We start from the raw sequence: 123,966 nt of genomic DNA on the forward strand, positions 1-123,966 counted from the left end.
ACGGAGTCTCTATGGGTGGAAGTTAGGAACAGAAAGGGGTCAATAACTCTGCTGGGTGTTTTTTTATAGACCATCCAATAGTAACAGGGACATTGAGGAGCAAATAGGGAGACAGATTCTGGAAAGGTGTACTAATAACAGGTTTGTGGTAGTGGGAGATTTTAATTTCCCAAATATCAATTGGCATGTCCCTAGACCAAGGGGTTTAGATGGGTGGAGTTTGTTAGGTGTGTTCAAGAAGGTTTCCTGACACAGTATGTAGATAAGCCTACAAGAGGAGAGGTTGTACTTGATCTGGTATTGGGAAATGAACCTGGTCAGGTGTCAGATCTTTCAGTGGGAGAGCATTTTGAAAATAGTGATCACAATTCTGTCTCCTTTACCATGGCATTGGAGAGGGAAAGGAACAGCTAAGTTAGGGATGCATTTAATTGGAATAAAGGGAAATATGAGGCTATCAGGCAGGAACTTGGAAGCATAAATTGGAAACAGATGTTCTCAGGGAAATGTACAGAAGAAATGTGGCAAATGTTCAGGGGATATTTGCGTGGAGTTCTGCCTAGGTACGTTCCAATGAGACAGGGAAAGGATGGTAGAGTACAGGAATCGTGGTGTACAAAGGTTGTTGTAAATCTAGTCAAGAAGAAAAGAAGAGCTTAAGAAGGTTCAAAAGTAACAAAGTAATAATAGAGATCTAGAAGGCTAGCAGGAAGGAGCTTCAGAAAGAAATTAGGAGAGCCAGAAGGGGCCATTAGAAGGCCTTGGCAGACAGGATTAAGGAAAATCCCAAGGCATTATACAAGTATGTTAAGAGCAAGAGGATAAGACTTGAGAGATTAAGACCAATCAAGTGTGACAGTGGAAAAGTGTATGGAACTGAAGGAGATAGCAGAGGTTCTTAATGAGTACTTTGTTTCAGTATTCACTGCGGAACAGGATCTTGGCAATTGTAGGGATGACTTACAGTGGCATGTACTTGAGCATGTAGATATTAAGAAAGAGGATGTGCTGGAGCTTTTGGAAAGCATCAAGTTGGATAGATCACCGGGCGATCAGACGATATGTACCCAGGCTACTGTGGGAGGCAAGGGAGGAGATTGCTGAGCCTTTGGCGATGATCTTTGCCTCATCAATGGGGACAGGAGAGGTTCCTGAGGATTAAAGGGTTGCAGATGTTGTTCCCTTAATCAAGAAAGGGAGTAGAGATAGTCCAGGAAATTATAGACCAGTGGCTTTTACCTCAGTGGTTGGTAATTTGATGGAGAAGATCCTGAGAGGCAGGATTTATGAACATTTGGAGAGGCATATTATGATTAGAAATAGTCAGCATGGCTTTGTCAAAGGCAGGTTATGCCGTATGAGCCTGATTGAATTTTTTAAGAATGTGACTAAACACATTGATGAAGGTAGAGCAGTAGATGTACTGTATATAGATTTCAGCAAGGCACTTGACAAGGTACCCCATGCAAGGCTTATTGAGAAAGTAAGGAGGCATGGGATCCAAGGAGCCATTGCTTTGTGGATCCAGAACTGGCTTACCCACAGAAGGCAAAGAGGGGTTATATTCTGCATTGAGTTCAGTCACCAGCGGTGTGCCTCAGGGATCTGTTCTGGGACCCTTACTCTTTGTGATTTTTATAAATGACCTGGATGAGGAAGTGGAGGGATGGGTTAGTAAATTTGCTGATGACACAAAGGTTGGGGGTGTTGTGGATCGTGCAGAGGGTGTAGAGTGTCAGAGGTTACAGTGGGACTTTGATAGGATGCAAAACTGGGCTGAGAAGTGGCAGATGGAGTTCAACCCAGATAACTGTGAGGTGGTTCATTTTGGTAGGTCAAATATGATGGCAGAATATAATATTAATGGTAAGACTCTTGGCAGTGTGGAGGATCAGAAGGATCTTGGGGTCCGAGTCCATAGGACACTCAAAACTGTGCAGGTTGACTCTGTGGTTAAGAAAGCATATGGTGCATTGGCCTTCATCAATTGTGAGATTGGATTTAGGAGCTGAGAGGTAATGTTACAGCTATATAGGACCCTGGTCAGACCCCACTTGGAGTACTGTGCTCAGTTCTGATTGCCTCACTATAGGAAGGATGTGGAAACCATAGAAAGGATGCAGAGGAGATTTACAATGATGTTGCCTGGATTGGGGAGCATGCCTTATGAGAATAGGTTAAGTGAACTCAGCCTTTTCTCCTTGGAGTGACGGAGGATGAACAGTGACCTAATAGAGGTAATAAGATGATGAGAGGCATTGATCGTGTGGATAATCAAAGGCTTTTCCCAGGGCTGGAATGGCTAGCATGAGAGGGCACAGTTTTAAGGTGCTTGGAAGTAGGTACAGACAAGATGTCAGGGGAAAGTTTTTTATGCAGAGAGTGGTGAGTGCATGGAATGGGCTACCAGCGACAGTGGTGGAGGCGGATACAATAGGGTCTTTTAAGAAACTCCTGGATAGGTACATGAAGCTTAGAAAATACAGAGGACTATAGGTAATTTCTAAGGTAAGGACATGTTCGGCACAGCTTTGTGGGCCGAAAGGCCTGTATTGTGCCATGGGTTTTCTATGTTTCTATTGCATATAGTCAGGGTATAAATGATGTTGAGGCCTTGGAGAGTTCACAGAAGAGGTTTACCAGGATGCTGCCTGGTTATGCTATCATGAGAGGCTGGATACACTTGGATTGTTTTCTCTGGAATGGCTGAGGGAAGATCTGACAGAGGATTATAAGATTAACGGAGACATAGATAGAGCAGCTAGTGAATACCTGTTTCCCAGGGTTGAAAAGTCCAATACCAGATGACATGCATTGAAGGTGAAGGGTTGGTAGGTTCAAGGGAGATGTGAGAGGTAAGTTTTATTACTCAGAGAGTGGTGGATGCCTGGAATGTACTGCCTGGTATGGTGGTAGAAGCAAATACATTTGAGGCTTTTAAGAGATGTTTGGGTAGGCACATGGATGTAAGGAAGATGGAGGGATATGGACATGGTGCAGGTAAGAGGGATTAGTGTTTGGGTGTTTTTGATTTGCTTTTTAGCTGGTTTGGCACAACATTATGGGCTGAATGGCCTGTCCTGTGCTATGTCATTCCCCTCAGGACAAGAAAGCTCCCCAATGCCACTACCTTCTGAGGAAGCTGAAAAGAACTAGGCTATGTGCATTAATAATTACAACCTACTACAGACATGCAGTTGAAAACATCCTAACACGCTGCATCACTGCATGGTATGGAAACTGCACTGCAACAGACAGGTAGGCTCTACAACAGGTAGTTAGAACTGTCCAAAGCACCTCTGGCACCAGCCTACATACTGTATAAGGCCAATACTAATTCAGGCAGTCCCTGCACTAAGGGTTCTGTCCATAAGCCAGCTTCTACCTCCGATGGAAATGTCCATTTTCAAAAGTTTCCCATATCATATTACTCCATGTCTGTGCATACTTGTCATAATTCTTTACTTTCAATTAATAATCACCCAACACCAGCCATGATCAAACTAATGGAATACGTATAAACTGTAACAAGTAATTAGTGAATGCCATGAAACATTTTAGTATTTTTAATAGCTTGAGAAAATGCTTTAAAAAGGGAGAACACATATGAAGTTGAATTTTTGGAATTCAGGTCTTTTTTCCCCCAGAGATACTGTATATAAAATTATGAGAGATATAAATAGGGTAAATAGTTAAAATAATTTTCCCATGGTAGGGATATCAAAAACAAGAGGACTTGGGCTTAGGATGAAATGAAGGAGTTTTAAAGGGCAAGTTTTAAGAAAATATATCCCAGAGTGCGGTTGATACCTGGAACATGCTTTCAGCTGCGTGGAAGGAATCAAATCCTAGGTGCAATTACAAAGAAAGATTCAGCATGACATCTAAAACTTTGACAAACTTCTATAGATGTGTGGTGGAGTGTATATTAATTGGTTGCATCTCAGCCTGGCATGGAAACACCAATGCCCTTGAATGGAAAATCCTACAAAAAGTAGTGGATCTGGCCCAGTCCATCACGGGAAAGTCCCTCCCCACCAATTAGTGCATCCACACAGAGTGCTGTCACAGGAAAGGAGCATCCATCATCAGCAACCCCCACCACCCAGTTCATGTTCACTTCTCACTGCTACCACGAGGAAGAAGGTACGGGAGACTCAGGACTCACACCACCAGTTTCAGGAACACTTATTACCCCTCAACAACCAGAGGGAAAACTTCACTCAACTTCACTTGCCCAATCACTGAACTGTTCCCACAAACTATGGACTCACCTTTAAGAGCTCTTTATTTCATGTTCTCAATATTTATTGCTGATTTATTATTAGTATTTTTTTGTATTTACATTGTCTTCTGCATGCTGGTTGAAAGCCCAGTTGCTGCAGTATTGCATTGATTCTATTATGGCTATTGGATTTATTGAGTATGCCCGCAAGAAAATAAATCTCAGGGTTGTATATGGTGATGTGAATGTATTTTGAACTTTCCGACTGTACAACTTTGACTCTGAATGTACAATGTTCACAAAGGCCACCAGAGGGCACTCATTGTACAGGGCACAGTCTTGAATCTTAAATAGATAGGCATTCTCTGCATTTTAACCACTTGAAAATACATCTTACTCTGTAAGTGCAAATGTTGACAAGGTCACAACAGTAAAAGCGAACCATTCTCAAACTGCTGCGGTCCTTAATGGCTGCAAGCAAAACAAGAAGAGTGACAATTCAAGGTGAGTAATTGATTGTTGTTTAAGCACAATCAAAGTTTGTTTTACACAAAACAATACAAAATGAATTATCAAATGACTTTACAGGTTTAATACAGGAAAATTTAAAGGTTTTTTTAAACTTTTGAGCTAGTAGATTTTTAAAGAAAGAATTATTTTCCAAATATTTATAAATTATATAATCAAAATTCATTTTAGGACTTGTATACATTGTAGGTGAAAGGCTATTTTATCAAAATATTGTCTTATTTTAACAATATGTGATACAGTGATATTTTTAATCACTGAAATTGTCTTCCTCAAAGTGTGAGCCAGGAAGACTGTGAGGCAATGGGCAATTACTGTGGGTACAAATCTGAGTGCCATCTTATAAACCACATGTTAGCATGGAAAATGGATAACCACGAGGGAAAAAGGAACGGAAAATTCTGCTGGTGTGGGAGGAGTCTGGCAGAGACCCGTCAAGTCTAATAGTCTGTGTGTGTATTGCAATGTGCCAGGACTGCTTAAATTACAGGCTTAGAATACAGAGTTCAGGACAATTGGTCCAGAGATGCAAGATCCAATTCCAAAGATAAGAGATCAAATTCCATCATGAAAACAATGTCAAATGAATTAATAATTCAGCATCTTTTCTACATTCACCCTTCATGATTATCTGGTGAATATTTTATCAATGTAATAGGAGATTACTTCAAGCGGTTCAATTCAATTGTCCTTTGATTAACTACTTACATGGATGCAAGGAAGTAAATACTTTGATGATCATGTAAACAGCATATGCTAAAAATCTGAAATAGAAATAAGAAGAACTCAGAAATCACACAGCATCTGTGAAAAGAGGAACAGTTAATGTTTCCAGCCTAGGACACGCCTGCAGAATTAAAACAGAGAAATGAGTTCAGGCACGTAGGACGAGGGAGAGGATAACGGGTGGAAGAAAGGGAATTTCTTCTGATAGAGTGAAACCAGTACTTTATTCTTTTTCAATAGAGAAGATGATTATTCCAGCATTACTGGATTTAAGTTATTTGAACAGAACTTAGAAACTACAAACCAAGCAACAGAAATAGTCTTGAAAATAAAAGTTCTAAAACTCCCATAGTCAGTCCTTTTTAGTTTCATTAAACAGAACTTTCACATTATGTAGGCTTGCAGAGATTAGTTTATTAAACATTATTGCTTAATCATCCATGCAAAATCCAAAAATCATAAGATGTAGAGGCAGAATTAGGCCATTTGGCCCATTGAGTCTGTGCTGCCATTTCATCATGGCTGATCCATTTCCTTCTCAGCCCCAATCTCCCGCCTTCTCCCCATATCTCTTCGTGCCCTTCATTTGACTTGGTTTGATTTATTTTCTTCGCTCTTTTTCTCATGAGGAACATTTAATTCAAATAAAAGGGAAACCGTCAAAGGAAAAGTGAACAAATAATTAAGCAGTAGGGTGAATTTCTCAGAAGTGAACATATTGTAGAGGTTTGTTTGTAATACTCCATATGCAGATGCAAGGACTTCACACTGAAATGTTAATTCTCTCATCTCCAAAAATATTGCCTCAACTGCTGAGTATTGTACACCATTTTCTTTTTTACTTGCAATAATCTTTATTTTCCCCAATTATTTGAGACGGCATAAAATTCAGTAACAGATGTGGCTCCCTTATCAAAATATGCTATGCTATATTTGTTTAATTTGTGCTAGAATTCAGTAAATAAAATGGGATAAGAATATTACTTGTATTTCCTTTTTCTACCCACTTAAATAAATATGCTTAACATACTGAATGCACTGTCCTCGAGTAGGATTTTTACCATATTGTCTTCATTGTACCCTCCTATTTTCGATGTTGTTTTTAGATATGCAATCACATTTCCAAATATAATTACAAGTGAGTGCAAAGGGAGCTTGAGAACTGGAGTCCTGTGGAGTTAAAAGGAAACATGGAACTAAGCCCTCAGTTAGTTGAAGTGTAGGTAATGTACACCTGCAAGGTCAATAATCCCTCAAAGGTGCCAGGTAGAACATCCCAGGATTTTGACTCAGCAACAATACATGTCCGTATTTTAAGGGTAGCAGAATTTGTAATAGGAACTTTAAAAGAAAATGGTAGTCCTGTATTGACACTGCATTTGTCCTCCTGAGTAGTGGGGGCCACAGGAAAGAAGTGTTGTGGAGAGGTCCTTGATGAATTACTGAGCATAGACCAAGCCCCGTCTTTTCCTTTCAACAAAACATTAGTAATAGGCATGATCCCCAAACTGTTTTTATACATTATTGCTGAACCATTGATTATTTTTCAGTCTTTAAAGAGTGAGAAAAGTAATCACATCAAAGACAAATAACTTACAATTGGCAGTGAAACTCATACAGCAAATTATTGTTTTTTTTAGATTATTCCCTGCAAATTAATTATAAGTATGAAATGAAGCACGTCTACAAAAAAGTTAAATAGTCCTCTGATTAAATAGAAAATCTACAAGAGCATTAGGTATTAATACTGGTAAATCTCAAAGTTAGTGAGCAGAGCAGCTGCCTTCTGCATATTTAAATCAACATTTTCATAAAATGTGAGTGATTAGAACAAATATTATGGTAAATAATGTTCTCTCATAAAAACAATTTTTTTTCGGGTAGATCAGTGGAACAAATGCTTAAGTTTCTATATAATCCAAAATCTTAAGAAAACTTTTTTGATGTACTGTACATATATATGTCAAATTGTGCTCCAAATAAAAGGACATTACTAAACTAAGATTTAATCTTTTCTTGAATTACATATTGAGAATACCTTGTAAAAATCATATTTTCCTCAAATGTGCAAAGAAAGTACTTTCAGAAAAAAATAGTAAAAATTTCATTACTAAGTATTCAAAGCTTGTTTGAAATAAATTTACTCACATAATATAAGGATCTTAAAATGGAAGTAAATTTCCAACAAAAAGATGTTGATGAAAAGCAGTACCAGGTTTAGCAATTTTGGAAAGAGAATCAACAGTAGATGATTTAGCATTTCAAGCTTTCAGTACTATTCAAAGGCGGCATGATCATCTTCAACTTCATTTTCCTGTATTTTGCTCAAATCTATGAATGCCCTCAGTACTTAAAAAACTATTGATCTTTGCTTTGAATATATTCAATGACTGAACACTCATGATTCTCATGGCAAGTGAATTCAATTTTACAAAGATTTTAAAGCAACTTCTCATATCTGCCAGCATGTCCAACCTCAGCTTCTTAAACTTTGACCCTTGGTTCTGGTGCTGCCAACACCTGACACAAGAAGCCTTGAGCTCATGCATTGCACAGATCTCCACTCCCTCCTACAAACTTTAACAAAGCAGGTCCAGCAGCTCTAAGTAATTCCCACTAATGTAGGAATTCTAATTCTCCATTATATTCCCACCTCAGTAAGCAGGACTTCACATGTAACATCAACTAAGCCCTATATAACTATAGCCAGAATTGTAATCTTCTAAACCCCAGTTTTCTTGAAGGCAAACCTCTAATTCTATGCTTTTTAAATGTTAACTTTCAGCTATTTACATACAAGGGTCTCCAAGACCCACTGAACACTAACATTCTCCAGTCTCTCAGGCTTTAAAACATATTCTGCTCTTCTGTTGCTCCCAACAAAGTGGATTACCACATTATTTCCCTTGTGCAATGTTTCACCCACTCACTTATCCTGTCTCCTAAAGCCTCTCTGTAATCTTATCGCACCCCATAATTAGTGACCTATCGGCATAACTGAGAGAATATTTGGCTTTGAAGTTACGATTTTGTAGGTGGGTGCTAATTAGAACAAAACAGACACACTTTTATTTCAGAAGTTTTTTTCTCTCCTTAGTCTTCTCTTTAGTATCCTGTGCTGTATGTTAATCCTTGCCAAAAATTATTGTGAAGGCAATGTTCCTATTAATCCCACTGTTGAGTGGGTAAGTCAGTGTAATGACGCATACTACAGCAGCCCAGGCTGGGTCCGCTGCCAGCTAGCCCTTACTGGAAAAAAACAGCTAGACTTCATCTATAAGTTTCTTTCAAAGCTCGTCTGAAAACAAACATCTCCAATGTTATTGCATGGTTTCATTGAATTGTACTGACATCTGCAAACATACCAACAAGATGACATTATAGTTCAGGTATGGGAAAGCAAAACAACAAATTTCATGTCATACAAGACAGTAATAATAAGCTTGATTCTGATTCATTTTTCCAATGAATCAGAATTTGCTTAAACATAGTCCTTCATCCTTGCATGAAAGTGACATCATCCATTTTTATCCTTGGCTTTCACTGGCACTTCATTGAAATTGAGGTAACGATGAATAATTCTTGGAATCATGCTACATGGTTCTTCAGTCTAACAGTGTTCTTCTCATTAAGGACTTCAGGATCTCTGAAGTAGACCTTAAATAAATCAGAGCACCAGTCCAAAGAAAGCGGATTAGCCTTTGTTCATCTGTTCCAATATGTTTTTTTTTCCCATTTTAGGAGCAGGAAAGCAAAAAGGAACAGGTAAAATAGAGAAAAGGGAGATCCAGAACACTGGATGGAATATACAGAGGTGGTGGGGGGGAATGGTATAGAGTAAAGAGGGACAAAGCTGGTGACAGCAAAATAAGAGAAAATTAAGAGATAGTAGAGAATAGATATAGAGATAGAATAGATAGAGATAGAAGAAAAGAAGGAGATGGGAATAAAAGAGTTGGTGAGTAAAAAAGGGGAGGGAGGAGAGAGCATGGATATGGTAGACATTATGAATGTAGAGAGAAAAGGGGAGAGAGTGTGAGAGATAAATGAGGAAACAACAGTAGAAGAAAGGAATGGGGATAGAAGAAAAACACATGCAGGAAAGAAGAAAGTGAAACATTAAGAATAGGAAAAAAGTCAGAAGAGAAACTCATCAGTAAAACAACTTTAGAAGCAATCTTATGGAAAAGGGAGTCAAGAGATAGGGAAGGAATTGAGACAGAAAGGAAATCAGAGAGGCAGAAGTGACATAGGAGAGACACAAATAAGAATTTGGAAGAGCAAGGCTGACAAGAAGTGAGAAAAATAAGATGGAAGTTAAATGAAATGCTGAAACGATGGGAGAAAACTTTCATACTTAGCAACAGTAGTGTCCTGTGACAGGCCAAGAAGAGTTTGGAATTGCTTGTAAGGTGTTTTAAAAATTGTTGAATAAGGTTTCTACTTGTATATTTATTAAGGATAGCATTTTAAATGTTTGTTTAGATGATGTGTTGTTCCATTATTATTCTTAAAATGTGAAGCCATCTAATTTGTGATAAAGTTAAACATCAAATCCTGGCTTTAATCTAAAAATGTTGACATGTATATGGGGAGAGTGTATTCCCATTCGATCTATGGCATCCAACACTTGAATTACAACATCTGATGAATCAATAACCTTGTATCGCTCACCCCAAGTACTCTTAGACTGTCGTTTTTTTAAAGATTTCTTCTCTACCTTCATCCCACCCTCGTCACCACTGTTATATTTTGTAATTCTAAAAACTAATTCAAAGAAAAACACAGGAGCTGGGATACTTGTCTACTTAATTTTTTTTCTTCTTTTCTTTCATGAGGCACTCTCGTATGATATGGTGGCATAATAACAGAAGCTATTCATGTACTTCTTACATGTAACCTATAATGAAGTATGCAAACTAACAAAGAATGGTTAATCAAACCATATTACTCAAGTACCACTGAATTATTAACTACTCCACAATAACATTAACAACTGATCCATTTATTTCAGACCACATTTATCGTAGCATTGCCAGATTTCATATACAAAATTAAAGCGGTAAAGCATTGTGCATCGCAAGCCATCCAATCCTACTGACAAAATCTATTATTCTAATTCAAGAATTGTTGCTAAGATCAAAGTTTCTAAAATTTATCCTGGAGTCTTTTGTGCTGAGATATGCCCATTTTCTACATGACAGGGACACCATTTATAATCCTTTATCTGAGCACATACTTATGGTCTCGCAGCAACACCAGCAAGACTTCAATTTATTTGGTCTCTAATGTACCGCACAGCTTTCTATAGCTATTCTTCTCACGAGCCTTAATGGGCGGAATCTCCATGGTAACCATCACATGTGGCTTATATCCCACTTTGCCTAGTCTCCATTTAGTGAAGCGACAAGGCAATCAATGCCCCCTTGAAATCTTTGCAATTGCGGGTAACTTGTGGAAAACAAAAAGTCATTATATTGTGCCTGGAGCTGTGTAACTGAACGTTGTGGGAACCATGCCTGAAAAACACAAAGGACTGCAGTAAACATTAATGAAGAGCCTTCCAACAACAATTTAGAATATCTTTGTATGCACATATCCAATTATTTCAACTGACTTTTAGAGATGCACTTCACAAAATTGTTGAAAGAACCAGCGCAAAGGGTCTCTGCAAATAATTTCTTTTTCTGTAGACCAAGCACCAACCTCTGACTGTAAGTTTTCTCATATTACCGAAAAGGCTATACATTCTAATTTAAACCTTATTTGACAGCCTTCACCCAAACAACATCCTGCTGACTTGAAACCCTTATTTAGATTGTTTATTGTTACACTGCCAATAGCTTGTTTGTGCTAACTAAATCAGTACCTTGCAAAAAGAACTTGAAATCTAAGCCACATTTTTAATCTTTAGGTTAAAAAGGGCATGGGTTTCATCTCATCTCCAAACCCGTTCAGTCTTGAAGATTGTGTAGGTAGGAGAGTGGAGAGTGGACAAGGAGGAAATGTACCAAATAATTGATCATTTCTGTGCACAGAGGATTTTTAAGATAATCTTTGAACAGTAATCTCTCTTATTAATAACTATTAAACAGTATGAAAGTCATCGGAGGGGGCTTATATAATTATGTGCAAGTTTAAGAAAAAGAATTTGCAGGTCAACTTAGCTGCTGTGTCAGCAAGCGCCGGTTGTGATGCAGAGTCTTACATAGTGGCGTTTATTTTAAAAAGGAGACTTGGTAATGTGTTAGTGCTCTCGGGCTAAGGAAACTTTTATAACCTGCTTTCCCTACTCTTAGTTTCCTTCCTTAGAGGGAAAAGGTTAGAATGTTGACTAAGAATTCTCCTGAGGATTAATTGATGAGAAAGGACCTATGTTGTATTTTTCCAGCTCTAATGTATTGTAAATGTTACTTCTTCTGAATGATAGTTCTATTCTTTTGTTTCAAATAATCCAACAAGCTTCAAGATGGACGTTGGGTCACTTTGTAGTTGACACTTTGCCTATAGAAAAGGCAAGGCAATCATTAAAAATGTGCATGCTGCAATCCATTGTCCGTGGCAGAGGGCACAGTGTCATTCAAATGTTGGCATGACATCACCATTCCACTGCTTATCTCTCATTGCTATTGGTGAAACCTGCCATAGCAACATGGAAAATTCAATAGAGTTTATTCTGCAGAAGCTGACTTTCACTGCTTTACTACTTTAAAGATTAAAGCTGATCTGCATTTTTTTTAATTTTACTACATTGAACAAATTGAAGTTGGCCTTGAATAAACTGAGAATAAAGTTTTTTTTAAAGTGGATGATTTACCTTGCATTAAAACCTACAATGTTATGCTTACTTTTTTTAAATCCCCAAAAGAGAAACTGAATTTTCAATTGAACAAAGTGGACAAATTTTCATACTGACATATCAAACATAATGTCATATTTGCCCAGCTTCAGTATACACATGCAGTAATCCCACAGAGTGATATAATTTGGATTTAGCTGTTTAAAATTTATATTTCCAAAAGAAATTCTTAATTCAAAATCTAGTAGTGTACTATACTTTAGTTCTCTTTGTATTATTGTTAATGTTTTATTTTCATTTTTGGACAGTATTACAAAGGTGAAGGAGGTGTCATCCATTTTGCTAATTCATCTGATTCACTACTTTGTCTCAAGGGAGAGAACCGAGCTTTTACTAATGAGGTCTGTCTTACAAATGGCTCCACTTCCGTGGTGTGTGGTTGACCCCTAATGTCCTCTGAAGTTCCCTACCATGTTATAGTCATTAAAAAAAAGTATCATTGACCTTTAAATTAGTAGGAATCAATAATAAATGCAGCATTGCTCAAGCAGAACACTAAAAAAAGTCTACATCGTATTTTGTATCAGCTAAAAGTTACCTTAAATAAAGCTTTTCATTGCAAAATAAAATTACTACTTTACCTCACTTCCATTGAAAAATTGAAAACATATATAGAGTAAATTAAAAGCCAGTGAATTACAGACCTTGTGCTTGTACAACATTTAAATTACAAGTGCAAGAAGTCTTCTCTGCAATTAGCAGATATTGCTGTTCCAAAATTAGACTGATGTTTCACAAAGCATATATGTACTAATCTGACAGCAATGGATGAGCAACCACTTATTTCTGAGTCTGATTTTCAATGTTATTGTCTACTGATTCACCATAACCTGAATTTTACTACCTCTCCTCCCTCATCCCATCAACAACCAAATCGAAAGGAATGCAGTAACCCTTTAAATTTGTCCACATGGCTATAAAGATGTTACAAGCTTTGGCAAAGTCACACTCAAAAGATTACTTATTTGTAGAGAAATTTGGGGGATTAAAAAAAGACATTAATTCTTTTTCAAGTTTTATGTTAGAAATGATAAAAGATTCATGTGCTTCTGAAATGTAATGAGATGCAAGAACTACAAAATCTTGTATAAACATAAAGAAGATTGAAGGGTTACTGGTTAATTAGTTTAATTGTATATTTTCTTTGTACTTTGTTGTAACTTTTGCTATTTCTAAACTGAGTAGCTATAAGCAATTCTTATTGAAATTATACAATGCAAAATGTAACCTAGTTATTTTAAGATTGTGAATGAAATGCTGGTAAAGGGCAACCCAAGAGAGAGAGAGTTAAGGAATCCTTGTTAGCAGTGCTGTATCTACCCCTTACTCAGACTATTGCAGATTTATTTTTTCCCTGCAGAGCATCACGGTAAAGCCGAAACTGTCATGCCTTCCCATTAGGAGGAATATTAGTGTAACAGAGGAACTAAAGTGCAATGGAATTTCCTCTCAGCTGGTCCCTAAGCACAAAACATTTGCTTCTTTCTCAACTATTGATGTTACTACGTTTTGGAACTGGAGTTGCTAATTGACATTTAAAAGCCTTTGTTAATGCAGTGAGTGGGTTTAGTGGTTCCCTGCAGCAGCATTCACTCCCTCCACCGCTGGCTGCAGAGTTTATCGTCTGTAAACCGACTGCAGTTGTTTGCTTAGTATTGCAAACAGCACCTCTCAGACCTGCAACCTCAATCAGCAAATAGCACAAAAGCTTCAAGGTGAATAGGACACTATCCTTGCAAGCTCTCCACCAAATCACACCGAAATACATCTCCATTCCTTCACTATAGCTGTGTTTACAGCCTGCGAGCCCCCACTCAACAGCAGTGTGGAAATCCTGTCACCAGAAGGCCTACAGTGTAGTAATTCCCCAGCCGGATCCCTAGAAGCATCAGTGACCTTGCCAGAAATTCCCAGACCATTAGAACAAATGGAAATATTAGAGACCTCCGTACCGATGCTCACATTGAAGCGCGATTGTTAAATTTAATGTTTTGCTGCAATGCCTGCACTGCCGTTGTACGAGCAGGGATTCTCAACCACAGCATTGCAGCTGCTCCTGTAACAAAGCAGTCACGTCCGAGGAGCTGCTCCACAGAGGACCCGCAGTGAGTGAATGGTGTGAAGCAATTCACCAGCCATGTTGCTGGCAGCAGGATATCAGGGACTGCAGTACAAGCTCATCCTTCAACAACCAACCTGCCCACAATCTGCTTAAATATTCATCAGTTTGGAAATATGAATGAAAACCATGAGATTTTATCAATAGGTTCCTGACATTGATATCTACAGGAAAATATAGTTTTAAATTGAGAAGTGCGATGTGTCAAATAAACATGTAAGTGGCTCATTTACAGCAGTGATGGTGTTCAGTAACAGGTACAAACACAACTTGTAATTCTAGGTCACATGCAGACTAATTTTACCCCTGTGCTAAAGTGTAACAGGCTCTACCCAGATCAAAGAGCGGTGGAACTAGTCATTCATTCGAACTGAATTCTTGAATGGGTGAAACACTTTGCCAGTTTGATGAGTCCAGTTTTCTGCTTAGGGAGCGTGGAGTACAATCAGCAATCATTCCAGGCAGATACCTAAAGATGGGTCATTCACTAGCATTCCCTAATGGCTGCATCAATTTATAGGGTTGTCCTTATCTAACAACTCGGCTAGGACAGTGCTGCTCTGTCAGTGGTTCCACTCTGCAGATAAGATGCTACATTCTCATCAATCCAGATTCAGATTTATTTGTCACATGAACATTGGAACAGACAGTGAAATGCGCCGTTTGCACTAACAAACAACACACACGAGGGTGTGCTGGGGGCAGCCCGCAAGTGTACCATTTGCACTAACAGCCAGTGCACCCGAGGGTGTGCTGGGGGCAGCCTGCAAGTGTCAACAGACATTTCAGCACCAACATAGCATGCCCACCACGCTCGGCAGAACATCACAGTAAACAAGCGAACAGAACATACCTAGTGACAAAGCAGGTGAAACAAGCCCCTTTCCTCCCTCCCTCCTAAACACATGCACGTATACAATCCTCTAAGCCCAGGACAGACTGTCTTAACCTACCAGCAGACTTGAGGCTTTGCACACGCTGGGCCCAGACTTCTCTAGCGGACTCAGACTCTCAGATCCCATAGCACTGCTGTAAAGAGGAGGGGGATTATTGTTCAGGTTTATCCTTTGAACAATACGATAAAACATGGCGAATTCTATACAGGTGAACTCTGCATCATGGAAGAACTGTGTTTCTGAAGAAGAGTCTCAGCCCAAAATGTTGAGTGTTTATTCATTTCCATAGTTGCTGCCTGACCTGCTGAGTTCCTCCAGCATTTTGTCTGTATTACTGTGTTCCAAGATTTTGCTTGTATCATGAATTACTGTAACATGAAGCTGTGTCAAGAAACACAAGTTGAAAATAATAATTGTTTATTTATTTAAAAACATAAATTCCATGAGAACTAATTTTATTCCTTATCTCAAATTTTGGGCAGTAATTTGTAAACTCCAGAAGGGTGAATTTTAGTCTAGCTGTAACATGGCAATCTCCTGTACCTCAGCAGTGACTAAACTTTATAAAGTTTTTTAATTGGCTATAAAATACTTAAGGACATTTTGATATTTTTTGAGATGCTATACAAATGCAAACTATTTTCTTTCCATAAGCCAAATCTTTAAAGTTACTGATGATTGCACTGCAACATTTGGTAGAACTTGGTCATTTGTTTTCTTTCCTGTGTGGTACTAATAATTAATTGTGCCATAATATTAATGTTGCAAAAGAAGCTACCTTTCAGCAACCATTACGTAGAATGCATTTTGATATATTGTGACACCAGCTGTAAGCACTTGAACAAGAGAAATGAATTATCCCAGCATGCTTTTAGCATGCAGTTGAAGAACATGTAACTAAACTGTAGAGTATACAAATATCTCCTGATAAACTTACAAGAGAACATATGCAGATGCTGGAAATCTGAGCAACGCACACACAATGCTGGAGGAACTCAGCAGGCCAGGCTGCGTCTATGGAAAAGAGCACAGTCGACAGGACTGCCGAAGGGTCTCAGCCTGAAATGTCAAATGTACTTTTTTCCATTGATGCTGCCTGGCCTGCTGAGTTCCTCCAGCATTTTGTGCGTGTTCCTTTTAATACTTGTTACACTGGGCAAGGAAGTTCTCTGTCAAAGTGATTGCAATTGTTTTTGATATCATTTTTTTTCGAAGTATAGAGCCCATTATTTCTTACGATAAGAGAATGTGGCAGTAGAGTTACAGGCTTCACATATTCCCTGAATTTGCAATTTTACCACTTAACACACACATGGGAGTGTAAAATATTTCCTCATTCTTTCCAAATCTACTGAAGGATTGCTTTTCCATTTCATTTAACTTAACTGATAGCTACTCTAAACATATTTTGATTAATTGCAAAAGCATAAGGTATAAAAGTAAAACTGCCATCCCTCTTTCTCAAGAAATTTGCTAAAAATTGTACGTGTCCAAAGATTGAGTTTCAACTAAGCCTAATGAGGTAATCTTACTATTTTAGTTTACTGGAGGAAAAGTGTGAAAACGAGGATTATTCATCAATTTATAAGGAGTTAAGTCTAAAGTATTGAAGAATGAAAGGAGTTTAACTAAACCTTCATTGGGCATAATTCAAATAGACAGTTGTGTGTTAGTTAAGACGACCATCTGTTTAAAAATCTGAAATAAAATTGCAAATGAGCCCTGATTGTTTCCACCCTACAGAAATCCTTTGTCATAAAAATTCTCACCCATTAACGCTAAGCAACCCTGTCACTCACCATCTGTGTAACTATAAATTTTAAAAGTACTTTTTGGTTGTATGCAGCTGGAAAGAAACAAGGTCACAGCTATTCAGTTTGAATCAACTGGTGACTAAACTTGGAATATATACAACAGATGTAAATTAACAATCTGTACAAAATAAAAAGAAAGAGAACTAGAAGCCTCAATGAAAAGCCAGTCAAAGAATAAAACATTTGTTTGCCTTTGGTCAAAAATTTAAAAATAGGAAAGAATGCTTTTGTAGCACATCAATGCATTTTTAAAATGATCTTCATTTTCTTTCTCAGATCTTCATTTATCGTTCCTTGTATTTACAGTAATTGGCAAATTAATTGTCAAATTTGTTTATTATAGTGACATACCGAGATGCAGTAAAAAGTTTGTCTTGCTTACAGTTTATACAGATCATTTCACTATAATCGTGCATTAAGGTAATATAAGATGAAACAATAACAGATTGCAGAATAACAGTAACAGAATAGAAAATACTGTGCAAGATTATAACAAAGTGGATTGAGAAGTCACGAGGCATTCCTATCACTCTAAGGAAACAAGCAACAGTCTTATAACAGCAGAACCTGGTGTTATGAGTATCTTCTGCCAGATGGGGGAAGGAGAAGAGAGAACGTCCAGGGTGGGAGGGGTCTTTGATTATACTGGCTGCTTTACCAAAGCAGCGAGAAGCGTACACAAAGTCAATGGAGGGAAGATGGATTTCTGTGATATGCTGAACTGTGTCCACAACTCTGCAGTTTTTTGTGGTCAAGGACAAAACGTTGCCATGCCAAGCTCTGAAACATCTGGGTAGGTTAATTGATAAAAATTGGTGGCAGTCAAAGGGAACAAAGGTTGGGATGGTTCAGAGCTTCAAGATCCTAGGTCTGTACATCACCAATACCCCATCCTGATCCAACCATGGCATGAAAGCTCCCCAAGCCATTACTTCCTCAGGAGGCCTGAGAAATTCAGCATGTCCCCCATCGACTCGAACCAATTTTTATTGATATACCATTCTGACACGATGCGTGATGGCTCGGTGCAGCACTGCAGAGACTTGTGAACACAGCTCAGCACCTCACAGGAACCAACCTCTCTTCATGGACTCTGTCTATACCTCTTTGGCAGCAACAGCCAATATAATCAAGGATCTGAATCACCCTGGACACTCTCTCTTCTCCCCTCTTCCATTGGACAGAAGACACAAAAGCCTGAAAGCACCAGGCTCAAGGACAGCTTCTGTCCCACCATTACAGACTCTTACACAGACCCCTTGTGTGATAAGATGGACACTTGGCCTCACAATCCATCTCATTATGATCTTGTACTTTACCAGTTCCTGCACTGCAATTCTTTCAGTAGCTTTTACACTTTATTCTGCATTGTTATTACTTTACCTTGTTCTAGCTCAATGTACTGTATTATGATTTGATCTGAATAAACAGTATATAAGGCAAGCTACTCTCTGTAGGTTGGTATACATAATCATCACAAACTAATACCAAAACATGCCAAATTTCTTTAGCCTTCTGAGGAAGTAGAGAAACTGGAGAGCTTTCTTGGCTGTGGCATAAACATAGCTGGACCAGGCCAGGCCAGTGGTGATGTTCACTCCAGCAAACTTGAAGCTCTCAACCTGCTCGACCTCAGCACTGTTGATGTAGACAGGAGATGGCTGGTGCCCCACCCCCTTTCCTGAAGTCAATGACCAGCTCTTTAGTTTTGCTGACATTGAGGGGAAGGTTATTGTCATGATACCATGTCATAAGACTCTCTATCTCCCTTCATATGCTGGATATGGCCCATTATGGTGGTATCATCTGCAAACTTGCATTTGTAGCTGGAGCAAAGTATGGCCATGAGGTTATGGGGAACACAGGAAATAGAGTCAGTGGCTAAGGAGGAAGTCTTGTGTGGTACCAGCATTGAGAACAGTTGGTTTTTGCAACAATTTCATTAGCACTGGAATTGTCTAATATTCATACATGTTAAATCTAGTTATTCTATCCCTTTTGTAATTTATTTAAGATCAAATAAAATGCAGAGTTTGAGATCATGGGAGCTATAAGTTATGGTGAGCGGGGCCTGTCAGGAGTTTCTGCAGAGCATGAGATCATTTGGGTTATTATGCACCTGTCAAGAGCCAATAAAAAGGAGCTGGGTTTAAGTGGTGTGGCCATTGTTGGAATGGGACAATATTATTGTGGGTTTGGCTCAAGAAGCTACAGTGAGACAGGCAGAGACTAGACTGAGGTTTCTGTCAAATTTCTGTTGCTTTCTTTATTAGTGCCTTAGCTAGAGCAGTGAGAATGGATTCCAGAGCAGTGGTGTGCTTCTTTTGCAAGACATGAGAGACAACCAGTCTCCCTGAATGCTTCATCTGTGGGGTACATCTGGGTGCATCTCCTTATAGAACTTTGAGGAAAGTGCAGCTGGAGCTGGATGACCTACGGATCATTCAGGAGAAAGAGGAATTTATAGATAGGATCCACAGGGATGTAGTCACACCTAAGTTGCAGGAGCAGGTAGCTGTCTGCTTGTCAGGAGAAGCAAAGGGAAAAGGTGAACAGTGCACTGTGCCCCCTGTGGCTGTTCCCCTCAGTTACAGACATATCACCTTGGATACTCTCGTGGGGGACAACCCATCAGGGAAAACCACAGCAACTTGGTCTCTGGCTCTGTAACTCAGATGAGATGGGGGAGAAGAGGAGAGTGGTGGTGATTGGGGATTCAATAGTTAGGGCAACAGACAGGAGGTTTTATGAAGTGAAAGTCACTCCCAGACGGTATGTTGCCTTCCAGGTGCCAGGGTCAGGGATATCACATATTGGCTCCACAGCAGTCCATCAGAAGCCATGGTACATACTGGTACCAATGACATGGAGGGAAAACAGAAGAGGTTCTGAAAGAGAATATATGGGACTAGGTAGAAAGCTGAAAAGCTGGACTGTGAGGGTAGTAATCTCTGGATTGCTCTCTGCGCGATGTACTAATGAGGGTAGGAGTAAGATGTGTAGCTAAAGAATTGGTGCAGAAGGAAGGCTTTCAGATTTGTAGATGATTTCTGAGGATGTTATGACTTGTACAAAATGGACAGGTTACACCTGAACTTGAGGGGACCAATGTCCTCTTGGACAAGTTTGCTGGAGCTGTTGGGAAGGGTTTAAACTAATTTGAAAAGGAACCAAATTGATAGGTCATAGGATAGAGCAATTGGTGTAAAAAATTGATGCAATGTGTAGGAAATCTGTGAAGAAGGACAGGCAGTAAGTTGGGTATAATTGGAGTCAGTTGGATGGGTTGGAATGTATTTATTTTAAGGCAAGAAGTATCAATACATGAAACTATGAAGTTGTGGTCATTACAGAGAAATAGTTGTCACAAGAACAGGAAAGACTGCTGGATGTTCAAAAGTGACAAAGGTGGGAGATGAAAGAGGTGGGGAGTAGCATTGCTAATCAGGGATGCTATCACAGTTGCAGAAAAGGAGGGTGTCATGGAGGAATCATCTACAGAGTCGGTATGTGTAGAAGTCAGAAACAGGAAGGGAACAATCACTTTATGGGGAGTACTCTATAGATGAACCCCTCCCAACTCCACCCCAAAGCAACAGACACCAAGGAGCAGAGTGCAAGACAGATTTTAGAAAGGTGCAAAAATAAAAGGATTGATATCATGGGTGACTTCAACTACCCTAATATTGATTGGCACCTCCTTTGCGCAAAAGCTTTAGATGAGTCAGAATTTGTTAGGTGTGTCCAGGAAAGATTCCTGACACAATATGTAGACAGGCTGACTCAAGGAGAGGCCATACTTGATCAAAGTACTAGGCAATGAGCCAGTGAGACAGTGACCAGAACTCCCTGTTCTTTACAATAAGCTTGGATGTGGATAGGAGCAGATAATATGGAAAAGGATTTAATTGGGACAGGGTGAATTATGAAGTGAATAGGCAGGAACTTGGGAAGGAAAACTGAGAACAGATGTTCTCAGAGAAATGCAAAATGGAAATGTGTTGGTTGTTTTGGGAGTATTTGCATGGGGTTCTGGATAGGTTTGTCACGTTGAGGCAGGGAATGGATGGTAGGGTGAAGGAAACATGGTTGACACAAAAAGTGGAATGTCAGTCAAGAGGAAGAAAGAAAGAAGCTTACTTAAGATTTAGGAACACAAACACGAGGAAATCTGCAGATGCTGGAAATTCAAACAACACACACAAAATGCTGGTGGAACGCAGCAGGCCAGGCAGCATCTATAGGGAGAAGTACAGTCGATGTTTTGGGCAGAGGCCCTTTGTCAGGATAAAATGAAAGAAGAGATAGTAAGAGGTTTGAAAGCGGGAGGGGGAGGGGGAGATCCGAAATGATAGGAGAAGACCGGACGGGGAGGGATGAAGCTAATTGCTGGAAAAGGGATACAGAGCTGGAGAAGGGAGAGGATCATGGGATGGGAGGCTTAGAGAGAAAGAAAGGGGGGGGAGCACCAGAGGGAGATGGAGAGCAGGCAAGGAGTAATTGTGAGAGGGGCAGAGAAAGAAAAAAGAGAGAAAAAGAAAAAAGGGGGGAAACAACAAACAAACAAACAAATAAATAAATAGATAGATAAATAAAAAAAGGGGTGGGGTAAGAAGGTGAGAAGGGGCATTAGCAGAAGTTAGAGAAATCAATGTTCATGCCATCAAGTTGGAGGCTACCCAGATGGAATATAAGGTGTTGTTCCTCCAACCTGAGTGTGACTTCATCTTGACAGTAGAGGAGGCCATGGATAGACATATTAGAATGGGAATGGGACATGGAATTAAAATGTGTGGACATAACCCTGTCTCTTGCAAAAATGCCATCCCCTTCTCATAAATCCTCCGTCTCCACCGCATCTACTCTCAGGATGAGGCGTTTCATTCCAGGACGGAGATGTCTTCCCTTTTTAAAGAAAGGGGCTTCCCTTCCTCCACCATCAACTCTGCTCTCAAACGCATCTCCCCATTTCCCATACATCTGCTCTCACCCCATCCTCCCGCCACCCCACTTGCGATAGGGTTCCCCTTGTCCTCACCTACCACCCCACCAAGTGACCAGTAGTGTTCTGCCGGGATCTTTTCTGGAATTCCTGTTCTTCGTGATTTATATTAATGAAGTTGAAGGATGTCTTAGTAAGTTTGCAAACTGATCTTGAACTAAGTTAAAAGCTCGGCACAACATCATGGGCTGAAGGGCCTGTTCTGCACTGTATGTTAAAAGGCAACAATGCACTAACATTCCTACAAAGGTGATTGCATACAGTGTTTTAAAGTTAGTGTATTTAATATTTCAACAATATTTGAGTAATATTAAAAATATATTGTTTGATTTAGCATTCTTTGTTTGTTTACATAATTCATTCTGAGTTATCTGCAAGAAGTACATGAATGGTATATGTCATTATGCCACCATGTCAGATGAGGTTTCAATAAGATTACCGTCCCCCCCCCCCCCACCCAATTCTTCTAAATTCCAATGTATAGACCCAGGGCCATCAAACACACCTCATATGTTAGTTAACCCTTTCATTCTTGGAAACATTCTCGTGAACCTCCTCTGAACCCTTCCCAATGTCAGCACATCCCTTCTTAGATAAAGGGTCCAAAACTGCTCATGAAGTTTAAAGTGAGGCCCCACCAGTGAAGCCTCTTCATTACATTCTTGCTTTTATATTTCAGTCCTCTTGAAATTAATGATAATGTTACATTCAGGCCCTACTGGGTCTGAACTCCCTCTGCAACTGGATCCTAGACTTCCTGACTGGGAGACCTCAGTCAGTCCGGATCGGGAGCAGCTTCTCCAACACCATCACACTGAGCACGGGGGGCCCACAGGGCTGTGTGCTCAGTCCACTGCTGTTCACTCTGCTGACCCATGACTGTGCTGTAACACACAGCTCGAACCGTATCATCAAGTTCGCCGATGACATGACCATGGTGGGTCTCACCAGCAAGAACGAGTCAGCTTTCAGAGAGGAGGTGCAGCGGCTAACGGACTGGTGCAGAGCCAACAACCTGTCTCTGAATGTGAACAAAACAAACGAGATGGTTGTTGACCTCAGCAGGGCACGGAGTGACCACTCCCCGCTGAACATCGACGGCTCCTCGGTAGAGATCATTACGAGCATCAAATTTCTTGGTGTTCACCTTGCGGTCCCTGGTCCCTCAACACCAGCTCTATAGCAAAGAAAGCCCAGCAGCATCTCTACTTTCTGCAAAGGCTGAGAAAAGTCCATCTCCCACCCACCATCCTCATCACATTCTACAGGGGTTGTATCGAGAGCATCCTGAGCAGCTGCATCACTGCCTAGTTTGGAAATTGCACCATCTCGGATCGCAAGACCCTGCAGCAGATAGGTTAGCTGAGAAGATCATCGGGGTCTGTCTTCCCACCATTACAGACATTTACACTACACATTGCATTCGCAAAGCATACATCATTATGAAGGACCCCACGCACCCCTCATACAAACTCTTCTCCCTCCTGCTGTCTCAGAAAAGACACCGAAGCATTTGTGCTCTCACGACCAGACTATGTGACAGTTTCTTCCCCCAAGCTATCAGACTCCTCAATACCCAGAGCCTGGACTGACACCTTACTGCCCTATTGTCTGGTTTATTATTTATTGTAATACCTGCACTGTTTTGTGCACTTTATGCAGTCCTGGGTTGGCCTGTAGCCTAGTGTAATTTTTTTTCTGTGTTGTTTTTTACATAGTTCAGTCTAGTTTTTGTACTGTGTCATGTAACATCATGGTCCTGAAAAAACGTCGTCTCATTTTCACTATGTACTGTACCAGCAGTTATGGTCGAAATGACAATAAAAAGTGATTTGACTTGTCATCTTCACCACCACTTGCACTTGCAGTTTAACCTTCAGGGTATCCTGCATGAGGTCTCTCAAGTCCCTTTGTACCTCAGATTTTTAAACTTACTACCCATTTAAAAAATAGACTACACTTTTGTTCCTTCTACCAAAGTGCATGATCATACACTTCCATACATTGTATTCCATCTGACACTTCTTTGCCCATTCTCCTAACCTGCCCAAGTCCTGAGCAGACTTCCTGCTTCCTCAACACTACCTGCTCCTCCACCTTTCTTCAACATCCACAAACTTGGCCAGGGAAGGGAAAAAAAGAGAAAGTCAAGTTGCAGTTTCAAAGCAAGCACTAATCTATATGCTGCTGACAAAAAATCTGACAATGACGAGAGTGACATAGGACTGGATAGCCTTAAAATCTACAATGTGATAACTAACAGGAGACAAGCAACATGGCTTACACCAGAAGTGAACGGCAAATTAATTAAAATGGAATTGGTCACTGGCTCAGCTGTTTCAGTAATTCCACAAAATGAGCTTGAAATGCATTTCAAACATATTGAACTGAAGCCTGAAGATATCCATCTACGAATTTATACTGGGGAAAGATAACTCAGGTGGGAATGACATTTGTCACACTGAAATACAACAACCAACAAGCCACATTGGGCTTGTATGTGATAAAACCAGAAGGACCAGCATTGTAGGGCCATGACTGGCCACTTGCATGTCACATCCCCTGCAAAAGAGTCAACTGAAATCAAGGAATGTGTGGTGGGGTAGAGTTAAGTCTCTATCAAAGGAGGTGTAAGGCATTCCTTCCCTCTGCTACCCAGCAGGTCAGCCTTGGACAAGGTGTAGTACCTGCTTAGCACCCCTGATCAGGGTGATGTGAAGCCATTGGAACAGGTGGTGAATGGCCGTGTGAACGGGTGCTGCATATCATAAGCTATGCAACCACTGACGCAGGCAGACAGTCTCTGAAGATGATTGATAGTGGCTAAGATCACTTGTCTTGTAAAGACACTGCTGAGATGAATCTTGGTCAAGGAGACCCTGAGCACCCACGTCAAACAATATGGCACATGTTGATGATAACTGGATAATTCCACAGCAGTATTCAAAGATTGCATTGGAAAACTCAAACGTATCAAGTGTTAAATGAAAATGGCACACCCAAGTTTTACAAAGCCTGCTTGGATCCTTATATCATCTGTGGTAATATAGCCAGTGAGCTAGATCGCATGGAGGCTGAAGGAATTGTTTCAAAGGTAATGCCCCAGTTGCCAAGAACGATGGGTCTGTCAGGATCAATGGTGATTTTAAAGTCACTATCAACTCGGTACTGAAAGTAGATCAATACCTCTTCTCAGAATAAAGGGTATCCTTGCAAGACTTTCTGGAGGAAAACACCTCATCAAAGTGCACTTAGCTGAGGCCTACTTACTGATGGAGATGGAATAAGGGTCCACCTCACTATAAACAATCACAAAGGGCTTTAACACAATAGGCTTGTATTTGGACATGCACTCTGACAAAAAGCTACGGACCAGTTGCTGCAAGGCAGTCCAGGCGCCCAGTGTTACCTGGAATGATATTATTGTTATGGTAAGGATGGTAAGGAACATCTCCAAAATCTGAAGACAGCGTTTAAAAAATTAGAAGATTATGGGGTCAAAGCATGATGCAACAAGTGTGAATTCTTAATTAAAGCAAGCATCACTTACTGTGGTCACACTATTGACGCACAAGAATTACACAAGTGTGCTGAGAAAATTCAAGCAGTGCTGGATGCCCCAAGGCCAAAGGACATGTTACAGTTTGGCTCTTTTTAGGATTTGTCAATTACTACAACAGGTTCCTGCCAATCCTGGCTACTGTGCTCTACCCCTTGAACTCATTACCACAGACTGGAAAGAAATGGCAATGGATGAAGCAATGTGAGATGGCTTTCTAAAAGCAAAGAAAATGGTGATAGCAGACACTGTACTCACACATTATGATCCACATTGTCCAGTGAAGCTTGGCTGTGAAACCTCGCCTTATGGTGTAGATGCAGTCACTTCACTTGTTATGAGTGAAGTCATGCCATTCTCTCTAGTTTAGGGTACTTGCATGGGAGAAAGGTTAATCTCATTACTGATCATAAACCACTTGTGTCCATTTTCAATCCACAGAAGGGTGTTCCACTAACAGCAGCAGCTCGAATGCAGAGATGGGCTTTTCTTGGAGGGCACAATTACAAGATCAGATTCAAGAGGACAACTAATGAAAACGCTGATGGATTGTCCTGGTTACCCTTGCTACGAGGGGTGATTGATAAGTTTGTGGCCTAAGGTAGAAGGAGTCAATTTTAGAAAACCTAGCACATTTATTTTTCAACATAGTCCCCTCCTATATGTACACACCTAGTCCAGCGATCGTGGAGCATACGGATCCCTTCTTTGTAGAAGTGGTCCACAGCAGGGGTGATTGATATGTTTGTGGCCTAAGGTAGAAGGAGTTGAGTTATTAACTTCAAACTTTCTGCATTATCACTCAAAGAGTTGAACTGCACGTGCATGTAACGAGAGCATCTTGGACCTCCAGGTGGTCCACAGCAGGGGTGATTGATAAGTTTGTGGCCCATGGTAGGAGATGTTGTACAGCTCTTGTTAAATGCAGGTGCAGTTCAACTCTTTGAGTGATTACGCAGAAAGTTTTAAGTTAATAACTCATCTCCTTCTACCTTAGGCCACGAACTTATCAATCACCCCTGCTGTGGACCAGTTCTGGAGGTCCAAGACGCCGACTTCTGGGGACTGAGAGCTGTCGTACTATCCAAGCTCAGAGTTAAGATGTTGGAGAAGCTACATGCTGGTCATCTAGACATGGTTGAAATAAAGCATTGGCTTGAAGCTTTGTCTGGTGGCCTGGGTTAGATCAGAAGATCTAGCATCTTCATCTAGATCAAACATCTAGCATGTTTGGGATGGCAACACATCCAGAAGAAAGGTATCCAAAGCTGTCGGAACCACTTCCTGTAGTCCTGGAGTCAACTCTTACCATCACCATGGAGGGTGCCCCAGATCGTGAGATTGGTTCACAGCCACAAGTCTCACCTGCCAAGCAGAGTGACCCCCACCCCCCACCTTGTCAGGAAAAATGTTAACCCACAAGAGTAGGAAATCCTCCACAGTGATTAAATCTTTAGCTTTAAATGGGGCAATTTAAAATTTTACTATGCTGTGGATGTCTAGATAGTAGTTGTATTATATAGTATACTGTATGTGTATCTGTACACAGTATATGTTTAATATTTATACTTAGCTGACTAGAGAGCAATACATTACAAATTTGAGTTGAGATGCATTTGGGTTGGAGTTTATAGTTAAATGAGGAGGAGGAACAGTGTTGTATATTTAATACTTCAGTAATATTGTACATATTTTGTTTAATTACGCATTCTTTGTTTACATAATTTAATACAGGTTGTATGTAAAAGTACGTGAATGGCAGATGTCATTATGCCACTGCGTCATATGTGAGCGCCTCACTGAAGGAAAACTATGTAGACAAAACATCCCAGCTCTGGAGTTTTTCTTTCGATTAGTTTTTTGAATTACAAACCAAAACAATGATGATCCTGCATCTCAACAGACTACATATCAAAAGAACTTCATTAACTGCAAAATTTCTTTGGGATTAGTGGAAGCAGTGAATGGCATATTAGAAATACAAGTCTCTCTTTTCATTAGAGGTGACCCCTGCATTATGGCAGCCGAGGAATGGAAATTTACCATGCAGAATTCACAAATTTCTGCCTAAGATTTTGGCATATGGAATAAAATTTGCTCCCTCAGAATTCATGTGGGAAAAAGTAAATTTAAAAAGTTATTTTTCTAATGTGTCTTTGAAGTCTTTTTTTTTATTAAACAAAATATACTTTATTCCAAAATAAAATTATATACAATAACCATTCAAAGACTTTCAATTCTTTACAGTTGGTACTATTACTGTCTTTACATTTTCAAAGTTCTAATGTTTTGCCACCCATGTGGCACTTTATTTGTTACATATTTACATTTGGGGGTATACCCCCAACCCCTCACACCTCAACTCCCATGGAAGAAGGACCCTAGACTGTGGTCCTTCCCCACCGGGCCCTTGCGGTGGCTGCACCAAGTTTGAGTGCATCCCTCAGCACGTACTCTTGCAGCCGAGAGTGTGCCAGTCGGCAGCATTCTCCCACGGACATCTCCGTGTGCTGGTAGACCATCAAGTTTCAGGCCAACCAAAGAGCGTCTTTCACCGAGTTGATGATCTGCCAGCAGCACCGGATGTTGGTCTCGGTGTGCGTCCCCGGGAACAGCCCGTAGATCAGAGAGTCCTCTGTTACGCAGCTGCCGGGGATGAACCTCGACACTGTCCCTTCCATCCTCCTCCACACCTTCTCGGCGAACCCACAGTGTGCAAAGAGGTGGGTCACCGACTCCTCCTCACTGCAGTCCTCTCGTGGGCAGAGGGGTGTGGAGACGACATTCCGGGCGTACAGGAGGGATCGGACTGGGAGGGCCCCTCTCACCGCCAGCCAGGCAAGGTCTTGGTGCCTGTTGGTAAGGTCTGGCGATGGGGCATTTTGCCAGATGAACTGGACAGTCTGCTCAGGGAACCACCCCACTGTGTCCATCACGTCCTTCTCCTGCAGTGCCTGCAGGACCTTACGTGCTGACCACTGCCTGATGGCCCTGTGGTCAAAGGCGTTGACCTGAAAGAACTTCTCTACGAAGGACAGGTATGCTGGCAACGACCAGCTGACAGGGGTGTTACATGGGAAATGGGCCAGACCCATCCTTCGTAGCCAGGGCGACAGGTAGAACCTGGGCACGTAGTGGTACTTGGTGCCCACGTATCTGGGATCCACACACAACCTGATACAGCCACACACGAAGCTGGCCATCAGGGCAAGGGCGACATTGGGGACGTTTTTGTCCCCGTTGTCCAGGGACTTGTGCATGGTGGTCTGTCTGACCCGCTCCATCTTGGATCCCCAGAGGAATCTGAAGACGGCTCGGGTGATTTCCAAGCTGAAGGAGCGGGGGACTGGCCACACCTGCGCCAAGTACAGCAGCCCCGAGAGCACCTCACACCTGATGACCAGGTTCCTGCCCGCTATCGATAGGAAGCGCCCTCCCCACAGCCCCAGTTTCTGTTTCACCTTGGCAGTCCGCTCCCGCCAGTACTTGTTGCTCGCCTTGGCCCCTCTGAACCAGATCCCCAACACCTTCACGTGATCAGCCCTGATGGTGAAGGGGATGCTGGATCGGTCGGGCCAGTTGCCGAAGAGCATGGCTTCACTCTTCGTGCGGTTGACCCTGGCCCCCGACGCCTGCTCGAACTGTTCGCAGATGCTGATCAGCCATGTACAGGGAGGTTTTGTACACGTACAGGTTTTGTCGTCCATGTACAGGGAGGTTTTGACTTGGGTCCCTCCACTGCCTGGCATTGTCACCCCTCTTATGCCCTCATCCCTCCTGATAGCCTCGGCAAAGGGTTCTATGCAGCACACGAACAAGACAGGGGAGCGAGGGCAGCCCTGCCTGACTCCAGACCTGATGGGGAAGCTGTCTGTTTCCCATCCGTTGACCTGGACTGCACTACAGATGTCCGTGTAGAGCAGTTTGAACCAATTCCGGATTCCCTCCTGTGGTGAACTATGTGCCTGTCGGGACACGCCCCCTGCTGACTGCTCTTGTGGCTCCTCCCACAGGCCCCTGTATAAAGGCGATCTGAGGCCTGACGCTCGGCCTCAGTCTCCAGGACATAGTATGATGGACACTCACTCCTGGTTCCTTCTTCCAGTCAATAAAAGCCGATATCTCGCCTTACGTCTCAGTGTGAGTTATTGATGGTGCATCACCTCCCCAAATCCCATTTTGGAGAGTACATCCGCCATGTACGTGTGCGATATCCTGTCGAAGGCTTTTTCCTGGTCCAAGCTGACCAGGCAGGCATCCACCCCCCTGTCCTGCACATAGGCGATGGTGTCCCTCAGCAGCGCGAGGCTGTCTGAGATCTTCCTGCCCAGTGCAGCACAGGTTTGGTCCGGGTGGATCACCTGCTCCAGTGCAGACTTGACCCTGTTGGCGATAGCCTTGGACAGGATCTTGTAGTCCACATACTTTGAAGTCATGCTTCTTTTTGCATCACAGAAAATCACAATATGGTTTGCTTTTTAGGAGTGCAACACCACGCCCCCCCCCCCCAATATAGTGGAGAAGTCAGATTTATTTAGTCTTATTTAGAAGTCAGATTTCGCAGATATTTTATAAATGGAGGTAAACATAATATCACTAGAAAAAACTTCTGAAGTATTTCTATTTCATTATGCTGCAAATCAAGGAAGAAGATGTATAGTTTATAAAGTTCCTTAAATATAATTCTAAATGGAATATGCAAATCACTAGTTCTTCCACACCAGAAAATAATCTGTATATTAGGACACCTTCAAGTGACTGCCAAAGATTCCGATGGCGTAGGCTGTTGTTAACTAACCTACTTAATAGAGGCACCCAGTAGAGAAGTGAAGCTTCTATGTGTTAAGGGCAACTTAAGAGTCAAAACAGCCTCTGTTAGCTGTTTTTCACTGGGGAGGGGAGAGAATAGAAGAGGGCTGAGGTTTGTTGCTATTCCACTTACACATCAAAAACCCAAAGACTAAATATGAGGGCTTTAAAGGGAAAGAGAAAATAGCTTGCAGAATTGAGCTGAGGGGTCTCGTGTGCGGTGACCTTTTGTACTTGGTATTACCCTTGCTCTTTTATTTCATTATCTGATCTTTCAGTGCAAGCATACTGGCAAGGACAATACTTGCATTATAAAGAAATTAGTTAGCATTACAACTGGGCTTCCCTCAAGGATCAGCCTATAGGTTCAGCAAGTTTACCCGTTGATTAGTAAAGGTTATGACTTGAACCACCAGCTCTCAGTGAGTTAGTTTATTGCTATAATTTGCCTCTTTACCCATGGTGGGAAGGGAATTAACAGCCTTATGCTGTTCATAAGTGTTATCTAGAAATCCCTGCTGGAAATGTGACTATGGGGAGGTTGAGTGAGGGCAGGATTGGACCAATGTGTTTCCTCCTGCCAAAGCCCATTATTAAAAGTCATGCATGGATAATGGTAAGGCAACGGAAGGTGGTTAGTGTCCATGGAAACACTCCCCAGCCAGCATCCATGCCTCCAGGTCAGCATGAGACAGAAGAAAATACTGACGACAAAAAAACTCTGGAGCTCTATCCAAAAGCATAGGGAGAGTGTTATTCACTCTGTTCTTTACCACTAGTTATATTAAAGGTGCAACTTCAAGGCATTTTATGGTAGCACAGCCCTAATAAAATAAAATGGTGGCTAAAATCTGGAATGGAATTCCTAACTAATATAAATAAGTTCTAAAACAAAAAGCATGGAGTTTAAGAAAACTATGAGTATTAAATGTTAGATTCACGTGCGATCTCGACACAAGTGATCAGCAGTTCAGCTTCATTTCTGAATTTTCTTAAAAATATTAATCTATAATTAATGATAACAAATTAATCCATGGATACAGACATCCCTCACTGGTTGCCCACTGCACTAAAAACATATCAGCATAAGGTTATATATCTCTAAACAAACAAATCTAGCACATGACCATGTGCTGTTGATTAGGCAGGACTTTATGACTTGTAAAAAGTCATGTAACAGTACCTTTAGCCAAGCTGTTTGACATTCGGATTCCTAGTATAGGTCACTACAATTCCACAGTAGAATTTTTCAAGACTCTAGGTTCAAATAGGCTTTTTTTTAACTTCAGAGACATGTTTTCTCGACATTTTTTTCATGCAGTGCTCCTTGTAAACATTTCTAGTAAGACCTATATTTATCGTCTAATCCTAAATGATGCTTAGGCAGTTAAGAGTCATCCACACTAGTGAACCTGGTGTCACAGCTAGGCCAGACATCACAGGATGGCAGACTGGAAGCTATGTGGGGTTTTAATAATAATCCACGGCTCACAGTTGCTCATGCTGAGGCAAGCCTTTCTTCAAACTGGTTGTATAGCTGTTGCATCTCATAGTTATATTCACTGTGGCTTCAAAACAAAAAGCTTTTCATTTCATCCAAAACCTTTTGATATTTTGGAGGACGGAGGAATAAAGCAGGTGGTGCTTCCGCCTCACAGTTCCAGCAACCCAGGTGCAATTTGAACCCTGCGTGACATTCGCATGCTCTGTCTGTGACTGTGTGTGTTTCCTACATGGGCATCAGTCGGGTCCTGCATTCCTGAACATCCTAATTAGTAGCGTAAACTGTAACAGCAAATCACCCCTTGTAACAGAAGGTGGCAGGAGATTCATGATGGGGTGTGAGAGAGAATGAACTATCGGAAAATAAATGAGAGAACGGATGTGAAGGCATTACCCAGAGAGCAGACTTAATAGGCTGACTGTCCTCCCATGTCATATGAGAATGCTTCCTGTTAACTAGCAACCTCAAACTAAGAGATATTAACTGATCTATAGAGTAATTTTCTCTCAGATGAACAGCCACCTTTTTATACTTTTGTCAATGTACATTAAAATTATTGCTCCTATTTCTCCATCTAGCTCACTTCTAAAAATACTGATAGTTGTTTAAATAGCTTGCACAGGTCAGACGACATTGCTTTCTCAATAGGACACATTCTACAGATCTCGACAGTCTATGCCAGGTGCCGACTGTACTGCAGCTCTCAGTTCAATGATAAAATATAGATTAGTGCAAAGTAATTTAAGTGATAAGCTCTATGAAATACAGGTCTTCCTCATACAAAGGAACATTACCTCAGCATGAGCTTGGAGCTGAAATGACTTTGCAGGCACTGACCGCAAGTACGGAACTATTCATCTCTCGGGTTAGTCCCCTTGTTGCCATAGTAACTCAAATCACCAGTGCAGGTTACAAATGCGTAAATGCACAGTTCGACTGATATTAACTCAGCTGTGAAGGTGCCCTGCAGAAAGCATGGTTAGTTTACTAAATTTATAATTTGTGATGATAGATTTAAGCTTAGAACTGGGTCAAGCAATTGTAGAAAAATTTAGATTCCTGCATTATCGGCTGCATTTACTAATATGGCTATCAAATGAATTATTGAGCCTCCAAAACCAAAGTTACACAAGAATAGTTTTCATAAAGATTATTACCTATTTATATAAATAATCAAAATGTTTTTTCTTAATTTACTGAACTAAAATTTTACAAACAACAATTGGCCTCTCCCAAATGTGACCTAAAAATCGGGCCACGTTTGGTAGAGGACTTTACAGATTAATTCTTCAAAGACTTTCTGAAACTTGGTTTAATTTTCATTGACAGTCATGGACTTTTCAATACATGCAAATAAGGAAGCATATTAATTTATATCTGGGAAATAAAAATCAGACATTTAAAAGGTACAAATTAATAAGGTACATACAGTACAGGCAATATCAAAATACTTTTCACTCATGAAACTCATTGAACCAACTAATCAGTTCTATCCCTGCAGCATGACTAAAAATAAGAAAAATACTGAAAATGGAAATAATTCAGACACAGTTTGATTTTAGTACAATACCGTACACTACTTATTGCACAAGGTGATATAGAAACTCAAGATACCAGATCAGCTGCACCCTTTTGGACTTTGACATGAAATTAGCTCCCTGAGCGTGTAAATGTTTTAACTCACATGAATTCATGCTTTTGTAATGTCCTGTCTCATCTGGTTAAGACAACTCTCCAATGAACCCAGCCACGCTGATGGCAAATGGATGGACATTTGTTAGAAATGCATAAGATTGATCACATCTTTAGAAAAGTGACGATGTTCTTTGTATTGGAAATAATTTTAACAACTAACACCAAGGAATAAGAAACTTTCTGTCTCTACTTCTGATAACCTTTGGTAACCAACATGATCGCAGCATTCAAGGTGATTTAGACCTTATGGATTTTTAATAGGAGGAAAAGATAATCTTTCCCTTTGATCATCGAAGAAGGAAATCCTGGAACTAACTGGGCCGGATCAGAATGGTTTACATCTACTTATGAAGATAATTCAAACAGATCTATGGCAATTACTGTATAAAATTTTGACTTTCTAATGAAATTATTATCAAGAGGAACAGAGTACACTGTTAAGGGGAAGACCCTTAACAATAATGCTGAGCAGAGAGATCTTGGGGCCCAAGTCAACAGCTCCTTGAAAGTAGCTGCACAGATTGATAAGGTGGTTAAGAAGGCATATAGAATGCTTACTATTAATAGTTGAGGCACTGAGTTTAACAACCAAAAGGTTATGTTGCAACTTTATAGAGCTCTGGTTAGGTCACATCTGGACTATTTCAACACATACAAAATGCTGGAGGAACTCAACAGACCAGGCAGCATCTATGGAAATGAGTAAACGGTCAACATTTCTGGCCAAGACCCTTCATCAAGACTGGAAAGGAAGGGGAAAAGTCAGAGTAAGAGGATGGTGGGAGGAGGGGAGGAAGAAATATAAAGTAGAAAATGATAGGAGAAAGCAGGAGAGGCAGAGGTGTGAAGTAAAGAGCTGGGAAGTTGGGGAAAGAGATAGAGGGCTGGAGAAGGGGGAATCTGACGGGAGAAGACAGAAGCCATGGAACAAAGAAAAGCAGGAGGAACACAAGAGGGAGGTAAAGGGCAGGTAAGGAGATAAGATGAGACAGGGAAACAAGAGGGGGTGGACAATTACGAGAAGTAATTGGGATGAGTGGACAAGGAAGTTGTGTAGGGAGCAATCAACTTTCAACTTTCAAAGTTGAAAGTGGGAGGAGGGAAAGATATACTTTGTGGTGGGACTGTGTTGGAAATGGTGGAAGTTATGGAAAATGATGTAGTGGATGTGGAAGCTAATGGGGTGGTAGGTGAGGACAAGGGGAACCCTACCCAGAAGGTTAATTTATTTGTTGAGTCTGTGGTAAAGAAGGCAAATGCAATGTTGGCATTTATTTCAAGGGGAATAGAATATAAAAGCAAGGAGATAATGCTGATCCCTTATAAAACACTAGTCAAGCTGCACTTGGAGTATTGTCAACAGTTTTGGGCCCCTGTTCTCAGAAAAGACTAGATAAGGTGGATGTGGAGAGGATGTTTCCTGTGGTAGGGGTATGCAGAACTAGAGAGCACAGCCTCAAAATTGAGGGGCAACCTTTTAGAACAGAATTGAGGAAGAATTTTTTTAGCCAGAGAGTAGTAAGTCTGTGGAATGCTCTGGGGTAGAAGCCAAGTACATTAGTATATTTAAGGTGGAAGTTGATAGATTACTGATCGGTCAGAGCATCAAAGGATGTGGGGAGAAGGCAGCTGTATGGGGTTGAGTGGGATTCGGAATCAGCCATGATGGAATGCCAGAACAGGCTTGATGGACTGAATGGCCTAATTCTGCTCCTATGTCTTATGGTCTTATGCTGTTATCCCTGGTGTGGCAGAAGGAGGATGGGGTAAAGGCAGAGGTACGCAACATGGAAGAGATGTGGGTGAGGGTAGTGTTGATGGTGGAGAAAGGGAAGCCCCTTTCTTAGAAGAAGGAGGACATCTCAATCGTTCTGGAATAAAAAGCCTCATCCTGAGAGTAGATGCACTGGACATGAGGGAACTAAGAGAAAGGGATGGCATTTTTACAAGTGCAGGGTGAGTAGAGGTATAGTCGAGGTAGCTGTGAGAGTCAGTGGGTTTATAAAATATGTCAGTAGACTCTCTCCAGAGATGGAGACAGAGTAGTCGGGAAAGGGGAGAGATGTGTTGGAGTTTGAGGGCAGGCTGGAAGTTGGAGGCAAAGTTGATAAAATCAATGAGGTCAGTGTGAGTGCAGGAAGAAGCACCAGTGCAGTCATCAATGTAGTGCAGGAAGAGTTGGGGGCGATGCTGGTGTAAACTTTGAACATGAACTGTTCCACGTAGCTGACGAAAAGGCAGGCATTGCCAGGATCCATGTAAATGCCTATGGCTACACCGTTGTTTTGATGGAAGTGGGATGAACAAAAGGAGACATTATTGAGGGTGAGGATCAGTTTTGCCAGATGGAAGGGAGCAGTGGTGGAGGGACTGGTTGGATCTGTTGACCAGAAAGAAGTGGAGAGCTTTAAGGTCCTCCCGATGGGGGAATGGAGGTGTATGGGGACTGGACATCCAGAGTGAAAATGAAATGTTCGGTGCCAGGGAACTTAAGGTCATTGAAAAGATCAAGAATGTGTGAAGTGTCATAGAGGCAGGTAGGAAGGGATAAAACAGAGTTATGCAGACACAAGTTCAATGGGGTAGGAGAAGGCTGAAACAATGGGTCTACCTGGACAGGCAGGTTATGGATCTTGAGAAGGAGGTAGAAATGGGAGGTGCGGGGTAAGGGAACGATGAGGTTTGTGATAGTGGATGGCAGATCCCCAGAGTTAATGAGGTTGGTGATGGTGTGGGAGACAGTGACCTGCTGCTCCTTACTGGGGTCTTATTCAATGGTTAAGTAAGAGCAGGTATCTGAGAGTTGCCTCTTGGCCTCAGCAAGGTAGAGGCTAGTCTGCCAGACTGCTATCCTTTATCTGAGGGTTGATGATAAGATTGGGATTAATGTGGAAAGAGTGGAGAGCAGTACACTCAGAAAAAGAGGTTAGAACTGGAGAGAGGAGTTTTAAAGTCAAAATGGTTGCTGTCTCATCGGCAGTTAGTGATAAAAGGATCCAGGGCAAGCAGAAGACCAGAGTGGGGGTGTTCATGAAGAGGAGGAGGGTTGAAAACAGGAGAAAGGGTCATCAGTGCAGGCTGGAGAGTCCTTGCCAAAGAAGTAGAAACAGAGATGAAGGCAACGGAAGAAGAGCTCGGCGTAATGGCGGGCACAAAGGGACAAAATGCATTTTGCTTTGGATTTCCAGCATCTGCAGATTTTCTGATGTCTAGAGTATCACATGCAGTTCTGATCGCCCCATTATAGGAAGGATGTTGGAGCTTTGGAGAAGCTGCAGAAGAGGTTTATCAGGATGCTGCCTGGTATAGAGGGCATGTGCTATCATGAGAGGCTGGATAAACTTGTCCAATTTTCTTTGGAGAAGCGGAGGCTGAGGGGAGATCTGATAGAGGTTTATAAGATTATAGAGATGTCTAATACCAGAGGGCGTGCATTGAAGGTGAAAGGGGATGCAAGTTTTTTTACTCAGAGAGAGGTGAATGCTTGGAATGCACTACCTGGTGTGGTGGTACAGACAAATACATCAGAGGCTTTTAAGAGACGTTTACATAAGTACAAAAGTATGAGGAAGATGGAGGGAAATGGACATTGTGTAGGTGGGAGGGATTAGTTTTGAGGTTTTATTTACTTATTTTTAGTTGTTTCAACACACCATTGTCAGCTGACAGACCCATTCCTGTACTGCACTATTCAATGTTCTGTGATAATGTTTATGCTAATCTAAACATCCAGCATTTCAGATTTAAAAAGGCTTGATTTTTACTCTGTTGTTTCTGAAGAGGCAAATTCTCTGACTGCTCTCTTTTATTGGAAGATCACTTATTTTCGCTGTCTTTTTTTCTGTTGCAGTACACCATTCTGGTAGCACTTCCTTTAAACCCCTTAAGAAGTCTCTGTCTGCTTGCATTATAATTATATTCTAGTCAAGCAGCTTGTATCCTGGGCTTCAATTTACAATGTAAATCAAGAACGTAATCAACAATGCATTTCCAATGATAATTAATCTGTCGAGGTTTTGTCTGAGAATGAAAATCTGCTCAGGTGTTATGGTTCTATATTCATGACTTTGTTTGAACTTGACAATCCAGGCATTCGTCACATAGCATGACATTTCTGTTTGTTATCAAGGAAATTATGCATGTTGTATGGCAATAAAAAAAAATTCAAATCTCTTCAGAACTGTGGAAATCTAAAACACAGCCTGTCAAGGTCAACAAAGATACAAGAAATTCGAATATGAAAATTGCCCGTTGTTAAATATTGTGCTTACGTAATACTTAAAAGTATGCACAGTAAAAGCTGCAAAAATAGACTTCTAAAACTTAAGTTATGAAGCACATAGAGCAGGGTGGAAGTGAATACAAAAATCAAATCAGAAACGTTTCCAGGAAACATGCCCCTTCCACAGTGGTGCAAAATAATGGGCACTGAACTTCTTGTCAATCCAATTTACACAGTTTCTTCATTAGAAAAATATTTTTTTTAATTTTTCTTTGTACTAATACTGTGTCTAAAATCTCAAAAATATTAGACATACTACTTTTATAAGTGTAATTGATGTATAATACTTCCTGTTTGAAAAAAATACAAAAAAATGCTAAGCTCAGCTGGCCAGGCAGCACCTGTGAAATGAGAGGCAGAATTAACATTTAAGGCTTTATGGCTAGTTAAGAAAAAGGGGGAATGGCTGTGATACGGTGCAGTCTTTAAATGTTTAATTTATATTCTCCTTGTAGTGTCAGCTTTTCTTTTGAATATTTTTATCAAAAAAATTGATGTCCTCTTTTGTCACTAGTCCAGTGTAGATTCTGACAAGAAACAGTGCAGAAACCACTCAGAATGAGGCTACTTGGCTAATTGTGTTTTCCCTGGTTCTTTGCTAGATTTATATAAAACGAATCCCACTCATACTCTCTCCCAAAGCCCTGCATCTTTGTCCAAACATTATTCAATTTAACATCTAAACAACGCAATTGTTTGGTGACCCCGGATGATGCTTTTACACGTGTAGAATGCAAATCCTATTCTGATAGATCACAGAAGCACAGAATGTTTCTGGCACAGAAGGTGGCCATTCAACTCATACAGTCTGTATTGGCTCCAAACAACAGCAGCCCAGTAGGTCTCACATCAGTGCCCACTTCCTGCAAATTCTTTCCTTTCAGCATACATGCCAGCTGTCTTTTAATGAGTACAATTGAAATCTAAGCCCCTGACTAGCCCAGGGAGTAAAACTTCATTCACTGAATAAAAAGATTTTTCCTCATGTCATTTTGGTTCTTTTCTCAATTATTTTCATCCCATCTGCCAGCATATTTCTACCTGTTTTGGTCTACACTCACCATGGTTATAAGTACTTCACAACATCTTCTGTTCCAAGAACAATCCAGTTTATCCACCTAACCAGAGTCCTTCATCCCTGGAATCATTCTGAAGAATCTCTTCTGCATGTTCTGTAAATCCTAGAGAGGACACCAACAATAAGACACATTATTCTAGTTGTATTAGAACCAACATTTTTTAAAAGGTTCGTTGTTATACCTTAACGTTCTACTCAGTGCCTCTGTTTATAAAACCTAGGATTCTGTGTCCTTTTGTAGCCACTTTCTCAAACAGCTATCTTCAAAGAACTGCAAACCTGTACCTCAGAACTCTCCACTCATGGGCTCCTTTTATTTTTGTTCTATGTATGAGGGATGCTTATGACCAGAGGACATGGGACTAAAGCATGGCTCTGTTTTACAGGAGACTCAAGGAAAATTATTTTTCAGCTGGAGATTGGACGAAATGCATTGTCTGAGGGGAGTGGTGGAGGCATGTATTCTCACATTTAGTGAATAATTAGATGAGGCTTCGAAATGTCTACCATAGAAGGCAAAGGGCAATAAGAATAGTGTAGATAAGTACTTGATGCTCAGCACTGATACAATCAACTGAAGAGACTATTTCTCTGTTCTCTGACTTGATGAATAACAGATTTATAAAAGGAAATAGAGCAAAGCAAAATAAAACAGAAGTTTAAGAAAATGAAAGACAAACAGGAGGTAAAAAAATGAAATGAAGGAGAAGAGTGAAGATAAAATAAGGAAACAAAACTGTAGGAGAAAAAAAAATGGATAGAAGTGACTGAGGTGAGAAACCTCTTCTAGATTATTGCTACTGTCTCCTTAAAGAAGCTGTAAAGCTTTTCAAATGCATCTTCTAACGCTATTGGCTGGAGTTTGAATCAAAGATGTGATAGAAATATGTGTAGGTTGACATAATATTGTTGAAGGTTACACCTAAGGTGTATGCCAGACTGAAAGGATCGCAAAATGTAACATTTCTATTTGTATTCCACTTGTCCCTTCTCCCTTTCTGCCCATCTGCTGTTCCCATTTAGGGTTTTGTTGAGCATGAAGTCTTCACTACTCAAATAAATGATAAGTTGTTAATACTTCAAAGCACTGAATCAAAGTTTTGAGTTTTCCTTTCCTGGAACAAAGTATTCTAAGGGACCAGATATACAAGTATTTGGATAGACAGGGACAGATTAGGGATAGTCAATATGCCTTTCTGCATGGTACGTCATGTCTAACCAATTCAAGGATGCTACCAAGAAAATTAATGAAAGTGAGGCAGTGGATGTTGTCTACATGGATTTCAACAAGGCCCTTGACAAGGTTCCACATGGGAAGTTGATCAAGAACCTTCAGATGCTTGTCATTCAGGATGACGTAGTAAATTGGATTAAACATTGGGTTTGTTGGAGAAGCCAGAAAGTGGCAGAACATAAATGATTTTCTTACTGAAGGACTGTGGCTAATGGTGTGCTGCAGGGATTGGTGCTGGGTCCATTGTTCTTTGTCATCTGTATCAATTAACTGTGGTAAAATGGATCAGCAAATTTCAGGATGACACCATGATAGGGGACGTAGTTAATGGCAAGAAAGACTATTAAAGTTTGCAGCAGGACCTAGACCAGCTGGAGAATGAGCTGAAAAATGGCAGGTGGATTTTTATGCAGACAAGTGTGAGGCATTGCTCTTTGGGAGGATAAATCGGGGTAGGACTTTATACAGTAGGACACTGAGGAGTATGGTGGAACAAAGCCATCTGGGAATACAGATTCATAATTCTTTGAAAGCGGTGGCACGGTAGATAGGGTCATAAAGAGAAAGGCACATTGGCCTTCTGAAATCAGAGGACTGAGCACAGGAATTGTAATATTATGTTGAAGTTGCGTAAGACATTGGAGAGACCCAATTTGTGTGCAGTTCTGGTCACCTCCCGACATGAAAGATATTAATAAGTTTGAAAGAGTGCAAAGAAAATTTTCAAGGATGTTGCTTTTGCTTGACGATCTGAATTAAAGGAAAAGGTTGACTAGGGCAGGACTTTATTCCTTAGAGCATCGGAGAATGAGGAGAGATTTCTTAGAGGTATTCAAAATTATGAGGGGTATAGACAGGGAAATGCAAGCAAGGCTTTTCCTATTGAGACTAGAAGTAGTGGTCATGAGTTACTGATGAGAGGTGAGATATTTGAGGGGAAAATGAGGGGAACTTCATCACTCAGAGGGTGGTGAGAGTGTGGAATGAGCTGCCGGTGGAAGTGGTGGATGCAGGTTCCAACATTTAAGAGAATTTGGATAGGTAATGAACATGGACAGGAGTGATATGAAGGGTTATGGTCCACATGCAGGTTGATGGGACTAGCAGATTAATAGTGTGACATGAACTAGATAGCCAAAGAGCCTGTTTCTGTGGTGTAGGATTCTATGACTGTAAAAAGTTGCTCATTTCTGTACAAGTTGAAGAATCCCGATGAGGGGAATGACGAGTCACCATAGAATCTAGATCAGTGGCTCACAAACTATTTTGGGTTACTGCTCCCTTGGCTCACAGACCACATCCCCACATTCTCCTGTGTCCACTCTCCTCTCCTATCAGATTATTTCTTCTCCAGCCCTTGATCTTTCCCACCCACCTGACTTCATCTATCACCTTCCAGCCAGCCTCTTTCCCCTCCACCACCTTTTTATTCTGGCCTGTTTCCTCTTCCTCCCCAGTCCAGAGGAAAGGTCTTGGTCCAAAACGTCAACCGTTTACTCTTTTCCATAAATGCTGCCTGACCTGCTAAGTTCCTCCTGCATTTTGTGTGAGTTGCCCCAGTGCCCCCTTCTCCCTTTCCACCATTACATAAATCTATAAAGAATTTTGATTTATGATGCACAGTGAAAAACTAGATAAGGTGGATGTGGAGAGGATGTTTCCTATAGTGTGGTATCCAGATCTAGAGGACACAGCCTCAAAGTAGAGGGATGACCTTTTAGTACAGAGGTAACGAGGAACTTTTTTAGCCAGAGAGTAGTGAACCTGTGGAATGCACTGCCACAGACTCTGGTGGAGGCCAAGTGGGTATATTTAAAGGGAAGTTGATCATTTCCTGATTTGTCAGTTCATCAAAGGATATGGCAAGAAGGCAGGTGTATGGGGTTGAGTGGAATCCAGAAACAGCCAAGATGGAATGGCTGTTTAGACTCAATGAGCTGAATGGCCTAATTCTGCTCCTATGTCTTATGGTCTTATGTAACCTCCCCACCTCTGCTTCACCATTTCCCATTCCCATTTCCTTCTCTCACCTGACTTCCTTACCTGCCCATCAACTCCTTCAGGAGCTCCTCTCCCTCCCCTTTCTTCCATGGTCTTCTGTCCTCTTCTACCAGATTTTCCCTTCTCCAGCCCTTTATCTCTTCCCAGCTCTTTACTTCACCCTCTCCCTTCAGTTTTACCTATCACCTTCTACCTAGTATTTCTATCTCTCCTCTCCCCCCCCCACCCCCCACACCTTCTTACTCTGGCTTCTCATCTTTTTTCTCCAGTCCTGATGAAGGGTCTTGGCCCAAAACGTTGGCTGTTTATTCTTCTCCATAGATGCAGCCTGGCCTGCTGAGTTTCTCCAGCATTTTTTGTGTGTTCCTAATATTCTTGAGTTGCTGAATGAAGCCCTTTGAGTCTTCAAATAATTTAATCACAGTTTCAAAACTCACATGTAAGTGTCAGACAGTTTCCTTTAGAGAGCCACCTGACCCCTATGAGCAACAGCAAATATTCAAGCATTCCACCATTCTCAATAGAAAGCCCTCAAAATAGTCTAGAATTGAGAGCAGGGGACTTGAATCTATTTACTGCTGTGATAACAGTAATTAATAATTTATGCAGCTGATCAATTAGGTTTTTTTGCAAAATGTTATTGCCTGTGAATTACACAGTGAATGGTGAAAATGACAGGTACACCAATTTGCAGAAAAGTAATAAACCCACAGTGGTATCCGGTCTCTGATGGTGGTGCCCATCTGTTGCACAAGCAAGAATGTTGGCAAGCAGAATGTCCTTCACTTTGAAAAATTGCTCAGCAACCCAAAATATTGACTCTCCCTTCATATCAGTTTCTAGTCTCCTTGCAAATAACACCTCTAGAACCATGCTTTCATCTTTTATGAAGTGAATATAACCAAGAAGCAACAATTCATTGCCTGACAAAGTTGACTCATCCAAATGCAGGGTAAATTCTATTGTAAGTATATTGCATAATGTGTCTTCCACATTGTCAGACTTTTCATCTATTCATCTTTGAACAGAGTTGTCCTTGAGCAGAATCACTTTAATCACTAGATTGTAGCTATAAAGTTTTTCCCCCATAAAAGATTTTTTAAATGTCTTCCTTGCAATTAAAATATATAAAGTGATGTAAACAGTTGGAACAATTTTAGATATGCAATAAAGAAATAAATATTCCTCTCAAGAATACTATGTGTAAATTGTAGACTAGAAAGAATGAAGAGAAAACTGAAATACTTCCAAAGCCAAAAGAGATACACTTCTTGATAATCTAAGGAAAGACAGGAGTAACCACCTTGGGTGTTGCCCTTGATTCAGGTTTGAATTTTAAATCCCACATAAAGAAAATGACCAGGTCAGCATTTCTACACTTAAGGAATATGGCAAAGGTACATTCGTTTCTATTACATGATGCTGAAATACTAATTCATGCCTTTATATCGAACAGACTACATTACTTTTATTGGCCTTCCAAAACAACCTATTGATACACTTCAACTCATTCTGGACACTGCTGCTAGACTTTTAACCAAAACCAGGTTGAGGGAACATATCACTCCCATCCTAGCTACTCTGAATTGGCTTCCTGTATCTTTTAGAATCGATTTTAAAGTCTTTACTTTAAAAAAACAGATTTTAATGGTCTGGGACTGGAGTACATCATAGAATTATTTTTGTTTTATAATCCTGCTCGAGCTCTCAGATCTTCTTCCACTGGTCTCTCAAATTTAAACAATCTCTATCAAAAAATAATTGACAAGTTAGCTTTTTTGAACTATGCTCCTAAACTAGAGTTCAATACCCAAAGTCATCCACAACCTTTGCCACAAAGCTATCAGTTCCATTATCCAAATCATTGGCAAACAATCTGAAAAGTAGTGGCCCCAATACTGACCCGAGGTACGCCACTAGTCAATGGCAGCCAACCAGAAAAGGCCCCGTTTATTCCCACTCACTGTCTCTTGCTTGTCAGCCATTCCTTTATCCATGCCAGTATCTTTCCTGTAACACTATAGGATTTAATCTTGTTAAGCAGCCGCATGTGTGGTACCTTATCAAATGCCTTCTGAAAATCCAAGTAAATGACATCCATTGCCTCTCCGTGGTCCACCCTGCTTGTTACTTCCTTGAAGAACTCTAACAGATTTGTCAGGCAATATTTCCCTTTACAGCAACCATGTGGATTTTGGCTTATTTTATCATTAGTCTCCAAGTACCCCAAAAGTTCATCCTTAATGGACAACACTTTCCCAATGACTGAGGTTGGCTAACTGGCCTATAATTTGCTTTCTTTTGCCTTTGTCCCTTCTTAAAATAAAGTGACATTTGCAATCTTCCAGTCCTCCAAGACTATGCCAGAATCAAGTGATCCTTGAAAGATCATGAAGATTGCATCAGTTATCTCTTCAGTAACCTTTCTCAGGATTTTGGGATGTAGTCCATCTGGTCCAGGTGACTTATCCACCTTAAGATCTTTGAGCTTACCTAGCACCTTTTCCTCTAGTACATTGCTAGTGATTTTCACAGTGAAGACAGATGTTCATCTGCCAGTTCTTTGTCTCCATTGCTTCCTCATCAGCATCATTTTCTATTATAATCTCTCATCTCTCTTTTATCCTTTATATAACTGAAAAAACTTTTAGTACCCTGCTTTGCGTTATTGGTGAATTTGCCTTCATATTTCATATTTTCCTTTCTTATAGTTTTTTTAGTTGCCTTGTGTTGGATTTTAAAAGCTTCTCAATCATCCAGCTTCCCACTCACTTTTGCTACCTTGTATGTCCCTTCCTTGGCTTTTATGTAATCCTTAACTTCCCTTGTCAGCCATGGTTGCCAACCCGTCATTTGAGAACTTCTTCCTCTGTGGGACATATCTATCCTGTGCCTATGGAACTATTTCCGGAAGCTTCAGCCTTCTCTGCTCTGCTGTCATCCCCACCACTATCCACCTTCAATCCACCTAGACAAGCTCCTTTCTCGTGCCTGTGTAACTCTCTTTATTGCATTACAACACTGATACATACGACTTATGCCTCTCCCTCTCAAATTGCAGAATGAATTCAATCATATCATTATCACTGCCTCCTCAGGGTTCCTTTACATTAAGCTCCCTAATAAGATCTGGGTCATTGTACAATACCCAATCTAAGATAGTCTTTCCCCAAGTAGGCTCAAGCACCAGCTGTTCTAACAAGCCATTTTGTAAACATTCAACAAATTCCCTCTCTTGCAATCTGATACCAACCTGAGTTTCAATCCTTTTGCATATTGAATTCCCCCATTACAATTGTGTCACTACCCTTATTACATGCATTTTCCAGTTCCCCTTGAAATCTCAAACCTATATCCTGGCTATTATTTGGAGGCCTATATATGATTCCTATTATGCTGTTTTTTACCCTTGCAGTTTCTTAACTCCACCCACAAAGATTCAACATTTTTTGACCCTATGTCATCTTTTTCTAAAGTGTAATTCCATCTCATATCAACAGAGCCACACCACCACCTATACCTTCCTGCTTGTCCTTTCAATACAAAGTATATCCTTTGATGTTAAGCTCCCAACTGTGGCCTTCTTTCAGCCATGACTCAGTGATGCCCACAATGTCATACCAACCAATCTAATTGTGCCAAGAGTTTGTCTACCTTATTCTGAATGCTATGTGCATTTAAAAGCAGCACCTTCTGTCCTGCATCCTTCATCCTTTTGAATTTTGCCTCTGTGGTACAACTTAGCTTTTTGCTGTGTCTGCATTTGTACCCAGTCATTGGCTTGTTCTTCCTTACATTCATGTTACACCCATCATCTACTTGTAAACCTGCTGGCTCATCCTCAGCAGTATCATACTGATTCCCATCTCCCTGTCATATTACTTTAAGTCTTTGTAAATTGTTTCAAACTTTGTAAATTATAAATTGTCCTGTGATTAGGTAAGGGTTAATCAGGGTTGTGGGCTGCTGGGCATTTTGGCTTGAAAGGCTGGAAGGTTCCACTCTCTACACTATAAGTAGTTCAATAAGTCTTTGTTTATCTTTAAACACATTTAAAAATTGGCAATGAATGTTGTGCATGACATCCACAGTCCTCCTGTAAATGAATGAAAAGATCCTTGGTCATATATGAAAATGCAGATACTATTTGACTTAGCCATATGTGACTCATTTCACAGTAAGGCTAAACACTGACTGAGCCCATTAAGGAACTGGAGTTGGAGTTCTACCTACTTAGGATCATCCAGGTTGCAGACAGCATCAGTGACAAGTTTTAGTGAGGTGGTCACACCTAAGGTGCAGGCTGAAAATAGATGAGCAACCAACAGGAGAAGCAAGGGAAAGAGACAGACAGTGCAGGGTCTCTTTCTGGCCATAGAAAGAGTACACCAGTAACCAGGTCAATGGTACTGTGACCAGCTCCAAGGCTCAGGAGGACAATCTTGATCAATTAGGTATGTGGGTGAGGACTGGCAAACGGCTTTTAAACCAAATAATTGGAGAGGTATTGCGTTTAGGGAGGTAAAAGTACTGTAAAGCTTGTACAGTGAATAAAAGGATCCCGGAGAGTGTTCCAGATCAGAGTACAAACGCAGAGTTCACTGGAAGCAGCATCAGAAGTAGGTAGGGTGAAAAAGGCATTGGCAAACTGGAAAAAAATAATGATACTGAAAAATATAATACTGTGGCACTTAAAACATCACCTTTGAAAGTTACCTTTGTTATTGGGGTGATTTGGGAAGTAAGGAACATTTAATAGAAAAGTTTAAATTACAAACTTAATCACAAGATGTAAAACAAATTCCTGGCAACTCCTGTGTACTGTAAACTAAGTTGGCTTGGCAACATTTAAACAGTTACCAGTTAAGGTAATGAGTCAAGTGGCTACACCTAGTAAACTCTGCTTACAAAAGGTACAAAAACAGTTGTGCAAAAAATATTCTGCTCAAGTAAAAATAACCCAGCTTAAAATCATTTGGTTTCTTAAAGGTTATATAATTTATTTATATAAATAACCAAAATGTTTTTCTTAACTTACTGACATTAAAATTTTATAAACAACAATTAGATGCTTCCAAGCTATGAAAGTTAATTTGAATTTTCTATAGAATATTGATTGCCAACCTACAGTTTCTAGGTTTTCTCACAGTAATCAATATATGCATTAAAATGCACTGTCAAAGAGCTTGGACAGAGGTTATTTACCCCACCTTGTGCCAGTCATCAAATACCTATGATACTATTCCATTGCCAGCATTTGGCATGTACCCTTCTACGCTCAGTGTTTCACAGGCTCATCTAAATACTTCTCAAATGTAAGAGGATTAGCCTCCACCTCCCCCAAAGTTGAGCTCCAAATTTCTTCCTCTTGAAAGATCTTCCTCAAATCCCCTCTTGATCTCCGCTCTTAAATGTATCCTAAGCCTTTCCAATGCCTCTTCATTGTTGAAAGGCTCCATTGGAGGCAACATGAGTGAATCTCTGCACCCTCTGAAGTATAATCATGCCCTTCCTACTGGATGAAGACCATAATTGCAGCCCATACTCCAGCTGTAACCTGACTTATGTTTTAATTAGTTGTCTCAAAGCCTCGTGTTCATGTTCACTATCCTGTGGCTAATGAAGGCAAGTTTCCTTTATGCTTCTCACAATCACATTATGTATCTACGCTGCCACTTTCAGGATCTTTGGACTTGTACACCAAGGGTCCTCTATCCTCAGTATTTCCAGCAGTCAAAACATCCATTATGTACACCCTAGCCTTATTAGTCAACCCAGAATGCATTACATCTTTTTTTCCACATTGAATTCCATCTGCCATTGGGCTACCCATGGTACCAACTCATTAATATTGTTCTGTAGCTGAACCTATCCTCTTCACTATCAATGCCACCACTAATTTTTGTGATGTCTGCAAACTTCCATAAAATGCCTCTCCCACATTCCAATCCAAATCTTTAAAAGCATACACCAGGGGTGTCAGCACCATTTCCTAGCATTCACTACCATTCACAGGCTTCCAATTGCAGAAACAACTTCAGATAATCATTCTATCTCCTGTCACTAAACCAATTTCAGATCCAATTTACTGAACTGCCCTGGATCCTATAGGTCTTGTCTTTTGACCAGTTTTTTTTTGTCTGGAATATTGTCAAAGGTTGTAATGAAATCAATGTAGATATATCATTGATACATTTAGTCAAAATATAATCATATTGACAACAACTTCCCCTTAAGAAAGCTATGCTTATACTAACCCACATAAATCCCTTTCTTCTCAAATACAAATTAATTGTCCCTAATAATTTCCTCCCCCACACCTCACAGAATTTCCCTAACAGTGATGTTAATTTACCAGCCTGCAATTACCTGGCTTTAGTAATCTCCCCATGTCCTCCCTTGCCTTCTATAGGAACATCCAGGCTTGCGGAGTTACCCACTGTCAGCCCACTAGGATATTTATAATGGCTTCCTTTGTTCTGAGATTCCACTGTTGCCTTTCCCTGAATTCTTCAGCTATAATCCCCTTTTATGCCAATTATTACAACCTCACCTATCTTCTTCAGCATCGTGCAGAATACCACTTCTTTCCCTACTCTTTTCCTGTTGCCTCTTGCATTTAATATGCTACTCTGATGCCTTGGGATCTCATCAACCAATGTCACTTTATGACTTTGCTTCCTATTTGCTGTTTGAACTTACTTCCCCAACCACCTCACACTTCTGTACAGCCTCTCCCATTTCCAGCTCTCCATACTTGCTATAAACGACCTTGGTTTTTCTTTCTTCCCCCTTGACATCCATAGTTCTTTCTTTTTGATGCCCTTGCTTTTCACCCTTAATTCACAAGTTATCCTGGATTGGGAGGGAGCATTCCATTTGAGAATGACTCGCACTGATTGTACATAGAGTTACATGCAAGTCGCTGCTCTCCAACCGGTTTTGCCGGTTCCTGTCCTTTCACATTGAAATTGTGGAAGGGGAAAACAGAAATAAATGAAAGATAGTGTGCAACAAAGATGAAAGGACAGGCAGGAGATGAGGCATAGTCACAGCCAGTGGGATGAGTTACAGGGCAATAGAGGTGTAGTGCAGTTAAAACAGAAAGTATTTTAAACTGAAAATATTAAATTTGAATGCATACAGCTTAAGAAATAAAATGGAAGATCTTGAAATTCAGCTAGAGATTGGCAAGTATGACATTGTGGCCATCTCTGAAATTTGGCTAAAGGATGGCTGCCATTGGGAGCTGAACGTTGAAGGATATACAGTGTATCGGAAAGATAGGTTAGTAGGTAGAAAGGGATGACATGGGATCAAAAGGTGTAGAGTCTCTATGGGTTGAGTTAAGAAATGGCAAGGGTAAAAGGACCACAATGACAGTTGTATACAGGCCTCTAAACAGCAGCCTGGATGTGGATTACAAATTACAGCAGGAGATAGAAAAGGCATGTCAGAGGGCAATGTCTTGATAATCGTTGGGAATTTTAACATGAAAGTGGTTTGGGAAAACCAGGCCAGTATGCTGTATTCATGGGTATTCATGTATGGTTAAATGGCAATTAAACTTGAACTTGAGAATGCAACTTAGCTCACCAAATCACATTGCAACACTTCATCTCCTTTTTTTTACCTGTGCCATTATTAACCAATCATTTACAGAAAGAAATAAGCAGATGGAGAAAATACGGACATGACAATCATGTAGTTGGTGAGTACGTAATTATATAATGAGCTGTAGACCCCAGCAAAACCAACCTCATTCTAGTTTAATTTATGAATTCTATTTCTTCTATATTTAGCTGATCAGTCTTTTTTTTAGATCTCTTCCAGGGAAGTCTAATTTGCTGGTTATTACTGCAAATAAATCATCTACATAAGAGATAGGCATTTCACATTGATGATATAGCAATCATTAACTATGAACTTTGGTACAGCAAGTTGAAGCAATGTCTATGTATAGATATCACTGGTGTTATGACAGATGATTTATTATGCCACCATAATTTAGATGCAGAGTACAAGATTGATTTTCTTTGGTTCAACAGAAACTGTTCTAATCCGCCATATTGTACTAAAGTATGATGAATTTAAATTGCTGCTTTAAATTCCAAAAAAAGAAACCATCTATTTCTCTCCCAAATATACACTCCTTTTGAGAGGAATTCAGTTAATATGCACATTAGAGCTGTTTAATAATACTCATGCATTATTCATATATCGTTAATTAAAGATGCCATTTAAAAGTTTTCATTTGATCTAGCAAGACTTCCAAGACTGCAAAATCTAATGTTAACATTTGAAACTGCTCTGCTATGATGACTATTTCAATGCAAGTGATTCTACATAATTGTCAACAGCAGAAAACATTTTGCTGAATAATTCTTAGAATCAAATAAACATATTTAAAATAGCTTTTAGCTTTTCCAGGAATTTTAGAATTTCAGATAAATTGACCACATGGTTCCTCAGCAGACACAGTGGAAACGAAAAAAAAACAGACAGTGCCACCATCTGTGTATTCATTTCCTCAAACATGACTACCACCATGTTCTATTTTAAACATAAAAGAATTGCTGAAGTGTCCAGGCTTCTGGATTATAAATTCATAATCTACCAACTGAGGAAGGAATTTGGGAAATTATAACTGCTTTATTATTGTCAGAGGTGCACTGAAAAAGACTCGCATACTGTACATACAGATCAATTCATTACAACAATGCATTGAGGTAGTACATGGTAAACCAATAAGCATGCAGATTACACTGTTGTAGTTTAGAGAAAGTGCTCTATGGGTTGGCAATAAGGTACAAAGTCATAACGAGGTAGACTGAGGTCAAGAGTCCATCTCATCATTCTAGAGCAGCAATGGTCATTGGGGAAGAGGGTCTTTGAGCCTAGAGGTATGTGGCTTCAGACTTTTGTATTTTCTGCCTGATATGAGGATGGGAGAAAGGATAATGTCTGGGGTGGGTGGTGTCTTTGATTATGCTGGCTGCTTTAATGAAGCCAGTATAATAATCAAGGTACTGTATAGCCAGTCTGCAGAAGTAAGGCTTGTTTCTGTGATGTGCTGAGCTGTGCTCACCACTCTGCAGTTTCTTGCAGACAAAAGGCAGAGCAGTTGCCATACCAAGGCATGATACACGCAGAGAGGATGCATCATGGCTTCATATGGAGTATTGATAAAACTTGGTCAGGGTCAAGGGGACATGCCAAATTTCTTTAGCCTCCTGAGGAAGTAGAGGCACTAGTGGGGTTTCTTGGCTGTGGAATCAACAAGGTTGGACCAGGACAGACAACTGTCTTCTTTGGATCTGAGAAACTCTCAACCTCAACACAGTTGATAAAAACAGGAGCATGTGCACTGCCCCTTTTCTGCAGTCAATGACCAGTTTATTGGTTTTGTTGATATTGAGGGAAAGGTTGTTGTTATGACATGTCACTAGGCTCTCTAATCTCTTTCATGTACTCTGAGTCATTTACTTGAGATACATCCTAATATGGTGGTATCATTTGCAAACTTGTAGATGGAATTTGAGTAGCATCTAGCCACGTAATTGTGAGTATATGGGGAGTAGATTAGAGAGCTGGGAGGTAGCCTCCTGGGGCACCAGTGTTGAAGATAATTGTGGTGAAGGTGTTGCTACCTGTTCTTCGTGATTGACCAATCTTTTAGTCAGGAAGTCAAGGATTCAGATGCAAAAGTAGGTGTTGAGATTCAGTTTTAGGAGTTTGGAGATAAGGTTGCTTGGAATTATCATATTGAAGGTGGAGCTGTTATCAATAGTTTAACATGCACCCGGTAGCCACTTTATTAGGCATAGGGGATACCAATAAAGTGGCCACTGAGTGTATTTCTGTATGTTCATGGTCCTCTGCTGCTATAAAGATAAAACCTGTAAAAGATGGCACTGGTGGGACACAGTGAAGCTTTGCAAGCAGCAAGCAAAAATACTAACTATTCTATTAATCACACTTTTTCTGGACTGTGATCACTGCAAGCCGCAGTCTGTGGTTTCCCTTTGGAAGTTGTGCTTTTGAGCTGTCTATATGACTGGACACTTTTGCAGTGTCCTGGGGAAAGCAGCAGACTAGACTTTCGAGGATGCACGTGCAGCAGACTTGGGACAGGGAAGCGGCGGCTTCCAGGCGCGAGAGCAAAAAAAAATGTTGAAGTGCCAAGCGAGATTGGGGCATCAGGGCAGGACCAAGGGAAAAGGACAACTGGTGTTCACCTCAGTACTCTGTAAGGCTTACTCACATCAGCGCTGAACTGGTTTCATGCCTGTGGACTCACTTTCAGGTACTCTGTGATTCATGTTCTGTGTTACTTATTTACTGCTTGCACTATTCGTTCTTTTCTCCGCATATCAGCTGTTTTTGTTGTGTGGCTGCCTGCAAAAGGATGAATCTCAAGGCTGTATATAGTATACAAACTTTGATAATAAATGTAGTTTAAAACTTCAGAGATGCACTTCAGCACACCAGTGTTGTAATGTGTAGTTACTTGAGTTACTGTCACCTTTCTGTCCGCTTGAACCAGTCACTTAAATCAAATTTCTTCCCCATTCTGATATTTATTCTGAACAACGACTGAACCTCGACCATGTTTGTATGCTTTTTTGTATTGAGTTACTGTCACATGATATTGGCTGATTAGACACACATAGTAAAGTGGCCACAGCGTGCAGTATTGTTCACGTCCAGATGCTCCAGAGGGACCAGGGAGGCAGCACCTGCCATGGAGCTGTTTCGAAGGTGGACAAATTGTAGTGCATCAAGTTTGTCTGAGAGCTGAACTTAATGTGATCCATAACCAGTGTTTCAAAGTACTTTGTGACAGTGGATATCAAAGCCACAGGGCGGCAGTCATTAAGGCACGTTACCTTGTTTTTCTTGGGTACTGGGATGGTAGTTGTCTTCATAATGTAGGTGGATACTACAGATTGAAGCAGGATAAGGTTAAAAAAAGTCTGCAAATATCCCCAGCTGATCTGCATAAGGATCAGATCTATCTAAGGATATGGCCAGGGAGGCAGCCCAGGCCTGATGCATTCTGTGAGTTCACTCTCTGGAAGACTGATTTACATCGGCAATGAAGGTTCAGGTGCACTGGAAGGGTGTGGGTGGTGACATTCCAATCTCCTTCTGTTCAAAACTTGCATAAAATGCTTTAAGCTCATTGGATAGGAATGCTCTGTTGTTGGTAATGTTGCCTGACTTCAGATTTAAATGTAGTTAATTGAGTAACATTTTAAACAACTACTATCAGCAGTAAATTACAAACACGAGAAAATCCAAAGCAACATAAGCAAAATGCTGGAGGAACTCAGCAGGTCAGGCAGCATGTATGGAAAAGAGTAAGCAGTTGACGCTTCAGGCTGAGACCCTTCCTCAGGACTGGATAGCAGCAGTGATAGTCACCGATCAAATTAAAATGCCATAAAAGGCAACTGTTTCACTAATGAACCTTAGGGATGGAATTTTGCTGCTCTTAGCTACTCTGGTCTTTATGCCTCCATGCTAAATCAAAAAAAATGTGGTTTACTTTTTAATGCCCTGGGAAACCTTATATGAAAACTGGACATCTAACAGGACAAAAAAGATGTACTTAATTCAGTCAAACATGGAAAATCCAGTTCGCCATGTAAAATACTCACTACACATATTAGGGAAGTTGCCTGTAAATTGGTAGAGTGGTTCCAAAGGTTACTGAAGCAACAGTGCATCAACCAAGCCACCTAACTATCATTATAGACATACAGTATCATATTCTATTGCAGGAAAAGAAAATGGACAAGGAAATCTCCAATCTATGACTAGCTACAACTCTTTTGTCTGATGGATCAATATTCCTTCAAACTCATTATTTGGCAGACAGAGTAGAAGGCTATTTTCCCTCTGTCCGACTGTCAGACAGCATCTATGAAAAGGAGTAAACAGTCGAATTTTCAGGCTGAGGCCCTTCATTGGGACTGGGGGAGGGGGGATGGGGAAGGGGAAAGAGTTGCCTGAATTAAAAGGCTATCTGGAAGGTAATAGGTGAAACCAGGTGGGTGGGAAAGGTCAAGGACTGGGGAAGAAAGGATCTGATAGCAGAGGAGAGTTGACAATAGGAGAAAGGAAAGGAGAGCCATGGGGAGGTGATAAGCAGGTGAGAAGTAGTTAAAGGTCAGAGCGAGGAATAGAGGAGGTAGAGGTGGGAAATTCTGCTCACCAGAGGAAGAAATCTATATTCATCACAAGATGGTGGAGAAGACAAGCTCCCAGGAAGGATACGTGGCTGTGATAACAGGTCTGGTTGAACAGATGGTCGAAGAGTCAGAGGGCAACAGAAATTACAGTGGAGGAGCAGTGAGAGAGGGTTTCACCGAATTCCTGTCAAAGGGAAGATTTAACCTTCTTCAGGGTTGGCATCCCTCATGGAGACTTTGCAGTGGAGCAGTAAAGCCTTAAGTCCCACACCATCAGGTTGCACATTATTTATTAGCCTTTGTTTGTGTATAGTTTTTCATAAACTCAATTGAATTTCCTTATTTTCCTATAAATGCCTGCAAGAAAATGTATCTCAAGGTATTATATGGTGACATAGTCGTATTTGGTAATAAATTTACATTGACTTTGAGTACAGCAGTTTGGCTATTAAATACCAGTTGTACAACATATTGTTGTAATGTGTGCAGTTCTTGGTTAGAGGAAAGGTGTTCTTATGCTTGAAAGGGTGTAGAAAAGATTCATGAGGGTGTTACTAGTCTGAACTATAAGGAGAGTCTTCATAAGGTATGGCATTTTTCTACGGAGTGTCGAAGGCTGAGAGGTAATTTTGACAGGCATAGGTAAGGTGAATGGTTGGTCTTTTTACCCAGGTCAGGGAAGGCTAAAATTTGGGGGCATAGGTTTAATTTGAGCAGGGAAAGATTTTTAAAGAGAATCTTACAGACAAGGTTCACCTTTCACCCAGAGTATGGTGGGCATGTGGAACAAGCTGCCACAGGAAACGGTAGAGATGAGTACAATAAGAGCATTTAAGCAACATTTAGATGGGTACATGGTTCAGAGAGGATGAGGGATATTGGCCAAAGAGACAAACACACTGGCTCAGGTAAGCAACTTGGTGACGAAGGAAAGTTGAACCAAAGACATATTTCTGTGATTCTAAGATTCCATGACTCTATATATATATGAAATTAGACACAAAATCCTTGAAATGACTAAATTCTGATCATCCAGTAATATTTTAGAACTGTTGTCTTGCTCTCTCCATTGACCCTTTGTTTTCTTGAGTCATCAGGAAATGCATAATATACATCGATGACATGGTTGAACTTCATTTCTATCCTTCAAAATTTTAACTTTTTAAAAAAAGATTTTCACGACACAATATTAAGTGCTCGCTGTAACAGAAAGTCAAGTCAAACTTCAGCATTTGAATTATGTCAATAACTGAATTCATTACCAAGAAATATATCAAAAAGCCAAGTTTTTAGAGGGAATCCATAATGGGGATCTCACATTTTGATTAGCCCAAAGACAGAAAGTCAGGTACTGAGGGCTTAAGTAACAAATGCTCAGTACCATTTGTCTGTCCAATGAGGTATCTGAAATACTGTGACATGTTAAGTCTCTGCTGTACTGTACAATGTCACAAAGTTCTTTTAGGCAGACCAGAACAGATATTGATTATTGTTTATCAGGGAAGATTGGGGGGGGGGGTCAACAGCACTACCCAAAACTTCAAGTACTTTGGCTTGGTTCATTTTGGAGACATTTAAATAAAACACAGCAGAATATTCTGCATTACAATATTAATAACTTAAACAAATAGAAACTATAGATTCAGAAATCAATTTTCTTGTTAGTCAACATTTTCAAATTGTGTTACGACAATGGAATATTTGAATGGCTTCACATCACTATTTCACAAATGTTCATTGTTAATTAACAAGTATAGACATCATAAGTCAGCCATTAAGATCCTTCTCCATCTAAATTATATTTGCATGTATGTAGCCTGATCTGATAAAGATCTAACTGTATTCAATATTATGTTATAAACACAAGTCACTTAATATTCTTCAGTATACAAAATATTTATTAGAAAGTCAATTAAACTAAACGAACAAGGCATTGATGAAAGAAGGTCAATACAGTATGCCCACATGGAATTTATAAATGGTTTAGATCCCACTGCTCATTCCATTTACAGCCCAAGTACTGAATTTGCATCAAGTTGTATGCTATTTCTTTCACAGTAAGTTTCTGTAAAAGTAAAATGTTAAGCAGATGCCATAATTAAGGCATGCATCCACAGGACATCACACGTCAACACATCTCTGTGGAATTTAATTCTACACTGTACCTCCCTTAGCGAGAAAAAAATATATTCATAAATAACATTTCTTTGTCCCTTAGGAAAGATATTTGGTAGCAAAGGTCAGATATCCAGTATGACCTGCCATCTCTTTTACAGGCGCACCACTCTTAAACTGGATAGTTCCTTGTTGTGAATCTGTACAGTATTTTCCCTTTGATTGGCTCACAGTGTCAGCTGGCTTGTCCAGGCTATTTTTGTCTTCCGTACCAAAGTCAGGGAGCTGCAGGCTCACAGTCCTGACATCATGCACCCGGAGAAGGATTTCAAACGTACTGATATCATTGAATCCCTGCTCAGTCATAGCAAGGCAGGTGCGCTGCACTTGTTCAATGCAGGGAGAGAAAGAACAGATCCTTCCACCTGATGGAGCAAAAATAAAAATAATTAAAATTCAGTATGTTCCTTTTGTTCTTTGCAAATAAAATTACTTTCCCCTTTCTTTCTTTTAAAGTCATCACATATACACACCATTGGCATTTAATTTTCAAAGTTATTTTCAAAATTTTCAAAGTAATTTTCAAAATTACTTTCCCCTTTCTTTCTTTTAAAGTCATCACATATACACACCATTGGCATATACATATACATATCACATATACATACCATTATACATATACATTGGCATATACATATACATATCACATATACATATCATTGGCATTTAATTTTCAAAATTACTTTCCCCTTTCTTTCTTTTAAAGTCATCACATATACACACATTGGCATTTAATTTTCAAAGTTCCCATCTCCCACCCTTTCAAAGCATTGACTCATATTGACTTGGTGTACAAGACAGCGGTGTGCTCAACCCACACCAATAATCCCTCTCCCACTCCACCACTATCCTTTGACAAGGTCCCCCATGGGAGGTTAATTAGGAAGATTGAGTTGCTAGATATACATGGTGAGGTAGTAAATTGGATTAGACATTGGCTCAATGGGAGAAGTCAGAGAGTGGTAGTGGAGGATTGCTTCTCTGAGTGGAGGACTGTGACTAGTGGTGTGTCACAGGGATCAGTGCTGGGTCCATTGTTATTTGCCATCTATATCAATGATCTGGATGATAATGTGGTAAATTGGATCAGCAAATTTGCTGATGATACAAAGATTAGAGGTGTAGTGGACAGTGAGGAAGGTTTTCAAAGCTTGCAGAGGGATCTGGACCAGCTGGAAAAATGGGCTGAAAAATGGCAGATGAGAGTTTAATGCAGACAAGTGTGAGGTATTGTACTTTGGAAGGAAAAACCAAGGTAGAACATACAAGGTAAATGGTAGGGCACTGAGGAGTGCAGTAGAACAGAGGGATCTGGGAATACAGATACAAAATTCCCTAAAAGTGGTGTCACAGGCAGATAGGGTAGTAAAGAGAGCTTTTGGTACATTGGCCTTTATAAATCAAAGTATTGACTATAAGAGTTGGAATATTATGATGAGGTTGTATAAGGCATTGGTGAGGCCGAATTTGGAGTATTGTGTTCGGTTTTGGTCACCGAATTACAGGAAGGATATTAATAAGGTTGAAAGAGTGCAGAGAAGGTTTACAAGGGTGTTGCTGGGACTTGAGAAACTGAATAATTGAGAAAGGTTGAATAGATTAGGACTTCATTCCCTGGAGCGTAGAAGAATGAGGGGTGATTTGATAGAGGTGTATAAAATTATGATGGGTATAGACAGAGTGAATGCAAGCAAGCTTTTTCCACTGAGGCTAGGGGAGAAAAAAAACCAGAGGACATGGGTTAAGGGTGAAGGGGGAAAAATTTAAAGGGAACATTAGGAGGGGCTCCTTCACACAGAGAGTGGTGGGAGTGTGGAATGAGCTGCCAGATGAAGTGGTAAATGTGGGCTCACTTTTAGCATTTAAGAAAAACTTGGACAGGTACGTGGATCAGAGGTGTATGGAGGGGTATGGGCCAGATGCAGGTCAGCGGGCCTAGGCAGAAAAATGGTTTGGCACAGCCAAGAAGGGCCAAAAAGCCTGTTTCTGTGCTGTAAGGTTCTATGGTTCTATCCCCGAAGCAGCTTTCTTCTAACACTACATGAAAGTGGCAAGCTGATATGGTATGAACCAGATGCAAATACAACTCAGACCTTTAGAAACGAACACTTTTCAGCAGATTGGACATCTACCTGGCTTCTGGAGCACAAAGCTGGAAGAATTCAGGTCAATTAGCATATGCAGAGGCTAAAGGGGCAAATTGATATTTGGGGTCAAGCTCCTGTATCAGGACTGAAAGAATTCAGGAAAGATTGTCAGCATATGATATGACTATAAGACATAGGAGCAGAATTAGGACATTTGGCCCAACGAGTCTGCTCTGCTATTCCATCATGACTGACTTGTTATCCCTCTCAACCCCATTCTCCTGCCTTCTCTCCACAACCTTTGATGCCCTGACTAATCAAGAACCTACTGAATATACTCAATGACTTCCACAGATTCACCACCCTCTGGCTAATGATATTCCTCTTCATAGCAAACACGAGGAAATCTGCAGATGCTGGAAATTCAAACAACACACACAAAATGCTGGTGGAACACAGCAGGCCAGGCAGCATCTATACGGAGAAGCACTGTCGATGTTTCGGGCCAAGACCCTTTGTCAAGACTAACTGAGAGATAGTAAGAGGTTTGAAAGTAGTGGGGGGGAGGGGGAAATGCGAAATGATAGGAGTAGTCCCGAGGGGGTGGGATGAAGCTAAGAGCTGGAAAGGTGATTGGTGAAAGTGATACAGAGCTGGAGAAGGGAAAGGATCATGGGACAGGAGGCCTCGGGAGAAAGAAAGTGGGGGCACCAGAGGGAGATGGAGAACAGGCAGAGTGATGGGCAGAGAGAGAGAAAAAAAAACTAAATATGTCAAGGGTGGGGTAAGAAGGGGAGAGGCATTAACGGAAATTAGAGAAATCAATGTTCGTGCCATCAGGTTGGAGGCTACCCAGCCAGTATATAAGGTGTTGTTCCTCCAACCTGAGTTTGGATTAATTTTGACAGTAGAGGCGGCCATGGATGAACATATCAGAATGGGAATAGGACGTGGAATTAAAATGTGTGGCCACTGGGAGATCCTGCTTTCTCTGGCAGACCGAGCGTAGGTGTTCAGCGAAACGGTCTCCCAGTCTGCGTTGGGTCTCACCAATATATAAAAGGCCACACTGGGAGCACCGGACGCAGTATACCACACCAGCCAACTCACAGGTGAAGTGTTGCCTCACCTGGAAGGACTGTCTGTGGGCCCTGAATGGTGGTGAGGGAGGAAGTGTATGGGCAGGTGTAGCACTTGTTCTGTTTACAAGGATAAGTGCCAGGAGGGAGATCGGTGGGAAGGGATGGGGGGGGACGGGTGGACAAGGCAGTTGCTTAGGGAGCGATCCCTGCGGAAAGCTGAAAGAGTGGGGAAGGGAAAGATGTGCTGGGTAGTGGGATCCCGTTGGAGGTGGTGGAAGTTACGGAGAATTATATGTTGCACCTGGAGGCTGGTGGAGTGGTAGGTGAGGACAAGGGGAACCCTATCCCCAGTGGGGTGGCGGGTGGATGGGGTGAGGGCAGATGTGTGGGAAATGGGAGAGATGCATTTGAGAGCAGAGTTGACGGTGGAAGAAGGGAAGCCCCTTTGTTTGAAAAAGACATCTCCCTCGTCCTGGAATAAAAAGCCTCATCTTGAGAGCAGATGCGGCAGATATAGAGGAATTGTGAGAAGGGGATAGCATTTTTGCAAGAGACAGGGTGGGAAGAGGAATAAACCAGGTAGCTGTGAGAGTCTGTAGGCTTATAGTAGATATCATTGGATAGGCCGTCTCCAGAGATGGAGACAGAAAGATCAAGAAAGGGGAGGGAGGTGTCGGAAATGGACCAGGTAAATTTGAGGGCAGGGTGAAAGTTGGAAGCAAAGTCAATGAAGTCAACGAGCTCAGCATGTGTGCAGGAGGCAGCGCCAATGCAGTTGTCGATGTAGCGAAGGAAAAGAGGGGGATGGATACCCGTATAGACATGGAACATGGACTGTTCCACAAAGCCAAAAGGCAGGCATAACTGGAACCCATACGGGTGCCCATGGCTACACCCTTGGTTTGGAGGAAGTGGGAGGAGCCAAAGGAGAAATTATTGAGAGTAAGAACTAATTCCGCTAGACGGAGGAAAGTGTCGGTAGAGGGGAATTGGTTAGATCTGGAATCCAAAAAGAAGCGAAGAGCTTTGAGACCCTCCCAGTGGGGGATGGAGGTATATAGGGACTGGACGTCCATAGTGAAAATAAGGCGGTGGGGGCCAGGGAACTTGAAACATTGAAAAAATTCAAAGCGTGAGAAATGTAACGAACATAGGTGAGAAGAGATTGAACAAGGGGTGATAAGACAGTGACAAGGTATGCAGAAATGAGTTCAGTGGGGTAGGAGCAAGCTGAGACAATAGGTCTACCTGGACAGGCAGGTTTGTGGATCTTGGGTAGGAGGCAGAAATGGGAAGTGTGGGGTGTGGGAACTATGAGGTTGGTGGCAGTGGATGGGAGATCCCCAGAGCTGATAAGGTTGGTGATGGTATAGGAGACAGTGGCCTGGTGCTCCTTAGTGGGGTCATGATCAAGGGGGTAAATAAGAGGAGGTATCAGAGAGTTGTTGCTGTGCCTCGGCCAGGTAGAGGTCAGTACGCCAGACAACAACAGGTCCCCCCTTATCAGCAGGTTTTATAGTGAGGTTGGGATTGGTGCAAAGAGAGCAGAGCGTTCGGAAGGCGTGAGGTTGGAATTGGAACAGGGTGTAGTGAAGTCAAGACGGTTGGTGTCCCGTCGGCAATTAGCAATAAAGAGTTCCAAAGCAGGCAGAAGACCAGAGCGGGTTGTCCATGAAGAGGAGGAGGGTTGAAGACGGGAGAAGGGGTCATCGGTGGGGGTAGGAGAGTCCTTGTCAAAGAAGTAAGCTTGGAGACAGAGCCGGCAGAAGAAGAGTTCAGCGTCATGGCGTACGCAGAACGCACTGAGGTGTGGGCGAAGGGGGACAAAGCTGAGGCCCTTACTGAGGACAGAATGCTCTGCCTCAGGGAGCTGAAGGTCGGAGGGAATGGTAAAGACACAGCACGGATGAGAGATGGGACCAGAGGGGGGGAGGGAGGCTGGTAGTGTCAGTAGAGAGGGAAGGGTTGGGGTGAGAGGAAGATGGAGCCTCTGAAGGCCCAGGAGCTGACGATGGGATCTCAGGGAGAGGGGATTGCAGAGTGGTGGTGGGGGAAGGGGAGACGGGAGACACAATCGCAGCATGTGAAGACCCAGCCTGAAGTTCAAGGCTGGAATCGCAGTCGGTGGTTGCGCAATCTCTTTGAAGCTGTCCATGGTCATTGAAACACGCGGTGATGGTGCTGGAGTCCGGGTTTTCAACATGCCCTGGGTAGCTGAGGCAGCCGAGATCAACGGCTGGGCCCGGGGCCACGATACCAAGTCCATGCTCTGGGGTCTGCAGATGGAAGATCTTGCGATCCTTGAGTCAAAGAAACGGCGATTGCACGCATGGATCCAACGGAGGATGAAATAACGGACAGGTCCACTGCAAACGAAGAAAAAGGTGTCCCGGAGGCGTGGAAGGGATTGTGATAGGGATGCCAGGTACCTTCTCATGGCGGAGAGTGTCGCCCTCAGAGCTCGACGGGAGAAACAACGGGAGCCAGAGTCAATTAAATGTGAGTACCTGGGATCCTCAGAAGGTCCAAATTGAGAAGCTATTACTCTTCATCTCTGTTTTAAATGGATGCCCCACTATTCTGAAGCTGTGCCCTATGGTTCTAGACCCATCTACTATAGGATACAACCTCTCCAAATCAAGACCTTTTGATATTTAATCGGTTTCAATGAGAACCCCCTCCCCACATCAAACACTGGCCTGGAGCCAACAAACTCTCCTTATGGGTTAACCCTGTCATTTCAATCAACGGATGAATGAAATCCTCTTTGGTTCAAGAGCCTGATGGTTGAGAGGTCATAACTGTTCCTGAAACTGGTGGTGTGAGTCCCAAGGCTCCCGCACCTTCTTCCTGATGGTGGCAGCAGCAAGAAAAGAGCATGTCCTGAGTGGTGGGAGTCCTCGATGATGGATGCTACTTTCTTGTGACAGCATTTCACAAGAGGGCTTTATCTGTGATGGACTGGGTCGTATTTATTACTCTCTTTTAGTATTTTCTGTTTAAGGGCAATGGTGCTTCCATACTAGGCTGTGATGCAGTCATTCAATATACTCTCCACCACACATTTATACAAATTTGTCAAAGTTTTAGGAGTTTGCAAATATTTGGCATGATATCTAATGAAGTAGAGGCACTGCGATGTTTCATTTGTAATTGTACTTATATGCTGTGTCCAGAGCAGATCTTCTGAAATATTGACACCAAGGAATTTAAAGTTGCTGACCCTCTCCGCCTCCGATCCTCCAATGAGAACTGGCTCACGGACCTTGTTTCCTTCTCCTGAGGTCAATATTCAGCTCCTTGGTCTTGCTGACACTGAATAAGAAATTGTTGAGGTACCACTCAGTCAGAGTTTCCCTCCCCTTCCTATATGCAGATAAATAAATAAGCAATAAATATCGAGAACATGAGATGAAGTTTCCATTGATTCAGCCTATAACAATGGCGTTGTCAACAAACTAATATGGCATTAGAGCTGTGCTTAACCACAGCTGAGATACGTGCCAAATAGCTTGTAGAACATAGAACAATACAGCACAGTACAGGCCCTTCGGCCCACAATGTTGTGCCGACCCTTAAACCCTGCCTCCCATATAACCCTCCACCTTAAATTCCTCCATATACCTGTCTAGTAGTCTCTTAAATTTCACTAGTGTATCTGCCTCCACCATTGATTCAGGCAGGGCATTCCACGCACCAACCACTCTCTGAGTAAAAAACCTTCCTTTAATATCCCCCTCGAACTTTCCACCCCTTACCTTAAAGCCATGTCCTCTTGTATTGAGCAGTGGTGCCTTGGGGAAGAGGCGCTGGCTGTTCATCCATCTATTCCTCTTAATCTTGTGTTCTTTATTTATGAATTCCATTAGAAATATGAGGGACTTTCAGGCACAAATGCAAGCTTTTGTCAAGTCCAGTACTCAAAAATCAGAGGTCCAAAGGGACTTGGGAGTCCCTTGTGTAGGTTTCCCTAAAGGTTAACTTGCAGGTTGAGTTGGTGGTAGAGAAGGCAAATGAAATGTTAGTATTCATTTCAAGAGGACGAGAATATAAGAGCAAGGAAGTGATGCTGAGGCCTTATAAGGCATTGTTCAGACCGCACTTGGAGTATTATGAGTAATTTTGGGCACCTTATCTAAGAAAAGATGTGTTGGCATTAGAGGGGGTCCAGAGGAAGTTCGCAAGAATAATTCTGCAAATGACAGGGTTAACCCCTAAAGAGAGCTTGTTGGCTCCGGGCCAGTGTTTGTTGTCGGGGGAAGGGGGTTCTCATTGAACCTATTAAATATCAAAAGGTCTTGATTTGGAGAGGTCGTATTCTATGGTAGGTGAGTCTAGAACCAGAGAGCACAGCCTCAGAATAGTGGGACATCCACCTCACTTTATCAATTCTTAGTGCTTAAAGTGTCAGCAGTAACATTGCCTAGATGACAGTTCATAGTGCAATCTCGATTAAGATAATGTCAGCAATAAATATTGCAGCCTATTTGAGGGGCACCTCCATAATCTGCCACATTGTCAAATATTTTCCAATTTGTGTCAAACAGTCCAATGCAATCATCCACATACAGATGGCCTGTATGATTAAAAGATTATCTCTCATCCTGTTAACAATAAGTGAAATAAATAACTAGCGCAATGTTATTTCTAAAATTTGGAAGTGTGGTCCATTTCTGAGGTAATAGATAACTAAGTAGAAAGAATTCTATTCACAGTTATGCGCCTCAGTGGAAACTTCAACGTCTATTAAACACAGGTTTAAATTTTCCTCTGTTGATCCATGAACCACCTTTTCAGGGTGACTGACGAAAGGAGATTACTCAAAGCACGATCAAATCAGATCAAGATTTACCAGTAAGAGTGAAACAAGAAACAAATCCTAGGCTTGTGACTCAAGTTTCCTGTGAATTCTTAAAGGAACTACATTGTTACTAACCTTCAGTACTACGATCTAGGCAAACTTCAGCTTTACTATTTATTTAACATCTTTCTTTATGCAATCTCAGATTATTGCTTCCCCGCCCCCCAAAAGCTGTACTTAAACCAGCCCAATCAAAATTTAGAAAATATCTTTATGTTACCAACTGCAATCTAGTCTTTACGTTAAATATTTTCAAGTTTAAAGAAACATTATTCTTCAATCATTCGACTTGCATTAAACAAATTCCAAAGCATTTTGTTTATTTGGACAATTTATGAAGTGTTCGATAGTTACCACTATTGCATAGTTACACTTGAGATAATATCATTTCGTACTAATGGATAGAACCTTTCTTCACCTACATGGACACAATGGATCAATATAAACAAAAAATAATCAATTACATTTGTCTTCACATTTCAAATTTGTATCGGAAGTGTGAAATAACACACTCCGGCAAACTAATTCAGAAAACTAACAAAGAGCATCTAACACATCAGGTTTCACCCTGAAAACTATTAACGAGATCAGGGGTTCCCAACCTTTTTTTTACGCCATGGACCAAAACTATTAAAACAAGGGGTTCGTGGACCCCATGTTGGGAACCCCTGAAGCAGATGATGGTTTCAACCTGACAATTCACTCTTGCCTCTGATATAGTTTCATCACTCTACAGTATTTGAAAGTTTGTAGCAATGCCATACACTTTCATTTTAAGTTCCTGGTTTCTCTCCCCACCCCAACCTCCCTTTACTGTTAAATAAATTTCACCATTCTCATGCACATAAATTTATTACTACTTCAAATAGCCCAAAGAGAAACCAATCTTGCCAACCTTAATTCTTTTCTCATTGAACATCTACTCACCACACTTAGATGTAAAACTATCTTTCTATTTGATTCCTGTAACACCTGACAGTGAGAAAAAAGAAAAAAGGAGCAGGAACAAGGTATCTGGTCCATGAAACCTGTTCATCTTTCAATATAATCATGGCTGATCTGCCCATGCATCAACTCTTCTGAGCCAGTTCCCCAGAGTCCTCAATTCCTCCATCTTTCAAAAGCATATGTACTGTACTTCTTCCTTAAAAGCTTCCAGTGATTTAGTCTTCACAACTGCTGGGTTAGAAAATTCAAGAAATTCACCAACATTTGAGAAGAAATTCCCATGCATGTTGGTTTTATATTCAACCTAATTCTTGTACCTCTGTCTCCCAGTTCAAGCCTCTCTTGCTAGCTTAAGCATCTTAGCATTTAACCTGTCCATCATGGTATCTTGTGTTTGCAATAAGATCAGCTCTGCCTCTCATTCGTGTAAACAACAAAGGATACAGATACATTTTCTTTAGACAAATGCACTTCTGTTCCAGGAATTAACTCAGTAAATCTCTTTTGGATCACCTTAAATCCTAGTACATCCTTTCTTACACAAGGGTGGAGGGGGGGGGGGGTCGTCACACTGCACACTATATTTAAATGCCTTTCTCTCCTGCCTCAATGAGGCACAATGAGGCTGCAGGAGTAACTCTTTATATTCTGCTTGGGTAGCCTCGAACTTAATGTCATGAACATCAGTTTCTCTCTCCTCTTTTTCCCCCATTCTAGTTTCCTTCTCCCCCTTTCTCTGCTCCTCACCTGTCTACCATATTCCTCTGGGGCCCCTCCTCCTTCCCTTTCTCTCATGGTCCACAGTCCTCTCCTATCAGATTCTTTCTTCATCAGCCATTTACTTCTTCCATCTATCCCCTCCCAGATTTTTCCTTCAGCCTCCCTCTCCCAATCACCCACTTGTCTTCACTTATCACCTGCCAGCTAGTACTCTTTCCCCTCCCCATCTTCTTACTCTGGCATCTGCCCCTTCTATTCCAGCCCTGAAGGCCAAAATGTTGACCGTTTATTCCCCTCCATAGATGCTGCCTGACCTACTGAGTTCCTTCAGCATTTTGTGTGTTGCCACATTTTCAGCAGATTTTTAAAACTTTTTAAACCTTCAACAGTTAAACAAAGCATGGATGACAAAAGCAATTATTCAGATCTCATCTTGTGTATTTGTGCACACAAACAAGATTTATCCTCAGATACTCATGGAAGTACCCAGGGTGAGCAGTTGCAAATAGGATTCAGGGGAGTAATGTTCTCATGAATACAGAGAAATGATGAAGATGTCTTAAATTTACAAGGACTGTTTAAAATAAAGGGAAAGTTTGGGCATCTGAGATTCAAGGTATTTAAGGATGTTTACAAAGGGAAAGGAAGTAAGGGATTGGATATCCAGGAAATGTATAAATTGGTATAATGATTTGTATCAATACCAGCTCCATTATAGAAAAAGACATACTCAAATGCAGACATGCAAGAATGAAATGCTCTGTTAAAGCAAATATCACATTCCAGTCACTTGGCTGAAATGCAAGATTTATTCCACATTCTCTTGTTTATTTTTATGCTTTTGTTAATATTTAAGGAATTAAGAGCTGAGTAGGAATCTATTTACACAATTTCATAAATCACAGCCAGCAACTTTATACAAGTATTTTTCAACTCTAATCAGCAACTAGTAACTTCCGTTTCTTTAGTTCTAAACAGATAGTTATCACTTGCTCTGATTTCAAAACAATCTTTCCCCTCAGCTTTAGATTCCATTTTTTTGATACTATTATAGAGTCACAGAACACCACTACATAGAAACAGGCCTTTCAGCCCATCTAGTCTGTGCCCAGTCCCATCGACCCGCACCCAAACCATAGTCCGCTTCACCCCTCCCATTCATGTACCTATCGGAATTTCTCTTAAATATTGAACCAAACCCACATCCACCATTTGCATTGGCAGCTCATTCCACACTCTCACCACCCTGAGTGAAGAAGTTCCCTTTCATATTCCTCTTAAACATTTCACCTTTCACCCTTAACCTGTGACCTCTGGTTGCAGTCTCACCAGACCTCAGTTAAAAACCCTGTTTGCATTTACTCTATCTGTACCCCTCATAATTTTGTATACCTCCATTAAATCTCCCCTCAATCTTCTATGTTCTAGGGAATTAAATCCTAACCTATTCAACCTTTTGTTATAACTCATGTCCAAAAGTCCTGGAAATATCCTCGTAAATTTTCTCTGCACTCTTTCAAACTTATTTACATCTTTCCTATAGGCAGGTGACCAAAACTGGACACAATACTCCAAATTAGGCTTTACCAATGTCTTATAAAATTTCAACATAACATTCCAACTCCTATACTCAATGCATTGATTTATATAGGCCAATGTGCCAAAGACCTTCTTTATGACTCTATCTGTGATGCCTCTTTCAAAGAATTATGGATCTGTATTCCAGATCCCACTATTCTACTGCACTCCTCAGTGCCCTGTTGTTTACTGTGTAAGACCTAGCCTTTCTTGAAATACTCTGTAAGATTGGTTTGACAGTACTGACCACACACAAATCAATGTTGACTATCCCTAATTAGTTCCTGTCTATCCAAATACTTACATACCCGGTCCCTTAGAATAACTTCCAATAACTTTCCTACTACTGATTTCAAGCTCACTGGCCCCATAATTTCCTGTCTTATTCTTAGAGCCTTTCTTAAGCAATGGAATAATAGCAGCTATTCTCTAATCCTCCGACACCTCACCTATGGCTAAGGTTGTTTTAAATAACTCTACTAAGGCCCCTGCAATTTCAGCATTAGCCTCCCACAGGTACGGAGGGAACATATTATCAGGTCCTGGGAATTTAACCACCCTAATTTGCCTCAAGACAGCAAACATCTCCTTCTCTGTAATCTATACAGGGACCATGACCTCGTTGCCACATTGCCCATATAGACCTCACATCTATAGACTCTGTGCCTGTCTCTTGGCTAAATACAGATGAAAAAAAAGTTCAATGAAGATCTCCCCTATCTCTTTCAGCTCCATACAGACTACCATTCTGATATTCCAGAGGACCAATTTTGTCCCTTGCTAACCTTTTGCTCTTAATTTATCTGTAGAAGCCCTTAGGATTCTCCTTACCTTGTCATGTCTTCTTTTAGCCCTCCTGATTTCCATTTGAACTGTTTTCTTGCATTTTTTATATTCCCCAAGTACCTTATTTGTTCCTACCTGCCTTTTCCTGCTATGCACCTTCTTTCTTAACCAGGACCTCAATATCTCTCAAAAACCAAAGTTCCCTAAAGCTGTTATCATTGCTTTTTATTCTGACAGGAATATACAAACTCTATACTCTTAAAATTTCATTTTTAAAGGCCTCCTCCAAACCAAGTACAGCTTTGCCAGAAAACAGCCTGAACCAATCCACACTTGCCCGATCCTTTCTGATACCATCAAAATTAGTCTTTCTCTAATTTTGAATTTCAACTGACAGACCAGATCTATTCTATTCCATAATTACCTTGAAACTAGTGCCGTTATAATCACTAGATGAGAAGTGTACTCCTACAAACTTTTGCCACTTGCCCTGTCTAATTCCCTAGGATTGCACTATCTCAAGTTGGGACCTGTACTGATTAAGGAAACTTTCCTGAACACATCTGACAAACTCTTTCCCATTCAGCCCTTCTACAGCATGGGTGTCCCAGTTAATATAAGGATAGTTAAAATCACCTACTATCACAACCTTTTGTTTCCTGCAATGGTCTGCAATCTCTCTCCAAATTTGTTCCGCTAAATCCTGTGGTCTATAATATAATCCCATTAATGTGGTCATACCTTTCTTATTAAGTCTCACCAGACGAGTTCTCCTGGCTGTTCTGACTGAGCACTGTTGTGTCTCCCCACCTTCCCACATCCCGCAAGAGGAGCATTCCACTGTTCTAAACATGCAACAAGAAAGAAGAAAGAAAGAGCAACAAAAAGAAAATATCTACTATGTTGTACATGCCTCCTCAGTGAGCTAAAGCCTCAACACCTCACTCTAGCACTAGACCACTCACACAATTGCTGCTCCACTTAAACCCAACTTCTTTTTATTGGATCTTGCCAAGTGCCTTATTATGACTCACAGGGACTGTGGCGCGCAAAATATGCTGACTGACCCCACTCGCTTGTTTTAAACTCTCTCTTCCCCCTCCAAGCAATCTGATAATTCATTTGGACTGTTGTCTTACCTTCTACCTTCAAGGCAGATTTTGCATATTTAACAGCCTCCCAAGGTGATGGAATGTCCAGAAAAACAGCATCTGCAATATTTGTCACTCCAAAGCCTTCTTTACACACATCTTGTGTTTTCACTGTGACCAAATGATCTACCTTGTGTTCATGAAACTCCTCTTTAGCTTTGTCTGCTCGTTGTTTATGAAATTCCACAGTATATAGCTGTCCTGTTGGTGCAATTGTTCGAATAATGGCGTGGGAAAGAGAGCCACTCCCTGTACCTACAACACAAAGGAAAAGATTGTTTTTGGTTCACAACCAAAGTATATTTTAAATGACAAAGATAATTTTCAATGTTTACAATAAAACTTACTGTGGCAAGCATGAGATATGGGGAACCACCATTTGGCCAATGGATACAGTTTATTTAGGGCAGTGTTATCCTGGTAATTTCAGCAAGATTGACAAGGATCTGGCATTGTCTACAACACTATAAAGTGCACATTGGGATACAAAACAATTTGAAAAATACATTACAAATATTTCTCATGAAAATCTGCATGCAGCACTCATCTATTACTAACTTTTGTTCTAACAATCAATTTGTACTTTGCCAGAAATGCTCAAAGTCAGCCTTACTCCAAGTAAACAAACTGAATGCATGGACAAGATGAATAGGAATATCCTTGACAAAAAGGAACAAGTGTAGGCTTGGCAAAACTGAAACCAGTGAACAATTTCCCCCTTGGTTCTGCTTTAACTGCAGCCATTTCTGGAGCAATCAAGGTGGCAGAGGTTGGTATTGGTTAAACATGGAAGCCCCAGAGCTTTCTGTAAGAGATTCTCAGGTAAGTAGTTCCAACCACTTTTAGCTGCCTATGTGACCTTCCTTCCAACAAGAGGTCAGAAATGTTTTGCTCACCACTAATTGTGCATTATTCGATTGTGCAGGAAACTTCCCAGATGATAGCTCAGAGTACTCTAAAACGTAGATATGACTCAGGGACAGGCTGAGCAATGTAAAGTACATTTGCACCACATAAGAGCACAACAATGGACCACCCCCATAACAGCTTCCTCAAAGTAAAAAGGCTTTGCCATTAGAAGGATCCTGGAAACTATATCCTCTTCAAGCGCACCTGGGCAGATATTTAAATACCATGTGTACAAAGGTTCAGAAACTGGATCTGGATACAATGCAGCTCTCAACTCCTTATTATTATGCTGTCATCGACAAGACACAAATGAATGTAACAGAATAATCTCCACTTGCCAGAATAATATTTGTCAATTGAAGAAACGGTATCAGACAGCAAAACATTGTTTGGTTGTCACCCAATCTCCACTCTAGCTCTTCCTTCTTGCCATCAGCAGTATTTCGACAAAATGTAGCACAAAGAAAAAACTGGCAAGATTTCATTTCCAGCACCTCCCAAACCTATGATCCATTTCTGGAAAAAGGGGGAAATGACTGCACAATTTCTAGAAACACTATTTCTGGTTTGAAATATAGCCCCTACTCAACACTGCTGCATTTACGTATTAAATCTCCCATCTGCACTGCATTCTGAGAGTCTGTATGGCATAGAAACTGCAACCCTTCAAGGACCAGAACGATGGGCAATAAACCTTGACTTTGTTTGTGATCTCACATACAGCAAACAGAAAATTTCCACCAGTTCCAATAACTTGCTTTTGATTTTGTGTTTCAGTCTTTGCTGAAATGTCTTAGATGTTTTATCACCACCTATTCTGGCAACCAGGAATGGGGCAATGAATGCTGGACTTGTAGCATTCCGTATGATCAAATTAAATTCAAAGCAAGCTTCAAGAAGGTTAAGCTAATCCTTTCTTCTGGATACTCCAAGCTTAACACATTTAGACAATCTCAGTTTCTCCCTAGCAAAGGATGCTATTTAAGAGATCTGTGAACCAATAACTGAAGCATAAGGGAGATGGAAGAGTCAAAACAAGGATTTCAGATCCTACATACATTACAAAGTTCTGATTAGGAAGAGAATAGATACACTGGTGATGGGTAGTGGGTACCAGTGTTTCCAACATGACATTGGTGGAGTTAAGGGAGGAGGGAAGTTGCATTATTGACTAGAGTGAGGATTATGGCACTACTTAAAAGAGAATATCCCAGAGGGGAATGTCTGGCCAGTCCAAATGAGTAGAACTTAGATAAAAAAATCACTTTGAAGGTATTATATTAAAGACCAACCAATAGTGAGTGGGAATTAGAGAAGCAAATATGTAGAAATATCAAAATAGTGGAAGAATAATGTTATAATAGTATGTGATTTTAATTTCGCTAAAACTGACTGGGATTGCCTCAGTGCTAAGGGAATAAATGTGGCAGAATTTGCGTGTCCAAGAAAGTATTTGAAATAATATGTAGACGGACCTACTAGAAGTACTTGTGCTGAAGGCACACCACAGGGTTCTGTGCTTAGACCTCAATCCCACCTATTTTTTTATTTATGATGTGAGGCTAAGTACAGCTCCAAAGTCATATTTAACATTGCGAACGACACCATCGTTGTTGGCTGAATCAAAGGTTGTGACAAATCAGCACAGTAGAGAGAGACTGAAAATCTGGTTGAGTGGTGCCACAACAACAGCTTCTCACTCAACGTCAGCAAACCCAAAGAGCTGATTGTCAACTATAGCAGGAAGAAACCTGAAGTCCATGAGCCAGTCCTCATCAGGGAAGGGAGGTGGAGAGGGTCAGCAGCATTAAATTCCTTGCATCAACATATCAGAGAATCTGCCCTGGGTCCAGCATGCAAGTGCTATTACTAAGAAGGCACAACAGCACCTCTGCCCTCTTAGAAGTCTGCTTCAATTCAGCATGACACAAACCACCGCAGGTGCACTGTGGAGAATATTGTTGCATCACAGACTGGTATAGAAATGCAATGGCCCAGTCCAAATACAAAACTAAAGAAATACTAAATACAAGCTGAAATGGGAAAATGGTGGCTTTTCTCTGCCTTTTGTGGACTACTAATCGTGAAGTAGTAGCAAGAGCAGGTATAGAATCCACATTTTCTCACTGTTACAACTTCTGTGAATCTGATTTGTTCTCACATTTTGTCCAGCAGACCTCAAGATTCTTGTTCTCCCTAATGACAAGAATACAATGGCAATTCAACAACCTTCCATTTAAATGCAAATTTCTGTATGAATGAAATTCAAGACTGCCACTGAGAAAAATAATCCATTCTGAAGCAAATTGAAAATTTACCACAGGAACCATGAAAGCATTTTTGATGTTAAGGAAAGTGCAACAAATTTACTTGCATACTTTGAAATTATATTTCAATAATTTATAAACTATCAAAATAGCTGGGGAAGAGAAAGACGGGGAGTGGGAAGAGTGGGGAAAGAGAGGGGGGAGAGGGAAGAGAGGGGGAGGGGGAAGAGAGGGGGAGGGAGAAAGAGGGGGGAGGGAGAAAGGGGAGGGAGAAAGAGGGGGGAGGGAGAAAGAGGGGGGAAGGGAGAAAGGGGGGAGGGAGAAAGAGGGGGAGGGGGAAAGGGGGGAGGGGGAAAGGGGGAGGGGGAAAGGGGGGGAAAGGGGAGGGGGAAAGGGGAGGGGGAAAGGGGAGGGGGAAGGGGAGGGGGAAAGGGGGAGGGGGAAAGGGGGAGGGGGAAAGGGGGAGGGGGAAAGGGGGAGGGGGAAAGGGGGAGGGGGAAAGGGGAGGGGGAAAGGGGAGGGGGAAAGGGGAGGGGGAAAGGGGAGGGAAAGAGGGGGAGGGGAAGAGGGGGAGGGGAAAAGGGGGAGGGGAAAAGGGGGAGGGGAAAAGGGGGAGGGGAAAAGGGGGAGGGGAAAAGGGGGAGGGGAAAAGGGGGAGGGGAAAAAGGGGGAAGACAATCAATCTCAAAGGAAATTAGTGTCACAGTAGCATTACAAGCGCAATGGTATACAAATATTAGAAGAAAGAAAGAATAGAAAACAATTTACCTCAAACAATCCATTAGGAGGAGATCATCATTTACCAGGCTATAGGTTGACTCATTAAGGAACCTAATAGCCAAGGGAAAGAATGACCTCATATAGTGCTCCTTGGAGCAGCGCAGTTGTCTATACTAAAAGTGCTCCTCTGTTTAGCCAAGGTAGTATTCAGAGAGTGAGAAACATTGTCCAGAATGGCCAGGATGTTTCTGAGAGTCCATTGTTCTAACACAGCCTCCAATGTGTCCAGTTTGACTCCTACAACAGCTAGCCTTTCTAAACAGTTTGTTGAGCCTGTTGGCATCACCCACGTTGATGCCATTGCCCCAGCACACCACCGCAAGAAAGGCTGTACAGTACTGGCAACAACAGACTGCTAGGGCACCCGAGGCCGGCACACTCCAAAGGACCTCAGTCTCCTCAGGAAGTAGAGGCAACTCTGGCCTTCCTTGTACACAGTCTCTGTCTTGGTGCTGCACTCAAGTCTGTTAACCAGGTGCACTCCCAGGTACTTGTAGGACCTCACCACATCCAAATCCTCACCATCAATAGTAACAGGGAACAATGCAGGCTTGATCTTCCTAAAGTCCATTACCATCAGGACTTAATTATGTTGAGCTGCAGATAATTCAGCCTCCACTATTTGACAAAGTCCTCCAACAGGGCCCTGTATTCATCTGCCCATCCTCCTTTTAATCATCCAACTATTGCTGATTCATCAGAGATTCTCTGCAGATGACGACTCAGAATTGTATCTAAAGACTGAGGTATACAGGGCAAACAGGAAAGGAGCCAATACAATCCCCTGTGAGACCCCAATGCTGATTATAGCCATGTCTGACACACAGCTCTGAAGCTGCTTAAACTGTGGTCTGCCATTCTGTTAGTCCATTATCCAGGTAATAATAGAAGTGCCAACTGCATTGAATAGAGGTTTTCTCCAGCAATGAGGGCTCGATGGTATCGAAGGCAGTCGAGAAATCAAAACACATGATCCTCACGGTGCTGCCATGCTTATCCAAGTGAGAGTAGGCTCTGTTCAGCAGGTAGATGACAGCATCATCGAATCCAATGTACTCCTGGTAGGCAAACTGCAGGGGATCGAGGGCTGATCTGACCAGGGGCCAGAGGTAAGTCAGGACCATCCTCCCTAGGGTCTCCACGATGTGTGAGGTTAGGGTTACTGGACGGTGATCATCCAAGACTTTTGGCTGGCCCTTCTTGGGTACTACGACCACACATGATGTTTTCCACACAGTCAGGATCCTTTCCAGGCTGAGAAAATGCGCTGGAGAACTGCACACAGCTGCTCAGCACACTCCTTCAGGGCCTCAGGGATCACACCATCCGGCCCCAATGCTTCACCGTGTCTGAGTTTCCCCAGAGCCCTTCTCACCACTACACTAGTGAAGGTGACTGGGGAGTTGGTGGGAGGTGAAGAACGGGACGATAGCAGTTGCTATGTGGAGGTGTGGATGGTAGGTGCAGGGCAAGGTGGGGTTGTAGGCAGTGGTATCCTGTGTTGTTCATCCATGTGTTGAATTGGAGGGGGGAGGTGGGAGGAGGGGAGGCATTTCATGAAAATGAATATCTGCAAATTCTTGAATAAAAATAATTGCTTACAATGTCAGTCCAAATTTATTCCTTGCACAATTATGTATGTTCTAATTTGAAGAAAGCATTTAATTCCCATCCTGGTACTGACATAACAGGACTGAGTCAGGACCTGGCAAATGAACTCTGACCAGCCAATACACATCATGAAGTACAGTCAGCCCTCCTTATCCGCAAGGGATTGGTTACAGGACCCCCTGTGGATACCAAAATTCGCAGATGCTCAAGTCCCTTATTCAACCTGTCTAATGCCACGGATATTAGGAACCAGTGGCAGAGATCAGGGTGTTTCTGTTCATGAAAGTAATCATGATAATGATTGAAAATAAAGTGGAAATAATAAAGCGATCGGAAAGAGGTGAAATGCCATCGGTCATTGGAAAAGCGTTAGGCTACGTCAGTCAACGATCCGAACAATTTTTAAAGGATAAAATGAGAAAGGCTGTGCCCCGATGAAAGCTACAATTATTACTAAGCAACGCAGTAGTTTAATTTTTGGGTTTTGGGTTTTTGATCCTCCGCATCAACCTGGCAACCTGGTGGAGAGCGCACTCGGGAGCGATCTGTCACTAGATCAAACTCGGGAACTTCCCAAGCCCATTGCTAAAATATACGTTCTTAATCGTTTTATATGCATAGAAAGGTAAAATATATACTATATACGAATGCAAACGTTTGACTAACTGACACTAAGTAATACAAGATGTACCTGTTCCGACTTTCTTAGTAAGAGAACTTATAATTTTTTCGATCCCGATCCACGATAACCCACGCACATCCTCCCGTATACTTTAATTCATCTCTAGATTACTTATAACACCTAATACAATGTAAATGCTATGTAAAATGGTTGTTATACTGCATTGTTTAGGGAATAATGATAAGAAAAAAAGACTGTACATGCTCAAACAACAAGAGCTGGAAGAGTACTTCTGGGTTTTCGCGATTCGCGGTTGGTTGAGTTCGCGGATGCGGAATTCGCGGATAAGACTGTAGTTCACCAAATTCAATATTTAAGACTCAAACTAAACTTCAGAAATACATTAATCCTTCAATATGTTTAAAATATCTTTCAAACATTGTGAAAACTCATCCTATTCCAAAAGAGGCTGCTTGTTGACTTTATAAGTCAGCTGCTTCTGAAAGCACCATCTGCAAGCACCATTTGAACACATCTCCAGTGGAATCACATGATAATGCCAAAAAAAACGCTTGACATCATGTCTGCCTGCATATGTTTGCATAATCAGTCAACCTTAATCACAAGTCTTTTTTAATCTAATCCTGATATCAAACATCATGAAACAAAATCAATACCTGCAAAGTGATTCTGTTAAATTGCAGGTGGAGATTCCATAGGTTTATTATTCAAGCCTTGGACTCTGTACAAATGAAATAAAGAATTCAACTTTGTCCCTTCCCCTCCCCCCCATTTATGTACTTATTCAGAACAAGACCCAATACCAAGAAGCATAATCATGCTTAACTGAGAACACTGCATTTTTAGATTTTAAATAACTTGATGGAACTATTAAAATGGTTTTAAATATTTTCCTAATTAAATCTCGTTTGTTAATAATATTGTCAGATTTTAATGTTATACGCAATCTAATAACATTAAAGAGGTGCACTAATAAGAGAACTGCTCATTGGTTTACAAGAAAATGTGCACCAGATTCAAGTCAGCTCCTCACTAAGCCATGATCCCAATCTCTTCCAGCGTGTTTTTTTTTGCTGTGAGAAAATATCTTTCCTTTCCCTTAGGGTTTTATTATGCGGATCAGGATGAATCTGCAAGGCAACTGTGACGAATACTTAGCAGCAAGATCTAACATCCTGTGGTTTCAAGGAAAAGTGGATTAACTGTTAATTGCGGTGATAACATTAGTGTTACAGACAGAAAGCAGGGCAAAGGTATTGGTGATAGATTTCCCAGCAAAGAGTGAGCTTGGATATCAAGGACTAAAAAGCATCTTATTGGGCTGGCACAACACACTGACTTGCCAACAGATTACTTCACTGGGTTGGTGATACAGTTTGGAACAGGGCAAGACAGTATCTTGTACTTTTGTTTTCTGATGCTATTTAAAAATGGATGCCTCCCTCCATTTAAAAACAATGCAGTACTTAGATTTAATTAAACCAGAAAATAGTTCAGTTTTTAGTAATAGAAGAAAGCCCACAATTCAACTAGCTACTGGAAATTGGTCAACAGGTATTTCATGGTATTTTTATATGTACTGAAGAAAACTAATCCTAAGAAACTACAATCATTCCTAACATGTTAATGCTGCAACAGATTCAACTCGTATCCCTGAAAACCATACTACAAATACATCAGGAAATCACAATTCTATATATTTGCATTCAATATGTCCCACTGACCTTGTTGAAGAAACTCCTACTCCTCAGTCTAAATAAACTGGGTGCAGGTCTTCCTAACCATCAGACCTCAGATAGTCAGGATGCACAGCTGATCCTCCCTCCTCATCATCGTCAACACAGTTGCCCCCTGGGCTGTGTGCTGAGCCCATTGCTGTACACCCTGCTCACACACGAATGCACAGCCAAGCACCTGAGCAAACACATTGTCATGACAGTGGTTAGGGCTCATTACCAACAATGATGAGACTGCCTACAGAGAGGAGGTGGAAGAGCTTGAGGCCTGGTGCCAGGCAAATAACCTCAACAAGATGCTCCTGTACCTCACGTCACTTTATGGACATACAATCAATGGATACAAGCTATCTTAGGTATTTATATTTACTGTGTTTTTATTATTACTGTGTTCTCTATCTCACTGTGATTCTGGTGTTGCATCAGATGTGGAGTAACAATTATTTCATTTTCCTTTACCCTAATGTACTGGAAGTGATATTAAACAATCTTAAACTTTGAATACGAACACAATTTTTAATGCAAACTTCAAGGATGTTGAAAAAAGTATGAAACAGATAATTAGATCTGATTAAAAATAACATGAATTTGAAAAATATGATCTTTGAATTAACTGTTTTGATTCAGCACTTAATTCCCCATATTCCCTCTGGCCAGTCGCTGCATGACCATTCTGCACTTGCCCAGAGCATCAGGTTGGATCTGTGAAGAGCCTGCACTGAGAATCAAAATTCAAGCACATGCTGTTGGAGCTGAGGTTTAAGCTGGTACCCATCACCACCATCTAATGACTGGGAATTAAATGAAGGTACAATACCTCTCATAAATGCAGAAAAATGGAGTACTCAAAATCCTGAGTCGTATAAGTAAAGGTAACCATTGTCCTCCCATGCAATTACTGCAATAATTTAAATATGTAGTATTGGCTTCAGAGAACAGGCTTTGTTCATCATTCACCAGGTGATGGCAAGGACTTGATTTATCATGTCACTAACAAATTGCAGGAGGTACAAGAAGACAGACAATAAGTTGATGCTTATCTTTAGCAAAATGATTATGCAACCACAGTTGTTTATGGTGGAACTTTGCCTACAGGGAAACAGTCAGCACTGTCCCAATAGTACTGCAATAGAACAGCACTGTCTCAGGACCAGGACAATGAACAGCAGCTACTGAGCACCACTTTTAGCAACTGAGCAGTCCACACCACAGAAAACAAGATACATTTGTAAGCTGCCCTGAATTTAAACTATGACAGGAGGACAAAAAGCAAATTTTAAAACATATACAATTACAAACCACTTTATTTTGCTAGATCTGGAATGGCATCATTACATTTCCATCACCATTCCTGAGTAATGGCCATAACATTATTAACTTCAGTAATGGAATGTTAAGAGGAACAGACAATTGGAAGATAAAGTTACACTGAGGTCAGGAGAAAAAAAAAGATAGAAAAGTTAACAAGATGAAAAACAGACAGAAGCACTGAGTATCAACAGAATAAATACAAAGGCTGAGATTAATAAAGGCAGAAATTTGAGGAAAGCTAAAAGAAATTTGAAGAAGTGTAAAATAAATTCTTAAAGATAAAGGAAATCAAGTTCCTTATTTTCTTGCTTTTGTTTCTTCAGAGTGGATACGAGACAATAAATAAAAGGACAAGCAGAACTACATTTGTTTGTCTGAACTTTCAGAGGCTAAGCATATATTGCAATTATAGAATCACCAGAAATGTTTATCACTGAAGGCTGAGAAAACAGAAATAATACAAAAGACAACACCCAAACTGGAGGTAAACAGATCACTGATTTCTGATGATTTGCATTTGGAAATTCCAAATGGAAGGAACTGAGAGCAAGATAAAAATGTAAGGAATATTGGGTTCACCTGTAATCTTCCAAATTACAGAAGAAAAATTTGCCAGGATGTCAATTGGCATTAGAGAGAAAAGAGCAAGCAACCCTTTTACACTAACTTATTTGTTGATGGATTGCTCATTATGTACATAGGATTTGATTTAAATACTCCACATATTTTATAAAGTATATATTTATATAAAGTCTTAATATACACACACAGCTGAATCAGAGCCATATCCTGAAGTTCCAAGAGAAGCCCATTTTCAATCCCTGGCACAGGAAGCATGCTGCACAAAGTTGGTCAGTTTGCAAAAAAAAATCCATGTTCACAAGCCCATGATGTGAAGAGCAGAAATTAATTTGCTCAACTCCAAAATGTGCAGTTCAAACATGAAGTTAACTCAGAACAAAACAACTATCCACACATTGCTTGGTTATTTTCTGCTTGTTAGAAATTCACACACATCTTTGGAAGTTTTGTTTTTCTTTAAGATATTTTGATGTGATTAAAAGCACCTTTTAACGACATTACAATAGTACAAAATTTGTCTGCAACCTGTTCTGGAAAACAACACTTTTTATTAATTCATTTACCAACCAGCTCATGAAACAGTTTTAATTAATTCATATACCAACCATCCAATCAGCTACCAACTACTGTTGTGGGCCGTATCAAAGCTGGTGATGAATCAGCATACAAAAGGGAAGTTGAAAATTTGGCTGAGTGGTGTAATATCAATAACAATGTCAGCAAGACCAAGGAACTGACTGTAGCCTTCAGGAAACCAGAGGACAACAGATACAGAAAAACAGATATTAAAAAAGTGAGGTAGGATCAAAAGCTTCAAAGACCATTCAGGAATCGGATGGCAGAGGGGAAGAAGCTGTTCCTGAAATGCTGAGTGTGTGCCTTCAGGCTTCTGTACCTCCTACCTGATGGTAACAGTGAGAAAAGGGCATGCCCTGGGTGCTGGAGGTCCTTAATAATGGACACTGCCTTTTTGAGACACCACTCCCTAAAGATGTCCTGGGTACTTTGTAGGCTAGTGCCCAAGATGGAGCTGACTAGATTTACAACCTTCTGCAGCTTCTTTCAGTCCTGTGTAGTAGCCTCTCCATACCAGACAGCGATGCAGCCTGTCAGAATGCTCTTCATGGTACATGTACAGTTGGCCCTCCTTATCCACGAGGGATTGGTTCCAGGACCCCCACGGGTACCAAAAAGCGCGGATGCTCAAGTCCCTTATTTAACCTGTCCCAGTGTGGTGGTCTGTAGGACCCAGCGGAACCCCGGACTTTATTTAACATGCTCCGTGTGGTGGACATTAGGACCTGGCGGTGCAGCTCTGAATCCACAGTGTTTCTGTTCACGAAAATAATCATGATCATGATCGAAAATAAGGTGGAATTAATAAACCGATCGGAAAGAGGTAAAACGCCATCGGTCATTGGAAAAGCGTTAGGCTACAGTCGGTCAACGATCGGAACAATTTTAATGGAGCATGTGAAAGGCCCTGCCCCGATGAAAGCTACAATTATTACTAAGCAACGCAGTGATTTAATTATTGAAATATGTGTATTTCTTAAGTGTTTTATATGCATAGAAAGGTAAAATATCTACTATACACTAAGAAAAGCGTTTGACTAACTGACGCTAAATAACACCAGATGTACCTGTTCCGACTTCAAATCCAACTTAAAGACAGACTCAGAAACAGAACTCATTCATAAGCCGGGGACTGCCTGCACTATTAAGTCATTTCTAGATTACTTATAATACCTAAATACAATGTAAATGCTATGTAAATAGTTGTTATACTGTATTGTTTAGGGAAAATGACAAGAAAAAAATAGTCTGTACATGCTCAAGCAACGAGTGCTGGAGAAAGAACTTCCAGATTTTCCCGATCCGTGGTTGGTTGAATCCATGCATGCGGAATCCACGGATAAGGAGGGCCTACTATATGTGAAATGCTGTTGTAGGAAAACAGCATTCACCCAGGCCACGCTCCTTCTTGGTATTACCTTCAGGTCGAAAGTACAAGTGCCTCAGGACTTGCACCACCAGTTTCAAGAACAGTTACTACCCCTCAACAATCAGGCTCTTGAACAAAAGTCAATAACTACACTCATCTATTGAGATGTTCCCACAACCAACGATCTCAATTTAAGGACTCTTTATCTTGTTATTTCATGCTCTTGTTATTTATTGCAATTTATTTATAATTGTATTTGCACTGTTTGTTGTCTTCTATGCTCTTGATCTTTCATTAATGCCATTTACAGTTAGTATTTTATAGATTTACTGAGTATGCCCGCAGGAAAAAGAATCTCAGGGTTGTATGTGGTGACATCTATGTACTCTGATTGGAAATTTTTTACTTTGAACATTGCTGAATTTCCCTTTAACTGGTGCTACTTAGAGGGTCATTATTCTTGCTGCATTCTTTGTTCTGCAGGACAACTGTGGCATCCAATGACTTCAAGCATGTTAACTGCTTTGCCCACAAACTTTGGGTTACTGACACTTTCTGCTTCCCACCCTCAGGATCGTTTCAGACCAATGCTGTAATTTCTGCACAACACAGACATGTGTTCAGTTATTAGGAAGATCACGTTCCTATTTTCATGCACATCTACAGACCTTGCCCTGTCCCCGGTGAAATTCCTACCACATATACCCTGCTCAATGCACAGACATGTTGTTGGCAGCCAATAGCTGAAGGTAGGAGGCCAGAATAAAAGCAGAAGAGCACAAGTAGCTAGCTATGCCTTTGTACTAGATAGGTGATGTTGTGGATAATGAAGTAAGTTTTCAAAGCTTGCAGAGAGATTTAGGCCCGTCAGAAGAGTGGGCTAGAAGATGGCAGATGGAGTTTAATGCTGATAAGTACGAGGTGCTACATTTTGGTAGGACTAATCAAAATAGGACATACATGGTAAATGGTAGGGCATTGAAGAATGCAGTAGAGCAGAGTGATCTAGGAATAATGGTGCATAGTTCCCTGAAGGTGGAATCTCATGTGGATAGGGTGGTGAAGAAAGCTTTTGGTATGCTGGCCTTTATAAATCAGAGCATTGAGTAAAGGAGTTGGGATGTAATGTTAAAATTGTACAAGGCATTGGTAAGGCCACGTTTGGAGTACTGTGTACAGTTCTGGTCACCGAATTATAGGAAAGATGTCAACAAAATAGAGAGAGTACAGAGGAGATTTACTAGAAAGTTACCTGGGTTTCAGCACCTAAGTTACAGAGAAAGGTTGAACAAGTTAGGCCTTTACTCTTTGGAGTGTAGAAGGTTGAGGGGGGACTTGATAGAAGTATTTAAAATTATGAGGGGGATAGATTGAGTTGACATGGATAGGCTTTTTCCATTGAGAGTAGGGGAGATTCAAACAAGAGGACATGAGTTGAGGGTTAAGGGGCAAAAGTTTAGGGGTAACACAAGGGGGAACTTCTTTACTCAAGAGACTGGTAGCCCAGTGGAACGAGCTTCCAGTAGAAGTGGTAGAGGCAGTTTCAATTTTGCCATAAAAAAAAATTGGATAGATATATGGACAGGAAAGGAATGAAGGTTTATGGGCTGAGTGCAGGTAGGTGGGACTAGGTGAGAGTAAGTATTCAGCACAGACTAGAAGGGCCAAGATGGCCTGTTTCCATGCTGTAATTATTATATGGTTATATACTAATTTCTACTGAGCAGAAAACCCTGAAGATGAAGAACTCAAACTTGGCACAAACCATTGATCAAAAAGCTGATATTCCTCCCCCTTTATATGGCTCAGAGTCTTCAACAACCACAGGTATATCAAGGCATTTGAAAAAAGTTCCATCCAAAATATGCTCCAAATTCACTGGTATGAATCCTCTCCCAATTAGCCTCAGTTGGCAAAGGCCACATTGCACAAATCCAGACTTATAAAACAAGACATGTTACTCCAAGCTCAATCAATGTGACAGAGGAAACAATTTCAGGATGCTCTCAAAGCCTCCTTCAAACAAAAAGGCAATGTTCCCTTTCATTCTTGGGAGTTCCTGGCGTGTGAGAAGGAGCATTCAGTATGTCATTGAAAGCCTCAAGTCATCACAAAACCTACACAGAAGGAGATACCTCATCAGTTTTTCCTTCAGCCCAGGAGAATGCAGAGCAGACATGGGCAGTTGGCTTCATTGCATACTTCCCCAAAGTGCCTGCATTGATAGACTGCACACACGTCCTTTAGCCGACAGCCCAATTCAAGGAGCACCTGGTGGGGGGGGGGGGGGGGGGGAAATCACCAGGACACCCCAGGCACAAAGCATCATGCAGGTGGCTTTTCCCCTTATACAGAGTGTCTTGGAAAGAAACACCTGTTTGGGAATGCAACTTAAACATTCAAAATATTCAGTGCAAGGGGCAAGGAGGAAGTCACCAGAATCCCCCTTCTTCCCAGTCTGAAGAAGGGTCTGGACCCAGAACATCAACTATTTATTTATTGCCATTGGTAGTGCCTGACCTGCTGAGTCCCTCCAGCATTTTATCAGACAGACAGACATACTTTATTGATCCCCAGGGAAATTGGGATTCGTTACAGCCACACCAACCAAGAATAGTGTAGAAATATAGCAATATAAAACCATAAATAATTAAATAATAGTAAGGAAATTATTCCAAGTGGAAATAAGTCCAGGACCAGCCTATTGGCTCAGGGTGCCTGACACTCCGATGGAGGAGTTGTAAAGTTTGATGGCCACAGGCAGGAATGACTTCCTATGACGCTCAGTGTTGCATCTCGGTGGAATGAGTCTCTGGCTGAATGTACTCCTGTGCCTAACCAGTACATTATGGAGTGGATGGGAGTCATTGTCCAAGATGGCATACAACTTGGACAGCATCCTCTTTTCAGACACCACCATCAGAGAGTCTGGTTCCACCCCCACAACATCACTGGCCTTATGAATGAGTTTGTTGATTCTGTTGGTGTCTGCTACCCTCAGCCTGCTGCCCCAGCACACAACAGCAAACATGATAGCACTGGCCACCACAGACTTGTAGAACATCCTCAGTATCGTCTGGCAGATGTTAAAGGACCTCACTCTCCTCAGGAAATAGAGATGGCTCTGACCCTTCTTGTAGACAGCCTCAGTGTTCTTTGACCAGTCCAGTTTATTGTCCATTTGTATCCCCAGGTATTTGTAATCCTCCACCATGTCCACACTGATCCCTTGGATAGAAACAGGAGTCACCGGTGCCTTAGCCCTCCTCAGGTCCACCACCAGCTCCTTAGTCTTTTTCACATTAAGCTGCAGATGATTCTGCTCGCACCATGAGACAAAGTTTCCCACCATCGCCCTGTACTCCGCCTCATCTCCCTTGCTGATGCATCCAACTATGGCAGAGTCATCAGAAAACTTCTGAAGATGGCAAGACTCTGTGTTGTAGCTGAAGTCCGAGGTGTAGATGGTGAAGAGAATGGGAGACAGGACAGTCCCCTGTGGAGCCCCAGTGCTGCTGACCACTCTGTCTGACACACAGTGTTGCAAGCGCACGTACTGTGGTCTGCCAGTCAGGTAATCAATAATTTATGTGTGATGTTCTGGATTTCCAGCATCAGCTGAATCTCCTGTGTTTATGATTCCCAACAGAACAATCTCATTGGCTTCCTTCCCCTTTCCCTACAAATTATCTGGCATGCCTATCAGTTCCCTTTGGATTATTTTGGAATTTAATATGTTAAAGGGTTAAATTACTTTTAACAACTAGCAGAAAACTATTTGACCACAGGAAGAATGCACCAATTCCACACAAGACAGATCCCATGACAGGACTGAACATGGGACTTTGGAACTGCGAGGCACTAACTGCTTGATAGCAAATGAGATCCATTATGCACCACCTTGCAAATGATATTATGTGAGAAAAGTACTTCTACAAATTTGTTCAACTGTATTAGTACATGTTGAGCAACCCTTATCCAAAATGCATGCAGCCAGAAGCGTTTCAGATTTCAGATATTTTTTCAATTTTGGATTATTTTCAGCTATATAATTAAGATGGCTGGGGATGAGACCCAAGTCTAAATACGAAATCCATTTACATTATATATACAGCATGTACATATACCCTGAAAGTAGTTTTATACATATTTTTTAATAGCTCCCACAGCCTTGGCTGCTGTTAAGTAGTCTTTTTCTTAAACTTGTTCATCACACATGTACAGTACTGATGCAGCCATTCAGTGTATTAAATTGTCATCTGCAACGACCTTGGCAAACTCAATGAATTTCTTTGCTACCTCATGATCAGCAGACTCTATCACCACAAGCCTTTAAAATTTTAACGCCATGCCTTTTCTTTAATTTTTGTGAATATTCACAATTACTTTCAATTTTCAATTTGTTGTGATAGATCTTTGCTTGTTTCATGATCAGCATACTTTAAGCAGCACATGTTCTCTCTGATGCTGATGTATCCACTCTTTCAATACATGATAGAGATCTTCATTGTTCACTTTATTCAGTGTTTTTCTATGTTTCATTAAGTTCTGTTCATTACACACGTGGAGGTCACTTCTCAGAACTGTCTGTGGTGTGCAGAGACCTGCACATCGCCTGGGAACCTTCCTTGTGCCTTGTAGAATTATCCAATATTGCTAAGTCATGTCAGCAATCAAAAACAAATTCAGATTTTGGAGGTTTTCAGATTTTGGGATTTCAGATAATGGGTAGAAGTTGCAGTATATCTCAAGACTGCAAGGTACAATTTAACTTTCTAAGTTAATATTTCATGAAACTAAATAGTATTTATCAAGATAGAGGCTTTCAGCATTATAATTCAGTATGTCCTAGATTAGATACACATTATACCATAAAATAATACACATTATACAAAATAGATTATACCAAGATTTCTGATATGATATTGCAACCAAAGTGGCCTAATTACATTGTATCATTGAAAGGATGTTAAAAATGACCAAAACATTCCATACTCACTGAACAGAACAATATTTTACCTCAGCACTTTCACAAAGTCACTATCATGCTTTTATATTTACTTTCAAAAATGCAACACAAAATCTCTACTGTAATGAGATAGGTTTACCTCAACCTTTTAAATAGGAATATTAATGTGGTCCACTTTGCAAATAATTGTTTTAAATGCAAGAATTTTCAGTGGCTGATATAATAACAACATAAAGATGAGTTGGCTAATGATCCTTTAAACCAGAGGACTACATTTCCTGATGTTTTATTGAACAATGGCTGCCTTAATCTTTCATAGGCTTGAGAAATCACAAAAAAACTGAATAAAATGGGATGGCAGTAGATACAAAACATAGTTATTAAGGATATCCATTGCCACCGGTTGTCAGCTTTCAATAAAGCAAATACAATTGCTCTATGAAAGTCATTGCATTACACCACATTGCTCATCAGATCAGAGGAGTCACATGTCTTCCCTCCTGCAGTAACTGCGCAGCAGTCAAGGACTCGACTAATGCTGCATCAGTTTTTTTTTTAAAAGCTAACCTGCTTATGAGAAATTTTAACCTTTGTGCATTGGCTCTATGAAGCTCAAGGCTTCTGAGGAAGTAGGTAGTGATCTGGTGGCACAGACAGATTTTAGCGATTTAATCAAATTCATGTCATCGTAGATCAGGATCAATATAATTCCACGAGGTGTGCTTCAACGCACATTTTTTTGTACCTTTTATCCTTTGCTTCCAATTCAACGCAGAATTCTAATCAGGACACCGCAGGAAAAATGCATCAGGACTGTATTACTTTTAAAAGTGAAGTGAATAGATTATAAAATTAATACTAGTGTGTCTTTATAATGACTATATTTTGCTTCTGATTGAACAATATCAATGAAAGCAGATTTTTTAATTATTACTTTGGAGGAACAAGAAATATTTATGGAGCACATTCTTGTATTTATTTTTGATAAAATAGACATTATTTATCCTTCTGCCTTTTTCGATGCTTGTACCCCAAAAAAAACTTAACAAGGAAGAGTCAATTAGAATAAATTCAATGAACATAGTTGCCAAAACAATGTATAGATGGAGGAAAGATCTTACAGCAATGGGGAGTGACAAAGGGAGAAGAGAGACAGATTATAAAAAAGGCCATTTGTGTGACAAAATTTCTTCTCTGGAAATTTTCAACACTAATAAAATGCTGAAGAAATGAGATCGACGATCAAACGAGATTAATTTTCTCTACCAGAGATCATCTGCCCACAATCAAAACTCTCCACAAATTTAAAAAATAATTTCTTTAAATGGGATTCGCAAAATAAAACGCCCAATTTTGTTTCCTGCAAGTCAGGTTTACATTGCAATGCAAAACCCCAGAGTTCAAAATATTTGAAAGCGTAGCCAGCAATAGTACTTGCTCTTTTGTCAGTCACGCCAGCAAATAAACGTGAAAGTTAAACCACTGTGACAGAGGGGATATCAAGAAGGGCCATGTCATCCCTCAGGAAAATATTAGGTGGATTCAAAGCCACAGGAACCTCCTATCTGCAGAATTTCTAAATAATTCAATGCTACCTATGGTAACCCTGTTTAAATTTGCTCCGGGCCTTCCAAAAAAAGGAGAAAAAAAGAAGAAAAAATGGAGCACTGTTCATTTTTGTACATTCTCCCAACAGTGCACAGTGCAAGGCCCACATTCTAGCTCTGGGAACATCGAGGGAGTTAGAAACACTGTCAACACTGACTATCTCATCAGACAGTGAGAAAACAATTGTCAGGCTGAGATAACATTTAAAGTAGATGGAAAAGGAGCCACTATTTTTCCACCCTCCAGATGTGCTATTGGGGAGAAGCATCATCAACTTAGTCAATGCAGGACATCCCAGAATGCAACATATTTACAGCAAACCTGGGCTCATGACACCTTTTACAGTAAATCCAGCCTTGAAACTATCAAGCAAAAGACTGCAAGGGGAACAATGAACATGGAAAGGGAAGCCACTCCCACAGGGATACCTCAAATGTTTCTTCAGATACACAGAAGAAACAACAAGCTCTCCCCGAGAGAATACAACTTGCCTCCTCCAGCTGAGAACGAGGCTACTGAAAGAAAGAGGAAAAAAATGCAGTCAAAGCAAGCTGCTAAACCTCAGTTGTGAGACCCTTCCCCCACCACCATCAATGGCTGATCGGCAAAGGCAAGCAGGAGACTGCTTTTCCAGCAATCTTTTGTTTCCCATTTCACTTCAACAATTTGTCAAGTGGTCCTTGAGAGCTCGGTTGCAAAAAAAAAGCAACAAATGTCCCAGGCAGACATCAGCAGCTGCACCTCTTTGAATGATGAGGCAGCATTAAACAAAAGAGATGAAAAGGAGACAGAAAAGAACTCCCAGTCAAGAACCTGTGTGAAAAGCAAAGTCCATTTCACCCTAACTATAGGAGGCTGGAAGCAGTTCATCAGCCAACCCAACCCAAACTTCTGGATACCAGAAACAGCACATTGCCCAACACAGCTCAGCTCCAGAAATTCAAGAGCAAATATGCATCCAGGAGCATCCATCTAGAAGCCCAGAACCAGAAGTGGTGACACAGTGAGGGAGAAACACAATGGTCTTCCCTCAGTCACCCCACCAGGTTCAATGTTCAACTCAGTATTTGGGAGAGATCAAGACCAGAGCCTCAGCCTGGTGTTTACAGAAACAGTGGACATTCTGGGACAGAACAGCTGACTATGGTGATACAATTTTGAATTTTAAAATAAAATAAAACAACGCTTTTAAAAATTGTATTAATTAACACACACAATGTGAAAAGCATCATGCAACATGTAGCATCCTTGGAATACCTCACCAACATAAAGATCAACCTGCTTTTTCATCAGGAACAGGACCTCCCCTACTACGTAACCTTTGGCAGCAATTGCAGTGATGGGCCCACAGGCAACTTAGTGGTCAGATGGTGACTGCTGTCCTGTAGCTTGGGTATTGGCTGCAGAGAGACAACGTCACCATCAACAAAAGTCAAAGATATGGCTGGTAGGAGACGTGACATAAAAAAGTCGATCCAGTCCAGTTCAATGCACAAGTTACATCCCAGAGGACAAATGCCTGGCTGACTTCCAGTACACCAACTGCCACTTGCAAGTTCCTGGCTGGATTTTGTGTTTCAGTGATGAAACTAGTTCCTTAAGGTAGCCAGGGACAGTAATGTGGATAAGCCCCCCCACGACCTATTAAACGCTCATAATAACATGGGTCTAAAATAATCTCTGACAACCAAGTCTAGCTCCTGGCTTTCAGGTGTAGCTTAGCCACTAAGCCTGATGAAACTGTTTCTACTGAAAAGAGAAGGGGCAAAGACTGATTACTGGTGCCTAAAAAGCTGCTGCTTCGGGCAGATGGGGATCATCAGCCGTGGATGGCAGCTCATCTTGGAGAAGGAAAACTCTGGCCTCAAACTTCTGCAGCCTTGTGGCTATAAACACCCATGGGGAAGGCTTCGGCAGTAAACTCTGAGGAAGAATCCAGAACTAGAGTCCCTAAGGCAGTCCTACATTGAGTTCAACACTGACGGGCAACTTCTGTGACGCTGCCGTTCCTTTGGGTTCATCAGTTGTGGAAGAGGGGAGCCTGCTGCATGGGCAGCAGCTTGCTCTCCATATCATACTGCCTGTGCTTGCATATCATGTACAGTTAGGATGCAATATCTAAGGTTGACCCCAATCGACGGAGGGCCTCAACAGTGATGAGGCTAGTTGATTGAGCAGAGTCAACAGTAAACAGGACGCCACCTCCACACTTTTGACGGAAATTGTAAACAATACTGAGCTGTGTAATGCCTTCGGCAACCCTGCAGATGGAGTAACTATAATTGATCAAGATCAATCTGGTCCCAAATGGCTTCCTGTTTGTGTCCAAGCTAACCAGGTGGGTCACATTTCAAGAAATAATATTTGTCTGAGGTCAATGCCTCCTAAAGAAAGATCAGAAGGTTGATATGGAGAAATAGAAGCTCCCAAAAACACCGAAAAGAGATTAAGTAGTAGAACCATAAAACCTCTATTTATTCCCTAGCACACTGGTGGGATGCAAATCAAACAGTAGGCTTTTTTTATATGCTCAAGAATGTTCAGAACGTCAGAGTAAATATGTCAACTCCTAAAAATATGCAGACTCTGCTCCTGCATCAGGAATAGAGGTCAAAGAGGATCTCGACGAGCCAGCACACCTCAAAGCCTCTTAATTAAGAGTGTTCTCCTTGGTGCACGATAAAACCTCTGTATGTTTCTTTTTCCTGCGGACTCTGAGAGTGCTTCTCAAAGAAGCTTTGTAGAACTTCTGTAAAGTTGTTCATCCTGCACATCAGCAGCAGACCAGCTGCTGACTCTGGATCTTTTTTTAAGGATCTCAAGACAATGCTAGAGATTAAGAACTTCAAGTAACTGCAGATCTACCCATCAGTGAGCTGCTCGTTGGCGGAGAAGCTGGACTTGGTGCGTACCGTATTACTGCCCGCCACAGAAAGGCATCGGAGTTGGTGCATGGTGTGCAGTCTAACAGCAAGTGATTGTCCTGACATCTCCCTTGCGACTGCAAAACCCTGTTGGATATTGGTAAGATAAAATGCTTCAAGTTTGTTTCCCTTGTATATTAGTGAGATAGACAGTGGGTGGGATGGCTGCATGATTTCGGTTCTTACCTGTTGACAGTCCAGGAGAGTAGACACGGAAGGCGGTGTAGCACAGTGTCTATCCTGGGTTGACAGTTGGCTCTTCCAGCAGTGCTGCCCTCCAGTGTTCGCTCGGTAGAAAGCAAGATGGATTGTGGGCATACGTTCTTCTGCAAGCTGCTGAGAATTGCTTGTACTTGCTGATAACGCCCAAGTGCCATCAATTTACAGGACATGTCACTCAGGGACTTGGGTTCTATATATTTTTGTGTGAATGTCCGTTTACTTGTTACCTTATGTGTGCTATATCTGCCTTGTGCTGTGTATGACTATTAGTACTGTGTTTTGCACCTTGACCCAGGAAGAATGATGTTTCATTTGGTTGTATTCATGGATCACCATATTTGGTTGAATGATAATTGAATTTGAACTTGTGCTAACGTACATGGTGCAAGTGGAGTTCGTATTCCTTTCCCTTGGCCTGCAGCATTCATTTGATCCATCTTCCATTTCGTACAAAGATCATTAAATGTTGATATTCCAGATGACCCAATGTGGCAAAGAATGGGCCTGGCACTGTTCCCACAGAGCACTTCATTGTGTTGCACCATACTGTACTATCTGACCCTTGGAGGAAAACAGGTTGTGCAAACAAGGCACTTGACATATCAATCATACAGTCTGCACAGTGTGTTCGATGAGTAAGTGGAGTCTTTGGATGATTCCCTGCCCAGATGCTCGCTCACCAAAACAGTTAAACGAGCACCAACCCCTGACTTAATTAATGGTGAGATGAGCTCCTCCCAGCAGACCCTTTATGCAAAGCTAGTCTCAGTGCCATTGCCTACTGCCCTCAAGCTAACTGAAGTGAGAAGGCCTTCAGCTGTCTCCTTTTACACTCGGAAAGGGATGCAGTGATCTTTGTCATCCTGAGCATCCAGTTACAATCTAAGGACTAAGGAGCTGGTGGTGGACCTGAGGAGGGCTAAGGCACCGGTGACCGCTGTTTCCATCCAAGGGAGGGTTACAAATACCTGTGGATACGAATTGACAATAAACTGGGCTGGTCAAAGAACACTGAGGCTGTCTACAAGAAGGGTCAGAGCAGTCTCTACTTCCTGAGGAGACTGAGGTCCTTGAACATCTGCCGGACGATGCTGAGGATGCTCTACGAGTCTGTGGTGGCCAGTGCTATCGTGTTTGCTGTTGTGTGCTGGGTTAGCAGGCTGAGGGGAGCAGACACCAACAGAATCAACAAACTCATTTGTAAGGCCAGTGATGTTGTGGGGGTGGAACTGGACTCTCTGACGGTGGTGTCTGAAAAGAGGATGCTGTCCAAGTTGCATGCCATCTTGGACAATGTCTCCCATCCACTCCATAATGTACTGGTTAGGCACAGGAGTACATTCAGCCAGAGACTTATTCCACCGAGATGCAACACTGAGCGTCATAGGAAGTCATTCCTGCCTGTGGCCATCAAACTTTACAACTCCTCCCTCGGAGTGTCAGGCACCCTGAGCCAATAGGCTGGTCCTGGACTTATTTCCACTTGGAATAATTTCCTTTCTATTATTTAATTATTTATGGTTTTATATTGCTATATTTCTACACTATTCTTGGTTGTTGCGACTGTAATGAAACCGAATTTCCCTCGGGATCAATAAAGTATGTCTGTCTGTCTGTCTGTCTGAAAGCCATCTCACAGGCAAAGCGGTAATTCCAGACTCCACCTGACAGCCGTGGCAGGGCTTGAATACTATCACCTCTTATAAAGTTAAATCGCGGCACAGGTGACAACGGGGCTTCATGACCTCTCACCGCCCCGATGATCCTGTAATGTCAGTCTCTGAGGTCAACATGCCTTCAGAATGGTGAACCCATGAAAAGCATCTGGCCCAGACGAAGTACCTGGCCATGTACTGAAAACCTGTGCTAATCAACTGGCTAGAGTGTTCACTGAGATTGTTAACCTCTCACTTTGGCAATCTGAGTTACCTGCCTGTTTCAAGCAGGCTTCAATACTGGTGCCCAAGGAGAACATGGTGACCTGCCTCAACGACAATCATCCAGTAGCACAGTGATGAAGTGTTTTGAGATGAAACACATCAACTACTGGCTGAGAAGCGACTTAAATCCACTCTAGTTTACCTACTGCAGCAACAGGTCCACAGTTGATGCTATCCACAGGCTCTTCACTCAACCCTGGAACATCAGGACAGCAAAGGTGCATACATCAGGACGCTCTTTATCAATTACAACTCAGCATTCAATACCATCATCCCCTCAAAACTAATCAATAAGCTTCAAGACCTTGGCCTCAATACCTCTTCGTACAACTGGATCCTTGATTTCCTCACTTGCAGAGCACAGTCAGTTCGGATTGGCAACAACATCTCCTCCACAACCTCCACAAGCACAGGTTCACTACGAGGCTGTGTGCTTAGCCTCCTGTTCTACTCACTTTACACTTATGACTGTGTGGCTAAACACAGCTTCAATACCATAATCAAATTTGCTAATGACACCAATGTCGTAGGCTAAATCAAATGCGGTAATGAATAAGGGAGATTGAAAACCTGGCTGAGTGGTGCCTTCTTATTCAATGTCAACAAGACCAAGGAGTTGATTACTGACTTCAGGAGGAGGAAACTGCAGGAGTCCTCATTGGAGGATCAGAGGTGGAGAGGTTCAGCAACTTCTAAATTCCTCAGTATTATTATTTTGGAGGTCCGCCCTTTGGCCCAGCATGCAAGTTCAATTATGAAGAAAGCACGGCAGTGCCTCTACTTCCTTAGGAGTTTGCCAAGAATCTGCATGTCATCTAACACTCTGGCAAACTTCTAGATGTGTATAATGAGGAGCATATTGACTGGCTGCATCACAGCCTGGTATGGAAAAAATATCAATGCCCTTGAAAAGAAAATCCTACAGAAAAAAGTAGTGAATACGGCCCAGTCCGTCACAAGTAAATCGCTCCCCACCATTAAGCACATCTACATGAAATGTTGTTACAGGAAAACAGAATCCATCATCAGGGACTCCCACCACCCAAGACATCCCCTCTTCTCGCTGCTGCCATCAGGAAGAAGGTACAGAAGCCTTAGGACTAACACAACAAGGTTCAGGAAAAGTTGTTACCCCTCAGCCATCAGGCTCTTGAATCAAAGGAGATAACTTCGCTTGCCCCATCATTGAAATGTTCCCACAACCTATCCACTCATTTTCAAGGATGCTACATCTCATGTTCTCAATAGTTATTGCTCATTTATTTATTTTTGTTATTTCTTTCTACTTGGATTTTCACAGCTTGTTTCTTTTGCATACTGGTGTGGTCTTTCATTGATTCTACTATGGATTCACTGAGAATGCCCACAAAAAAATGAATCTCAGGGTTGTTTATGGTCACGTATATGTACTTCGATAGTATATTTACTTTGGACTTTGAAACACTGGGCTGCTCTGCTGGCCATTCCCAGAGATGCAAAATAAGACAACATTGACAGCTGCTGGAAGACATACTTTAGCCTATCTGAAACCTGCCCTGCTTCCAGTGCAAGGAACTGGTTACAGCAAAAAGCCACAGACAAACATTCCAATGTGCAGGAATGCACTCATCGAGTCACTGAAGCTGCCACAATGATTCTTCAGGGGAAAAAGTCAGGATTAGGTTCTCCCACCACTGGAAAATGCAGAACATAACTGTAAAAACCTGTCAAGTTAATCATGATGAATGTTGCTTGGGAATATAAGTTTGATGCCATGTCAAAAGAATGTCCATAATGTAGGCAAATGTAAACATATACTTGGTATACTGAATGGACAACACAACATCTTGGACTATACAAGTGTATATTTAATAAAAATATATCCTAGAGAAAAAATAATCAAATGGAGAAACCAGGAGGCAATATATGTGTTCTATACGTCTACTGGCGCAGCAGTAAACCAGGCAGAGCACCAACAAATTTTCACACTTAACTGCACATAATGCAAGCTGTTCTCCAAGTTGTACTTAAATAATGTAGAATATTATTGTCTTTGTTTTTTTTCTTCCCCATAAAATGGGCAGAACATAATACAACAGTAAGACCTAGGAGCAGAATTAGGCCATTCAATCCATCAAGGCTGGTTTGCCATTTGATCATCGCCAATTTATTTTCCTTTTCAACTCCCTTATCCTGCTTTCTCCACATAACCTTTGACCCTATTACTGAGTATGCACCTCCACCAACCAAGTCTGCCTGTAGCCTTTGTCAAAGCTGTATAAAAGACCAACCACAGCCACAGCTCAGACAACCAGCAGGCCTGCTCGCCAAGGCATTTGACTGCAACAGAAAGTTGATCTTGGCAAGCTATTAAAGTTCCCCGACTTCATCGCATCATCATCCCTCTGGCCTTACATGGTCATTCTGTCAGAAACCTCGATACAACTGACAGTTTCTTGGGAAGATTGGATTGAAGAGGAATTTGAACGCAAGAAAGCCAAATACCAGGAGCAGGTAGAGCAGTGCCAGATACGGGTGGGGTGTATGATGTGAGCCTGTGGAGTTGGAGCGTAGACGTTTTCCTGGCAGAACCTACTCTCTCATTGGCATTACAGGGGCTGCAAAGAAAAAAGCCATCAGGACCTTCTCAGAGGCTTTGAGTGGGGCTCCAGATGGCTCTGGACCAAGAGGTGTGACCTGTGGACCAATGCTGTTGGGACACATGCCAGGGCCTGATGAGCCCTGGCTGAGTATTCTAGGTGAGAATGTCTGACTGCAAACACCCCATGAACCCAGGCTACATCACTGATGCTATGTCCCAATGCATCCTAGGATGTATCTCAGCATTAAGAACACATCTACCAAAATGAAGTACTAACTTCTCTTTCATGGAATTGAAAGATATTGAGGCTATGGTCTAAGAGTCTCAAATCAAATTATGACTTTTTGCCCTTCTCTTTGTGCTACCTTGACATACTCCTGTTTCAAAGTAATCTATATGAATGGCATGCACAGTTTTTTTCCCATTATATCTCAGCATATTTCACAATAAATTAATTACCGATGACCTTGCAACCAATTCAACTATAAAAATCTACGCACTACTGCAGAGTGTATTCCAAGTATACACTTAAGCACAATGAGTTTCATTTTTTCCATCAGGTGCTGCTATTCTCCTATCCTAACTGTTTTACACTTAACATTTAGTTTTCTTGTTCCAAACTTGATTGTCTCAGTCACTTTATCACACACAGTTTATTAAATAAATAGCAAGCACACAACTTGGTCCACACCTTCAATGATACTCAAACCCATGCTCGAAGATTGCAAACATTTCTTTCAAAGTTCCTTTAATTTTGGCACCAATTATCTTTGCCTAACCACAAACATAAATTTGTAACGTTGGTATTCTCCCTTATCTATGTCAAAACTTTCCCCACATCAGGCTATATTTATAACATACTTCTAGTTCAACTACGCAATCTGATATTTAAATCCTATCTTTAAGAAGTACTTAATTGTCCTCAATGAAAATCATTTAATGTTTCTGAAGTAGCAGTCAGCAAATCAGTACAGTTAAATGCACCTCACATATTAGCCTTCATTAAATGTCAAAACATGAGATTACAAAGCATAATGAATATCCTAATAAAATATATTTCACTGATTTCACAACGCCCAAGAAAACACTTGCAATAATTTAGCACTACAGCTTGTGGAAATACTTCAAGCCTTTCACATGATAAAGTACCTTTGGAGGGTGACCAGAGCACCACTGAAGCAACCGAGGAAAAGATGGAGAAGGAACCCATCTTTTTCTTTCAATAGCACCAAAAAAATTTTAATATCCACCTTTAAACAAAGAAATGAGCTGTAATATTTGAGCCAGACGAATAGATTGCAGGATATAACTACACACGTGTCATGCAAGAACAGATGCAGGTCAAACTGAAGTCTGACAGCTTAGGTTCCATGTTATTTGTGTAGCTTACCCGATTCACAGACAATTGATCCTGGCTTCAACTCGAGCATCATGATAATCATTGAGATATCAGTGGAATAAAGGATCTGGGTCCGGTGTGGAAGAGTCACTGTCCAGAGTTCCGGTGTTGGATGAAGTATATACACCCATCCACCTTTGCTGCATGTAATCCTAGAGCCATATCTCTTTCCAATCAGGTCTGCTGAATGCTTGATGGCGCCATATTTAGTCTGTGTTGCACCACCTTGCTGAACTTTAATCGCAAACATAGAGTCATGACCCAGGAAGACAATGGCAGTGTCACCATTCTGAATGATGTCTTTATACTCCACAAAACTCATTTTTCAAATGGAATGCTAGAACCTTGACAACCTAGAGAAGAACAACAACGTAAAAAATAACATAGTTAACGTTTTTTTAAAAAAATCAAATTAAACATAACTAAACTTTTCAATGTTTCTTACTACTCCAACATAACACAAACTTATATCAAAACATCTGAATGGATCCTGTAGAACGGGTTGTGTATGAAACAGAGTTCACTTTTTCCAAGCTTTGTAGGTAACTGTTTTACATTATATGAGAATAAAATACATGCTTAAGGAAAGAGCAACTGATGATTTTTGAGTCCTGATTAGGGTGTTGGCCTGAAACGTTCACTGTTTACTATATGCTGCCTGACCTGCTGAATTCCTCCAGCATTTTGTGTGTGTGTTGCTTTGATTTCCAGCACTTGTATATTTTCTTATGTTCATTGTTATTATTTTTGATTTGTTTTGCATTTTTCCTCTCACTCGGGGGTAAAGGGAAGCTGTGCCACTGGTCATGATAAGATGGGTTGGGGGTTCTGCCAGTGCTCTGATCAACATTTAACCCTTGATTTAAAAATATACAGAAAGAACTAGGTGGAAAAATTAGATGACTGTTTTCCAAGAATTTCCAAAGTGACTAACAGCAAGGCTATTTGTACTCAGAATTATAAAGGAGAAAATCTTAAACAACTTTATTCAACTTAATGATTAAGCAATCATTATTGTGAAATCCAAAAACTATAGACAGACTGTTCTTCCATACAGTCTACTGTGGTAATCTTCACTGTTTATCATGGGAGTAAACTGAATACACTTCAGCCTTTTGCAGTCTAATCCTGCTATTAAAAGCACACACAAAGAAAATTGCTTGAATTCGCTGGCATTTTCAAAAGCATTCCAAGTCATAATCTTTGCTGAACCACCTCTCTGTATTTTGTTTAGAATAATGGTTTCAAGATTCAAAATTTTTTTTAGATTCCTTTCAAAACAACAATCTATCCTAAATGATGTGCTGAGTTTTTATATTCCTCTCCATACAATGGTCAACATGCCACCAGTTTATCACCATTCCCTAGTACTCGTGACTGATCAAATGCATTGTGCCCACTAGAACACATATCGTTCAATATTAGTAGCAAGGACACCATCTGCAGTGTTTAGGGCATTAAAGAACAAAAACAGATCATGAAATAAAATATCATAATATTGAATGCAATCTCAAATACCACTTTTTAAATTTCCCAATTGCATTTGGGAGCGGAAGAATCAGCACACATAATCACAATGTAGGAAGGCTGCTATCCCATGACAGTTATTAAATAGTCAAGTAAACACCTATTTTTGTTTGGAAAAGATAAAGGAAATGCATTGGCAGAGTTTCAAGTAACACAAAGGAAGATGTACGGAAATTAGGGTTTAACCAGTTAGTTATGTACTCTGAAAGCACATAAACCCTCTGTTGATATTAATATCCAATTGAAAAAAAACAGTAATATACTTCCCATTTTGCTTAATACAACCACACCTTTAAGCCTAGTGAGGTTAAAGTGTGAATTTGAAAATAGTGGAACAAATGAAACAAGATTCAATCTAGCAGGTACAATGAATTATGCAACTTCTCATTACTCGTGTTCTCAAATCACCTTGACCTATTTAGTTGCTCATAATTAACTGGCTTCTCCCTCCTTGCTCTGGTGCTGGGGTTTTTTTAAAGATAATTTTCAACAAACTATTATATTACTTGAGGGTGGGGGGAGGTAAAACAAAAATCAGCACAGCTGAACCCTCCCCTACCCTTTCTCCACCCACTGACGCACTGAATAGCAATCATGTAATTATAGACTTCAACTTGTGATTTCAAAGCTAATGAAAAACTGTAAAACTCCTACCTTGCCCTCTGCTGAGATAAAATAACTCAAGACAGATTAAGAACTAAATGTGACCTTTCTAATCTTATGACTCAGCAGCACGTTGCACACACTAGATCAGTAATCAGGAAAGTTGAAGTATATTTTAATAGCAGATTTTTTTTTCTTGCTAGCAATGCTTAAATAGCTCTATTGGACTTGCTATAGTCAGGTTTGAAAAATTAAATAATTTCTGATTCAGTAACTAGAAAACACAACATTGTCAATTAAGCAAAATCTAGAAATAAATGCACTTTGCAGGTGAAAGCTGGTGCCTGGTATTATTTTTAAAGACAGGCTTAATAATACAAATTATTATCCATACTTCTGTCTATCATAGCTTAGAACATAATATCTACCATGATGAATATGTTAACAAAACTTTACACTTCGTTTTCTGTTGCAGCAGGAAACTAGAGCCAATGTAAGTGCTTTAATCAGCTTGGGAAGCTCAATTCCAGTATCAAATGCACTAAAACATTCATTAGGACCATTAGTAGATAGACAGTGATGTAACAGTCAAATAATGGCAGTGGTGTCTGTCCCTAGTATGAAATGTTTTCCCATGCATTATAAGGCAATAGCCAAACGCTACGGTCCAGGGAACTTATTATCAAGGCAGAAATTTAATTGGAAATCTTACAAAGAAGCAAGGATACAATTTATGGCTCAATTACTTTTATTTCTTAGATGATGCAGAAGTACTCAAGCACATTTTCAGACATTTCTGTTACAAATTTCCCTAAGAAGCGATATACTTCTGTAGAGAATGATGCTAGCCAAATTATAAATAGGCTTTTCTCTTGCACTCCAAATTAGTCATCCAAAAATCAACATATTGTCACCTCACCTAAACGTTTGAGCTTTTCATCCAATTAACTTGCTGGAGCAAAGCTGGTCAACAACAACATCCATATATGCACTCCCTATAGAAGTGGCGAGTTATTTTTGATATGTCATGCAAGATATTAGAGGTCATATTAATTACTGCAATTGGTTTACCTAGGTTGAATTCTTGCTACTGATACCATTCAGATCCTGTCACAGTACACAATGCCATGCATTGGCTAAACCCAACTTTATCTAATGAAATCTATTTTCTGAAGGCCTAACAAAGTTAGCATGATTTTTTTTAAAAAAAGCACAAGCAGTGTTTTAAAATTACCTTACTAAATAGTTCCTGAAACTGCAAACTCAAGACACACACACGCAGAACAGAACCTGAATTAATAATTTTTTATAGCTAAATTTCTATGACCTAGGTAATATCAATTCTGACTATATTTCTCATCTAACAGTTGGAGCTGCTTGTTATTCAGGAAGGAAGTGCTTCACCTGACTTTGGAAAGCCTTTTTGCCACCCATAAGACGCAAATCAGGAATGTGATTCACTGTACCTTGACAGTTGCAGCTCTAATAGAACATTAAAAGCTCAAAAACTATCCAGTATAGAGCAGTCTGCATTCCATCAACTATTTTAAGCATTGCTTTTCTCCAGTTCTCTATTGCGATGCTGCAGTACTCATTATTTACAGCTCACTAAAGCTGCCAGAGCAACATCCCCTAAATCTGTGCCTTTCACCAAAAAGAAAGGATGGGCAAAAGGAGCAGATACACGGGAAAACTATTCTCCATGTCACAAACTATCCTCACTTGGAATACTTCAGAATTCAGCATCAGGTTTAATATCATTGGCATATACAGGAAATTTGTTGTTTTGAGGCAGCAGCACATTGCAATACATAATAAAGACTATACAACAAGAAATGTATTTTAAATTAAATAAGTAATCCAAAAGGAGAGCCAAAAAATTGAGATAGTGTACATAGGTTCAATATCCATTCAGAAATCTGACGGCAGAGGGAAAGAAGCTGTTCCTAAAATGTTGAGTGTGTGTCTTCAGGCTCCTGTACTTCCATCTTGATGGTAGCAATAAGAAGACAGCATGTCCTGGTTGATGGGGAGGAGAGGTCCCCTAATGATGGATGCTGCCTTTTGAAGGATGCTGGGAACGCTGGTGTCCAGGATGGAGCTGGCTGAGCTTGCAGCTTTTTCAGATCCTGTGCAGTGGCCTGTCCTTACTAGACAGTGATGCAGCCAGTTAGAATGCTCTCCACATCACCAGGTTAAAATCTCGGAACATCGTACCCAACATTGTGGGAATTCAGCACACAAAATGTACCAAGTGAGGAAGACAGCACACCACCACCTTCTCAAGAACAACTTGGAATGGGAAATAAAGCTGTCCTGCCTGGAGAAACTTTAATCATGAGGTGTTTTATTAACTTGCATCACACTTACATTGGAATCTTATACCCATGGTCACAGGATGTTTTGTTAGAGGATTACCACAATCAAATTTTTATTGACTAGTTGCAACACAACTTATTTTGATCAAAAAGGCAAATACTAGAATGCTAGAGCTAACCTACTATATAAAGAACCCAATAACAGAAGTCACTACAAGTGAGAACAGAGAATAACACCAATTCATTATTAGCCAACTCACATGTAAATGAGTAATGAAGTGACAAGCATTTATATTGTAGAGCAGTTTGGTACATCCAGACTAGCCCCAGGACTGCAAGTGCTTCTGAAACATCAAGAGATAATAAGATTGTTGAATATCTTCCAATGCAGAGCTTACTGAGGAAGCAACTTGCTTAAGAGACAAATTACATTACGTTAAGAAACCAGTCATAGTGCAAAACAAGGTGAAACATTTCACAATGGCTATAGCTGAAACTTGGCTAAGGAAATGAAATAGAGGCAACTGCCTGGGAAGGAACCAACAATCTAAATGAATTAAATCAGTGCCATGGTCATTTCTAAAATTACACATAGGTATTCAGAAACAGGTGTGGGCTTCAAGCTTGTTCCACTGTTTAATGAAATCACTTTACCCGCTTACTTCCTGGGCCAATTCTTGCTCTGAACCTAGACAGTCTTAAGTAATTGAAAAATAGTTTTTCTACTTTACATCCCCAACCACCATTAGGTTCCCATCAGTCACCTTATATACAGATACAAGGTCACTTTATTGTCATAGAAAACAATGTATATAAGCTCGCTCAAACAACAGAAAATCTGCAGATGCTGGAAATCCAAGCAACACACACAAAATGCTGGAGGATCTCAGCAGGCCAGGCTGCATCTATGGAAAAGAGCACAGTCGACATTTCAGGCCAAGACGCTTCCTCAGGACAGGAGTCTTCAGTATTTAGTGTTTTATTTCATTATTATTGTGTTCTTTTCGGCATTGCATCTGATCTGGATTAACAATTATTTCGATTTCCTTTACAATTATGTACCGGAATTGACATTAAACAATCTTGAATCTAGATCTAATTAGCTCCCTTCAAAATATTGGGAATTTCAGTCTTTTTTTGTAACCTATAGTAGCTTATGTCTTGCACTGTAGTGCTGAGGTAAAACAAATTTCACAACGTATGTTAGTGCTGATAAATCTGATTCTGATCCTTAACATTTTAAATTTCAATAAGCACAGCTTTATTGTTTGTAATTTAACTACCGGAGTTTGTGAATCATCGAGCACTGCACTCTTCTCTAAACAAAGACATCCTTTGAGATACAATGCTCAAAAGAGCGCAGTTCTCTTGTGAAGGACTGTTTGAAAGTTTACAGCACCAGCACCATGGCAGGAGTTCATGACCACTGGACCAACAGCCACTGTACTGTCGCAACTAACAAGAGCCTTTCCAAATTAGCATTTGCAAAGAATCTCTCAGTTTCTGTCCCAGTAAGCAGAACTGCACAGGTAAGAATGATCATGGCAGATGTGTTAATAAGTTGTAAATGTCATGATTTCCTAGACTGGAAACTACCATCATGACAAAGAACAAAATATCCTCAATTATACAACAGATGGTAGGTGAAGTCACTGCAGGAGATGCAGAAGCTAACTGAGATTCATGGATTCTTCACACTGTCGAGAACATGTGGCTCAAGCAACTATGACACTTCCAAAGACAGCTAATCAAGGACACATAGTGCCTGCTGAAGGAGCACTTCATAGAAGTAAAAACTTGTCTTTCACTATGTGCCACAGTATGCTATCCCCCGTAATCACGTCACACCCCCAGCCCAGCAAAAGTCAAAAACAACAAGGCCTCTGGAGCAGATCAAAACACTGCCAAAATACTAACGTGCAGTCAGAAGTACTTATGTGGCAAATTCATGACTCATGCCTCTCATCTGACTACACAGGGTGATCTCGGATGTTGGAGTCTGCATCATTTTCCACAAAGGAAACATCTGGATGCAGTAATTATGCAAATGGGAGGGAGGCTTTGCATTGTCTGCCAAAGAGAAAACATGGCAAGAGTCTTCCTCAGCTGCCTTCTTCCATAAACTGAAGAGCTCCACCACAGCTGCAATGCAGATTCCACCCAGCAAAAGGCATAATGGAGATGATCTTCATCACAAAGCAAATCCAAAAAGAACGGGGAAAGCAGCATCAACCATAACTGAGCAACAGTGTGCACGTCGTTTCAGAGACACGGACAAATCATCACCTCAAATTACTGAAGTACCACAGTATGCTCTCACTACATTATCCATTAGCAGGATAGGAAATACAATAGAGGCTCCAATCCCAATCATATTCAGTGAATTCCAATAAGCAAGCCGCAGCAAGTCCATGCCCGACTCGAGAAACAATTATTTTATCTGAAGGTCCCATTAGTCTAAGCAATGTCCCAAAAGAACAAGAAACACTTTAAAAAAAAATCACATTGTCAAAGCTTCCATAACATTCTCATCATTATACCAGAATCCTTGGTCCATCAACTCTTAGAACAACTGAGAAGTATCCTTAAAGGCACCAGGTCCTTCAAGCCTCTGACAGTAGCACATTGAGAGCAAATACAAATTGAATATTAATCCAAACAATTTGTAACAGAGAGCATCCGAGTCAGAATTCATTAATCTCCTTCAGAATTGAGAGTGAACAAAAATCATCCTTGATCCCATAGGGCTGGCAAACAAACAGATTCAAAGTCACGCATAGGCAGATTGAGTATAGAAGGCAAATTTTCTTTCCTGACTAATATATATATATATAAACCAGATGTGTTTTCCAACATTCCTGCAGCTGCAATTACCATTACTGGTCATGTGTTTTCCTTTCAACTTAAAGACTTAAATTTACCACATCATACTCTAGTCCAGTAGTTAATTATTATGTTTTTCTACTCTTATTCATGAATGGCTAGGCAAAAATTCCAGTTTTGTTTAAGTCTGAAGCATCTCTGCAGAACACTATAAACACAGAAGATTCTACAGATACTGAAAATCGGGAGACACCCCCCCCAGTCAGGCAGTATCTTTGGAGAGGAGTAAAGAGTCAACATTTCAGGCAGAGTCCAGTCCTGATGAGAGCTCTCAGCCTGAATCGTCGACTCTTCATTCCCTTGCATAGATGCTGCCTGACCTGCAAAGTTCCTCCCAGCATTTTGTTTGTTACGATGGCACAGCTTATTAAAACTGCACAAGATCCATAGGGAAGTTAGACCTAACTCTGCTTTAAATGTCTATCAGTACAAGGCATCTTTTCATTGTACAAACCAGTAATTCAGACCCAAGTATAGGAGAAATGATTGAGGCCTCTATAGATGATGCACAAAATGTTCTCTGCTACTAATGAACAGGGCGGGCAGAGATGAAGCAAATGGAATTCAGTCCAGAGGAGTGTTAAGTAATGTATTTGGGGATGACAAAAAGACAACATACAGACAAGAAATGGGAGGGTACAGAGAGCCTGTTGGGATCTAAGGGCCTGGACACAAGTTTAAATAGCTCGTCTGCTAAGTACAAGTGAGTAAATCAATTTGAAGTCTAGAAAGAAAAATACATTACTAGTAATAGTAATTGAAGCTGCAGGAATATTCATCTGGTCCATCTGTTCATTAGTAAAATAGGTACATTTCCTTCCTCAAGTCTGTCCTATCCAAGAGTCATGTCACTTTTTAGCCAGCGAGCTAGAGCTGAGGATGATTTTCTTTACTCCAATCTCTGGTGGACAAGCACCAAAGATCTGAAACTTGTTTGAATTATTCTACAGTTTGGATCTGGCCACCATGTGCTGAACCTTTTAGGTGCATAAAAGAGGGTTTATTGAAACAGTATGTAGATAATCCAACCAAGGAAAGACTGTACCATAGTTGGGTAGAGTTGTTTTTCCAATCCTGCCAATTTACTCGCAAATGCTTTGACACCGTGCGAAGAGGCACTGTCAGTGCACTGTTGATTGTGGTGTGTCCTCCGAATGCTTGTCCTTTAAATACTTCTCAATCAGCTGATTGGATGTCATTTCAGAAACTAAATCTGAATACTAATTGCTGAAACTAAAACTAAACTAAAAAAAACTGTTTCCAAAATACCACCCAATCAGCTGACTGAAAAGTATATAAAGACCAAGCATTCGGGGGACACATCACAATCAACAGTGCACTGATGAAGTTTCCTCACAAGGTGATGAAACATTTGCAAGTAAATTGCCAAGATCAGAGAACAACTCAACCCAGCCATCGACCACTCGAGCTACACATCTTCTGATGTATCGCCAACTACTCCAAAGTGTGTATATATATACCATTAGTTTTAGAATAGCTACAATCCTGGATCTGGAAGGAAAGTACTAAATTGGGTGAAGGCAAATTACAACATAGTTGGGTAGGAGGTGGAGAGAGTAGGCTCAGGGCTGCTGTTGTGATTGAGCAAGTCCACATCTGATATGTGGGAGTTACTTATGTATGAACTTCTTGGAATTCAGGACCAGCACATTGGATAAGAGATTTGACAAATTTAGCCAAAAATAAAAAAGCATATGTAAGGTTTAGGAAGCTGAAAACAGACAGGACCCTGAAGAAAGCTGAAAGAACTCAAATAGAGTTTAAGTTCAAATAGGCTCAAGAAAGGCTCTAAAAATAAACCAGAAAATTATAGGCCAGTAATCCTGACATCAGTAGTGGGAAAGTTATTGGAAGGTATTCTGAGGGATCGCATATATAAGTATTTGAATAGACATAGACATGGCTTTGTGTGTGGTAGATCATGTCTAACCAATCTTAAGAGTTTTTCAAGGAAACTACCAGAAAGTTGATGACTTGATGAAGGCAAAGCTGTGGATGGTTTCTACATGGACTTTAGGAAGACATTTGACGAGGTCCTGCTTAGGAAGCTGGTCAAGAAGGTTCAGTCGCTCGGCATTCAAGATCAGGTAGTAAACTGGATTACACATTGGCTTTGTGGGAGAAGCCACAGAGTAGATAGTTGCCTCTGTGACTGGAGGCCTGTGACTAGTGGAGTGCTGCAGGGATCAGTGCTGGGTCCATTGTTGTTTGTCAATGATCTGGATGAAGGTGTGGTTAACTGGATCAGCAAATATGTGGATAACGCCAAGATTAGGTGATGTAACGGAAAGTGAGGAAGACTACCTTGGCTTGGAGCAGGATATGGACCAGCTGGAAAAATGGGCTAAAAAATGGCAGATGGAATTTAATGCAGACAAGTGTGAGTGTTGCACTTTGGGAGGACCGACCAGATTAGATCTTACACAGTGAACAGTAGGGCAGTGGTCCCCAACCTCCGGGCCACGGACCGATACCGATCTGCCAAGCATGCAGGGGTGCAGTACTAGCCGGGGTGCACCCAGCACATCTTTAAGAAAAATGCCGAAATAAACAAGCTAATTACTTGGGTGCCGCCCAGCACGTAAATGTCGGCCCAGATCAGAGGCGATTGGCCATCTTGGCCCTTCTAATCCATGCCGAACATTTACTCTCACCTAGTCCCACTGGCCCGCACTCAGCCCATAACCCTCCATTCCTTTCCTGCTCATATACCTATCCAATTTTGCTTTAAATGACAATACCGAACCTGCCTCTACCACTTCTACTGGAAGCTCGTTCCACACAGCTACCACTCTCTGAGTAAAGAAATTCCCCTCATGTTACCCTTAAACTTTTGCCCCCTAAGTCTCAACGTGTCCTCTTGTTTGAATCTCCCCTACTCTCAATGGAAAAAGCCTATCCATGTCAACTCGATCTATCCCTCTCATAATTTTAAATACCTCTATCAAGTCCCCCTCAACCTTCTACACTCCAAAGAATAAAGACCTAACTTGTTCAATCTTTCCCTATAACTTAGGTGCTGAAACCCAGGTAACATACTAGTAAATCTTCTCTGCAGTCTCTCTATTTTGTTGACATCTTTCCTATAATTCAGTGACCAGAACTGTACACAATACTCCAAATTCGGCCTTACCAATGCCTTGTACAATTTTAACATTACATCACAACTCCTATACTCAATGCTCTGATTTATAAAAGCCAACATACCAAAAGCTTTCTTCACCACCCTATCCACATGAGATTCTACCTTCAGGGAACTATGCACCATTATTCCTAGTTCTACTGCATTCTTCAATGCCCTACCATTTTGCCATGTATGTCCTATTTGGATTATTCCTACCAAAATGTAGCACCTCACACTTATCAGCATTAAACTCCATCTGCCATCGCACAGCCCACTCTTCTAACTGGCCTAGATCTCTCTGCAAACTTTGAAACCTACTTCATTATCCACAACGCCACCTACCTTAGTATCATCTGCATACTTACTAATCCAATTTACCACCCCATCATCCAGATCATTAATGTATATGACAGACAACATTGGACCCAGTACAGATCCCTGAGGCATACCACTAGTCACCGGCCTCCAACCTGACAAACAGTTATCCACCACTGCTCTCTGGCACCTCCCATCCAGCCACTGTTGAATCCAATTTTACTACTTCAATATCAATACCTAACGATTGAACCTTCCTAACCAACCTTCCATGCAGAACCTTGTCAAAGGCCTTACTGAAATCCATATAGACAACATCCATTGCTTTACCCTCGTCAACTTTCCTCGTAACCTATTCAAAAAATTCAATAAGATTTGTCAAACATGACCTTCCACTTACAAATCCATGTTGACTGTTCCTAATCAGACCCCGTCTATCCAGATAATTATATATACCATCTCTAAGAATACTTTCCATTAATTTACCCACCACTAAAGTGGATAATTGCCAGATCCTGATGCTATCTATTCCAGGTTATTCAGAGAGGGAACAGAAGAAATTGTTGGAGAATTGAAAGTGATCTTCCTATCCTCTCTAGTCACAGACAAGGTCCCAGAGGACTGAGGAATAGCAAATGTTGTTCCTCTGTTTAAGGGCAACATAGAAAACCTACAGCATAATACAGGCCCTTCGGTCCACAATGCAGTGCCGAACATGTACTTACTTTAGAAATTACCTAGGGTTACCCCATAGCACTCTATTTTTTCTAAGCTCCATGTACCTATCCAGGAGTCTCTTAAAAGGCCCCATCATATCTGCCTCCACCACCATTGCTGCCTATTCCACGCACTCACCACTCTCTGCATAAAAAACATCCCTGACGTCTCCTCTGTACCTACTTCCAAGCACCTTAAACCTGTGCCCTCTCGTGTTAGCCATTTCAGCCCTGGGAAAAAACCTCTGACTATCCACATGATCAATGCCTCTCAACAACATGTACACCTTTCTCAGGTCACCTCTCATCCTCTGTTGCTCCAAAGAGAAAAGGCTGAGTTCACTCAACCTATTCTTGTAAGGCATGCTCCCCAATCCAGATAACATCCTTGTAAATCTCCTCTGCACCCTTTCTATGGCTTCCACATCCTTCCTGTAGTGAGGCAACCAGAACTGAGCACAGTACTCCAAGTGGGGTCTGACCAGGGTCCTGTATAGCTGCAACATTACCTCTCGGCTCTTAAACTCAGTCCCATGGTTGATGAAGGCCAATGCACCGCATGCCTTCTTAACCACAGAGCCAACCTGTGCAACATGGTTATTCCAGCTTAATATTGGCCTATCAGCCTTAGGGAAGCTATTGGAGAGGATCCTTAGGAATGGGATTTACTGGCATTTGGAAAAGCATGGGCTTATTAGAAACAGTCACATGGCCTTGCACAGGGCAGGTCACAGCTTACAAATAGATTTAATTTTTTCAGGAGATAATGAAGATGATTGATGAGGGTAGGACAGTGGATGACATCTGCATGGCCTTTAGGAAGACATTTGATAAGGTCGGCTGATCCAGAAATTAAAGTCTTGGACTTCATGGTGACTTGGTAGATTGGATTGAAATCTGACTAGCCACAGAAGACATAAGACAGTACTAGAAAGATCATCTGTATTAGGAGGTCTGTAGTTGTGTTCCTTAGGGATCAGTGCCAGGACCTCTGCTGTGTGTGATATGTATACATGATTTGGATGAAACTGTGCATGGAAAGATTAGTAAGTTTGCAGTCAACACAAAAATTCTGTTTAGTGAAGAAGGTTGTGAAAGGACAGAGCACAACATAGATCAGCTGGAGAATGGGTGCAGAAACGCAGCTGGTGGGCGTGAGAGATGTTACACTTTGGAAGGTCAAATGCAAGGGGAAAGTATACAATAAATGACAGACCTTAAATGAACATTAAAATGCAGAGGGACCTTGCGGTGCAGATCCAGAGCTCCCAAAAGAGGCAAAGTAGACAGGGTGGTAAAGAACACGTAGAGCATACTTGTCTTCATCAGTCGAGTAGAAAGTTTGAAAGTTATGTTGCAACCTTATAAAACTTCAGTTAGGCCACGTTTGGAACACTGTGCAGTTCTGGTCACTGCAGGACAGACTGGAAGCTTTGGAGGGGGTGCAAAAGAGGATTAAATTGTATTAGCTGTGAGGAGCGGTTAGACTAGCTTGGATTGTGGAGGCTGACAGGAGACCTAAGCAAAGTATATAAAATCATGAGAAGCGTAGTTATGGTAGATAGCCAGTGTCTTTCTCCCAGGGGGGGCGCAAATACAGGAGGGCATACATTTATGGTATGGGGGGGGGGTGGAGAGAACATTTAATGGAGATAAGTGGGACAAGTTTTTTTCCTATAAAAACAGAAAGGTGGATGCCTGGAACTTACTGCTAGGAGCTGGGGAATCAGACAGTGATGGAAGGAAATATGATAGTAATGTTTGAAAGGCATTCAAGTAGATACATGAACATTCCTGATTTAAAGGGATATGAATCATGTACCAGCAGATGAGATTAGTCTGAACTGGCCCCATGGTTGGCACAGACATCATGTGTCAAAGATGGTGAAGGCAGAAAAATTCAACATATTTAAAAAGTCATTGGATATGCACTTGTCAGTGCAAGATAAAGGGTTTCAGACCAAAACCAAACACGATTAGGCCGACGTTCCTTTTTGACCAGTGTGAATGTGATGCCTCCATTAGCTCCTTATGTGCTCTGCTTTTCTATGATTGAAAGCACAACTCACAGAATCAGAGCCATTTAAGTTTGATTTTCTGCAACACAATTCACTTAAAAGTGCCAGCACTATCGCAAGACCAAAAGACCTTGTTCTGATACACACACAAAATAATTATTGTTGACCAATTGTAACAACTGAATCACCAGAACACTAAGAACATGATGGAACACTCATTTCTGAACCAGAAGGTTGTGAGTTCAACTCCCACTCCAAATACTCAAGGACAATAACCTATAATAACACCCTCATAAAACCGGAGTCAAGAGAGGCCAGTTTTCAAATATGTTAAACTAAAACCTTGTCTTCTATCTAAAAAAGGCACAAAGATCACCTTTCATTACTTTGAGGAATTACTGTCCCTCAGTAATAGTGAAAAACTGGAGAAAAGTGCATAGCAGAGTATTCCAAGAGTTAGTTCTAGAACCAGTTCAATCTTTAATGTACATTTCAATGATATACACGTGGGTGCAGACAAAATTTACATAATTTTAGATAACTCAAATCAGAGGGAGGAAAGTCAATCAAAAATACTAAGCTCTTCCAGTATGATAATAAAGATAGATTATATGCTTTAAAAAATTAAACAATGTGCTACAAATGGTCAGGTCAGGCAGTTCTCTATGAAGAGAAGAATTTCAGGTCAAAGAGCTTGTTTTTTCGTGATGGTGTATTCCTTGTCACCGGCCTGCAAACAAAATTCTAATCACCAGCCTTTTCTTTGAACAGGATGTAATTTTATAATGACATCAAGTGGGAACATTATCTTGGAGGAAGAATGAGCACACGCCCAAAATGCTAGAGGAACTCAGCAGGTCGTACAGCATCTATGGAAGGAAATGAACAGTAAAGGTTTCGGGCCAGATTCTTCAATCAGCACTAGGGTCTCGGGAGGAAAAGTCGAATATTCATTTCCCTCCACAGAGGGTGATCTGCTGAGCTCCTCCAGCATTTTGTGTGTGTTGCTCAAAATTGCTGCAACTGCAGAATTTCTTGTACTCGAATGATCTCTTAATAGCAGAATAAAAGACATTTAATCTGAATAACAGCAGAGTACACTTTGCGCTCTACAACATGTGTGTAGAAATGCTGCTGTACTTTGTTTATCAAGTAATGCACTTCTATACAAAAGGCGGGACAGCAGCCGCACAAGATGCCGGCCATTAGCACACTGGTACATTCACTAGCCGTGATCTGTTCCTGCCAGACTCAGCACACAAGCTCCCACGACCGGACAACACACAATCAAACCGATAACTCGTTAAATCTCGGAGGATCGTTCAACAAGAACCAAAACTCACCGACAACCTCACACATGCACCCCCAAGTCTGGACGCGCGAATATGACGTCTCGACCTTCTTCGATTCGTCGCTCGACGATGACGTTGGACACATCCTCTCCGACACGCTCCGCTTTGATTGACAAATCGTGCCGTGAATGGGACTAAATTTAGCAGCCAATGAGATCGCGTCCCTGGTGCACTATATAATCCAATGGGAACTCACCAGCCGCTCGGACACCAATCAGGGTGGCGTGGAGATCAGGATAAAGTGGGAAGCACAGGCTTAGAATTAAATTGGTGCCTCAATTTCCTTGCTTATTCAGGTAACATCTTTATGAAAATCAAAATTAGCTAGTAAAATAAAATTAAAGCTTTTTTATTTATTTTGCTTCGAGAAAAATGTTTATTTCAGCGCTATTTTTGGATTAAGTGGAAAGTAACCTAATGCAAATTAAATGCAATGTCTTGCATTAAGACAAAAGCACGAGTAGATGAAATAAGATGAATATCATAACGAAGTTCAGTTGGAATAAGACGTGTATTAAACGTAATAGTAGTTAAATCTAATCTTGAAGCATCTATTTAGATGCATCGTTAAACGTAAAGATTAGCCGGAGTATTTACTGATTGGTAAATCAACCTTTGCATTCTAATACAATATTGAAGGAATGTGTGTTAGATGAAAATCTATACAATTTATCAACGCCAATGGAATGAGTTTAATCTTTCTAATAACCTTGCATTATCGTATGCACCTAAACTGCGAATAAGATATTTGTTAAAAATTGTGAATGATGACTGCACTAATCCGTTGAGAGTAAATGCCTTGTTTCTAATCCAAGATCTGTAGACGTTATCACAAATTTAATGTACTTGGATTGTCCTTCATAAATCTTGTATGAAATACAGCGCGATAGGGTCACGAAGGACGAGAAATTTACGTAATCGTAACGCTATTTGAGAATCCCGTGGTTTTCTGCCACGCCAAAGAACTGTAAAAGTACCCAGGAAATGCTGGCAGTTAATCGAGATATTTTTCTCAAATGTCGGAAATGACCATCAATTAGGGACTTTAATGTCAAAAGTCGGATTTTCGTTTAAAAGCATCCTTTTATATTGAGTTTTGCGGGTTGGAGTACTGCCACGACCTACGTCGTCCTGCAATATATTAAAGTGTGTAAAACGTGCAAGAGACTTTGCCATATTCGCGCAGAAGTTTATTTCGATCACGGACTCCAGTCACTTTGATAATTTCGAATAATTGTGCCGCTTCAAAGTTCGCGCTAAATGGCCTATTTTCTTTAAGTAGAAGTCTGCAAATGAGATGAATTCGTGTTCGTCATATAGCGTTCAGTGTATTTCTGGTAAACCGGACCCAACCCATTCAATCAAATCCGCGCTTCGAGAGGCCATTTCTTTCGTCGATCAAACCTAACTCCTAAAGCTGTTTGCATTACAGTAAAGCGGTCACCATGCCATTCAGCAACAGTCACAACCTCCTGAAAATGAAATACTCTTCGACGGACGAATATCCAGATTTGAGCAAGCACAACAACCACATGGCCAAAGTCCTGACCCCGGAGATGTACAGCAAGTTGCGAGATAAGCAGACCTCCAGTGGATTTACCCTTGACGATATCATTCAGACTGGAGTGGACAACCCAGGTAAACCCCACCTGCTTTCCTCCCTGTAGAAGTGTTGCTTCATTAGGTGGGCAGAAGTTAGTTTGGGGAGATTTTAAAATCAACTTGGCGCTTGGTTTTTATCCAGCCCACCACAGAATAAAGGGCATCATTGATTCGGAACTACGGAAAATGTTATAAATAGCAAGTAAAGGAGCCACTATTGTGGCTTTCCGCTACTAGAATGGATCACAGCCGAGGACGCTCTGTGCAGGGGTTGGTGGGTGGTGCTGCTCACTTTCGCGTTTGATTTCCTTAAAGTAGTTGTGAGCCCTCGCACGTCGCTGCTGCTTGGCTGGAGAGGCCGTGGCGAGCAGAGGAGTTTCCCGCTCTGAGTCAGCACGATGGCTACATGCCTCTGCTCGGGGCGCTCTCCCGACCTCCGCAAGGAGCGGGAGGGCAAGTCGATCCCCAGTGGCTTCATCTTGGGTGACGGACTGGTAATCCTGCTAAAACACTTAGATTGCCTGGAATAGTACAAAATCCCTCTACTTTGACGCAAGATTTACTAATCCAGTTAGAATGCGGCACTGTGGTTTGGCTTGTCCCTCCTAAATGAACACCATGTCCAAAACCGACTGCCGTTGATTTTAGCGCACTGCCTGTTTTTGTACTCCTGAAATAACTCACTAAATTGGCCGTATTAATTGATCGTTGAAACATAAGATTATTAAGGGATTGGACAAGATAGAGGCAGGAAATATGTTCCAGATGCTGGGAGAGTCCAGTACCAGAGGGCATGGTTTGAGAATAAGGGGTAGGTCATTTAGGACAGAGTTAAGGGAAAACTTCTTCTCCCAGAGAGTTGTGGGGGTCTGGAATGCACTGCCTCGGAAGGCAGTGGAGGCAAATTCTCCGGATGCTTTCAAGAAGGAGCTAGATAGGTATCTTATGGATAGGGGAATCAAGGGATATGGGGACAAGGCAGGAACTGGGTATTGATAGCAGTTGATCAGCCATGATCTCAAAATGGCGGTGCAGACTTGAAGGGCCGAACGGTCTACTTCTGCACCTATTGTCTATTGTTTTAAGATGCCTGTCTCTGTTCATTATTGTAATACTCGCATTGCAAAATGTTTGCTTCCCCCCCCCCCCCAGATTTAACTTCAGTAACTCGTAAGGCAAAAGAAGTGAATGATGTGACGCCCTTGCCATCTTCCCTTCCCTCCCATTTTAAAAATGAATGCAGCCGAGTACTCCTTTCAAATGTCAACGGATATAGTTTGACAATCTAAGCGGATGTGGTGAAAGAAGCGCTACCTGTAATTGTTCTTTTTTGTATCTAGGTCATCCGTTTATTATGACAGTAGGGTGTGTTGCTGGCGATGAAGAAAGCTATGAGGTTTTCAAAGATCTTTTTGATCCAGTTATTCGGGACCGTCACGGTGGCTACAAACCCAGCGACAAGCACAAAACTGACCTTAACTCAGAGAAGCTCAAGGTTAGACAATGGGTTCATTTCTTTACTAAACATAAGTACAGGTTGAATTCCAATGCATTTTAAAGAATAAAGTAACGTACTAGCCGTAGTGGTTTTGATCTAGTTTTTGCCTCCGTCATAAAATCGTGGGTTCAAGTACTCCCCAAAGACTTGAGCACACAAAAATCTGGTTGACATTTTAGTGCAGAAGGGGAAGAAGGCATCCCTGTGGTTGTGATCTCCTAAAAGATTTTGGGACTCTGAAGTGAAGCTGGGGAGTTGAGTGCCTAAACCATACATGCCTTTCATTCTCTTTCCAAGTCACCCTACCTGCGCCATTCCTCTCCTGGCGGGACGGGGGTGGGGATGGGGTGAGAATGGTTTCAGAATAAACTTTAAATGAAGTGCTGTAATTATTTATGTTCCACGTTGATATTTGGAATGCATAGCACAAGAAATAAATGTCTGCAGGGAGCATAATAAAACATTAGAATCTGCCTCTATAAGTACTACTTTAAATGTTTTCCGTGGGGATTTGCTGCACATTAATTTGGATGCACATTTCCTGCAGTTGTGACCATATAGTAGTGTGGGGTTGGATGTAAATGTCTTGTGGCATCCTGAGATTATGAAAGGTGACATAAATAGTAAAAACAAGACAATGGGAAGTGTTCTAACACCCAGTAATTATCTGTTGAATCCAGCCAGGATTCTTGATTCAATACCTTAACATTATTTTGCCTTGTAAAATAGGATGATTAGGTTTAAATACCCTTGAACAATTTGATAATGAGTTTCCATTCACTAAAAATTTTGCTTGTGATAGGAAGATAATAGGCTAATTTGTAGAAAACTTGTTTTAGTAAGTGGAATCCTAAAATATCCTCCATTATGATATAAATTACAGCTCTCATTATTTTATAGTATCAAATCCGGACTTCAGAAGCATTCTTCTCTCCCCAATATTTTGCCTAGTAGTGGTTGGAATTCTGTCCCCGCCCCCCCCACCCCCACATCTGCATTTGACATTTTGAAAATGCAAGGTGACCTTCCTCAAGGTGCCCTTGTGTCAGCATTGTACCAGTCTCATAAGTGGCTCATCTTAGATTTGTTGTTCTCTCTGGCCTACAACTGCATTTATTATGGAAAGTGCACCTGCTCTGTTCAGGTCTGAGCTTGCATTCCAACTCTAAATGAAAATGCAGTGAATATTTAAACTCATTTTTGTGCCAAATGTAAAGATGCCTTAAAGTATGTTATTTCCCAATTTTATTGTTTGCCTACATTATGGTGTACTCTAATCTGGGCAATAGTCAAAGATGAATCTGATCTGAAATTATAGACTATTGCATGCCCTTTGGTGGTTAAGAAAATTGAATAGTCTTTTGTTAATGAAAGTGGAATAATAAATGTGATTTGTTTTTTTTAAGGGTGGTGATGACCTGGATCCTAACTATGTGCTTAGTAGCAGAGTCCGCACTGGCCGCAGTATTCGTGGCTTTTGCCTTCCACCTCACTGTAGCCGAGGGGAGCGCCGTGCTATTGAGAAACTTTCAGAGGACGGTAAAGTCAAAAGGGCATAATGTGCTTTAATCTTTAAATAGCTGAGACCTTGTCTTCACACACTTCTAGAAAATGAGCACTGATAATTCAGAAGGGAATTGTGACACAAGCTTGTTGAATATTCTTACTGAATATTTAGTATTGTCTATTCTACTGTTTCCTGCATTTCCTTTTGCCTGGATTTTACATTCTTTTATGAAGATAATACATCGACAGCTCTTGAATTGCCATACTGCACCCTTTTTCCCAGCCCCACACAAGGATTATTTCTGCCAAAGAAACTGAAGTCCTGTTAACTGAATCATCCCTGAACACGAGATGGTTCTTGCCTGAAATGGGAACCAAGTTATTTCATTTCCTTAAACAAAAACCCACAAGTTTCAAATTAATCTGGTGTTTCAGCTTTGCTGGTAAAGCTATTTCCATTTGTTTGTGGAAAGTAACTCGCATAGTTGAACCATTTATGGAAATGAATACTTCTACTGTTAACTTGTGACCTCTTGTCAAATTCTGTAGTGTTTAAAATATCAGCTACTGGCTCCAATTTTGTACACAAATTAATGTAGTTTCATTTAAGACTGAACAAGGAAGTGTACATCCCAATTACATTGTTTTAATGTTTGAAAGGAAATTAGTTCTGAGAAACTGAAATGTTGCCTTTAAGTGAAGACTTGGGCTCTCACCAAGTATTCCCTCTTATCCAGAAAATGAGTCAGTACATAAAATGTGTATTCTGAATTGCAAGTATGTGTCCAATAAAATTGCAATTGTGGGATAAACTGTGAACTGCCACGTGTTACTGTAGCTCATGGGGAGGGGTTCTAATTGTAGAACTTCAGGAAAGTTTCTGGACCATATGTTTCAGATTATAAAATCAAGTTGTGTAGAAAGCTTTGAGGGGATGCCATCTCACTACATCTTGCTACATCTTAATTTCTCATTATACTGTCTTTCAAAACTATGTATATTTTGGCATTTTTAAATGTGCTATTTTGGCCAAGAAGGATTTTATAACACCAAGTTGTAATCTCCATTTATCTTCTGCTTGAGACACTTCAACTTCAAGGTCTGGGGAAAAACTGTTACTCTTCCCCCCCCCCCCCCCCAAAATTTAGGACTCCGGCAAAAGTTAACAAGAATAATATATTTCAGAATGTTTAAGCCTCACTGTTTTTGGGTATATAGTGCATCAGATGGTAAAATTCTTCAATGTGCATTGTTAAAATGCACATGGTGCATCCCAGTATACACCAGGAATTCTGGTCCATGCTCGACCCTAATTTAACTCTTGCCATTTTAGTGTTTTAAGATGAGTTTTATTTTGGTTGTTACTTTTCTGGCCACCAAGAAATGCTCAGTCTGAACCTATAATTACAGGCAGCTAACCTAATAATACAAATGGCCCACATCTGAGTACCAATAGTGGAATCTTGGACTGGTTGCACAATTTAAAATGTTTCTTGAGGTGCTCTGGCACTGCCTGCAGCTGGAGTTCCTTTTTTTAAAAAAAATTGATGTGTGCTTCCTCATTTCTAAGCACAAAAGAACCTGTTCTTCTCACTGCAATCTTTTGCCACATAATAAGTTGTACATGGGTGTGCCTCTGCTCCTGCTTGGTCACTGCCCTTGGTATATTTCTGATAACCCTAATGATTATGATTTTTAAAGCACATAATCTTTACAGTTTTGATATAAACCAATCTTAAGATGTGACTAATTTATCTAATGTCACCTAAACACAGGCTTTCAAGGTGTACATTATACACAGGTTCGGTATTATTTCAATGAAGCTCTTTAATTCCCTATAGAACCATGTTTTTAAGATGTGCTCTCATCAACACTTCAACAGATCATTGTCACATTGCTGTTTTGGTGACTGCTTAGCTCAATCCCCAGAGACTTCATAGATACTTTAAGCCATAAGTATATCTAGATGCTTAGAAATTCACAAATCATTTCATAAATGCAACTCCTTTTATCTAAACTAAAGGAAAAGTTCCTTTTTGAGGAACTAACTTATCAAGTTGTTTTTTTAAAAAAAAGTTATGAAATGGAAGATTTATTCCTAGCATTAAAACAGTTCTTACAATGTAATTTTCCTTTTCTCTAGGTTTGAAAAGTCTAGATGGTGAATTTTCTGGAAAATACTATGCCCTGAAGAACATGACTGACAAGGAACAGCAGAACCTAATTGATGACCACTTCCTGTTTGACAAGCCTGTGTCTCCACTGCTGCTAGCCTCTGGGATGGGTCGTGACTGGCCTGATGGCAGAGGCATTTGGTTAGTTCCTGGCTTGGGAGTAAAAGATTGAGAATGGCTTTATTTACAATATTGCAGCATGCAGGAAGCTTTGCATCTGATGGGGATAAATTGACTGACTAGCTAGAGTGAAATTAGTTAGAAGTCCTTTTTTGGAGAGTCAACAAACAACTTTATTTATATATACATATTTTTTTAATTCTCTTTACTGAATGAGTGCATTTTTATAATTCTTGCAAGGTTTCTAATGTTATGATCATGGTTGGTTTGGGTGGGCTGGTGGAAAGTGGTATGGTTCAGCTTCAGTGAGAATAGTTATTTTTGGATTTCACAGATCTGTTTAACTTGGCCATTGTGTAATTAGCTAATTGATGACTTCCATTAGGTTGGCTTTATGTGGAAGATAATATTTCTGTACCTAACCTATTTAGATGACTCCATTTCCTTGACAATTGTATTAGTTGTGTGCCCCAACATGTAGCCCATTCCTTCATGGATTTTAATATTTGTCATATTAAAACAAAATAGCTATCTTCTCTTCACTTTCCTCAAACAACCTTAGCTATGTTGGCAAATTGAGGACTGTCTTTTGGCCAAAGAATTCTAGTGTGATACAGATTTAGATAAAAATAATGCCTCAGGGAATTGTATTTTGATAGATTTTTGTCGAAAGCTTACTCTTAATAGCAAAGCAAAATTACTTTTTTTGTACAGGATATTAATTTGCTTGCTCCAAATTAAACTTGTTTTCCAGGCATAATAACAATAAGACTTTCCTAGTTTGGGTAAATGAAGAAGATCATCTTCGTGTTATCTCCATGCAGAAAGGTGGAAACATGAAGGAAGTCTTCACCCGTTTCTGCACTGGACTATCAAAGGTACGATTGAGTGTTGCTGAGTCAATAAATGTCTAAAACTACTTTGTATTTTTCTTTGAACTATTTCTTTTAAATCATAGATTGAAAATCTCTTCAAAAGCAATGGCCATGCATTTATGTGGAGTGAGCACCTTGGCTACATCTTGACATGCCCATCTAACCTGGGGACTGGCCTGCGTGCTGGTGTGCACGTGAAACTGCCCAATCTCAGCAAACACGACAAGTTTGGCGAGGTTCTGAAACGGCTGCGACTGCAGAAGCGTGGCACAGGTGAGTTGGATTTTACCTGACAGTGGAATTACAGTACGTCCTGATGCAAGGCACTTGATTTGGCAGTAAATGGCTGGATCACCACTCTAAATTTTCTTGATCATGAAAAGCTGGAACAATTGATTTCCTGCATTCTGTCAGAAGCACAACTTTTTTTTTAAGGAAGAATTTTGAACAGATGCAATCTATCCACATAGCCTTTCAAAATTACCCATAAATCTGGCTCCAGATTACTAACGCCTCAATGATATTCTTGGTTTGCTCCACTTTCTGGCACAATTAAGGACCTAAAATGATCCTTTAATTTTTAAGAAGGAAAACTATAGCTTTTTGTGTGTGGATAGGAGTAAATAAAACTTTCATGTGACTTCAAACCTCTGAGAGTTGTGTGCAAGTGGTCTGGACACATCATGCTGTGCCATTCTCCAAGTACTATCTTTGTATTTCAGTTTTTTAAATAAGCAGTTAGCTTTTTAGCCAAATTTGGACTTCATTAAATAGATCAAAACCCCTTCTGTTTGGATTATCACTTGAGTTCTGGCATTCACCCCACCATAACTCTGACTTGTTATAAATTAGTTGCTATTTTTATTTCCAGTGCTTAAACATATGTTTAAAACGTGATGCATTTTTGCCTACATTAGGAAACATTGGAGCTCAAAGTTCAAATGTTCCTCTTTGCTCTTCCTACCTGTGCTCTTGTACATTAGCACAAGATGACCCGAATACAGCAAAAGAACACAATTCCTCAGTTGTTAACTGGGGAAACTAAACGTGTTTTTTTTAAACCAAACCCACCACAGAAAAGTTATTTCAAATCTTTCTGGCATTCACTACAGTACAAGAAAGGAACATGGAATGTTTTTAAATAACTTGGCATTTGTTAACTTTCACTTTTGGTATGTTTTAACATGCAGATCATCCAGGTTTAAGATAAAATTCATGTGCAAGACAATTTTTAGTATTTTTGTATTGAAGTGGCTTTGTTCAAGCAACTACAAGTATACTAAACTATTTGCTGTTTCTTTCTTGCTAGGTGGAGTTGACACAGCTGCAGTTGGTGGTGTTTTTGATATTTCCAATGCTGACCGCCTAGGCTTCTCTGAAGTTGAGTTGGTTCAAATGGTGGTCGATGGTGTAAAGCTGCTCATTGAAATGGAGAAATGCCTTGAAAAAGGCCAGGCCATTGACAGCCTTATCCCAGCTCAGAAGTAAAGTCACTTTATCACATAACTTCTAATCTATTCACTGGATATATTGTATAATATTATAAAAATATCCCTTAAGATGCCAGTCTGGAATGGGGGGGAACCTTGTCTTTGACATAAATGTAGTAGAAATCTTGAAGATATAATCATTGCATTGTTGTTGCTGATGATGAATTAAAAATGAATAAATATACTTTGGTCCGTACAAATGAGTGCACAGTAATTTTCTTAGACACTTGGTTAACCTATCCTTGGTGGTTAATCTGCTGTTGGTGTTTGCAACTTAACACTTGGTGGTGTTAGCATCTATCTTTAAATCGCTTCCTGTCTAACAACGGTCAGTGTTAAAACAAAATTAACTTTCTAAGCTGTTTTCAAGTGCTGTCTGTAATCAAGGCAGTATATTAACAACATGGAAATGGGACATTCACTGTACTGGTCTGAGTAACATGTTAATTTGTGTCTCCCTACTAGTGTAATCCATTATTATTTTCTCCCTCCTCCGTTGCATTAACTTCCCTTCTGATATTCAACTTAACTACGCCTCTTGGAAGGAAGATTCAGTCTTGCTCTCTAAAAAGAACATTTTTTTAATCATTGACTTGTATTTATGATACTTGCCCAATAACCAATCATACCACCTTATGCCCTCAAATATGGAAACCATTTCTCTAGTTCAATCTTGATGTACAGTTCCTTCCTTTGTTCTATTTGGGTAGCTTACCCCCCCCCCCCCCCACCCAAGACCCTGGCTGCATGATGGCCTAAGTAATCACAGGTTTATTAAAGTACATTATCCAGTTCTGTGCTAATTGCAAGGCAATGTGGCTTTCAGTTTAAACCACATTTTCCTCAGTTCTTGAATCAAATAATCCTTTAGCAAGAATTTACCATACTTAAAGACTGGAAGAAGTACAATAGTGTTCAAAAACAGATTAAAGAGCACAAGAAACAATTTGTTTTTCTAATGGGCATCTTGTATACAGTTACACTGGTAACAGGTTAACATGTAGAGTTTTGCTCATATACTTCCAAATCTTAAATCACTTCATTACAAGTTGGCCCCTATTTAGTATTAAGCTTTGTAGATTAGAATTTTGATCATGTGGCAAAAATATTTCTTTCCATGTATAGAATACACACCTTGTATGTACCTGGATTCATGGCCTAAGACTCATATTACCTCTATGCTTCTAGGCTATTATTACATTACATGGTATATAGGTTTCAGTTATTAAAAAGAAATAATCCAAGTTTTCCTTGCACAAATCTTCTGGGATATCTATTTCTTGTCATTGCATTGACTCTAGCAAATTTGGTTGCTCTATTACTGTAGTTATATTGTTTCTCAACACTAGTTTTTAAATACAATTGCATGCTATTTCTTTCAGTAAATGATTTTCTTGAAACTTGGATTTGGGGAACTATTCCCTGCAACAATTATTGTGACCAGAGAAATGGGTAGCTTCCACTTGAGTATCTTAATGTTCTTACTTATCTCAACAGCATTCAATATCAAATCCCCTCAAATGCCCTAACATTATTTTACAATTAATTGCCATTGACATGAATGGCATTTTAACTTGGCTCCCAACTATTTCATATCCCAATTTTTCTTCTCTCTATTGGAAATAGCAATAAGACAAGCTTACAAAATTTGTAGAATTAAAACCTGAAGAATTAATATACTGCAGCAATTTTAAAATAAACTAAATTTTAACTAATTCCAACTTCAGAAGGGGACAAGCAAAACTTCTGAAGGTTGAGATGAACTTTGTCATGGCCTAACAAATATAAATACCTCCACTCATTACTTTTTTGACTGCCTAGAGAGCTTTTGGATTGTATATGTGCCTGTGGTCCTAAATTTCCAAGCTTTTCTTGCAGAAAATGAGCAAGTAAAACTGGGGAAAAAATGCAGAAAATTCAACTAACCGCTTGTGTGTACATACTAATATACTCTTTGCAATTAATCAGTTGAATAAACAGTATTAAATACAGTTTATTCCAACAATCTGGAAATTTATTTTCCTGTAAGCTTTGATTTTCTCTCTGTTGCACACATTCATTGACCAAGAATTCTTGCATCATCAGTATTACGTTGCTATTATATAAAGTACAAAGTTACAAAATCTTGCATGTTTTGAGCATTTGTCTCATCTACGAAGCATAATAATAGAGAAAGTAAATTGAGTTTTCAGAAGAGAGCCAGGTGAGTCATGTGGTCTACCTTCAGCTCTCATTTTTCTGATTACTGTGAGAGGGCTGCAACTTAAAGACTGTTGTTTCAGACCCCTAACTCTTGATCCCTTGTACCATCTAGTTTTTCCATATCAAAATGTTTCATTTTTATGCTCTGAAGATCATCTATGATATAATTAGATCCTTGCTAGCAAGGACTGAATTGTTGATGGTTTATGTATTGAGCCCTTAGAGGTAAAATAATGTGATTTCCTTCAGAATAAAATTGGATCCTGTGTTTTTAGTCAT

General features: G+C 40.7%; 3 protein-coding genes across 3 annotated transcripts in view; 1 reads left to right on the forward strand and 2 right to left on the reverse strand.

Moving 5' to 3' along the window:
- LOC132386428 (cytochrome c oxidase assembly factor 8) overlaps window positions 1-32,861 on the reverse strand; it is a 70,207-nt gene extending 37,346 nt beyond the window's left edge. Inside the window, exons 1-3 of the mRNA XM_059958702.1 lie at window positions 32,836-32,861; window positions 26,401-26,480; window positions 15,411-15,486 (exon numbers count right to left, since the gene is read on the reverse strand). Coding sequence (XP_059814685.1) covers window positions 15,411-15,486; window positions 26,401-26,423 — 99 coding nt within the window. The 5' untranslated portion in view covers window positions 26,424-26,480; window positions 32,836-32,861. The remainder of the gene's footprint in view (window positions 1-15,410; window positions 15,487-26,400; window positions 26,481-32,835) is intronic.
- Window positions 32,862-56,108: 23,247 nt separating this feature from the next.
- trmt61a (tRNA methyltransferase 61A) lies at window positions 56,109-112,310 on the reverse strand. Its single transcript, XM_059958694.1, has 4 exons — window positions 112,212-112,310; window positions 97,335-97,696; window positions 69,905-70,171; window positions 56,109-57,068 (listed from the first exon to the last, which is right to left on the reverse strand). Exons 2-4 carry the CDS (start codon window positions 97,663-97,665, stop codon window positions 56,743-56,745), a joined length of 924 nt encoding a protein of 307 aa, XP_059814677.1. The 5' UTR covers window positions 97,666-97,696; window positions 112,212-112,310; the 3' UTR covers window positions 56,109-56,742.
- Window positions 112,311-112,382: 72 nt separating this feature from the next.
- On the forward strand, window positions 112,383-121,685 carry ckba (creatine kinase, brain a). Its single transcript, XM_059958690.1, has 8 exons — window positions 112,383-112,516; window positions 113,653-113,858; window positions 115,163-115,317; window positions 116,727-116,859; window positions 118,970-119,141; window positions 119,875-119,998; window positions 120,079-120,268; window positions 121,305-121,685. The coding sequence occupies exons 2-8, from the start codon at window positions 113,666-113,668 to the stop codon at window positions 121,481-121,483; spliced, it is 1,146 nt and encodes a 381-aa protein (XP_059814673.1). The 5' UTR covers window positions 112,383-112,516; window positions 113,653-113,665; the 3' UTR covers window positions 121,484-121,685.
- The last annotated feature ends 2,281 nt before the right edge of the window (window positions 121,686-123,966 follow it).

This window comes from Hypanus sabinus, chromosome 2 (assembly GCF_030144855.1).
Source record: "Hypanus sabinus isolate sHypSab1 chromosome 2, sHypSab1.hap1, whole genome shotgun sequence".
NCBI classification, from domain to species: domain Eukaryota; kingdom Metazoa; phylum Chordata; class Chondrichthyes; order Myliobatiformes; family Dasyatidae; genus Hypanus; species Hypanus sabinus.

Coding starts and splice junctions, on each gene's coding strand:
- ckba (XM_059958690.1), top strand. CDS start 113,666: ATGCCATTCAGCAACAGTCACAACCTCCTGAAAATGAAATACTCTTCG. Junction 113,859..115,162: donor GACTGGAGTGGACAACCCAG/GTAAACCCCACC, acceptor TTTTGTATCTAG/GTCATCCGTTTATTATGACA. Junction 119,999..120,078: donor TCTGCACTGGACTATCAAAG/GTACGATTGAGT, acceptor TTTAAATCATAG/ATTGAAAATCTCTTCAAAAG.
- trmt61a (XM_059958694.1), bottom strand. CDS start 97,665: ATGAGTTTTGTGGAGTATAAAGACATCATTCAGAATGGTGACACTGCC. Junction 70,172..97,334: donor ATCAATTGTCTGTGAATCGG/GTAAGCTACACA, acceptor TTTGTGTTGTAG/GTACAGGGAGTGGCTCTCTT. Junction 57,069..69,904: donor ATCTGCCTTGAAGGTAGAAG/GTAAGACAACAG, acceptor TTGCTCCATCAG/GTGGAAGGATCTGTTCTTTC.